The sequence below is a fragment of the Phyllobates terribilis genome, unplaced genomic scaffold (assembly GCF_046119375.1).
Source record: "Phyllobates terribilis strain yellow unplaced genomic scaffold, ASM4611937v1 Scaffold_12__6_contigs__length_324123572, whole genome shotgun sequence".
Taxonomy (NCBI): domain Eukaryota; kingdom Metazoa; phylum Chordata; class Amphibia; order Anura; family Dendrobatidae; genus Phyllobates; species Phyllobates terribilis.
In genome coordinates this window covers 215,636,642-215,780,820 of record NW_027362772.1, presented here as the reverse complement: position 1 = coordinate 215,780,820, position 144,179 = coordinate 215,636,642, and the positions used below count along the sequence as shown (strand labels likewise).

The 144,179-nt window shown below is 42.7% G+C and overlaps 1 protein-coding gene across 2 annotated transcripts; it reads left to right on the top strand.

Annotated features, from left to right (window-relative positions):
- The first annotated feature begins 40,024 nt into the window (after positions 1 to 40,024).
- On the top strand, positions 40,025 to 139,444 carry TRIM29 (tripartite motif containing 29). Of its 2 annotated transcripts, XM_073656642.1 has the most exons (10): positions 40,027 to 40,855; positions 53,736 to 53,831; positions 75,395 to 75,628; positions 78,912 to 79,098; positions 105,258 to 105,350; positions 108,116 to 108,202; positions 113,200 to 113,283; positions 120,704 to 120,799; positions 123,193 to 123,269; positions 136,681 to 139,444. In XM_073656642.1, exons 1-10 carry the CDS (start codon positions 40,253 to 40,255, stop codon positions 136,738 to 136,740), a joined length of 1,617 nt encoding a protein of 538 aa, XP_073512743.1. In that variant the 5' UTR covers positions 40,027 to 40,252; the 3' UTR covers positions 136,741 to 139,444. The 2 variants fall into 2 exon arrangements, with proteins under 2 accessions (XP_073512744.1, XP_073512743.1); XM_073656643.1 differs by lacking the exon at positions 113,200 to 113,283 and having other exon boundaries at positions 40,025 to 40,855.
- The last annotated feature ends 4,735 nt before the right edge of the window (positions 139,445 to 144,179 follow it).

Genomic DNA, 144,179 nt, shown 5'->3' with positions numbered 1-144,179 from the left:
TGTGTCTGAACAGTCAGCGAGCCACTGAAAATGTTTTTTTTTTTATGGAAAAAAGACAAAAAAATGGATAATACAGAGATTTGAACCGTGGAACTGCAAAACCATAGTTATAAATTCCTGGTGTATACCAGACTTGTTAAAATAGATATATTTGTGTCTGAACAGTCAGCGACACACTGAAAATGTTTTTTTTATGGAAAAAAGACAAAAAAATGGATAATACAGAGATTTGAACTGTGGAATTGCAAAACCATAGCTATAATTTCCTGGTGTGTACCAGACTTGTTAAAATAGATATATTTGTGTCTGAACAGTCAGCGACACACTCAAACTGTTTTTTTATGGAAAAAAGGCAAGCAAGTTGATAACACCCAGATTTGAACCGTGGAAGAGGAAAAACACAGTTTTATTTCTCTGGCCTACACCAGACTCTTTTAAAAAGATATATTGGTGTCTGAACAGTCAGCGAAACACTGAAAATGTTTTTTTATGGAAAAAAGGCAAGCAGGTTGATAACACCCAGATTTGAACCATGGAAGAGGAAAAACATAGTTCTATTTCTCTGGCCTACACCAGACTCTTTTAAAAAAATATATTGGTGTCTGAACAGTCAGTGAGACACTGAAAATGTTTTTTCTTATGGAAAAAATGCAAGCAGGTTGATAACACCCAGATTTGAACTGTGGAAGAGGAAAAACACAGTTCTATTTCTCTGGCCTACACCAGACTCTTTTAAACAGATATATTGGTGTTTGAACAGTCAGCGAGACACTGAAAATGTTTTTTTTTATGGAAAAAAGACAAAAAAATGGATAATGCAGAGATTTGAACCATGGAACTGCAAAACCACAGTTATAATTTCCTGGTGTACACCAGACTTGTTAAAATAGATATATTTGTGTCTGAACAGTCAGCGACACACTCAAACGGTTTTGTTTTATGGAAAAAAGGCAAGCAGGTTGATAACACCCAGATTTGAACCGTGGAAGAGGAAAAACACAGTTCTATTACTCTGGCCTACACCACACTCTTTTAAACAGATATATTGGTGTCTGTACAGTCAGCGAGACACTGAAAATGTTTTTTTTTATGTAAGAAAGGCAAGCAGGTTGATAACACCCAGATTTGAACCGTGGAAGAGGAAAAACACAGTTCTATTTTTCTGGCCTACACCAGACTCTTTTAAACAAATATATTGGTGTCTGAACAGTCAGCGAGAAACTGAAAATGTTTTTTTTATGGAAAAAAGACAAAAAATGGATAATACAGAGATTTGAACCATGGAACTGCAAAGCCACAGTTATAATTTCCTGGTGTATACCAGACTTGATAAAATAGATATATTTGTGTCTGAACAGTCAGCGACACACTCAAACTGTTTTTTTTTATGGAAAAAAGGCAAGCAGGTTGATAACACCCAGATTTGAACCGTGGAAGAGGAAAAACACAGTTCTATTTCTCTGACCTACACCAGACTCTTTTAAACAGATATATTGGTGTCTGAACAGTCAGCGAGACACTGAAAATGATTTTTTTTCATGGAAAAAAGACAAAAAAATGGATAATGCAGAGATTTGAACCATGGAACTGCAAAACCACAGTTATAATTTCCTGGTTTATGCCAGACTTGTTAAAATAGATATATTTGTGTCTGAACAGTCAGAGACACATTCAAACTGTTTTTTTTTTGGAAAAAAGGCAAGCAGGATAATATCACCCAGATTTTGAACCATGGAAGAGGAAAAACACAGTTCTATTTCTCTGGCCTACACCAGACTCTTTTAAACAGATATATTTGTGTCTGAACAGTCAGTGAGACACTGAAAATGTTTTTTTTATGGAAAAAAGGCAAGCAGGTTGATAACACCCAGATTTGAACCGTGGAAGAGGAAAAACACAGTTCTATTTCTCTGGCCTACACCAGACTCTTTAAACAGATATATTGGTGTCTGAACAGTCATTGAGACACTGAAAATGTTTTTTTTTTATGGAAAAAAGAGAAAAAAATGGATAATACAGAGATTTGAACCATGGAACTGCAAAACCACTGTTATAATTTCCTGGTGTATACCAGACTTGTTAGAATAGATATATTTGTGTCTGAACAGTCAGCGACACACTCAAACTGTTTTTTTTTATGGAAAAAAGGCAAGCAGGTTGATAACACCCAGATTTGAACCGTGGAAGAGGAAATACACAGTTCTATTTCTCTGGCCTACACCAGAATCTTTTAAACAGATATATTTGTGTCTGAACAGTCAGCGACACACTGAAACTGCTTTTTTTTTTATGGAAAAAAGGCAAGCAGGTTGATAACACCCAGATTTGAACAGAGGAAGAGGAAAAACACAGTTCTATTTCTCTGGCCTACACCAGAATCTTTTAAACATATATTTGTGTCTGAACAGTCAGCAACACACTCAAACTGGTTTTTCTTATGGAAAAAAGGCAAGTGTAACATCCCTGGCGGCGTGCTTGCATAGTGCACCACCTCCCACCATGCAGGACCGCAATCTTACCTGTCAGTCCAGACAGCAAACCTTGCTCCAGTTCATGCTGTGTGCATGTCTCTTGACTGACTGCTTAGGGCGGCGGCCCGGTTTCTTCCTGATTCTTATAGCTGCTGTGGGCACACCCATAATGCGTCTCCAGCATATTGCTGTGAGTCAATGGATATTTAAACCCCCTCCACCCAGAAGGATGTGCCTGAGCAACACCTTCACTCAGTTTGTCTTTTCAACTGAATTGCCAGGTCCTGTCCTGTATCTTGTCTGTTTCTTTCTCTCTGGGGGCTGCATACCCAGACCTGTTACCTGTGACTTCTAGTCTGTTTCCGCCACTCTGGGGGCTGTATACCCAGGCTCGTTCTTGTATCTCATTGCAGTAGCAGTTCCTGTCTGAACTGTATCCTAGCCTGTTACCTGTTTGTCTCTATGTCCATACCTTCCCTTTGCCTACAGTGTCTGAACTTGCACCTAACTCCTACTCGTTGTGTCTGTGCTTCACAAATTGATTCGTAAAAATGAAAAAGTATTATTTTTCCACTTTTTCATTTTTACGAATCAATTTGTGAAGCACCTGAGGGTTCCAAGTGCTCACTATGCATCTAGATTGGTACCTTGGGGGGTCTAGTTTCCAAAGTGGGGTCACTTGTGGGGGGTTTCCACTGTTTAGGCACATCAGGGGCTCTGCAAACGCGACATGGTGTCCGCTAACAAATTGAATGGAAAATCGGCTCAAATTGTTAGCGGACACCATGTTGCATTTGGAGAGCCCCTGATGTGCCTAAACAGTGGAAACCCCCCACAAGTGACCCCATTTTGGAAACTAGACCCCCCAAGGTACCTATCTAGATGCATAGTGAGAACTTGGATCCCCCAGGTGCTTCACAAATTGATTCGTAAAAATGAAAAAGTGGAAAAAAAAACACTTTTTCATTTTTACGAATCAATTTGTGAAGCACTTGGGGGTTCCAAGTGCTCACTATGCATCTAGATAGGTGCCTTGGGTGGTCTAGTTTCCAAAGTGGGGACACTTGTGGGGGAGCTCCAATGTTTAGGCACACAGGGGCTCTTCAAACGCAACATGGTGTCCACTAACAATTTGAGACGATTTTCCATTCAATTTGTTAGCGGACACCATGTCACGTTTGGAGAGCCCCTGATGTGCCTAAACAGAGGAGCTCCCCCACAAGTGACCCCATTTTGGAAACTATACCCCTAAAGGATTTTATTAAGGGGTATAGTGAACATTTTGAACCCAGAGGTACGACACAGAATTTGATAACATTAGGTCATCATATTGAATAAGTTGTCATTAGTCTTGAGCGCAAGTGCTCGCTACTTGAGTTTGCATCGGGTACTCAGGTATGCCCCATGTATCACGGGTGCTCAAGTGAAATGCTCAAGTCCCCGCCCGCATGTTTCACGGTTATTAGACACCCCCAAAAAAACATGCGGGGATTGCTCGTGCATGGCAGGCAATCCCCGCAAGGTTTTTTTGGCCGCGAAGAATATGGGGCGGAGACTCGAGCACCCGCGATACTCAGTGCATACCCGAGCACCCGATGCAAACTCAAGTAGCGAGCACTTGCGCTCAACACTAGTCGCCATATCGTCATCTTTTTTTTTTTTTTTTTTTTACTTTTGAAAAAAAAAAACAACCCCAACCCTAACATTAGCACAACCCCAGCCCTAGCGTTTATTTTTTACGCCATTCCTCGTGCGGTATAAGTGATGAGATTACTTTATTCTTTGGGTCGGTGCGATTACAGCGATATCAGAATCATATCGGGTTTTTATGATTGACACACAACAGAGGAACAGGCAGTGGTGTTACCCTCAGACACCATGTCTGGACCCTGGCGTTTGGCCCAACTAGTCAGGTGCTTTTCTGTCATGTGCCTGAGCATGCTGGTGGTGGTCAGGCTGGTAGTTTTGCTGCCCCTGCTGATGCTGGCTTAGCAGATGTTGCAAATGACCTTTTTTGGGTTAACTGGACAGTCTTTAAAAAAGAGCCAGACTCGGGAAGACCTAACAGTTGGGCTTGCAACTTCCCTCATATTGGTGTTTTGGGGAACAATTGCTAGCCTGCTGTTTGTGGCCACCCCACTGCTTCTACCTGCCTATTGTTGTGCTACGCCTCCCTCCCCCTCTGCGCTGCTGTCCTTGCTATGCATGTCACCTTGCTAGGTAGGGTTAGTGACTTCATCGTCCACCACCTCGTCTTCCACGTACGCACCCTGGGCCTCCTCCTGACTTGCTGGCAATTGTATCTCATCATCATCCACCTTTTGTGACAGTAATTGCACTTTCCCACCATTGCCTTTGTGTGACAGTGGCCGATCAAATATTTGGGCATCGCTACATGCAATCTCCTCATGCTCCGCTTGAAACAGATAGAGCGAGAGGCCAGAATCTATAAATGGAAATGTGAACAGCTCTTTGAAGTGTGGGATTACTTGTCTCCGGGTACTCGGCATGGTTGGGAGGAAGGAGGATCATGGTGAAGAATATGTGGTCCAGACTCACGGCTACTGAGACTGGACCGCGTGGAAGACCGGGTGGTAGTGGTGACAAACTGACTGGAAGCATTATCTGCTATCCAACCAACAACCTTTTCACACTGGTCTGGCTTCAAGAGTGGTGTTCTGCGGTCCCCTAGAAAGTGGGACAGTAAGCTAGGTCGACATGATGTGGGTGCTTGTTGTGCTCCCTCAGCAGGCACAGTTTAATCTTGCCCACGGCCTCGGCCTCTGCGTGCACCATCAGCATTATGTCCACTTCGCCGTCTTACCATGCGCCTTGCCCATTTTAAATGGAGTATAATATTTTGCAGCTTGCAAAAAATGTTAGGGTTATTACGGCAATAATATTTGATCATGTCTGATGACCAATATTTTTAGGCAGTGCAGGTATAGCAATGCTATTTGTCAGCGACCAAGTGTGGATATGTTTTGGATACACAACTGACAGACTTTAAATGGAGTATAATATTTTGCAGCTTGAAAAAAACAGTCAGGGTTATTACCGCAGTAATATTTGATCATGTATGATGACCAATTTTTTTAGGCAGTGCCGGTATAGCGATGCTATTGGTCAGCGACTAAGTGTGGATATGTTTTAAACACACAACTGCCACACTTTAAAAGGTGTATAATATTTCTCAGCTTCCAGAAAAATTCAGGATTAATACTGCAGTAATATTTGACCACCTGAGATGATGGACAAGTTTCTCTGCTTACACAATACAGCAAATGCTATTCAAATCAATCAAATCTGGCTATAGGCTGCTAACAAGCAAATAGAGCAGTGAAAATGGTGTATTATATTGCTTTTCACCAAAACTCTCAGGATTAAGAGCAAAAAGAATATTATTAGCCCTGATATCTATGGCTATTGATAGGCGTTCCAGCAGCAGAAAGAACAAGCAATGGACCCTATTCTGTACTATACTAGGTATCCACAAACTCTGCTTAAGTAGTGCTATCAGCAGGATTAATATTCATAAGAATGAGCCCTTACAAGGACTGTTAGTGTAGATTAATAATAGTGGTGTGGAATCCCTGTTTAAAATAAGCGCCAATTCTCTCCCTCGCTAAACTGCAGCTCTCCCTACTCCGCCTGTTTGACCGGTAGACTGTGACGAACATAGGGTCCCGGGTCTTATATAGACCCGATGATGCTACGTGGCCAGCCAATCACTGTAATGCCAAAACCAACGTGGCTACGGAATTACAGTGACTGTTAGGCAATCCCTGCATGGTAATTGGCTGCCTAATATGCGCAAAACATGCAGGGCAGGGACTCGAGCTCCCACCCAAAGATTCAAAAAATATTCGCTGAGTAACGAGCATCTCAAGCACTGCGATGCTTCGGCGAGTAACGAGTAGTGACGAGAATGCAGACATATATATACACAGAACACATACATACAGACATATATGTGTATATAGAGCACATACATACAGACACATGCAAATTCAGAACAAATACATACATAGTGTAACATACCTGGCGGCGTCCTTGCATGGTGGTCCATCTCCCACTGTGCAAGAGGGCGCACTTGATCTCCTGTCCAGAATGTCTCTCTGGCTTCCCTCCATGCTGTCTGTTTGTGTCTGTCTCTGCTGCTTAAGGGCGGCGCCCGATCACTTCCTGCTCTTTGTACCTGCTGTGGGTCACGCCCCTTGTGCGTCCTCAGCCTATTGCTGTCTGACACTTGGTATATAGCTCAGCAGCTCCCTTCTATCCCTGCCTGAGCATAGTGTTTTCCTTCAGTGTGTGCTTGCACTCTGAAGGTGCCAGGTCCCGTCTTTGTTTCCTTGTCTGCCTTTCCTGGAGGCTGTATTTCCAGGCCTGTCTGAACTTAGTCCTGTATTTCTCCTGCTTTGCGGTATCAGCTCCCGTGTCTGAACTGTGTCCTGTATGTCTCCTGCTTTGCGGTATTAGTTCCCGTGTCTGAACTAAGTCCTGTATGTCTCCTGCTTTGCGGTATTAGTTCCCGTGTCTGAACTAAGTCCTGTATGTCTCCTGCTTTGCGGTATTAGTTCCCGTTTCTGAACTAAGTCCTGTATGTCTCCTGCCTTGCGGTATTAGTTCCCGTGTCTGAATTTAGTCCTTTCTGTGTTCTCTTGTCTGTCCTGTCTGAACACGCTCCTAGCCTGTTCCTCCTGCCTTCTAGGGGCCGATTACCTAGACCCGTTCCTGTCTCTTGTCTGTCCTGTCTGAACACGCTCCCAGCCTGTTCCTCCTGCCTTCTAGGGGCCGATTACCTAGACCCGTTCCTGTATCTTGTCTGACCTGTCTGAACACGCTCCTAGCCTGTTCCTCTCGCCTTCTAGTGGCCGATTTCCTAGACCCGCTCCTGTGTCTGGTCTGTCCTGTCTGAACACGCTCCTTGCCTGTTCCTCTCGCCTTCTAGTGGCCGATTTCCTAGACCCGCACCTGTGTCTGGTCTGTCCTGTCTGTACACGCTCCTTGCCTGTTCGTCCCGCCTCTCTGGGGGCAGTATTCCCAGACCCGCTCCTGTATCCCGCTGCAGTGTCGGTCTCCTCCGTACACTCAGTTCCAGTCTGAACTCTCTCTCCTATCCTTTACCTGTTTTGCCTCTATGTCCGTTCCCTTCCTTTTTCTGCAGAGTCTGAACTCGTACCTAACTCCTGCCTGTTGTCTCTGTACTCCCGTTTGTGAGTTTGTGGTCCACTCGCTACTTCACTGCAAGTACCCTGTGGGTGTCTGGCTCTGTCTTTCCCTTCCTGTCTGTTCCGTGTGAACAGAGTCTTGTCCTGCCCTGCTTCTGCCCGCTGCTCCGGCAGTCCTGTCCTGCCCTGCTTCTGCCCGCTGCTCCGGCAGTCCTGTCCTGCCCTGCTTCTGCCCGCTGCTCCGGCAGTCCTGTCCTGCCCTGCTTCTGCCCGCTGCTCCGGCAGTCCTGTCCTGCCCTGCTTCTGCCCGCTGCTCCGGCAGTCCTGTCCTGCCCTGCTTCTGCCCGCTGCTCCGGCAGTCCTGTCCTGCCCTGCTTCTGCCCGCTGCTCCGGCAGTCCTGTCCTGCCCTGCTTCTGCCCGCTGCTCCGGCAGTCCTGTCCTGCCCTGCCTGTACCCCTCTGCCTGTAATGTTCCTGAGTCCCAGTGTGTACTGGGCCCTATCCCGCCTGTGTTCCTACCTGCTAGTGCCTCCCTGTCTGCACTCTAGCTGTGCTTGCCTGTACCCCCCCTGCCTGCTTACCCGCCTGCCTGCATACCAGTCGTGCCTGCCTATACCCACCAGTCTGTGTGCCAGCCTACCAGTCTGTTCCTGTATTCCCCTGTGTGGGTCAACAGCCGTGTCCGGGGTCTGTCCTGGAGTAGCACCTGGTCCCTCTGCTCGGTTCCTCCTTGGTGCACTGGCGTCGTATGCCGTCGTGCGACCCTGGTCGGATCGGGTGAATACCTAGTTACGCTCCTCCAGGCATTCACTCTCCGGCACGGTCCAGTGGAATCACTACCAATCACACGCACACGCCGCTTAGCCCGGGCGTGTGCATAACAGCATGCTCAGGCCATGGTTCCCGTTGAGCCCCACGGCCTTCGCCCTCTGAAAGGTTTTCCAGCGAATATATGCATTAAAATAAATAAATAATTTTTTTTTCTCTTAGCTGAGTTCCAGGCGAAATTACGCACCGTCCAGATGGATCTATCAGCTCTCGTTCCTGCGGATCCGCCACGTTACTATGGGGATCCAAGACAGTGTCGTGCATTTGTGGAGCAATGCATGCTACACTTTAAGGCCTACCCTCACTATTTTCCTTCCGATTGGGCTAAAGTGGCCTTTATTATGTCTTACCTGGCGGGTGATGCCTTGGAATGGATCAACCCCCTATATGAAACACAGGATCCGATCCTCCGGGACCTAATGGCCTTCCTGGTGGCCTTTCTAATGGTCTTCGATGATCCTAACCCGGAGGCTCCTGCTGAAGCTTCACCTCCCAATATCCCGGAGCAGCCCCGATGGGTAATGTGTGTGGGTAGCGCAATAGTCCTCCAGCCCAATGAGACTACTGCCCACCCAGAATCCTCACAGGGTGACTACGCTTTCCGGAATACTTCTCTCAACCTCAAGAGGCAGTCCAGACGTGCTAGACTTAGAGGCAAGCCGTCACGCCAGGGTCTGTCCTCCCTGAGACCTCCTGGCCCCAACCTTGAAGTCCCTACTGAAGCTTCATCTCCCTGTATCCCGGAGAAACCCCAATGGGTAATGTGCGTGGGTAGTGCACCAGTTCTCCTGCCCGAAGAGACTTCTGCCCATCCAGACTCCACACAGGAGAACTTCCTGCACCCGGCATCAGATGCTTCTCTCTCTTTAACCGGTGTGCATGTCCAAGGATGCTCCAAAGCTGTGGTTACCTCTGAGTCTGTGCACCTCTACTACCTGGCGGAGGATCCCCTGTTGCCTCCTGAATCCTCCGGGATACCACTCGATGACAAATGGAGAGAGACTTCTCTACACCCGGTACTCAATACTTTGTCCGCTTCGTCCTGTGAGCCTGACAATGGGTACCCCAAAGTGGTAGTTACCTCCGAGTCTCTACACCCCTCCGACCAGGCGGAGGATCTCCAGTTGTCTCCTGAACCCTTCGGGGTGCTACCTGGTAGCGAAAGGACAGAGACTCTCCTATACTCTGTACCTGATACCTCGCTCACTTCGTCCAGTGAGTCCAACCTAGTGTACTCCGAAGCAGAAGTTACTCCCGAGTCTCTACACCCCTCCGACCAGGCGGAGGACCTCCAGTTGTGTTCAGAACCCTTCGGGGTGCCACCTGGTGGTGAATGGACAGAGACTTTCCTATACTCGGTACCCGATACCTCGCCTGCTTCCTCCAGTGAGTCCAACCTAGTGTACTCCGAAGCAGAGGTTACTCCCGAGTCTCTACACCCCTCCGACCAGGCGGAGGACCTCCAGTTGTGTTCAGAACCCTTCGGGGTGCCACCTGGTGGTGAATGGACAGAGACTTTCCTATACTCGGTACCCGATACCTCGCCTGCTTCCTCCAGTGAGTCCGACCTAGTGTACTCTGAAGCAGTTGTTTTCTCTGAGCCTCTGCACTCTTCTGACCCGGCGGAGGACCTCCAGTTGTTTCCAGAATCCTCCGGGGTACCACCAGATAACAAAGAGACAGTGACTTTTCCTCATTATGTACCTGATAACCCGTCTATTTTTTCCTGTGAGCTTGACAAGATGTACCTCGAAGCAGAGATTACCCTCAAGTCTCTGTCCCCCTCCAACCCAGTGAACGACTGGTCCTCGAATTCCCTGCGGAAGATTCTGGCAGGCCTGAAGAAGAGGGGGCGTAAGGGGGGAGGTACTGTAACATACCTGGCGGCGTCCTTGCATGGTGGTCCATCTCCCACTGTGCAAGAGGGCGCACTTGATCTCCTGTCCAGAATGTCTCTCTGGCTTCCCTCCATGCTGTCTGTTTGTGTCTGTCTCTGCTGCTTAAGGGCGGCGCCCGATCACTTCCTGCTCTTTGTACCTGCTGTGGGTCACGCCCCTTGTGCGTCCTCAGCCTATTGCTGTCTGACACTTGGTATATAGCTCAGCAGCTCCCTTCTATCCCTGCCTGAGCATAGTGTTTTCCTTCAGTGTGTGCTTGCACTCTGAAGGTGCCAGGTCCCGTCTTTGTTTCCTTGTCTGCCTTTCCTGGAGGCTGTATTTCCAGGCCTGTCTGAACTTAGTCCTGTATTTCTCCTGCTTTGCGGTATCAGCTCCCGTGTCTGAACTGTGTCCTGTATGTCTCCTGCTTTGCGGTATTAGTTCCCGTGTCTGAACTAAGTCCTGTATGTCTCCTGCTTTGCGGTATTAGTTCCCGTGTCTGAACTAAGTCCTGTATGTCTCCTGCTTTGCGGTATTAGTTCCCGTTTCTGAACTAAGTCCTGTATGTCTCCTGCCTTGCGGTATTAGTTCCCGTGTCTGAATTTAGTCCTTTCTGTGTTCTCTTGTCTGTCCTGTCTGAACACGCTCCTAGCCTGTTCCTCCTGCCTTCTAGGGGCCGATTACCTAGACCCGTTCCTGTCTCTTGTCTGTCCTGTCTGAACACGCTCCCAGCCTGTTCCTCCTGCCTTCTAGGGGCCGATTACCTAGACCCGTTCCTGTATCTTGTCTGACCTGTCTGAACACGCTCCTAGCCTGTTCCTCTCGCCTTCTAGTGGCCGATTTCCTAGACCCGCTCCTGTGTCTGGTCTGTCCTGTCTGAACACGCTCCTTGCCTGTTCCTCTCGCCTTCTAGTGGCCGATTTCCTAGACCCGCACCTGTGTCTGGTCTGTCCTGTCTGTACACGCTCCTTGCCTGTTCGTCCCGCCTCTCTGGGGGCAGTATTCCCAGACCCGCTCCTGTATCCCGCTGCAGTGTCGGTCTCCTCCGTACACTCAGTTCCAGTCTGAACTCTCTCTCCTATCCTTTACCTGTTTTGCCTCTATGTCCGTTCCCTTCCTTTTTCTGCAGAGTCTGAACTCGTACCTAACTCCTGCCTGTTGTCTCTGTACTCCCGTTTGTGAGTTTGTGGTCCACTCGCTACTTCACTGCAAGTACCCTGTGGGTGTCTGGCTCTGTCTTTCCCTTCCTGTCTGTTCCGTGTGAACAGAGTCTTGTCCTGCCCTGCTTCTGCCCGCTGCTCCGGCAGTCCTGTCCTGCCCTGCTTCTGCCCGCTGCTCCGGCAGTCCTGTCCTGCCCTGCTTCTGCCCGCTGCTCCGGCAGTCCTGTCCTGCCCTGCTTCTGCCCGCTGCTCCGGCAGTCCTGTCCTGCCCTGCTTCTGCCCGCTGCTCCGGCAGTCCTGTCCTGCCCTGCTTCTGCCCGCTGCTCCGGCAGTCCTGTCCTGCCCTGCTTCTGCCCGCTGCTCCGGCAGTCCTGTCCTGCCCTGCCTGTACCCCTCTGCCTGTAATGTTCCTGAGTCCCAGTGTGTACTGGGCCCTATCCCGCCTGTGTTCCTACCTGCTAGTGCCTCCCTGTCTGCACTCTAGCTGTGCTTGCCTGTACCCCCCCTGCCTGCTTACCCGCCTGCCTGCATACCAGTCGTGCCTGCCTATACCCACCAGTCTGTGTGCCAGCCTACCAGTCTGTTCCTGTATTCCCCTGTGTGGGTCAACAGCCGTGTCCGGGGTCTGTCCTGGAGTAGCACCTGGTCCCTCTGCTCGGTTCCTCCTTGGTGCACTGGCGTCGTATGCCGTCGTGCGACCCTGGTCGGATCGGGTGAATACCTAGTTACGCTCCTCCAGGCATTCACTCTCCGGCACGGTCCAGTGGAATCACTACCAATCACACGCACACGCCGCTTAGCCCGGGCGTGTGCATAACACATAGATATTCATATGCAGAGCACATACATTACGACAAATGAATACACAGAGCACATACATACAGGCAAATGTAAACACAGAGAACATACATGCTTGCAAACATATATAGATTGTAAGATTGCGAGCAGAGCCCTCACTCCTTCTGTAACTGTTGAACTTTGTAATGTCTGTATTGTCTGTACATTCCCCCCTCAATTATAAAATGCTGTGGAATATGTTGGCCCTATATAAATAAAATTATAATTAATATTATTGTTATGTATACACAGAGCACATACATAGATGCATACATACAGACACAAGTATAGACATAACACATAAATACAGGGACATGCATACACAGCAACTGCTCCAGTTGTCTCGTGTTTGAAGGTTGCCTTTTCCAGACAGCATGTTTCAGCTCTTTCCAAAGATGCTCAATAGGATTTAGGTCAGGCCTCATAGAAGGCCACTTCAGAATAGTCCAATGTTTTCCTCTTAGCCATTCTTGGGTGTTTTTAGCTGTGTGTTTTGGGTCATTATCCTGTTGCAAGACCCATGACCTGCGACTGAGACCAAGCTTTCTGACACTGGGCAGCACATTTCTCTTTAGAATCCCTTGATAGTCTTGAGATTTAATTGTACTCTACACAGATTCAAGACTAGAGATGAGCGTTGTTCTACTCGAACTGTTCGCCAATCTCAAATTCGAGCTGTTTTGGGCGGTGTTCGAGCCGGTCGGCGAACACGAACAATTTGAGAAAAATTCGGCTGTTCGAGGTTATGTTCGATAACTGTTCGTGCACCAAAATCATAACTGGATTTTTTCTCAGTAATGATGAAAATTAATGTTAATACGCAGTTTGAGTGTACAGCGGGGCGGGGGGAGGGGCAGGGGATGGATCTCTGCAGGAACAATGAAGATCTCCATTTTTTTTTCTCTTTCCCGCATTTGCAGTGGGGAGGTGCAATCTGTCAGCCTATCAGCAGCGCACACACGGAGCGAAGTGCTTTTTTTCACACAAGCAAGGGCATGTGTGATTGGCAGTGTATGTCACATGTCCTTGCCCTATAAGACCAAGCCATTTTCCCCGTCGCCACCATTTTCTCACTGCTGCAGCTGCGTGTTAGACGGCACCGCTGTTGCTGTGTGCGCTATACCTTGTTAATTTCAAGCCAATTTTCGCACAAATATACAGATAGCTTGGGAGTAGGGAATAGTTGTGATTGCAGTCCTTTTAAGGACTAGGTTACAGCATTTCCTACGACTTTTATCAGGCAGGTCTGTGCTCTTAAATAGATAGATTGTGGGAGTAAAGACTAATTGTAATTGGAGTCCTTTTCAGGACTAGGTTACATCAGTTCCTATCAGTTTTTGCCAGGCAGGTCTGTGCCAGTGCTGTGCAAGTTTTTTTCACAGCATTTGGCTGAATCTAGCAAAGCTAATCCTTTTTGGCCTATTGCAGAGTGTGTTAGTCAGTGGAGTAGCCTATCTGTGTTGCAAGATATACCACCTGTGTATAGAATACCAATTTTTTTACTGCACCTAGTGAAGTAAAATCTTTTGGGCATAGCATCATTCTATTAGTCCATCTATACTGACCTCCATCAGGTTGCAAACTGAATATAATTTTTTTCTGCATCTAGCTCTGAAAAAATATTTGGCCTTCTAGCAGTGTGTGGGACTTGGTCTATTAGTCCATCTATACTGACCTCCATCAGGTTGCAAATTAAAAATAATTTTTTTCTTCATTTAGCTCTGAAAAAATATTTGGGCTTCTAGCAGTGTGTGGGACTTGTTCTATTAGTCCTTCTATACTGACCTCCAGCAGGTTGCAAATTGAATATAATTTTTTTCTGCATCTAGCTCTGAAAAAATATTTGGGCTTCTAGCGGTGTGTGGGACTTGGTCTATTAGTCCATCTATACTGACCTCCATCAGGTTGCAAATTAAAAATAATTTTTTTCTGCATCTAGCTCTGAAAAAATATTTGGGCTTCTAGCAGTGTGTGGGACTTGGTCTATTAGTCCATCTATACTGACCTCCATCAGGTTGCAAATTAAAAATAATTTTTTTCTTCATTTAGCTCTGAAAAAATATTTGGGCTTCTAGCAGTGTGTGGGACTTGTTCTATTAGTCCTTCTATACTGACGTCCAGCAGGTTGCAAATTGAATATAATTTTTTTCTGCATCTAGCTCTGAAAAAATATTTGGGCTTCTAGCGGTGTGTGGGACTTGGTCTATTAGTCCATCTATACTGACCTCCATCAGGTTGCAAATTAAAAATAATTTTTTTCTGCATCTAGCTCTGAAAAAATATTTGGGCTTCTAGCGGTGTGTGGGACTTGGTCTATTAGTCCATCTATACTGACCTCCATCAGGTTGCAAATTAAAAATAATTTTTTTCTGCATCTAACCCAGCCAATAGTTTTGGCCTAATACCACAGTTTGGCCACTCAGCTCTGCTCGGTTACCATCCATTGTTTTTTTGTGCAAACAACTCCAGAGTTGTGAATTAGTTAACCACCAAAATGAGTGGAAAAAGGCCTGCTGCTGGTGGAAAGGGGAATAGGCGTGTTGGGAAGGGGAAAAAAGGTTGTGTCCGTGGGGTAGGTGCAGAAGAAAGACCATCTTCCAGCCAAACTAAAATGTCTACTTCTTTTAGCGGACAATGTGATAAGATCCCTTTCTTATGGCCACGCCAATCGCTACAAATTCCAGATGAGGCACAAAAACAGCAGGTGCTTCAACGGATATCAAGTGCTCCTTTAAGTGGGCTCTCCTCCACATCAACTTCAACATCACAAATACTCCAGTCCTCAAAGGTGTCACCCAAATCGCACTTGCTTCCTCACAGCTCCCAAATCTCCAGCTGCCCGTCTGAGTATGAGGTAGAACAGATGGTTGAGTCTGCAGAGCTGTTTACTCATACTATAGCCTGGGAATCAGAGGTCGACTCCAGCGCTTCTGTGAATCCAGACGAGGAAATGATCTGCACTGATGCCCAGAATCTTTATGAGTCGGATCCAGGACCAGACGCAGAAGGTTCTGACCATAATGTAGACCCTCATTCCCAAACTGTAACTCCTGTTGGTGGAGACAATGAGGAAGACGATGATAAGACTCAAATACCTGATTGGAGCGACAACTTTAGTTTTTTGTCAGGGCAGGAACAGGTTGGCTCTGAGGACGACGGGTGTGATAACGCACAGGGTGATGATGATGAGGTCGGAGATCCCACTTACTGTCAACCCACAGTCAGCCAAGAGATGAGGTCAGCAGAGGAGGTGGAGGAAGATGCTAGTGACGACGAGGTCAGGTTGCGCCTTCCTGGACAGAGACGTAGTACTGGAAGCACGTCAACAACTGCATCCTCAAACACAACTCTGCCTCTCACCACAAGTCGTGGTGGCTCTTCAGGTCGCATGGGTGCTAAGCCTTGCATAGCCTGGGCATTTTTTCAGATCGATAAAGATGACCCAACTCGTGTTATCTGTAACATTTGTCAGCAAAAGCTAAGTAGAGGCCAAAAAATACATAGTTTGAGTACTTCATGCATGAACCGGCACATGGACATGAAGCATAAGTTGCAGTGGGAAGCTCAGTGTGCTACAATGCGGTCTAGCCGGCCGGGCCAACCACCGTCTGCCATATCTTGTGCATCCACGGCCTCTTCATCCTCTGTGACTGGGGGGACAGCAGTCACACCTGTTTTGGGGCGCAGACCTGCCACCTCTTTACCCGCAACAGCCAGCGTGATTGGCAGGTCATCATTTTCTTTGGAGGTGGTAACACCAGCTGGTCTTGAGCGCTGTCCGACATCGATAGCACCACCTTTGGATCAAGGCAACCTAACATGTCCGCCTGCATCTTCCTCACAGACCGGCAGTTTGCCGGGGACACCCTTATCAACCCCGTCTAAGCACAATAGCCAGCCCTCGGTCCCTCAGATGTGGACAAGTAAAAGACCATTTCCTCCTAGCCATGAGAAAGCTAAGAGGTTGAATTTCACCATCTGCAAGCTCTTGGCTACAGAAATGCTGCCTTTCCGCCTGGTGGACACAGAGGATTTTCGAGACCTTATGTCCGTCGCAGTGCCCCAGTACCAGATGCCCAGTCGGCACTACTTCTCAAAGAAAGGTGTGCCTGCGCTCCACCAGCATGTCGCACACAACATCACCGCTTCTTTGAGAAACTCTGTGTGTGACAGGGTGCATTTCACCACAGACACTTGGACGAGTAGGCATGGACAGGGGCGTTACATGTCGCTGACTGGGCACTGGGTAACTATGGTGACAGCAGGACAAGGGGCTGCTGTCCAAGTCTTGCCATCCCCACGAGTTGTGCGTCAATCCTCTTTATGTCATTTTTCCTCCACTGCTTCTGCCTCCTCAACCTCCTCTCGGTCTTCCACCTGCACCCAAAGCCTGTCTGGTCATGCCACAAGCTTTCTAACTGCGCAGAAGGGATCCTGCACACCTCCTTACTATGCTGGCAGTAGGGCTCAACGTCATCAGGCGGTTTTTACATTGAAATGTCTGGGAAATGTGAGTCACACAGCTGAGGAGTTGTGGTCAGCTCTGGAGAACCAATTTCATGAATGGTTGTCTCCACTGGACCTGAAACCAGGGAAGGCCGTGTGCGACAATGCTGCAAACCTGGGTGCGGCCCTTCGCCGGGGCAATGTCACACACGTGCCTTGTATGGCTCACGTGTTGAACCTGGTTGTCCAGCAATTTTTAGCCCACTATCCCAGACTAGATGGCCTTCTGCAGAGGGCACGGTCGCTGTGTGCTCACTTCCGCCGTTCGCATCCCGCAGCTCAGCGACTTACATCTCTACAGAAGTCGTTGGGCCTGCCACTTCACCGGCTAAAATGCGATGTGCCTACCCGGTGGAATTCAACTCTGCACATGTTGCAGCGACTGTGGCAGCACCGAGAAGCCCTGGTGCAATACGTTCTGACGTATAGCCTGGGCCAACGAGATTCAGAGGTGGGGCAAATCACGCTGGAGGAGTGGTCTCAGATCAGGGACCTATGCACCCTTCTGCACAGTTTTGAAATGGCGACGAAGATGTTTAGTGCTGACGATGCCATTATCAGCATGACTATTCCGGTGATTTACATGCTGGAGCACATGTTAAACAGAATTCGCAGTCAGGTGGTGGCACAAGAGGAGGTGGAGGAAGTAGAGGAGGAGGAGTTGTATGCGGAAGGGCTAACATCTGCAAGGTCCAGACGGTCGGCAGCACCAGGGCGGCAGGCATGTGAGGGTGGGGGAGATGATTTTACCAGGGCGCATGGTAGCAGCCAAACTAGTGAGGAAGGTGCAGGAGCCCAGGAAGAAGTGGAGGACGAACTGATGGAAGACTCATCAGATGAGGGAGACCTTGATCACATTTCTGTTGTGCGAGGTTGGGGGGAGAGGACAGAGGAAGGAAGCATGATTGTTACCTCGCCACCAACACAACAGGGACTTGGTGCTCCTGGATGCGCAACACACATGAGTGCCTTCTTGCTGCACTACCTGCAACATGACCCTCGAATTGTGAGAATTAGAAATAATCCTGACTACTGGGTTGCCACACTGTTAGATCCCCGGTACAAAAGTAAATTTGCAGAAATTATTCCTGCCATAGAAAGGGATGCACGCATGCAGGAGTATCAGCAGAGACTGTTGCAGAATCTTACATGTGCTTTTCCACAAAATACCAGTGGTGCACGTAGTGAATCTCACAGTTCCAACTTGCTAACCGTGGTCTGTATGGAATTGTTCAATAAAGGGCCCAAAATTAAGATAACATAGATGGGAGAGGTCTCTATGAATAGGAATTCCTAAGTATTTGATACCCTGTGAGGGCCAGGCAAAGGGAAAGTTGGACTGGATGGAATCCTATATGGATTTAGGGAGGGAGACATCGAGGGCCTCAGACTTCGCTGCATTGATTTTAAAATTTTACCATGTAACAAAGTGATCTATTTCAGCCATAACAGCAGGGATGGATATATGTGATTGAGTGATATATACTAGGACATCATCAGCAAATAGAGAGCACTTGTACTCGGTGCCTCCCACCTCAATCCACCTAATATTGGGGTTATGGCGAATTGATGAGAGCAGGTGCTCCGTCACTAGGATGTATAAGAGAGGGGACAGAGGAGATCCCTGCCTTGTCCCATTGGTGATTGTGAAAGGTGATGAAAATGTTCTGACGCACCCCCTGGGCCTTGGGACACCCGGAGCCGGACCCTTTTTGGTGGATGCTGGTGGTTGTAGTCTTCGTGGCGGTGATCCGGTTCCGTGGTTCAGGGCGGTCAAACCAGTGGCGGAACTATTTATGTGGTTTTGATGTTTAAATGTCCGACTACGCCACCCGTGGATTGCGGTCAGAGTGAACCGCCGCTACAGGGCAGACCGCTAAGGCTGGTGTTGTGGGTGCAGCAGAGCGTAGCATAACTCCCCACGGGAGGAGTATAGCCTCAGGGCAGTGTATGCGGAGGATGGGGGTGATGGTGCAGGGCAGCAGCAGTAACGACACGGAGTCAGTGATGCAGTTCAGGGCCTTTACTCACAGTTCTTATTATCCAGACCACGTCTGCAGGTAACGGCTGCCCACGTCGTACTGTGCTCACCAGGTGAGGGGCTCAGACAACTCCCAGATAACTTTGGAGCGCTTCACAGGACCCCCTTTGTGTGTCCTTTGTCTGGCCTTTCTTACCAACACTTCTGTCCGGCTGCCTCGGGCCTCCTCTTGGTAAACTTGGCGCCAGTTTCCCTGACCCTATGTGGTGCCTTCCTAGCGGGTGGAGCAAGGGGCTGCGCCACATAAAATGTCAGAGCCTCCGGTTTCTAGCTGAGGGTCGTTTCCTGCCTCCACTAGTTCGGGGACCGGTCTCCCCCTTTGGCCTGACCCCTCCACGCAGGTGGATTCGGGCGTGCGGTGGCGACTCGCCCGTCCGCACCCCTGGGATCCCTTCATTCCTCGTTCCTGGAGCCTTCTCCGCTCCTCTTCCTTCCTTCTCCCTCTTGCAGGCCTGGGCCTCTGTTACTAGGCCCGCCTCCGGAGCAGAGCTCATGCAGAGCCCCTGCTCCCTGCCACTTCTGCTCAGACTACTCTGCACTGAACTAAGATGGTGCCCACCTTTTATACTCCCTTCTCAATGCACCCAGGAACTGCTTCCTCCCTGCTCCTGCACTGCAGGGTTCCCCTTCCTCAGTGTTCCCTCCCCCCACTCCAGCCAGGGACAGGGACTGTCGTGCCCATCTCAGGGGCATATTGGTCGCCCTGCCCCACGGCAATGTGGTGTAATGCATGCAGGTGTCGGGTCCTGATCCACACTCCATCCTTATCTGAGAGTGAGATATCACACCTCTGGGTGAGGTGCAATACGTCTGTAGCAACCGAGCCCTCGGTGCTACAGTTCCATTTATCCTCAGCCTAGGTGACGTATTGTGATACAGGGCCGTGATTTTGGCTATAAAAGGGTCCCCTAGACCCCTACCCCAAGCTTTTTAAGAGAATCATATATGGCGTGCCAGGAGACTCTATGGAATGCTTTCTCAGCATCCAACGAGAGTATCTACTTACAAATTTTTAACTGCATCTAGCCCAGGAAATACTTTGTGCCTAGTAGCAGTGTCTGCTAGTCAGCGGATTATCCCGGCTTTTAAGCAAGCTACACCACCTGTAGTTTGGACACTTAATTTTTTCAAAGGAAATGCTTCGGGACCACGGGATACTTAGTGAAGAGCATCAGGAGGCACCCCAAGGCATAGGGGCTGGGACTGGCACTAGGATGCCTTGCGGTGGACAGCCGAGCTCGATCCTTATAAAAGCTTTTTAACTGCAGCAGCTTTAGTGGACGCTACTGGAGCTGGAATTACGCGGCTGCTGGCATGAGACTTGCCCTCCAATAGATCCTTGTAAATGGATTTAAAGTGTATTCATTCAAATTAGAGGGACAATTTAAATTAAAAAGCTTAGAGCTGCCTCCACCACAGGGGGGCTCTCTCGACCCACCAGCGGACAGGCACCAGTATTGGGAGAGGGGGGCTGGCCGTCAGGGTTCACCGCGGCTCTGGCACAAACCCGGCGACACGGAGGTGGCACGGGCAGGAGCGGACTGGCCGTCTCGGCTTCTCACTTTTTGGATTTTAGAAGGGCATGACATGCCTATATCTGTGTCTCCCCCTCCTTTTACTCCTCCACCTCTTTTCTTTTCACATGACTATATGTACTTGTCACTTTTCCATGTGTTAGTTGTGTCTTCTGAGCAGTTTGTCAGCTTTTGGACACCTTTGAAGGTGTTTTCTATGTGTTTCTATGTGTTTTTGTTTGCCTGCCATTGGTTTCAACGGTGTTCGAAGGTGTTCGACGAACAGTTCGACGAACAGTTCGGCGAACACACGGGTGTTCGACGAACCGAACCGAACTCGAACACTACGGGGGTGGCTCAACACTATTCAAGACACCCTGTGCCAGATGCAGCAAAGCAGCCCCAGAACATAACAGAGCCTCCTCCATGTTTCACAGTAGGGACAGTGTTCTTTTCTTGATATGCTTCATTTTTCCATCTGTGAACATATAGCTGATGTGCCTTGCCAAAAACTTCCATTTTTGTCTCATCTGTCCATAGGACATGCTCCCAGAAGCCTTGTGGCTTGTCAACATGATGATGTTTATGATTTTTTTTCAACAATGCTGTTCTCCTTGGTCGTCTCCCATGAAGTCCACTTTGGATCAAACAATGACGGATGGTGCGATATAACACTGATGTTCTTTGAGCTTGAAGTTCACCTTTAATCTCTTTAGAAGTTTTCCTGGGCTCTTTTGTTACCATTCGTATCATCCGTCTCTTTGATTTGTCATCAATTTTCCTCCTGCAGCAACGTCCAGGGAGGTTGGCTACAGTCCCATGGATCTTAAATTTCTGAATAATATGTGCAATTGTAGTCACAGGAACATCAAGCTGCTTGGAGACGGTCTTATAACCTTTACCATTAACATGCTTGTCTATAATTTTCTTTCTAAACTCCTGAGACAACTCTTTCCTTTGCTTCCTCTGGTCCATGTTGAGTGTGCTACACACCATGTCACCAAACAGCACAGTGAGTATCTGTAGCCCTATATACAGGCCCACTGACTGATTACAAGATTGTAGACACCTGTGATGCTAATTAGTGGACACAACTTGATTTAACATGTCCCTTTTGTCACATTATTTTCAGGGGTACCATCATTTCTGTCCAGGCCTATTTCATGAGTTTAATTTTTTTTTTAATTCTGTGGAAGCAGGGTTGAAAAGCAATGTCTGACTTTCATTTGTTCATTTTCATAGATTTAGATTTAGAAATAGATTTTTAATTTATTACTTTTGTCAGATTCAAGTTATTTCTGTGACCATTGTGGGTTTTTCTTTCATTAAACGAGGGGTACCAACAATTTTGACCATGTGTGTAAGAGGAAATCATCAGTTAGGGAGTTATTCCTCGCTCGTCTTTCTCTCTAGTAGTACTTCAGTGCCCTCTGTAGCCAATCTTACAGTCTATCATTTCTCCCAGTATGAACAATAAACTCTTTACTTGCCATGGGTACATGGCCATCAGTTTCACAGCCAAAACATACCTTATATTAGCTCCCCTCTCTCTTCCAGCTGCAATGTCAAAATGTGGCTTTTTTGTGTCTCTGTGATATCATGTGGGTAAAAAGGTTCATAAGAACTACTGCCTTGCTTGGACAAGACTCCATGTTCTGTGGATATAGTGTCCAGGGCAGACTTTTCCCAGTGTCATTCCGGGCCTGAATGACAGATTAAACTGCTGGTCTTTAAAGGGGTTGTTCGCTATTAGGACAACTCCGTCTTGAACTAAATGTTTAGCCACAATAAAATAAAAAAAACTATACCCACCTCCCGTGCTGGTGCCGTTCCAATGGTGTCCCAGGGCTGTGATACGGTGGAATGACACATAGTGCCTGGTGCCCAATCAGCGCTGGCATCATTGTCCCCACCTTCGTACGTTTTGAACATGAAGTGAAAGTCAGGGCTGCGACTGACCTCTGACTTTCTCTTAATGTTCAATTTTGTATGAAGGCGGACACCAGTGCTGATTAACGCCGGGTACCACATGTCACAGCCCCAGGACTGCAAGAGCCGACACTGCTGGAACGGCACCAGCATGGGAGTTGAGTATAGGTCTTTTTATTTTATCGGGCCAACATTCAGTTCAAGAATGAGTTGTCCTAGTAGTGGACAACCCCTTTAAGAAAGAAAGCCACCCATTCATCACACAAATGAATATTGCCTATACATGCAGATAAAGGTGCAATAAAGGTACAAAGGACCTTTCCAGGGGTTCTCTCTTACCTGGCTGGAGATATATGATCCATTCTGGTCAACAGATCTCAGAATCAGCATCAGAAATTGAAGCGGCCATGGGATGGGGACGACTCGGCGCCCGGGCATTGTTGTTGCCTGATCTTGGGGGATGTTGCGGTGGTCGGCTCCCGGACCTGTACCCTGGGGTCACTCTTAAAAAAGGGGAGAAAGGGGGAAAGGTGTATGGGATAGGGGAATGTTCGTGACGCCATCTGTGGTGTCCGGTGAGGATCACCAGCGCTGCGACAGTCCTCTGAGGCCGGTGTTTAGGCAGCTTAGTTGGTGCGGCTCCCCACAGGTGGAGCAGGCCTGAGGGCAGCATGGAGAGGAGGGTAGAATTGAGCGTTGGCGGGTGCAGAGCCGCGGAGGAAAGAACAGAGAGAGGCAGTAGTTGAAGTCATCCAAGTCTTTTACTCATGGTAGTGTTTTCTCAGCTCAGAGCTTGTCTCTGCTGTCACACGGCGAACTGCGGCCGCCAGGGTGGGGTTCAGCACACTCCAGGTAGTTCAGGAGCACTTGTCAGGACCCCCGCTCTAGTGTGTTCCTCTCTTGTTGGACTTCTCCCGCCTTGTGTCCCCAACTGAGTCCCGTACGGGTACTGCGATGTCCCTTGTGGGTAACGTATAGTTCCCGGTCCGACTGGGTGCCCTTTTTTGTGACTTGTGGTGAGAACGTGGCGTAAGGCCGGGTCCCTCTGGATAAACTCAGATTAGGGCATACAGGTGGCGACTCTGCTCTGTCCGTATCCCCCTGGGATCCACATAAGCCTCCGGACTTTTCCGACAGAGACGTGAAGTACAAAGTCAGATAATCGGGGACCGGTACCCCCTTTTGTGGCAGGGTCTCTCTGGCTGGGCCAGAATAAGGTATGCAGGTGGCGACTTCGCTCCGTCCTCACCCCCTGAGATCCTTTCGCCTATGGAGCCTATCTCCTCTGCTCCCCTCCTGGGCCTTCTTGCTTGGACCCTGACCGAGGACAGAGCCAGTTATAGCTCTGCCCCGACCCCCCGTCTCGAGGCCTGAGACCGGGAACCGTGGACCCTCAGCCGCCTGCAGCCTTATGCTGACCTGCCGTCCCAAAGACCCATGACCAAAGACCCAGTTATCAAAATGGCCTCCAGTTATATAGAATTTTAATTAAGTGCTTAAGTAAATGCTTCCTCCACCCTCACTCACTACATGGTTCCCCCTAACTTTTGTTCCCCCCAACTCCTCCATTCAGGCCCGGGGCAGCACTATGGTGCTTTAGGCCCCCTTCAGAACTGGAGTGGTGTAGTGTTGAGAGTGTGGTTGGGGTCCTGAGTGGTACTCCATCCTTACCTGGGAGAGGAGATACCACACCTCGGTCTGAGGTGCAGTACCCCTGTGGCGACTGAACCCTCAGGGGTGCCACATTATCTTTCCATACACTATGTTTTAAACACACTTTCCTCCCAGATCAGAACTATGTTAGATCATTAATAGCCATTCCATTGCTAGATTAACCCCCTCAACCTGTTATTATACATAATTTGACAGCAATCAGACAGTATTAAATAACATTAGGCCACAGGCTGTGCGTGAGGATAAAGTACAGGTTAATCAGGTTCATTACAACCATAGACTAAACAAAGTAAAACCACCAATAAACAGATCAACATCTTAGGTGTAGATTAATCACTCAGAAACAGATTTAGTGGGTGGAAAGCTGGGCAATTGCCTATGATTCCTGATGATGGGAACTCTTGAACCAGTGTGAAATCACACATTATTTTTCTCAGTATGGTGGTTTTATTTGAGTGTTAAATTGCCGGCTCTCATCACTACAGAAATGCCAAACATGTAGACACTAAATGTGGTTCAGGCAGGGGGGCATTTTGCTTGAGAGCACAGAATTAGCTAGATTTCTTTTTGGGGACGAGGAGCCATAGCGCTTTTTGAGAGCCCTTGCTTCATAGTAACGTGTAAGCCCCCAGTTTTTCCATTGACAGATGATGGACCAGCGTGGAGGCTCTTTTTGTGGATTGAGTTAAAGCTTTTTTTTTAGGAACATTTAACATATCATTTGGCATCACATTTATTCTGCACTCTACACTGAGCACTTAGTTTGGGGTCTCCATCTAAATTTCTGAATGATGTGATTCGGATTAAATCCCTGAGGAATCCATTCACTATAATAAGGCAACAGAGTTACTCTGAACTCAGTCTGGCCTCTGTTCAGCGGTGTCCTTCTTTTCAGAATTGCACAAAACTGTCATTGACTGAGTTTTTATGCATGCCTAAAAAGATGAACACCACCGGATCATAGGCCAAACTGCATCCACAGTGCCTATATCTGCCTCATTATATGGAATCTTCTGCCGGAGGTTCCGTCTGAATCACGTATTTCAGAGATTTACATGGAAACCTCGGTGTAAACGCTCAGCGTAGAGCGCAGGATAAATGTGAGCCGAGCCTTACTGTGATCTTTGTGAGGTAGACTGAACAAATCAAAAGCAGGTCAAAAATTGGTTTTATTTATTTTTTACGCCATTCCTCGTGTGGTATAAGTGGTTAGACAACTTTATTTTTCGGGTCATTGCGATATCAGATTTATATATTTTTTTATGTTTGGCTGCTGTCACACACTAAAAGACGCTTTTTTTGTAAAAGCAAATTTTTGCATCACCATGTTTTGAGATGTATAATTTTTCTATATTTCTGCTGACAGAGTCATGTGGTTGTTTTTTTGTGAGACAAGTTGACGTTTTTATTGGTACCACTTTCGGTCACATAACATTTTTTGATCGCTTTCTATTCCGATTTTTGGGAAGCAGAATGAACAAAAACCAGCAATTCAGGAATTGTTTTTTTTTTAAGCTGTTCACCATGTGGTAAAATTGATAAGGCAGCTTTATTCTTCGAGTCAGTACGATTACAGCGGTACCACATTTATATCGTTATTTTGTGTTTTGCCTCTTACACAATTAGAGCTATTTTAAAGAAAAAATAATTGTTTTTGCATCGCTATATTCTGAGAGCTATAGCTTTTTTATTTCTCTGCTGATAGAGCGTGCCATGGCTTATTTTTTGCAAGACAAGATGATGTTTTCAGCGATACCATATTTATTTCCATTCATCTTTTTGATCGTGTTTTATTCCACTTTTTGTTCAGTGCTATGATGAAAAAGCTGAGTTTTTTGCCATGTTTTTTATTTATTTCTTTATGGTGTTCACTGAAGGGATTAACTAGTGTGACAGTTTTATAGGTCAGGTCGTTCCAGACGTAGCGATACCCAATATGTGTGTGTTTTTGTTTTTACATAAATATACCTATTTATTTATACAAAATTATTTTCATTTTTTTATTTACTTTGTGTGATATTTTTTAAAAAGATTTTTATAATTCTTATTTACTTTTTTTAAACTTTTTTACTTAGTCCTTGTATGAGACTAACTTTTATTAGTTTAATCGCTTGTATAATACATTGCAATGCACTATACCTGTCAGTGCTGCACAGACAGAAGCCTCTTAGACTATGCCCCTGGCATGCTCTAACAGGCTTTCCATAGCTGGCTGACCCGGAAGTTGTCATGAAAACTTTGGGCTGCCATGACAACGATCAGGCCCTCGCAATGACGTTGCAGAGGCAATGATCGTAAGGGAGAGTGAGCCCCCTTTCTCTTCTATGAATGTGGTAAATTTGCATTTTTTTGGTGTAGCGCATGAATCCAGCATCCAGGCACAAATTATCCCTTTTGGTAATGCTTCTTTATTATGTTATAACACGATTGGTGTCTTCAGGGGCTAGGAACGCGACAGTACAGTCCACCAACCTTACACGGACACCACTCCTGCCTGTGAGAGCCGCGGCTCGGCTATCATGTAAGTTGAGCTCCTGGTGGCTATCAGCTGGCACAGCTCCTGTGCCATGCACGATCGCCATGATGTACCCATACATCAAAGGTTGGGAACCCTTACCCGACCATGATGTTTGGGTATGTCAAAGGTCATAAAGGGGTTTAACAAATCAGGAGCATCTGACTAATGACGTGTGCCTCTAATCTTACTCCAGTTAGATACTAGAGTAAGATTTCTGGAAGAAGGAATAACACAGTTTGGCATTAATTAGACAAGCTGAGACATCCTTTCTCCGTCCTGCCCCAGTTACGTCCATTTAGCCAGAGCTAGGAGAAACTGGTGTGAAAACGCCAAAAGTCGCACAATTTTTGTACAATCCTCCAAACAATGAATATCAAAGACATTTATGCCAGAATTCTGGAGTAATCACTTTGATCAATCAGGGCCATAGACTACACATAGTCTTATAATGTGCCAGATTAATCAAAATAGCTCATCCTGTTTGATCATTTTTGTGAATCTTTGTCTAGTTTAAATTTACATAATCTATGAGTCAACTCACTTTAGACTCTTAAGTTCCATATAGTGGTGCAATTTGGTGAATGAAACTGGTATCTCCCATCCATGTCCCCGTTTTGGACGTGTTAAAAAATAGTGTCTAAACGCATAATAAATACAGGGGCTTGTTCACTCGCTGCATTTTTGCAGTGTTTTTCTGTGCATTTTTCAAGTTTTCATTTTTAAAATCTCATGCACATGCTTCTTATATTTTTTTTGCGGATTTGAACCATTAAAGTATTTTTTCAAATCTGCAACATGACAATTCTTTCAGTATCTTGGCATTTTTTCACCTATTTGAATGAGTGGGAAAAAAACGCAACTAAACATGCATAAAAAGCATGTAAATTTAGTCAAAAACATGTAAAAACCGTATAATTTTTTATGCATAATTTTTCCTGCCAACTCTGTTTTTTTAAAACAATCAGAAAAAGTAGAGACAGTGCATCTCACCATTCCAGGTGTAATCAGAGTCTCAAACAAACGTAGTGCAGGGATCCTGCTGTCCATCAGGTAACAGCAGTGAAGATTTGAAGGATCCTATAGATCTCAGCACTCACACAATCCAGCACAAATAGCGTAAACTTCTTTTTTATTAGACAATCATTTAGAAAAAGGCTGATAACAGCTGCATGGCATGGTGGTGTGGCATAACCTATATGTTTTGATCAGACTTGTTCTTATTCATGGTATAGGTTCATGGCAAATATGTGCATATTTTACTCAAAAAATGAGATTAAAATCAGCTGTGAATACTCAACATGAGCACATAGCCTTAGATTTTTCTTAGAGCAAATTAAGTCCGAATTCTGTAGCTTTGTAAAAAAGCCCCACTGTCTTATAGCTCAGGCTTTGTGTTTTTGATTCTAGGATACTGCTATACTAGTCATATCACTACTGTCCTTCCAGCTAGTTATCACATTGGATAATAACTTGACGTTCTGTGTATGTGGACATTGAAGTTTGTTTGATGCCTGTAGAAGGTAATGGCAGAGACCAGACCTGTAGGGGTGTAGCATAGTATTATTATAACATTTCTAAACAAAGTTATTTCAATATTTTAGTTTCTATTGCAGTGTCTTGATATTCATTTAATTATAGTATATTCTGTATAGTTACTTTTAGAGATGAGCGAATGTTTTGATATTCGGGTTCTGATTGGCAAATCTGCAATATTCGCCGATTTATTCATCGAATATTCGCCGAACATTACCGAACGCCATAGGGTTCAATGGGGGGCAAAAAAAAATGCATACGCAACACCTTCAAATGGGCCCAAAAGCTGCCAAAACGCATCAAATTAGGGGTAGATACCTGGAAAGTGCCATCAATTGACCCAGAGTACAAGTACTATAATTGTTATTATTATTACAGCGACATTTATTCCGTAGTACTTTACATGTGAAAAGGAGTCACCGACTGCTACAAGAGGGGAGAGGACCCTGCCCATGAGGGTGCACAAACAATGTACAAGGGATGGGTGAGGATACAGTAGGTCAGGATACAGCTAGTGCAGCGGTATGCTGGAGCGAGGGTTACCGCAGATTGTACGCTTGTCACAAGAAGTGGGTCTTCAGCTTCCTTTCCAAGGTTTCCACAGTAGGCGACAGTCTGATGTGTTGGGGTACAGTGTTATCACAATAGGGGAGATGCACGGGACAAATCTGCTGAGAGCCTAAATCACGGTAAGCTTCCAGGAGCTCACAACTGAGCAGATTAACCCCTGCACCGATTAATATGAAGGCGAAAGGCTTCTAATGACTGCAGGAGTGGGAGGAATCAGACGCTGCGATGTTCTAGCTCCTATCTGTCACGGTAAACTTGTGACACCTTGCAAGCTTCAACACAATATTGACAAGGTAAGACAGCAGTGGTGGTTGGTCTCCTTGACAACGAGCTAACTCTTTTATGATGATAGAGGACAACATCTGCAAGTAGTTTGTATGTTCTCCCCATGTTTTCAGGGATTTCCCCCAGTTTCTCTGGTTACCTCCTCAGTTAAAATGCAGCCATACAGGAGTATTTACAGTTCAAAAAATTAGGGCCTGACACCACCATTTCTGTGGCCAACAGATAGGAGATGGTGGAGTTCCACCTTTTAGCTTTGTGATGTGTGGGAGGAAAAAATCTTTTACGTGACCACAACTGTGGGTCCGAGAGCTGGCTGCTGTGCTGAGAGAGGGCGGAGAATGGTGAAATGGACAAACTGTTGGACCGTGAGTGAGGTGCAGGCGGCGATGTTACGGTGGATTGAGAAACATGTGGTGTGCTCGGTGAAACAAACACAGCAGGCATGTCCGCTTCCGTTACAGCTGACGGGCTCTCACTCAGCTTGACTAGAGCGGGTAGAGAACCAGAAGTTCTGCAGTGGGAGACCTGCGTGACAATATTTGGCACGGTAACAGAAGATCAGGAAGAAGCAGCATATGTGGTTGATGGGGGGGTTGATGGTTGTTGAGGTTCGCAATTTATCGCAGTGAGATTGCCAGAGTAACACATGTTTATTGCGCATGTGAAGGTTCATGCATGTAGTAGTCAAATTATTGCAGTTTTTCCCTCTACTGAGTTTTTTATCGCAAAGTTTGCAGATAATGTAAGCTGGCTCATCCTTTGTGGTCTCAAAAAAGGCCCAGGCTAGGCAACCTTTGCAGCACATGCGAGCTACAGACCCGCGACCGCTGTTGGTCACTGCCATGGTTGTCGTTAAGGATGCAGTGCTCCTCGTGCTTGCATCACTCCGTGCCTGCCCCATAGGACGCAACGTAACCTCCTCGTGTTCCTCCTCCACCTCCTCAAATGAGCTACTCAGCTGCTTGCCTCTGGGTTCACACCAAGTTGGATGTACAACCTCATCATCATCCAATGTGTTATCCTATTCCTCGCCCTCCTCCTCTTCTTGCCCTGACAGCATAGTACGGTCGAGGGTCAGGAAACTGCTCGGACCCAAACTTTTTTTCCCCCCTGTGTGAAGAAGAATATCTGCTCCAAACAATTTTAAGCAGAGATCTAGTCTGCTTTATATACCCATTTTGAGTTTTTCAGGTCTGTGTACCCCTGTGTGAAGAAGAATATCTGCCTCAAATAATTTTAAGCTGAGATGTAGTCTTCTTTATATACCAATTTTGAGTTTATCAGGTCTGTGTACCCCTGTGTGGAGAAGAATTTCTGCCCTAAGCAATTTTAAGGTGAGATGTAGCCTGCTTTATATACCACAGTAGAAAGAAAACCAATTTCTATTTTATCATGTGTTCTCCTGTGAGAACAAGATCTGCACCAAACAATTAATTTAAATAGAGTATAAGTACTATAATGGGGACCGATACCTCTTCCACTACAGGCAACCCAGCAGATGGAAACACAATCAGGAGTGTTCACATTTAAAAAAATTAGGGCCTAACACCACCATTTCCATGGCCAACAGATTGGAGATGGTGGAGTTCAACCTCTTAGCTTTGTCATGTGTAGGATAAAACAATCTTTTACGTGACCACAAATGCGGGACTGAGGGCTGGCTGCTGTGCTGAGAGAGGGTGGAGTACGGTGAAACGGACAAACTGCTGGACTGTGAGTGAGGTGCAGGCGCAGATGTTACAGTGGATTGAGAAACATGTGGTGTGCTTGGTGAAACAAACACAGCAGGCATGTCCGCTTCCATTACAGCTGACGGGCTCTCACTCAGCCTGACTGGAGCGGTTAGAGAACCAGAAATTCTGTGGTGGCAGACCTGCATGCACGGTAACAGAGGAGGAGGAACAAGCAGCGGTTGATGGGGCAGCTGATGGTTGTAGAGGTCCGCTGGTCTGCATTTTAGCGCAGTGAGATTCCCAGCGTAATGCATGTTGTGTGCGCATGTGAAGATTCATGCATGTAGTAGTTAAATTATTGCACTTTTTCCCTCTACTGAGTTTTTTCTTGCAAAGTGTTCAGATAACGTGAGTTGGCTCATTATTTGTGGTCTCAATAAAGGCCCAGGCTAGGTAACCCTTGACACCCCTGCGAGCTGCAGACAAGCAACCTCTGCTGGCCACAGCCACAGTTGTGGCTAAGGATGCAGTGCTCCTCGTGCATGCATCTCTCCGTATCTGCGCCATAGGGCAGAAGGTAACCTCCTCGTCTTCCTCCTCCACTTCCTCAGATGAGCTACTTGGCTGCGTGACTCTGGGTTCACACCAAGTAGGATCTTCAACCTCGTCATCATCCAATATGTTATCCCATTCCTTGCCCTCAGAGTGACCCTTCTCCTTTTGTTGCCCTGACTGCACAGTACAGTCCACATGAGCCTCAGGTATCTGAGTCTCATCAGGATCATCTCCCTCCCCGGTGGTTAACGTCTGGTGACGAGGGTCAGGAACCTGTTCGGATCCTACTCTGTCCTGCCCCAAATCCAACCCAAAAAAATTTTAGGCATCGGTGCAAATGCTTTCCTCCTCTTCTTGACTCTGTGAATGTTTGGAGTGCACTTCTAATGCCCATGGTATAGAATGGGTGAACAGTTCAACAGACTCACCCATCAGTGGTTCGCTACGGTCAGTTGGGCACTTGGACAGTTGTGATATGGGGGGAAGCAAGGGTAATTGAGGTGCCACCTCTGTGGACGGTACTCTGTGTGATGTTGAGGTGAAGGAAGAAGAGGAGAGGCCACTTGATGCAGCGCTTGCCATCCACTGGAGCACCTGTTCTTTCTGACCCTTATCAACAAGGCGTATCGCTGTGCGGCTGTCAAAGAAAAGGAGTTGAGTAGCCCGTTCAGTAACAGAAGTGGTCAGTTGTCTTCGGATAGGACATGACGGTGTTGGTTCACTAGTGCTTTCACTAACATTACCACCTACCCTACGTATACCTTGAACACCAAGCCTATTCCCCCTTCCACCACGACCTCTCTTTTTCCCACTCATGTTGCTCAGATACTGAGGTAGGAGCATGCTATTAGCAAAACAAAATTAAATTTTTTCCTCTGCAACAGCTCTGCACACACCTGAATTTCAGAGGCACTAAATGAAAAGGTAAGATATGGCTTGCTGTATAACGTTACTAAGAGAACAAAGTATTTTTTTTACTGTGGATGAGGCCTGTATAACATACAAAATATTCTCCATACTATTTCAAACTGAGATGTCCCTGCTGTATAACGTTAGGAACCGAACAAACTATTTTTTTAGTGTAGATGATGCCTGTATAACATACAAGATATTCTTCAAACTATTTCAAACCCAGGTCTAGCCTGCTGTATCACGTTAGGAACAACGCAAAAAATAGATTTTTTAACTCTGCATAAGCTCTGAATACTGCTGAATTTCATCGCCACTAAAAGGACTAGTTGGCTTATAGCAGAGTGTAACAGGTTTGAGACAGAAAAAAATATTTTTTGGACTCTGTCTAGCAACAGAAAAAATCTTTTTTTTTACTCTGAAAACAGCTGAAGTTCACCACCACTAACGTAGTAGCTCATGAATAGCAGAGTGTATGACGCTTGCCACCCAAAAAAATCTTTGGTGGACTCTGCCTAGCAAGACAAAAAATCTATTTTTTTATTCTGAAAACAGCTGAGGTTCACCGCCACTAAGATAGTAGGTGACTTTTAGCACAGTGTATCACGTTTGCGACATAAAAAAATCTTTTGTAGACTCTGCCTGCCAACAGAAAAAATATATCTGTTTTACTGTGCATACAGCTGATTTTCACCCACCAAAAAAATGACAAACTGGGCTAACACAGCTTGCACTATCACATTAGCAAATGAAAAAAAAAGTTTTCTGTGCTCTGCACTCAGGAGCTCTGCACTGACAAGCTCTGCAGATAGCTGAATTTCAACTCAGCAAAATCAAAAAGTGGCCTACAAGGGCTTGCTTGCTTGCTTTACCATATTAGCAAGTGCAAAAATAGATTTAAGGTCTGCATCGAGCACAGACAGTACTGACGCGCCCCCTGGGCCATGTTTGGGGAATACCCGGAGCCGGATCCGTTGGGGGTGGTAGTCCTCGTGGCGGTGACCCGGTCCGTGCCCAGGGTGTCAAACTAAGTGGCAATGTTTATACTGTTCGACTACGCCACCCGTGGATTGCGGTCAGTGGGGACCGCCGCTGCACTGCAGACCGCTGAGGCTGATGTTGTTTGTGCAGCGCAGTATGGGACAACTCCCCACGGGAGGAGTATTGCCTCAGGGCAGCTAGTGTGGATGATGGTGGTAGTGATGGTGCAAGTGTCCCGGTACTGATGGTGCTAGTGCGACAAGGACTCAGTGAGACGTGCAGCTGCAGTTTTCAATGCTTTACTCACAGTTCTTTATCAGGTCCCTTATGCGCAGTCAAGACCGCCCGAGTCGTGCTGCGTCCACCAGGTCAGGGACTCGGCCAACTCCCAGGCAATTCCAGAGCGTGGTCCAGAGCTCCCCTCTCTTCCTTCCTACTGGCCGTCCCCACCAGGGACCCACCTTTGTCCAGCTTTCGGGCCTTTTGTTGGTCAAACCTCTCTCCGGTTTCCCTGACCCTATATGGCGTGCCTTCCTGGTGGATATGGTGAGGGGTCGCGCCAAGACTTGACCACGACCTCCGGTTCCTGGCTGAGGATAATTGGCCTCCACCAGTTTGGGATCCGGTACCCTGCTCTGCCAACCCTTCACCCGGTATCTTGTGGGATCCCAGGGTTCCCTCTGTGCTTGCGTCTCTGGGCCTTTCCTTGTGTTTCTGTTCCTTCTCTCTCTCTGTCTCAGGTCTCCACTTCAGGCTTGCCTCTGGAGCTGGGCCCGGACTGAGCCACAGCTCCCTGTCAGCCCTCTCTGAACTGACCCGGACTGAACTCCCCTGATCTAAGATGGTGCCCACCTTATATACCTCCCTTCTGACACCCGAGCCCAGGTGACCAGCAACCAATGGGCTCCTACCTATGCCCAGAGTCCCTCCCCTGTCTGCTCCTACACCACTGGGATATTCCTCCCCCCTCCCCACTCCAGCCAGGGACAGACGCTGTCGTACCTGCACATCTATCTGGTGGGAGTACCGTTGATCTGTCCTCCGGAAATGGGGTGAGTGTAGTGTATGCAGCTAACTGAGCCTCGTTCCACACTCCATCCTTACCCGGGAGTGGAATACCGCACCTCTGGTTCGAGGTGCAATACTCCTGTAGCAGCCGAGTCCTCGGGGTGCTACATTCCCCCCTGGTAAATCACAGCACGTCCTCGGGCTGGAATAGAATAAAAACATTTTAAACATACAAATATTTTTAAAGTGCACTCGCATATAAGACATTAACTATGAACTCATCCCTTTATGGGAGGTACTCTTTCCTTCTTAACGTTACTGGTATAAAACATTTTTATAAAACATTCTACTAGTGCCACCGGAACTCTTTTGTAAAACACTATATAAAAACTTTTGGCATTATTATTTTAGCAGCATATTAAACTTCCATTATAAAACATTTTCACACAAACATTGTCAAAACATATTCTTGATCTTCTGGCCACGGTGCAACTTGCGACCAGGTAAAGTGCAACAGTCACTACTTCCAAGGTAGAAAGGCAGTTCTTATAAAACCAATAGGGGGCGCTTTAAGAAGCGCAACTATTTACAAGGGTATGGCCGCTCTCAGTCCTCGGCCAGTGGGAATAGAGGAATGGCTGCTCACAGTCCTCAGCCTGGTTAGGGATAAGGGGCACACAGGTAACAGTTCTTTAACAGTTCCACACCAGTCCCAACGGGGACCACACTTCAATCTAGTAACGGTTCTTGTACCCCGACGGGTAACTATATACAGTTCCACTTTACCATTCTCTAATAATGGTGTCCTCCTTGCTCTTCCGGGTAGTCTTCAGACCCGTCCGGGTCCTCTTGGCTTTCCCCGTACTGCAGCTCCTCCTCAGTTAGCCGGTGTACATGGAGGGCGTACGGTCCCTTAGCACCCTTGTGCCGGGTGAAGGTGACCACATCACCCGGGTAGAGATCACGTCCGCGGTGTCCCTCCGGCAGGTGGCTCTCGACATCCCTGCGGGTGACAAAGACATCGCCGGGGGTTTGATGGTCTCGGATAAAGCCCCAGCCATGCTCCAGCTGGAACTTTATTACGGTCCCGTGGACTCGGGGACCGCGGGCGGCTCGGGGATCTTGTCGGGTCCTGCGCTTCTGCTCCGCGCTCCGGGCCTGCAGCTGTTCCTCACAGATCCGCCTCTCTCGCCGTTCTCTTCCAAAGACCTCCAGCTGTTGACGGCAGCACTCCTCACGCCGGGCTGCATCCGCCTGGGTCTCCTGGGTGAACCCCATGAGGTTCTCACCCGTCGGATCCCATTCAAATTGGGCGTCCTCTAACGGGATCGGAGCTATTTTGGCGGGCACCGGAGCCGGGATCAGAGGCTCACACAGGGGCCGTTCCTTCCGGAGTCGGAGGTTGACGTATTCCGGTGGCCACACGAAGGGCAGCCCGTCCGGGCTGGTATGTTGTGCAAAAAGATCTGCGCCCAGGGGTGGCACTGTGGAGGTTGAGGGCGCCGTAGGGACGGCAGCGCCCGGGGGTACTCGGCCTTGCGACCAGGCCGGGGGAATTCTATTCTGTATTGGGGATGGCACCGTTGAGGAGGAGGGCGCTGTAGGGGCAGCGGCGCCCGGGTTCACTAGGCCTTGCGACCAGGCCGGTGGCACTTCCTGTTTCGCCGCGCTCAGGGTCAAGGGGCATGGCACGGAAGAGGGCGTGACCGCGGCTCCTGCCGCTTGAGGCCTAGTTGGGAGCAGTGGCGGCGCGGCAACGGGCGCGGTGAGTAGGACTTCGGGCTCTGCGACGGGGAGCTGGGGCAGGCTTGTGGCTACTGGGATCGGGGTAATGACGTCCCCATTACCTGCTTCCATCCTTGCAGCTCCCTCCGCGGCGTCGTCTCGGGCCTTCGTCCTTCCTGCACCATCCTCAGAGGCGGACATGCTCCTCGTTGCGGGTGGCGCCTCCTGCTGGCGGATCCCAGCCTGCCGGGCCATCTCCCTTCTCCACTCGGCCAGCGCATCCTGCTGTGCCCGGGCCATCCTCCGGTCCAAGTCCTCCAGCGCAGCCTGTGCACGCTCCGGATCTCTGGGGAGCTGTGCCAGGATCTCCACTAGGCTGCCTGGCGTTGCGGCCTGCAGCAGGCTCCGGACCGGGGTGCCGGCATCACTGGGCGCTTCCTCCATTCCCGGGTGCAATCTGTCCAGACTCCTCCAGGCCGCACCCATCCTCTCCGTTTTGTTCCCTATCCGCCCCCATTGGGAGTGGTCCCGGGGCAACTTAGTGACAGTCAGTTTCAGGGGCAGACCCCCCACTTTGATGGACATCCCCATGATTGTAGTCTCGGCTGGTGGGGCGGTCCGCTCCCTTGGCGCCACTCTGGGGCCATGCCCACGATGGGAGGTGGCCCCTTGCCACCCTCTGGCACGCCCACAATGGCGTCCGCTCTGCCAGGGCGGGAAACTGTCCAAGATGGCGGGAATCGTCCCCTGATGGCGGGAAACTCCGCAGATGGCGGGCAAAGGCTGCAGATGGCGGGCAAACGGCGGGAAACGACCCCAGATGGGGTCCGATGGCGGGAATCCTCCGGAATTGGCGGGAGACTCCTTTTTGAGGTACATGTGAACTTTCCTTCAGGCACGCAGTACCCGGTGGTTGCGGGCACGAGATCCTGCCGACTACGCCAAAGTTGACGCGCCCCCTGGGCCATGTTTGGGGAATACCCGGAGCCGGATCCGTTGGGGGTGGTAGTCCTCGTGGCGGTGACCCGGTCCGTGCCCAGGGTGTCAAACTAAGTGGCAATGTTTATACTGTTCGACTACGCCACCCGTGGATTGCGGTCAGTGGGGACCGCCGCTGCACTGCAGACCACTGAGGCTGATGTTGTTTGTGCAGCGCAGTATGGGACAACTCCCCACGGGAGGAGTATTGCCTCAGGGCAGCTAGTGTGGATGATGGTGGTAGTGATGGTGCAAGTGTCCCGGTACTGATGGTGCTAGTGCGACAAGGACTCAGTGAGACGTGCAGCTGCAGTTTTCAATGCTTTACTCACAGTTCTTTATCAGGTCCCTTATGCGCAGTCAAGACCGCCCGAGTCGTGCTGCGTCCACCAGGTCAGGGACTCGGCCAACTCCCAGGCAATTCCAGAGCGTGGTCCAGAGCTCCCCTCTCTTCCTTCCCACTGGCCGTCCCCACCAGGGACCCACCTTTGTCCAGCTTTCGGGCCTTTTGTTGGTCAAACCTCTCTCCGGTTTCCCTGACCCTATATGGCGTGCCTTCCTGGTGGATATGGTGAGGGGTCGCGCCAAGACTTGACCACGACCTCCGGTTCCTGGCTGAGGATAATTGGCCTCCACCAGTTTGGGATCCGGTACCCTGCTCTACCAACCCTTCACCCGGTATCTTGTGGGATCCCAGGGTTCCCTCTGTGCTTGCGTCTCTGGGCCTTTCCTTGTGTTTCTGTTCCTTCTCTCTCTCTGTCTCAGGTCTCCACTTCAGGCTTGCCTCTGGAGCTGGGCCCGGACTGAGCCACAGCTCCCTGTCAGCCCTCTCTGAACTGACCCGGACTGAACTCCCCTGATCTAAGATGGTGCCCACCTTATATACCTCCCTTCTGACACCCGAGCCCAGGTGACCAGCAACCAATGGGCTCCTACCTATGCCCAGAGTCCCTCCCCTGTCTGCTCCTACACCACTGGGATATTCCTCCCCCCTCCCCACTCCAGCCAGGGACAGACGCTGTCGTACCTGCACATCTATCTGGTGGGAGTACCGTTGATCTGTCCCCCGGAAATGGGGTGAGTGTAGTGTATGCAGCTAACTGAGCCCCGTTCCACACTCCATCCTTACCCGGGAGTGGAATACCACACCTCTGGTTCGAGGTGCAATACTCCTGTAGCAGCCGAGTCCTCGGGGTGCTACATTACAACCGGTGTACAACACAGTTCTATGCCATAGGACCTGCTCTTTCTGTCAGAATCTCAGTAATTGCACACAAAAAAAAAAGTGCTGCAAGGTCGATTGAACAGCTACACAGCACAGGACTTATCTACACTACCTGACTTTCACAAAAGTGCCCATCTATCTAGCTAATATTTGTCAATACACAGGAGCACACTCAGCAGCGCCTGTCACCGGCAGTAACATGGATCTAATGGCGCTGAGGGAACATGACTGCTTTTTATATAGAGAGTACATGTGATTTCAGCAGCCAATTGCAGAAGCCCTTGTGTCTGGACAGTGTGGATGCTTCCTGCGCTCTGATTGGCTAGCCGCACTTTCCTGACTTAAAGTTATTGCCTACAGGAAGAAAAAAAAAGTGCGCCACTGATCTGACCTATTCTGAGCTATCACCAGCCCCCCCACTCATCTACCACGTCCCCCCGCTCATCATACACAAGCACTATGCTAGAAAAACTGTTAAAAACACTGTAGTTGCCCCCCAATCATGTTCCCGTGCAAATTCGCCGAATGTTGCCGATTTTTCCCGAATTTAAGAAATTTTGCTCACCTTTCCGATCACAAATCCGAATGTGCCATATTCATGTCGAATTTAAGTTTGGAGATTGCATTTCGAACATATTCAGATGAGTAAAAGATGGAAAAAATATTTCTCCATCTTCTCCATTCTTTCAGTCCGTGGAAATCGGATTGCACTGGGATATTATCCATGTGTTGTCCAACTTTTTCCACTCCCTCACTGACTTGCATGGCCGAGTGCGATCCGAATATCAGATCAAACTCGAGCATGCTGCGATTTTTTTTTTTAATCAAAAATTGGACATGTGCACTGCCCTATAGAATAACATTGGTTGGGTGCGATCTGATGTTTTGTCAGAAACTAAAATGACCGATAAGGCCATCTGCTTGAACCCATAAAAATATCAAACCCATAAAGATATAAAAACCATTAAGGTTCTGATATAACCCGAAGCATTTGTGTTGAAGTAATGGCTCTCCAATGCGTAGAAGACTACAAATTCCAGCATGCTTAGAGACCAATGCCCAAAGTAATAAAATGCGTCAGCAGTATAATATGATCTGCAGTTTACATGCTGAAAATAATGTTCATCTTAAGGGGAATTTGTGACCAGGTTTTTACTACCCGAAATGAGAGCTGCATGAGGTTGAGGCAAAGTTCCTGGTTCCAGCGATGTGTCACTTACTGCTTGATGTAGTTTTGATAAAATCCCTGATTTATCTGCTGCAGATACCCGTGTTCTGAATGCTGAGCTCTGTATAACCACGCCCCCACCACTGATTGGCAGATTTCTGTGTACACTGTGCATAGGCAGAAAGCTTCCAATCAGTGCTGGGGCATAGCTGGACTAACGAGTAGCAGGTCAAGTAGTCCTCTAATGATAATCTCCTGCTGATAAAACAATGATTTTATAAAAACTACACTAAGCAGCCCAGTGACACATTGCAGGAATCAGAGTCTCTGTCTCTACATTTTACTGCTGTCAGATTAGGCGACAAAATTCTGATGACAGATTACGTTAAATATTATCTAGTACATGTACTTTGCCTCACCAGTGAGCACAGGATAACAGCATATCTGAACAAATCAAGGTTCCTCAATCATGTCGGCTTCACTATGAATTGTTGTATAACCTGTGAGACACACGCCCATGGTCTCAAACACCTTGCTTCTTGTGCAAAGACTGCTGTGACCTTAAGTTGCTAATAAAATGTCTCATATGTTCATCTTTGATGTATATTTTTTATTCTTTTCCCATAGTAGATAATACAGGGTTTGTTATTTCAATATCACAAAATGAAATTAACCTTCAGCTGTTTTTTTGTGGTCTACGTCAAAGTTGTATGTAGGACGCTAACCGCTCATAAAATCCCTAATCAGCAGGTTGAGAGCCAGAAAATAATTGTCCACACAAACAGCTAGGACAGGTTGCAGCCAGCTAAAAAAATAATTAAAAAAGAAGTCTCATTCTGTAAAAGAGGGCAGGGCAGGAATGTTCTCAGAGCTTCCTGGGTGTGGATCAGATTGTGTAACCTTAGCTGTCTCATCTCCTCATCATATCTCCTCCGCTGCCGTTCATCATCATTGACAGGAATCAGGTTTCTTCTTAAGGCTAGGTGTGAGTCACAGTCGGATATTTATCAGTACTTTCCTTGCTCTACCTGTGATCTTTAAGTATTTTACCAGGTTTAGCAGCACAAGGAGTCCACAATATTATCAAGTGTCGTCTAGAATCCAGGTACCAAGACAATGGAAGATCAAGGTTTAAAGAGAGCCAACGGCTCCCATTCTGAAGATGGCAATGAAAGTTTCCAACAAGATTCTGCAAATTCAAGTATTGATGAAACTCCAGAGAACCCAAGTAGTCCTGGATTAGACCAAGGAGGTGTGAAAACGACAATCCTGAAAGGTAGTCCTGGAGCTTCCAGTATTAAATTTAATCGTCTGAATCTTTATAGTGGATCGGATGCGAAAGCTCCTGGAAGTCCTGGTCACGACAGTATAGAAAATCGAAGGTCTGTTCGTGTAAGTGCGGGATCCAGTATAGATTCTGATGATGTCCTCTGCGACTCGTGCATCGACGACAAAAAGAAAGCTGTAAAGTCCTGTCTGGTTTGCCAAACTTCCTTCTGCGAAACCCACCTTAAACCCCATCTGGAAGGGGCTGCCTTTAGGGACCATAAGTTGTTGGAGCCCATTAGGGACTTTGAAGCCAGAAAATGTCAACTTCACAGCAAGACAATGGAGCTGTTTTGTCAAACAGACCAAACGTGCATCTGCTACCTGTGTATGTTTCAAGAACACAAGAATCACAATACCGTGACAGTGGAGGCCGAGAAATATGTAAAGGAGGTAAGAGTTGATTTTGGGTTTATTCTCGGTTACTACTGTATAATAGAATAAACTAAAAAGCTGACTGATTATAAATATTGCAATCCTAGATGGGGGAACAAAGTCACTAAGTCTGGGAGATATTGAGATTATTTCCATCATGGATGAATAATGAAGAGAATATTTTAGAATATATTTTAAATAGTTTTGAAAAATTAGCTTTTTTATAAGATGCAAAATTAATTTTTACAGGATTGATACAAATGGGTTGACTTGATTCATGACTTAATGGAGAAAAAATTGTAAACTATAACGTCCCTCTGAAATCCAAAGTTTTTTTTTTTTAAGTCTTTTAAAAATCTAATATATGTCCCACAGGGGCTACCACTCAGCTTCCATGGACTTCAGGATAGCACATTTATCTGTTTATTGAAGGAGAAAGCTTACAATCCCTTAGTTGCAACCGTTCAATTGGCCTTAATTAGAGGGAATACATTTTAATAAAACCATATTTCTGACTTAATCTCTATTATAATTGTATTACACTGATAGCTACAGGTTTAGACTAACATTAACGCTAAATAGCCCCTAGACATTTGACATCATAACATTTAGAATATTCCAGATATGTTCTTTCTGCTGTTTATGATGATTTAATCATTATAATAGCGCTCTTCGTTCTGTTTTAATTTAATTGGAAGCTTCGAGTCTATTGTGTTAATATTTGATTCAGTTAAATGGAATAAATTATTAAAAGTAACATGTTAAAAATTGAAATAAAAAAAACATTAAGAAATAATTACAACTGTCAGAGTCATATGAGTTTCCCCCGTCCCAATAACACACTGAAATAATAGCTACGCTGTCATTTTCCTGTCTATAACGATTAATCTTACAATAATGAATCACATTCATTGTACACATGGCTGATTTCACTCTCTCTCTCTATATATATATATGTATATGTATATGTATATATATATGTATATATATATATATATCTCAAAAAGCAAAAGTTTCAATTTGATGGGTAATTTTCTCTTTTTTGCAAAATGAGTAGATTTCAAAGTGGATGATACCGATCAGGGATGTCCCATTATGGAATGCACAGTCTAGAAGTGGTTAAATACATATTCAGCTGTGGTCCTGTCTGAACAAAACATAGACTGAGGGCGTCTCCTTTATTACGACATTTCATGAATGCCTATGTATAATAACTAAAATCTACGGCTGTTGTGCAGCCACACCCTGGGTGTGCCGGTGCATTATGCAGACAGGGCACTTGCCTGTAGCTTAGCCCAGCATGTTAGCAGTTAGTTACGCACACTGACATCAGCTAGATCCCACCTTCGGGAGGTGGTGGGTGATAACTTGCAGTTGTAGCCTACAACCATTTTATAATTGCTTCTTTCCGTAAGGGCCTCAGGTATAAATACTAGATGGATCCAGAAATATTGCAACAAACCTAAGATGGTGAAACACAGACAAGGCACAAAATGTGTATATATTCATTTAAAAACTACATTTATAATATACAGGTTTAAAGAGATTGTCCACTACTTTAAAAATGTTATTTTCATGGGCCCAGGGTGTATTGAACAAAAAAACCCTCCCAGACCAGAGCTGTTTCCTCTGCACATGTTACTGTGCCCCCCGCCAGTCACCTGGCATCAACCTTTGGGGGCAACATCATATGACCATCACAGTAAATCAGCGCTTGCTGATCAGCTGCAGCCTTTACATTTCTTTCAAACAGAAAGAAACATCTCTGACTAGCGTCAGCAGTCACAAGATGCCTACTGCCACATATTGATGGCACAAGACCTGTGGGGGACACAGGAGCAGCACTGTTTTGGGAGATGTGCTTCTTTTTTTTATTTCTTACACCAACCTGGGCACATCAAAGCGGTGGTCCAGGACTTAAACATTGATGGCCTATTCCTGAGATAGGTCATCAATGTCTGATCGGTGGTGGTGCGACATATGACACCCCCGCCGATCAGCTGTTCCCGTTGACGGCGTTGACTGGAACTGCACAGTTGCAGAGCTACACAGCTCCGTTGACTGTATAGTGGCAGCGGCCAGGTATTGCACATTTGCCCCCGATTCAAATCAATGGAGGGTGATTGCGCAGTACCTGGCTGCGGCCACTATTCTGTTGACTAAGCTGCACTGTGAAGCTCTGTAACTGTGTAGTTCGGTGCACCACTGCCACCGGAAACAGCTGATTGGCAGGGATGCCGAGTGTCGCACCCCCACCAATCAGATATTAATAATCTATCCAAAGGATAGATCATCAATGTTAAAGTTGTTAGTCGTATTGCTGTCAATCAATTATTAAGACCGCCCACTGGACTGCTAAGACAAGACTGAGCAAAGATTACAATGCATAAAATACAAGTTATACTAGATCTTCTCCTACAAGCCTACACTGTATATAGCAATCTGCTCAGCTTTCCTTCTCAGTATCATACTGCCTGCAGATTGTAAAGGATTTCCAAACTGACAGCTTCCCTTCAAAAAAGTTCTACAGGATATTAAAGGGGTTGCCCCTTACTATCATCTTAATCACCGTGTTGCTCCATATCAATTAAAAACAGTCCATACTCACCTTTTGTGGTGGCTCCATTCCTTTGCTGTCTTTCCTGATGGATTACTTGACATTGTTGTGTCACGTGATGAGTGCAGGCAAATAGGAGTACTAATGGTTGCAACCGATCAGTGTGTACTGATTGGCTGCAATGGTCATGTGATATAACAATGAGAGAGCACCCAGAGAGCAGCAATGTCTCCTCTCTGGGTAGTGAGTAAGGAGCGTTTTTATTTACTATGGTCCATTCAAGTGATAACAGGGACCCAGCCATGTTGTACATGCAGTCTAATCTGTGTACAGAACGGTACAGAAAAGAAGAAGCTGAGCATCATGATTGATATATGTTTGCTGAAAAACATTCAGTATAACTTGTATTTTATTCATTGAAATCCCTGGTGTTTGTATACATGTGAGTCCGGTGACTGCTAGTGATTGCCAGCCACCTCTGCATGCACAGTCCTACAGAGAAGACTGTCAATCACTGAATAGGACCGCCCACTGGACTACTATGCATACAAACACCAGGGATTTCAATGAATAAAATGCATGTTTTATGGAAACTTTTCTAAAAACTATACATATATATTAGCTTCTCTTACTTTATACCATCCTTCTTGCAGATCAGATACATGTGTCAACACAACAAGTTACATTTAAAGAAAGTTTGTCCACCAATGGATAACCCTTTAAAATATAGATGAAATTGGAGGCCATAATTTTCTTTGGCCAATAATGTTGCTTTTCTTCTTGGTATTTAATGCATTGCTGAGCATTATGCTGTTATCTGCATACATGCATTATAGGGAATCTCCGCGTGGTGCTAAAGGTCATTGAATCATAGCAAAACAGGTTCAGGGACATTCATGTTCACACGTTATACTTTATAGTCAAGTGAATCTTTCTTACTATTCCTGATATGAATTCTCAGCAGAGAAGGACTTTTTTGTGCTGCCTTTAAAGTGAAATCCATGATATGATCTCCATTGGAAGGTGTTATTATGGAATTCTGCAAATAGTCATGACTCAGTTCTGACCTTTGAGGTTATAATTGTAGTTTCCAATGTCGATGTCAGCGGAGTGCAAGCTGGCATACATCATGGCAGCCTATTTGTACATTAACTACATACTGCCATTAATATTGACTGCCAATGATACTTGTAGAAAGTGACAGTGTTCTACATTTCCAGGATATTTGCACCTTATTATTAGATTGTTCAAACTTACAAATGGAAATATTCTGATTAAAGAACATTAGAAAAAAGGTCACTCATATAATTCTATAATGAAACCCTTCATAGCCCCATTCCTTGAGTAAGTTGTACAGCACAATTCAGATACTTGACACCACACGACAGTATAAAGTACAAATACATCATTCCTCCTGTCCTCTTCACCTTGCTTTTTGTTTAACCTTAGCATTGTTAGACTATGTTCACACTGTGTTTTCTGCAGTACTTTCCAGTGATTCCATCTACATTCTCTTAAAAACAGGATTCAGACAGGCCCCAACGAGGCCATAAACTGCAATGGCAGGAACAAAGTTTCTGAACGTGCCTGCTTGTTCAGATGGACACAGACACATAGAAGGCTATATTTCTGTGTCCGTTTAAAGAAATGGAAATGTTCAGATATAAAAACACAGAGTTTATTTTAACTCCATTCATGTCATTGCAGTCTATGGCGCCCATCAGGGGTCGGTTTGAATCTCGTTTTTAAGAGTACTGAAGTGAATGCTCTACAGAAACGCAATGTGAATGGGGCCTTAGCCGCAATACACAAGGTGCCTAAGGCTAGGTGCAGGCGACCATAGATTCTCTCATCTAAGATAATCGGGTCGATTATGCTAATCACAATCTGATCAGAGTTTGAAAAGAATGTGATCGCAGTATGATCTGATTCTCTCAGATGAGGAGAAGATGGAGAAATAAAATTTCTCCATCTTTTCCACTCCGTCAGTTTGTGGAGATCGGATTTCCCTCAGATGTCATCCGAGTGCAGTCTAATAGTTTCCACGCACTTATTGACTTGCATAGTTGAGTGCAATCTGAATATCGGATCAAACTCGGACATGCTGCAATTTTTTGGGATCAAAAATCGGACATGTGCCCGGCTCCATAGAATAACATTGGTCTGAGTGCAATCCCATGCTTTGTCGGATTACACTGAGATCGAAAGTACGGCCATGTGCACGAGCCATAATGGTGCTTCTCGTATGTAAAGGGTACACTGGGTATTCACATTCTATTTTACAAAGTGACACCACATATTTCAAAATCTCTGTTTGTGTAGTCAATGAATGGGATTTTTCGCAATTTACTTCTTAAAAGTTAAAATCTGTCCTGCTGATAGGATGATCACACAGAGGCATGGCTTATTACAGCACAAGTATCAGAGCTCTCTATAGAAATGAGGTTCCTGGTCAATGATTAAAAGCAGAGATCTTTAAAACCATGATGGATTACTTCAAAAAATGTACTAGAATTTTTATTTTTATTTTATTTGATAGAATTAATGTTTTATTACAGCCCCTCAAATATTTATTTCTAACTTTGAAGGTATCACCCATCCACAGAATAGGTGGTAACTTGCTGATTTGTAGTGGTCTGACCCACTAAAAATGGGGCTCTAAAATGGGAATGGTGGAGTGGTCTTGCATGCGCACCACCGCTCCACTCATTCTCATGGTGACTGCCAAAGATACGGAGTACAACGCTTGGTTTTCTCCATCAGTCCAATAGACAATGAATGGAGTGATGGTGTGCACTTCAGGCCACTGCATCATTCCCTAGTCATATTTTAAAGAGCTGCTCTTGGATTCAGTGGTAAGACCCCCAACAACTATCTGAATGTCACCTACTCTGCTGATATGTGATAGACAGTTTCAATGTTGAGGATAATACTTAAAAGGGTGTTGAAGTTGGAGTAACTTGTCACCCACATGTACCTACTTGACCGCAACTCCATTCACTCTTTATTGGACTGCCAGAGTGCAGTATTCAATTTTCTCCATAGTCCCATAGTGAATGCATAAAACCACGGTTAAGTTGTTCATACTGTAGCATCATTTTAATGAGGATAAAAGTATCCATTAAGGCGATCATTAGGGGTCCCTGCAGTCAGACCGCCACCGATCTTGAAGTAATTACTTAGGCGCATTCTCACATTTGTGTGTCTTGGTCTCAGCATGGATTCACTGCCTGACGCGGGTGTCCTGATCTTCATATATGTTTTTACGGGCAGGTGCAGACGAGCATATTTTTGATCCGAGTGGGTTTCAACAAAACATCGGATCGCACCCAGAACAATGTTATGGCGCAGAGCCATGCACATGTCCGACTTTTTCTTCGGACTGAGGCCATGCTGTGGAAACCATCAGTCTGCACTCAGATGCGATCTTTTTTTTCTCCGTCTTCTCCTCATCCGAGATGATCGGATCGCACTATCCTCACACTCTGATCAGAGTTTCATCAGACTGTGATTTGCATAATCGACCAAATTCTCTCGGATGAGAAAAAATATGGTTGTCTGCACCTTGTCTTCGGCTGACAAGTTCAGGTCAGGAGACCCATGGCCAGTCTGTGATCATGGTCCTTGCTCGGACCATGACACATGGATGTGTGAATGTGGCATTGGTCTGCATCAAAAGCCATATTACGGGGGTCTTTAAAGTAACCCTTTACTTCAGATACACCACCCTTTAGGCAAACTCAATAAAGAGGCTTGATGTAAGCATTCATATAGACTTTTTTTCATTGTGTCGAAGAAAATATCCCATTATCACCTGAGAGCCATACATGCAGGTAGCCAGTTTGGCACACGGGTCCACACAGTAATTAAGGAGGGTTTAACCCAAAATGTCCTTGAGTCAGGAGCAGATTGTTCCAGCCCTGTCCCTTTAGGCTAATTCAACACGGCACGTTTTCATTTTTTAACAATACACCACACACCTCTATGAAAAAAGGTATTGGGTGGGGAATCTGGGCAGATCAAATACAGTTAGCTCATACTCCCTCATCCGAAATATATACATATAAACCCTTTAACAAGCAATAAACCACCCGCTCACACTCGCCTATAAATTTGCTTTTCTATTCTGTGCATTTATAATTTGTCATAGGATTTAAAAGCTAAAAAGAGAAGTTGTTGCTGTCATCTCAGAAAACTCTGACAGTTTATCTTTTCTTATCTTGGCTATAATTGCTTATAAAATTCTTGGGAACAGCTCTGAGAGCGAGTGTCTTCATAACTACAGTACAAAAGGTCATTAGTAACAGAAGCAAATGAGTATACAAACCATAAAATATACATTCGGCATCGTCTTGTGTGAGAAGAACTGAGATTTAGATGAGAAAATGTAATTTACTGGGTAGAAAATAAAATTGTATCATCAGCATTAATAGTTTATTCATGGAGTAAGGAAATTTGGCTTATATAAAGGTGATAAAATTATTCTAAGTATATTAAAAAGTTATCAAATAGAGAGAGGAAATGCAATTATTTAAAATGAAATGTTCATAAAATGTGAATAATATTTGTAAATCATTTGCTTAGAATTCTACTAAATTCCTATTTACAAAGAGCAGCGCATTGTGGGAGCACGGTAACCAAAGTTTTATGTTAAAGCAATTTTATTTTGGGGACCTAATTTTATACTGGCTGCACACTTGTGACCACTGTCGGCTGAGCATTCATACTACACCCCATAGAGTTCAGCTGAGAGTACATGCGCTTTTAGAGGAGAAAGCCGTTGCCAAGCATCCCTCAAAGTAACTTGTTTTCTCTGAAAATAAAAGGATCAGTCATTGGAATTCCAACTGCCTAGTCCCTCTCATCCTTTGGGGAAAAGTTGGGAAGCCCTATGCACATCAGATGGTTGGCCAGTAACACCAAAATCTTCCAGTTCGGCTGACTTTTATCTAGTGTGTTTGCAGACGTTTAGGAAAGAACGTCAACCTGAGACCAACCCCAAGAATACCCACCAACCAGTAGCATGAGAACATGTATAGTACTACAGTGCTTGTGGCTGTGATTGCTCTCTCACATGAGTGTATAACTCAGACGAGTGCTATCCAATATTTTCTCTGATAGTACACGAATGTTATACTATGGGGCAGCGCTGATCAGCGTTTTTTTTCTCATTCTGATTCAGCATGAGGAAACAATCACAGTATCCTGTAAGTTGCTGCGTAAATTGGATCACACTCACCCATTCAGGTGCGTGTAAAACATCTGAGTGCAGTCCAATTTCTGCTGACTCCCACAGTGGAGGAGATGGAGACATTTCGTGCTCCATCTTCTCCTCACCTGTGCTATGATTCTCTCATCCGAGAGAATGGGATCACATTTAACTCACACTCGGCTCAAACGCTGAATAGAGTTTGATCAGAGTGTCATCTGCATATTCAATCCCATTCTCTCGCATGGCAGAATCTACACTTGTGTGATCCTTGCCTAACTACAGATCAATTTTGGCTAACCTGGAGTATCAAACACAAAAAGATGGATGTGCGTTACACTGTGACTGTGCTGCAGTGATGGAACTGCTGCCTTTTGTTCTGTTGGTGGGGCCAAATAACAAAGTAATAGAACATAAACTCTCCAGACTGTCCTTAACTCAACTGCCCAATTAATCTACCGCACTCCTCACCATTCCTCTGCATCTGCCCTTTGCCAATTCCTTCACTGGTTTCCAATTCCCCAGTTTAATCTGCTAACAATATTTTACAATAATCTCTCTCCCCCACATATCTTTCCAACACGAAATCTCTGGTCTTCACAAGACCTCCTTCTCTCCTCTTTTGAACAGTGTGTACGAAAAGTATTCAGACCCCTTTAAATTTTTTACTCTTTGTTTCATTGCAGCCATTTGGTAAATGTATTCTCATTAAAGTACACTCTGCACCCCATCTTGACTGAAAAAAACAAATGTAGAAAATTTTGCAAATGTATTAAAAAAGAAAAACTGAAATATCACATGGTCATAACATAAGTATTCAGACCCTTTGCTCAGACACTCATATTTAAGTCACATGCTGTCCATTTCCTTGTGTTCCTCCTTGCGATGGTTCTACTCCTTCATTGGCGTCCAGCTGTGTTTCATTAAACTGATAGGACTTGATTTGGAAAGGCACACACCTGTCTATATAATACCTCATAGCTCACAGTGCATGTCAGACCAAATGAGAATCATGAGCTCAAAGGAACTGCCCAAGGAGCTCAGAGACAGAATTGTGGCAAGGCACAGATCTGGCCAAGTTTATAAAAGAATTTCTGCATTACTCATCGTTCCTAAGAGCACAGTGGCTTCCATAATCCTTAAATGGAAGAAGTTTCGGACCACCAGAAGTCTTCCTAGACCTGGCCGTCCAGCCAAACTGAGCAATTGTGGGAGAAGTGCTTTGGTGAGAGAGGTAAAGAAGAACACCAAGATCACTGTGGCTGAGCTCCAGAGATGCAGTAGAGAGATGGGAGAATGTTCCACAAAGTCAACTATCACTGCAGCCCTTCACCAGTCAGACCTTTATGGCAGAGTAGCTCAATGGAAGCCTCTCCTCAGTGCAATACATATGAAATCCCACATGGAGTTTGCTCAAAAACACATGAAGGACTCCCAGACTATGAGAAATAAGATTCTCTGGTCTTATGAGAAAAAAGATAGAACTTTTTGGTAATAATTCTAAGTGGTATGTGTGGAGAAAACCAGGCACTGCTCATCACCTACCCAATACAATCCCAACAGTGAAACATGGTGGTGGCAGCATCATGCTATGGGGGTGTTTTTCAGCTGCAGGGACAGGATGACTGGTTGCATTTGAAGGAAACATGAATGTGGCCAGGTACAGAGATATCTTGGATGAAAACTTCTTCCAGAGTGCTCTGGACCTCAGACTTGGCCAAAGGTTCACCTTCCAACAAGACAATGACCCTAAGCACACCGCTAAAATAACAAAGGAGTGGCTTCAGAACAACTCTGTAACCATTCTTGACTGGCCCAGCCAGAGCCCTGACCTAAATCCAATTGGGCATCTCTGGAGAGACTTGAAAATGGCTGTCCACCAACGTTCACCATCCAACCTGACGGAACTGGACAGGATCTGCAAGGAAGAATGGCAGAGGATCCCCAAATCCAGATGTGAAAAACTTGTTGCATCATTCCCAAGAAGACTCATGGCTGTACTATCTCAAAAGGGGGCTTCTACTCAATACTGAGCAAAGGGTCTGAATACTTATGACTATGTGATATTTCAGCTTTTCTTTTTTAATAAATTTACAAAAATTTCTACATTTCTGTTTTTTTCAGTCAAGATGGGGTGCAAAGTGTACTTTAATGAGAAAAAAAATGAACTTTTTAGAATTTACCAAATGGCTGCAATGAAACAAAATTTAAAGATGCCTGAATACTTTCCGTCCCCACTGTACATTCCTCACTCAAACACCTCCAAGATGTCTCCTAAGGATCCCCCATTCTTTTTAATTCCGTGCCTCAATATGTCTGATTGTCTCTCACATATGGAACCTTCAACCTGAAAACTCATCTCTACAGGAAGGTCTTCAGCCTGCACCAATCTGCTGCCACCTCACCACCAGCAGAGATGCCCAACCCCCTGACCTACTGTCTCCTCCTCATTACCCTGCAGATTGTAAACCCACGAGGGTAGAGTCCTATCCCCCCATTGAAGTAGTCTGTCAGTTTGTTTAATTTTATGTATGTTACTTGTTTCTAAGCTTTTTCACATGTTCAATACCATGAATTAATGATGCTTTAAAAATAAATAATAAATGTAAGGTAAGCTCACGACTGCAATAACTTATAGAAGGGTAACCTGTTATAGATAGTGCACAGAATAAAAAAAATACAAAAATCTAAATGTTTTCTACTATTTTTCATTTTGCCAGAAAAAATATATTTGTATAATCCTAAAACAAAAAAATTCTTCTTGTCGCACAAAAAAACCCCATGAAAACAAAACAAATTCAGCTACTTCATCTAAAAGACAGAAAAGTTCTCACTGTTGTAATGTTATAAAATTCTGTGTGCCCACCAGATACCCCTCATTTAGTTTGGAGCGCTAAAATCACACCCTCATAATAAGGCAGAATTCTGTAAAATTTACTACATAATACTACCTCATAAAAGAAAATAAATCTTCCAAGTAATGGTAATGGGCATATCTTCATTATTATAAATAATTACATTTCTTTGCTTTTTTTGCGGGGATTTAGGTAAACTTTAATAAAATATTGTGAAAAGCAGAGAAAAGCCTGGATTATAAACCAACCAAATTCATTGGCTGAAATATGTTCAACCTAATTTAATACTAAATTAGGAGTCCAGCATCTCTGGAAAGAATTGAGTTCACCTTTTCAAGGAGAACTTTGATAGGTCAATTAAATCAATGAAATTGTGAGATTGTCTGTACATTTGCTTCCAGTAATGGCATTAAGCCAATAGCGTGTAAGAGACTGAAGCTGGGTTTGCTTCCAACAGTAAAAGGCTTATCCTTGGCAGGCGTCTAGGTCCTTCAAAACAATTTAAAATGCAAATGAAGATGCTAAAAGCTAATTAAGAAAACAATTAAGGTGGTGGAAGAGTTTTGGATGGAATTCTAAACAGGAAATTCATATAATTTGCATAATGGTGTGAACAAAATCATAACTATATGGCGTAAATAACATGGGCTAAACAACTGAACAGATACAGATAGATATAATATAAATCAATAGGAACTTTTAGGACATTTATATAACTGAGTCTGACACCATTACATACTGAAGGTTCTGACTCCATGTAAAATATAAATTGGGAAGGAGGGACATAAGATCTTTGAGGGACCTTAATCTCTAACATATTTGAATAACATATATTATAATATTAAATTGAAATTTTAGAAAAGTGTAAGTTATTATTGGCTAGTAGGTAGATGACTGTGGCCATTATAATTTTTTATTTTAATTTACTCACTTATATAGCGCAATTAATTCCCCAGCGCTTTTCAGAAATTATCATCACTATCCTCATTAGGGCTCACAATCTACGTTCCTTATCAGTATGTCTTTGGAGTGTGGGAGGAAACCGGAGCAAACACGGAAGGAACATAAACTCTTTGCAGATGTTGTCCTTGGTTTGAGTAGAACCCAGGACCCCAGCGTTGCCAGGCTGCAATGCTAACCACTGAGCCACCGTGCCGCCAAAGCATATTTTTTCCCCTGTAGGCCTTGACATGTCTAGGTATTATCAATTTATATATAAATAATAAATAATTATATTATCAATATTATCTATTCATATGAATGGGAAATGCTTAATTTCTTCTGTTTTGGAATGGAAGTGAAATTGAACACTTATGACAAATTGACATGAGCTGATGGGCTTCATTGATGGTGACTTAATGGCCTGTTTAGATATGTCAACCCAAATTCTGTGTACACATAATGATCGTTCTGTGCTCATAGAATATCATAGTTATTGTCAGCACTTCTCCCATTTACACAGAATTATGTATTGCAGAGAACGATGATTTTACCAATCACCCAACGGACTTGTGTTTTGCTAAATTCATCAGATTATTACCTTCATGTTTGCACAAGCTGACTTAACGAATGCTTGTTCATCATCATTGGCTCTTCAAACTAAACCCTTACTCTTGGTTTCACCAATAGATCACAGATTAGTGTCAATAGTCACCAGTTTTGGGACACCAGGTGGACCACTATTTTGGCATGACACATAATGCTCTCATAAACATTACATGAATTCTGGCCAATAACTATAACAAAACTAACTGTATTGGGCATCATTTGACTTCCCCCTGAAAGATCATGTTGGGAAGTATTGAGTGTGTTGAATTTTAAGGTCCAATCCTTTTGTTCACACTGTAGATGAGCCATGTTTTGGTTGGCCATCACCAACTTTTTGGTGGTCTTCAGTTCAATATTGCCAATATCTTGTCATGAACCATGAACCTAAGAAACTATTTTGTAAAGGAATAATATCATGTTCTGGCACTGGGTACATGTCAACTGCAGTAAAAATAACACCCCAAAATTCTCAGAGTGCTTGACTCCCTGGGCAACTGGGGATGGAATGGTGCAAGTGACATAAACGTGTAACCTGGGTGTAGAGACATTCATCTATATTAGTTTGTTCACATCTTTATAACTGTAAACTCACAATCTGATCTAGCAAATATTTCCACTAATAAGTATGATACGACTTTGTAAATTCTGTCTTGCATAAAATGTTATCTACAGGATAATGACCTGGTGATTATACAATGTGGCTAATGCTTTGTGTTCCTTCTACTAAAGACAGAACTGTCTGAAATCCAGGAGCAGCTTCACCTCCAGTTACTTGAAGTAGATGATGAAGTGGAGAAATGGCACAAGGAGAAAGATCGTATCAGGGTAAGAAAACTGTCATCATTATTTTGAAGCTTTGATTTTGCATTTTATTCACCCATAGTCTTGAAAGCTTTGTCACCCATTCTAAGACTAGCCTAAGTACAAAGTGAACGGCAGAGAGATGGTGTTTTATTAGCTATATAAGCTGGTGAGAGCACATCATAAATCTTGCTAGGACATTCTAACACACCTATAAGAATATATTTGGATCTTTAAAGACTTTACTTTTTGCTGGTGAACCTGACTGTTCCTATATGACAAAAGTTTTATGCAGCATCTTGGGTGATGTCAGGCTGAATCAATTGTATTCTAGTAAAAGCAAAAGAGCCAAGAATTACTGTCAATACAGTGTATTTTTCCCTTCTGTTGTGGACCACTATTTACAGAGATGAATATCTATCTATCTATCTATCTACCTATCTATATATCTATTTATCTATGAAACAGAAAAAGATAGTTGTACACAAGTTGTGTCCTAAATAATGGCATACAAACATATACTGCTCAAAAAAATAAAGGGAACACTCAAATAACACATCCTAGATCTGAATGAATGAAATATTCTCATTGAATACTTTGTTCTGTACAAAGTTGAATGTGCTGACAACAAAATCACACAAAAATTATCAATGGAAATCAAATTTACTAACCAATGGAGGCCTGGATTTGGAGTCACCCTCAAAATTAAAGTGGAAAAACACTCTACAGGCTGATCCAACTTTGATGTAATGTCCTTAAAACAAGTAAAAATGAGCCTCAGTATTGTGTGTGGCCTCCACGTGCCTGTATGACCTCCCTACAATGCCTGGACATGCTCCTGATGAGGTTGCGAATGGTCTACTGTGGGATCTCCTTCCAGACCTGGACTAAAGCATCCACCAACTCCTGGACTGTCTGTGGTGCAACGTGACGTTGGTGGATGGAGCGAGACATCATATCCCAGATGTGCTCAATTGGATTCAGGTCTGGGAAACAGGCGGGCCAGTCCATAGCTTCAATGCCTTCATCTTGCAGGAACTGCTGACACACTCCAGCCACATGAGGTCTGGCACTGTCCTGCATTAGGAGGAACCCAGGGCCAACCGCACCAGCATATGGTCTCACAAGGGGTCTGAGGATCTCATCTCGGTACCTAATGGCAGTCAGGCTACCTCTGGTGAGCACATGGAGGGCTGTGCGGCCCTCCAAAGAAATGCCACCCCACACCTTTACTGACCCACTGCCAAACCAGTCATGCTGAAGGATGTTGCAGGCAGCAGATCGCTCTCCATGGTGTCTCCAGACTCTGTCACGTCTGTCACATGTGCTCAGTGTGAACCTTTCATCTGTGAAGAGCACAGGGCGCCAGTGGTGACTTTGCCAATCCTGGTGTTTTGTGGAAAATGCCAAGCGTCCTGCACAGTGTTGGGCTGTGAGCACAACCCCCATCTGTGCACGGCGGGCCCTCATACCACCCTCATGGAGTCGGTTTCTAACCGTTTGTGCAGACACATGCACATTTGTGGCCTGCTGGAGGTCATTTTGCAGGGCTCTGGCAGTGCTCCTCCTGTTCCTCCTTGCACAAAGGAGGAGGTAGCAGTCCTGCTGCTGGGTTGTTGCCCTCATACGGCCTCCTCCACGTCTCCTGCGGTACTGGCTTGTCTCCTGGTAGCTCCTCCAGCCTCTGGACACTACGCTGACAGACACAGCAAACCTTCTTGCCACAGCTCGCATTGATGTGACATCCTTAATGAGCTGCACTACCTAAGCAACCTCTGTGGGTTGTAGAGTCCGTCTCATGCTACCACGAGTGTAAAAGCACAACCAACATTCAAAAGTGACTGGTACTGAGATGTGGTCTGTGGTCCCCACCTGCAGAACCACTCCTTTATTGAGTGTGTCTTGATAATTGCCAATAATTTCCATCTATTGTCTATTCCATTTGCACAACAGCATGTGAAATTGATTGTCAATCAGTGTTGCTTCCTAAGTGGACAGTTTGATTTCACAGAAGTTTGATTTACTTGGAGTTATATTCTGTTGTTTAAGTGTTCCCTTTTCTTTTGAGCAGTGTATAAAAGTAGTATCAAGTGAAATCACCGATTTTCTCAGGTTGACCATGTAACATATATGGGGCATCCTGACTCTTCCATGACAGATTATTTGGATGGATAGGAGGTTAGGGCATGATCAAGTACAAAGCCTGTTCCTTCTGGAAGAGATGTGACACCGCCAGAAGAATCTTTCTTTTCCCTATTAAAAACACATGCTCACCCGGTTGAACACAGTGCATGTACAGTACAAACCAAAAGTTTGGACACACCTTCTCATTTAAAGATTTTTCTGTATTTTCGTGACTTTGAAAATTGTACATTCACACTGAAGGCATCAAAACTATGAATTAACACATGTGGAATTATACACTTAACAAAAAAGTGTGAAACAACTGAAAATATGTCTTATATTCTAGGTTCTTCAAAGTAGCCACCTTTTGCTTTGATGACTGCTTTGCACACTCTTGGCATTCTCTTGATGAGCTTCAAGAGGTAGTCACTGGAAATGGTCTTCCAACAATCATGAAGGAGTTCCCAGAGATGCTTAGCACTTGTTGGCCCTTTTGCCTTCAGTCTGCGGTCCAGCTCACCCCAAACCATCTCGATTGGGTTCAGGTCTGGTGACTGTGGAGGCCAGGTCATCTGGCGTAGCACCTCATCACTCTCTATCTTGGTCAAATAGCCCTTACACCGCCTGGAGGTGTGTTTGGGGTCATTGTCCTGTTGAAAAATAAATGATGGTCCAACTAAACACAAACCAGATGGAATAGCATGCCGCTGCAAGATGCTGTGGTAGCCATGCTGGTTCAGTATGTCTTCAATTTTGAATAAATCCCCAACAGTGTCAGCAGCAAAGCACCCCCACACCATCACACCTCCTCCTCTATGCTTCACGGTGGGAACCAGGCATGTAGAGTCCATCCGTTCACCTTTTCTGCGTCGCACAAAGACACGGTGGTTGGAACCAAAGATCTCAAATTTAGACTCATCAGACCAAAGCACACATTTCCACTTGTCTAATGTCCATTCCTTGTGTTCTTTAGCCCAAACAAGTCTCTTCTGCTTGTTGCCTGTCCTTAGCAGTGGTTTCCTAGCAGATATTTTACCATGAAGGCCTGCTGCACAAAGTCTCCTCTTAACAGCTGTTGAAGGGATGTGTCTGCTGCTAGAACTCTGTGTGGCATTGACCTGCTCTCATCTGAGCTGCTGTTAACCTGCGATTTCTGAGGCTGGTGACTCGGATAAACTTATCCTCAGAAGCAGAGGTGACTCTTGGTCTTCCTCTCCTGGGGCGGTCCTCATGTGAGCCAGTTTCTCTGGGGACACTTTCAAAGTTTTCCCAATTTTACACACTGACTGAGCTTCATTTCTTAAAGTAATGATGGCCACTCGTTTTTCTTTACTTAGCTGCTTTTTTCTTGCCATAATACAAATTCTAACAGTCTATTCAGTAGGACTATCAGCTGTGTATCCACCTGACTTCTGCACAGCACAACTGATTGTCCCAACCCCATTTATAAGGCAAGAAATCCCACTTATTAAACCTGACAGGGCACACCTGTTAAGTGAAAACCATTTCCGGTGACTACCTCTTGAAGCTCATCAAGAGAATGCCAAGAGTGTGCAAAGCAGTCATCAAAGCAAAAGGTGGCTACTTTGAAGAACCTAGAATATAACACATATTTTCAGTTGTTTCACACTTTTTTGTTAAGTATATAATTCCACATGTGTTAATTCATAGTTTTGATGCCTTCAGTGTGAATGTACAATTTTCAAAGTCATGAAAATGCAGAAAAATCATTAAATGAGAAGGTGTGTCCAATCTTTTGGTCTGTACTGTATATGACGAGATAAGGAAAGAAAGCTGCTGGGAGAAAAGATATCTAAGGCTTGTGAGTGCTATGAACCCTGTCATATTGGTTGAGCCAGTGTACTGTATGTCTATGGGAGTGGCTGACCATCTAATGGAAGTCTCCTGATTTTCAGCTAGTTGAGTTATCTGTTAAATGTTAGAGGAGATAGGACAGGTTAAATTTCAGCTACCCACTTGGATAATATAGCTCCTGATTGTAAAAGAAGTGAATATCATGTTTGTAAATGAGTATGTTGTTCAATACTGCAATAAAGTTGAAAATGTAGTCATGTCATGATGTAGAAGTGGGTAGAAGAGTCACAATCTGCATGGAAGCACCTAGACTGAAAGCGATTGCATTTACATATGGTGGTTTGCTTATCCTACAGTCAAAATTTTTATCCTAAGAATTATTTATGGCTAAGAGCTGAAGTGATCTTTATTTTTACGCATATAGATTAGAGTAATTGACTATCACAATTAGTCAAAAATCATTGAATTATAACATAAAAGGATTTACAGCCACCATAAGTAGACTAACATATTGTCATCCACTGATGCAGACATAATCAAAATGTGCCCATACATCTTTGAAAGTTGTCTGCCAAATACTCATACGAGCGAAAACTATTTCCCATGACTCCCTTATACGTGAGTTGTCAGTTTGACTGTTCATGTGTTTGCAATGTGGAGAGGAGAGAAAGCCTCTTTCAGAAACCTTTGGCAGTGGATTACCTTTCCATAATCAGGAGGTCCCTGTATACATTAGATGGTTTCACTTGGCAGGTTTGTTCAACTTTAATCTAATGTGAATAGTGGCCTTTAGATTTCATTGATTCCAATTAAAGCAGAGACTATTAAAAATGTGAGCACATATAGCATGAAATAAACTATGTGCTCTTGGCAAACTTAAATGTGTGTTGTCAAGTTATTAAATTGATTTAAATAGTTAGAGAGCATGAAAATAAGCAAGTTTGCAATTGAGTTGCTTTTTCTATCTGCTGTCATTCTACTACAAGGAGAGCTTTTATTTTCCATAATGTACAGCTGGTTTCCATGGAGCTTGACCTCTAGTGCCTGCCCAGATTCTGGCCTAGAGTGCACAGTAGTTTCATCCCAGGAGAAAGGTTAACTGTTAATATCCCAGCCACTTTTCTGCAGTCCATTAATTTCTATGTAACAGTTATCTGCTCAACTTCAACTTCCTCCATCTGAGCTCCTGACAAGCTGCTATTATAAATTTTGAAAAATAACCAGCACTCCCAACTGGCTGCCTTCAGAGCAGTTATCTAAATTATGGCTCTAACATACCTGAGCCCTGTGCTTGTTCAAATGCCATGTTATCTCTATATGTAAATACAGTGATAGCAGTGTAGACACAGAACAAAGCACTGATAATTGTATATGTTACAGTAGAACTTGTGCTGAGCTTTATAGTTCTTCTAATACTATAGCTCTGCTACTCACCAGAACTGTCATTCATTGAGGAGAGCCTGCCCTTGCAGAAACCAGATAGTGAAAGAGACTGGAAAGCTGTGTGCTGAAGAGACAGCCTGAGAATAACCCTTTAAGATGATGTTCTTATGTGTTGAAGAAAGCTCCTTTGAGCTATTTTAACTTTCCCCTACATTTCTAGCATTGTCAGAAGTTTCTGCACAACACTTAGAGCTTTCAAGCATAAGACCTTGTTTATGGCATTTATACAGGTATGGGGTGCACATTTTTCACTTAGGTGTCATACTTCCTGAATATGAATAACACTTCAACTATTTATCACTAGAAAGCTCCAGGCGCACACCTGCCTTAATAGTAGCATGCATGTAAGGATGTTCAGGATAAAGTGTAAAAAAAACACTTTTGTAGGTCTTAAGTGTGAAATAAGCCAAGATGAAAGTGTTCACCTTGCCAACTTTTTTCATAAATGATGGATAACTACAGGTTAGTAGTGAGACAATAGTACAGTGACTTTCATAAAATGCTTTTCTTTTCCCCAGCCTGTCTTTATAGCAGATTGATGCCATGTAGCGCCTATTCTTTGTGATAATGACATAAATGCTCCGGTGTTTGTCAGCTGGATGGTGTGTTAAGAGAACTTTTCTGATAGTGTCATGCATTCAAAAAGTGAAGAAGAAGTTTGTAGAGGATTATGGGGACATTTTAAAAAAAGAAAAATAGTTACTCTGTAATTATTCATCAGTCTTTGCATAATTAGGAATTTTGGTAATTTACTCCATTACCTTATCTTGCTGCCTTTTCTTTAAACCTCCCTGCAGAAAGGGCTGTATGACCTGCCTTGTTCATGCACTTCCAGTAGCTGTTTTGAACTGCAGGTCCGGAAAATACTACATACTCCAATGTGAGCTTCTCTGCCCTCCTTTGACATGATCAGACACTATTCACAAACATTCTCCCTGCCTGGTCATGGGGGAGAGGAACAGAGAAGGTCACATAGGGGTACGGATATTTGGGAGACCTGTAGTTCAAAACAGCTACTCTAAGTGCTTGAGCAAGGCAGGTCATACAGCCCTTAAAAGGTCATGGAGTACATTACAAAATGTCATAACTTTTGAGAATTATCAATATTTACAATAAAATAAAAAGTTTAGCTACTCTTTAAGCAACTTACTGCTCTCTCACTACTTAAAAAAGAAAAGCGAAAAAAAAAATTAGCGGGTGCTTACTTGCAATAGTAGCGTTGCCCATTAAATTTACTAAAGTGACATGCTGGGTACATTTTCTGTTCTCACCCATTGGTGATTGGCTGCTATGGGCAGCAACTTCAGTTTTTAAATTAAACCATTTTGAAAAATGAAGCTTTACTATTTATAAGATGCCTATATCAATGTAAAAATGAATGCCCGGAACTTCTGCGACAACGCCAAAGTGGGAGCAAGAAAACCGATCACTGCTATATAAATGCTGAATGGAGAGCTCTTTTAGACGGAGCTGTGAGATCTTGTGTCAACTAGAAACTTTTCACCTTAGTAGCCAACTTTTGCAGGGCATATGAGGACAATTATTTACATAACACATGCCTTACAGACAGATTGCACCCAATGAATACCCCATTCCACTTCCTGAGTGTGCCTCTGGGAGCTGGGTATCGGTGTTACATCAATAAAAAGTAGTAGATTTCTGCCTTCCAGGAGATTCTCTCAGACGTTGTTGTTGCCCATAAGATCTGTCAGCTATTTTACAAATACTTAAAGTTTCTCCATTTTCTGTGAACTTTGGGGATATTCCAGGACAGTTGACAAGTATGCTTCAGTGCCAAAGGTGGATGGGAATCCCCTTGTGGGGAAGTTTAGACCCACATTGGTTCATTTGTGTAATATTCTTTCCACTTACTGTACGTGGCAATTTTTTTACAGGGGCTTTTAAAATAAAACAGTCTCATACTAAGACCACCAACTTGGGATGGTGATAGTATAAAACTTCTTTGCTAAGTATCATTTTTTCTAAACAAAGTTCTTCTGTTGGAAGCAGGAAGTTAAATCCTCTTAAATATGGGATTACAGATCTTCTGTATCTAGGACACACAGATATGTAATTTCATTTTGATATCTGATATATGTCTAAAGGTATATCATAAATCATCTCCCTTTACAAGACTTTGAAAAGTCCCCAGGTCTGACCATGTGCCAAAACGACTGCATGTACATAGACAGCACATAGTCCCAATCAATTGCTCAATTCACATGAATCATTTTCCATATGGCCATGTGGGAACAACTGAAGAATGCGCCATAAGATGTCATCCCATGCACCAGAGTGAAGTGCTTCGAACTAGGACAAATGAAAACATATTGTGCATTGCTGATGGCTGCCGTACAGTGCTCCAAGCGAATGAAAACGTCTTCCTTATTATGATGGGATCCAGACAATCCGGAGAACGGTCAAAGTTCTGCAAAGTCCACAGTGGTGGACCTTTATGTGCAAAGTAGACAAATGTTCTTTATCTTGACAAATCCCAGTAACAGATCAAAACAAAGCTATTTTTGTTCTTGGCACAATAAATTGTTTTCTGATTTGTTATCACCCGGTTTGGACGCTGTCTGTTATCTTTATGCTTGAATTGTTACCAATTGGATTTCTTGGTTTTGGACTTTGTGTACCCCTGAAGAAGGAGTTACGTTTTCCAAATGTTCTTTATCTGTCTTTAGTGCTTTGATACCTCTGAAGAAGGAGTTACGTTTTCCAAATGTTCTTTATCTGTCTTTATTGCTTTGCCCATCAACAAAACCATCAAGGAGGTCAAAACTGCACCTTTGCCTGTAACCATAGCTATAGTCCTATATATAAGTTACCTTATCCACACTGTGGACTTTGCACATGTAGCTACTTTTCAGCTTGGTGTCCTGTGTGATAAAGGCTATAGGTTGGGCACAGACTATCTTTCTCATCTGTAGAAAGTGTGCTTATGTAAATTTGTATAACAGCTTTTTACACGAATATTCTGCAAATTTCCGTTTTCAATCACACAGAAATGTATTATATTTTATATATATATATATATATATATATATATATATATATATATATACTGTATAATATTTTTGATATATTGGTAAATGTAGATTTCTGGTGGTTATATTGAAGACAAACTGTGAATATGTTAATAATGCCTGTATTCATTTATTATACTATTTCATTCAGCGTTAAGCACCTGAAAATAACGTGATGGCTTTTCTTCTCGTACTTCCACACTCTGCTAAAATCACTTAAATCAAATGCTTTTCATCCATTATCTGTAGCTGACCATGATGTTAATCCTTGTATTCACTGCTGGTTGCTTTATTCTGATTATTCATTATTATCATCATGATCACATGAGCGATCTGCCTGTTTTTGCTGCTGTTCAGTTCGGTCCGTGCTTTTACCAATGACTTTTCTTCTCTCCGCACTGTATTTCTTCTAACAAAAGCTTTTACACTTCCATGAATGGTTCTTGACTAGAGGATGTCACGCTGAGCCGCTTATCTGGATTAGCCGCTGTTCAGATGCTGCTAACTATAGTTTTGTCTACTTTAAATGACAGTTAAGAAAATATTCTACAGAAGTTTATTTTATCTGTTTGGAGCAGTCATATGTGATGCCCTTTGCACATTTTTTTTTTCAATAAGTAACATGTGAACTCCGAGTTTTTTGAGTATCTGGGAAAGTTAGATTTCCAGTTACACCCTGCGCTTCCAGCACTGTCGTGCACATGCACGCACCTGACCACATTACGTCATAGTGTAGGAGCCTTATCATTAGTTCACAGGGCAGGACTGAATCATGGGAAAGACTTTCCTCATCTCCCAGGACAGAATCTGTCTTTGCCCCAGTGTTGTTTTAGCATATTCTGGGCATTTTTAGGACATGCTAAAATTTTATTAGACATTTTTAGTCTGATTTAAATATGCCATTATTTGTGCTTGTTTAGATCTGACATTAATAAAAACAGTTTAATGGGGTTGTCTGGGACTTTAACATTAATGGTCTAGCCTCAGGATAGGTCATCAATGTCTGATCAGTGAGGGTGCAACACCTGGCACCCTCATTGATCAACTGTTCCTGGTGTCAGCTGGAACTACTCAGTTATGGAGCTGCACAGCACAGCTCCAACAACTGTATAGTGGCCGTGCCTAGGAACTACACATCTGCCACCTATTCAAATCAATAGGGGGTGGATGCGCAGTACCTGGCGGCGGCCACTATACCGACAATGCAGCTGTAATGTGCAGCTCCGTAACTGAGCAGTTCCAGCCGCTGCTAATGGGAACAGCTGATCATGGGGGTGCCGAGTGTCGCATCCCCACTGATCAGACATTGATGACCTATACACAGGATAGGCCATCAATGTTAAATTCCCGGAAAACCTCTTTAAGGGTATGTGCACACGATGCAGAAATGCTCAGGATTTTTTCCTGAGTGTTTCTGCATCTCTCTGGCAGGAAAAAACGCATGCGGATTGTACATGCGGTTTCCTGCCAGGGACATGCGGAAATGAAGCGGTCTTCACTTTCATTTCCTCATGCGGGTTGACAAGCGCTTCCCAAGCGATTTTAGCATCACTTGGAAAGTGCTTGTCAACTTCACACTATATAAATCCATGCAGCCGGCATGGATTTATATAGTGTGTGATGTCAAAAAATAAAAAATAAATCTATACTTTACCCTCTGATGGCCCCCAGTGTCCTGCTTCATCGGTCCCGGCTGCCGGCAGTGAAGACTGTAGGACCTTCCGGACGTCAGCGTCACGTGACCCGTCACATGACTCTGACGTCAGCGAAGGTCCTTCATTCAACCGCGAAGTGCGCGGGAAGCCGGCAGGACGCAGCGCGGGCCGTCAGAAGGTGAGAATATATATATTTTTTATTTTATTCTTTTTTTTTTTAATGGTACCTGGGTCTGGATGCGAGTCCTCTCATCCACACCCGGGTACCATCCGCACATTAGACCGCATGAAAAGCGCATCAACATATACAGTGATGCGGATTCCATGCGGTCTAATGCAAGTCAATGGCGGCAAAAGAGCAGCGTTTCCGCAAAATTAATTGACATGCTGCGGACTTTTGACCGCAGCGTTTACGCTGCGGAAAAATCCGCATCATGGGCACAGCACATGCGGATTTCCATTGGGGAACATTGCTGCCCTTCTACCATGCGTTTTTCATGCGTTTCCGCGGCGTTTACGCAACTGCAAAAACGCCGCGGAAACGCATGAAAAACGCATCGTGTGAACTCAGCCTAAACATTTCTTAGAACTATGAAAGTCTATTTTATCAAAATTGTCCTGGTTGTTTACAGCCACAAACCAAAGGGCAGCTTTAATTTTTTAACTGCAGAATAAAGCTCTTATTAGCACAGTCTAGTTTTTCTGATAGGGTGGTCTCACACACAATAGGTAGAGCTTATGTTTTGAACATAAAATGCACTCGCCTCCTAATAAATCAGGCAAATCTTTGCCCTGTCAGGGCGCCACAAACTTATATATAAATTCAAGGTCTTTTTTCTGACCACATCCCACATTCTAAGCCCCATCCTTTATTTCCGATTTTACCTGTTGAGCTCTGGGGAAAAAAAATAAAATATGGAAAACTAAAATATGTCTTGTGCAAAAATGTGTTAATTTCTTATGCCATAAAACTAATGTACAGTCAATGATTAATATGATTTAGTGGCTCTATTTTTCTATGTGTTTTTCCATGTCATGAATCTTGTAATTCATAGATCATATAATTCAAACATTCCTCTTAAAATAAAATAATTTGTAATGTCAAAATGCAGAAAAACAAAAAAAAACACCACCAAAAATGCAAGACACGTTATCAAATGCATTTTTTAACTGTCAACAAAGCTTTATAGGAGAAAAATGACACAAACTACCTTAAAAATGGTAAACAGAATGCATGTTGTGTATGTAAAACGATACAAAACCAAAAATACAAGTAAAGTAAAAAAAAGCACACCCAACAGGAACAATAACAGGAAATGATGCACCCTTTGTAGTAAGTTTAATATATCCCTATGACTTACAACCAACTTATGGCCGTAGTGTTTTTTTGGCGAAAAAATAAATGTGTGCATGATCCTAAAAATTATTTTTATTTTAAGCTCAGTATTTCGTATTCAGTATTTATAACCCTCAATTCAGTAGTGAGTCAAAAGCAAATCTTTCCATTATACTTTTTCCATGTTTAGGCTCCAGTCCAGTTTTGACTGACTAAAATACTGACATGAGAAAGCAGCCTTACTAAGATTACTGGGGTTAGAAACCCTCTGCTTGGTAATATTGGGAAAACTCCTTTGTGTATCTACTGCATAAAAATGTTTTGCCATAATTAATTTCCTTGTAGAATCATCAAAAATCTCTTAGTCCCCTCACACATACAGCCGCAGACTTCATTCCCACATTAGTGTGTCACAGTCCGAGTACAGACCACGATGCATAGTGAAGCCTTGGGTCTACAGACTTAAACATAACAAATAAATAAACAGATTACGACCCGCATAATAAATCATGTGGGTAAGGGGTCTCCACAAAAGATTGGACCCCGTTACCACATAGCCTACTGAAAACAATACGTAGAAATTGGGAGAACAACTGAGTAGAATGGCATAGAAAAACTTTATTGTATAAATATTAAAAGACAGTACATCATTTTAGTAACAATGACATATAGATAGGACAAGCGGACATATAATCCCTCATATTGCATATAAATAGGTCTAAACAGAAGGTTCACCCCGAGGGTCAGAACATGGTGCTAAAATTAAGACAGGGAGAGGGACATGTAGTTGAAATAATTAGGAATCACTCCCATGTGGGTTGTATACTCCAAAAAGTCCCAAAAATCATGTTGCACCAGACTCACCCAGGTAGAGAGGGACCCCAGACCTGCAAAAGGTGGTGCAGGGATAGGACGCAGGGTTAGAAAAAGCCTCGACGTGCATTTCGCCGGAGTTAGGACCTGGCTTTCTCAAGAGCATTATAGGTATATATGAGGCTGTCAAGTTTGGGTCAGAAAAACTGCCGCTCCTCAGTGCATTAAGGTCCAAATTTGTGTCCCAGCACACAGATGTTGGAATGTAGCCTTAATGGAAAGTGCTAAGCTGGTCTAAGGAGACATATAGACCATGCAATACTTCTCTGGGAATTTTGATATGCTAATAGCCTCTTCATTTTTTTGCCACCTATTTGGGGTAGCAATCCTAAAAGTTGATATCTAACCTTTAACAAGCCATACGACATGATTTAGGATAAGAAGCCAAACCAAACATTCCATTTGCAGATAGGTGTTTCCAGATGTTTTCACCTCATCAGTGAAAAGCAGGAGATCCGATTTGGCTGGGTGAGAGGCCTCTGACGTAGGTTCCTAAGGGGCAAAGTTTCTCCTTGTGGAGAGTGCCAAGTCAGTGTAAAGAGACTTATAGGCCATGTAATGCTCCTCTAGAAATTTATATTGCAAATAGCCTTTTCAAAGAATAAGAAGACTTGAACTCTAGTGCCTTCTATTGGATGTAGCAATCCTAAAAGTCAATATAGACCCTTTAATGAGCCTTGCCACATGGTTTAAGATAAGAATAGTCTTCAATAGGTGGCAGTAGAGTTCTAGTCCTCTTCTTCTCTGAATAGGCTATTTGCATTTTTAAACTCCCAGTAGAGATGTGCATGGATTATAAGTCTCCTTAAATTGACATACCACTTTTGTCAAGGAGATATTTTCCCCTTTAAATCCCATGTCAGAGACCTCTCAAATAGATCTCTTGTTTCACACTGATGAGGAGTTAACACCCAGAAACGTTCCTTCAAATGAAGTGGGTTTGGCTTCTTATCCTAAGTCATGTGTAAGTCATGTGGCAAGGCTTATTAAAGGGTAAATATTGACTTTTAGGATTGCTTTTTTCAATAGGTAGACGTTGAGTTCAAGTCATCTTCCTTTCTGAAGAGGCTATTGACATATGTAGCCTTGGTGCCACATTCAGAGGTTATAATTGCCCCCATTATCACGGGTGAATCTAGATGCAGTAGGCGGCAAATGATGATAACAGAGTATTGAGAAGTCTTATTACATACTGTGTAATTAAAGGTAATGCTTTGAAAACAAACATATTATTAGAGCATCCCACTCATTTTACAAGCCTAGCCTCGCTGTGAATATCCCAGAGTTGGTGCAAGTCTTGCCCTGGTTTTCGGGACACATGATGAAATGATCTGCACTCTAACCAATCTCAAAATTCTGGGTTTGCTAGTCCACAACATAGAGATGAGTATGAGGTAATGGAATATATTTATTTGAGGAATTTTAGGACATAACCTAAATATAGAAAGACATAGTGGAGTACAATGACTGGAAGTCTTAAGATCCATGATGTCTCTGTTAAGAAAGTATGCCAAATCTAGTGTTAGGATACATAATGACTTGTGGAAAGCTTTTTATTTTTCCACTTCATGTAATATGATGTTTGTTATACATTGGAAAAGTATTATTTGAAACTATTTGGCAAGAAGACTGCATTCAAAAGCATTTTATTTTTTAAATGTTTTTTTAAACGAATGCAGAATCTTTTCCAAGCATTTCTGCTCATTAGTTATATTTTCCGTTTAGAAAACAAGAAGGTCCCTCAGGTTCATTCTTTCATACAGCCTAGTTGAATCAAAGAAAGACAGAGCAGTCCTCACTATATCATCCCAGTTCTGAACTTAGAAGTCTTACAGAACTTCTTATCTTTCTTATAAAATGCTAATTTGTACTGTGCTCCTGAATGGCTTGTTTGAGAGTATTTCTTATAGCCAAACTGTTAGACAAATTACTTGCTTTCGAAACTCCGGTTCCTATTCACTCGACTAAATTTTTCTCTTTTTTTTTATTTAAGATAAATACAAAATGTGAAATAAAGCAGCACATAGAAAAATGGATGCAAGCCACTGAGATGATTTATATCAATTGTAGGTCCACATTAGGCCATATTCACACCACCATGCAGTTGTACAGCATCACACCATTGCAAGAACCACATTGTAATAATATGATTGTGTTACACTTGTAAAAACTTCTTTACTTTTTTGTTTTTGTGATTTCTCTAAATGTCAATTATCCAAAAATAATTCTTCAATATCTGACATTTTTTATTACTTTTCCAATTTTTTTTCCAAAAAGAAGAATAAACCAAAGTCAAATTGAACTTATCACCCTAGCTTAAAAACAGTGATCAATTTATTAATGTTCATTATTTGTTCAAGTGAACAGGAGCTGAACTGCAGGACTCAGGAACAGCCACTAAAATGTGGCACAGGCAAATGACATTGGATGTACCAGTCCATTATGTCTATGTTGGGCAGGGATTAATAATGACCTATTGTAAGGGTATGTTATCAATATTGTCGTAGTGGACCACCCTTTTATGTTTTATGGTCTGTACAGATTTTCAAATAATTTCCTGTATATTAAAAAGCTCCCTGGAATATATTTTTTTCTAAAAGTCATTGGTTACTTTTACATTAGAGTATTTTATTGCTGTACATAATTTAGGTTCTTTCATCTTCTTACGTTCTTCCCTTCTATCATCCACTAGCTCTCTACCTTATGTAGCTTTACTAAAGAACATTGCACTAGAATTCTAGCTAGAAATCGCAATGTTATATGATTCTCTTCAAGTGAAGTCTTGTTGCAGGTAATGTGCATTATATCTCCTTAATTTCATTGAGCCAAGTTCTAACAAGCCATCTGCCTCCTGCAAAAGAAAGACAATGATATACAATACATTTTCTTTTCTGTCATATTCAATGCTTGTTTATGACTCTTGTTTTTACCACTTTATCTCAATCTTAGTATTATACAAATATCTAGGCAGGTAAGCTCAGGGTCGAACTGGCCCACTGGAGAGCAGGTGAATTCCCTGGTGGCCCACAATATAGTTGATTCACTATGTACTGAAAAAGACAGTATCTCACCATTCATTTATAAACTACTAAGTTTTTATTACATAGAAGCATAGGTAAATTTGTGGCCCCAAAGTCAATGTTAAAGACACCCCACTCCAATACTGTCTCAGCTTCACGTTTTCTCTATTTTAAAATTCTTCAATGGACAAACACATAAATAAACTTCTCACACTGTATATACTTGTATGGGTTTAGGTAATAGAACAGTCATCACCTGATGAAGATTTTATTTAATTTTTTTAAGAGACAGAAACTGTGTTCTACATCTAAGTAGATAAAAAAGTACGTAAGGATAGGGTGAATCGCAGCTCACCCAAAGGAGACGGGCCTCCAGTAAACCTTTCTTCATCCATCTGGACTATAACATGTAAACGAGAGACAGGTATTGGGACCTTCCCTTGCCAAAGATCGGGGAAAGCCCATCTTGCCCCCTGCATCTACCTTGGCTTCCACCTCGGTGGAACTGAGAATTCCAGAGGTAGAGGGGATTTTGCTGCAAGCAGACAACAAGGCTGCAGTCTACACAGCAGGATTTCAGTCAGTTTTATTGTCAGGCTGAAGGAAAACCTGACAAGCAAATGGCTCTCAGCTGACGTAGAGTAACTCCACTACCTGGCACAGAACACAAACATAACCACTACAGCCTATAAAACCTGATAGACGTGTAGAACAATGGTCTCACTGACTCACAGCACCTGCTCCTTTCCTCAGACAGAAAGGCTGCCCAGTCCGACAAAGCTGCAGACTTTTAAAGGGACCATGACACTAGACCCTTAATTAAATTAGACAGCAAAAAAAAACAGAACTGTCTTGATGGGGTGAAGGTCACTCTTCTCTCTCCAAACCTAAAGCTAGGCCCTATTGGTAGGTTTTATATTTATATAAATCCTAATACATAGACATAGTGGCAACGTTAAAGATGAACAAAAGTATTCAAAATATGATATATTTCTGATAGTATGAACACGCACATACATATATATATATATATATATATATATATATATACTAATATACAGTGGTGGCCAATAGTATTGGCACCCCTGCAATTCTGTCAGATAATACTCAGTTTCTTCCTGAAAATGATTGCAATCATAAATTCTTTGGTATTATTATCTTCATTTAATTTGGCTTCAATGAAAAAACACAAAAATAATTGTCCTAAAGCCAAATTGGATATAATTCCACACCAAACCTAAAAAAGGGGGTGGACAAAAGTATTGACACTGTTTGAAAAATCATGTGATGCTTCTCTAATTTGTGTAATTAACAGCACCTGTAACTTACCTGTGGCACCTAACAGGTGTTGGCAATAACTAAATCACACTTGCAGCCAGTTAACATGGATTAAAGTTGACTCAACCTCTGTCCTGTGTCCTTGTGTGTACCACATTGAGCATGGAGAAAAGAAAGAAGACCAAAGAACTGTCTGAGGACTTGAGAAACCAAATTGTGAGGAAGCATGAGCAATCTCAAGGCTACAAGTCCATCTCCAAAGACCTGAATGTTCCTGTGTCTTCCGTGCACAGTGTCATCAAGAAGTTTAAAACCCATGGCACTGTGGCTAACCTCCTTAGATGTGGCCGGAAAAGAAAAATTGACGAGAGATTTCAACGCAAGATTGTGCGGATGGTGGATAAAGAACCTCGACTAACATCCAAACAAATTCAAGCTGCCCTGCAGTCCGAGGGTACAACAGTGTCAACCCGTACTATCCGTCGGCATCTGAATGAAAAGGAACTGTATGGTAGGATACCCAGGAAGACCACACTTCTTACCCCGAGACATAAAAAAGCCAGGCTGGAGTTTGCCAAAACTTACCTGAGAAAGCCTAAAATGTTTTGGAAGAATGTTCTCTGGTCAGATGAGACAAAAGTAGAGCTTTTTGGGAAAAAGCATCAACATAGAGTGTACAGGAAAATAAAAGAGCCATTCAAAGAAAAGAACACGGTCCCTTCAGTCAAACATGGCGGAGGTTCCCTGATGTTTTGGGGTTGCTTTGCTGCCTCTGGCACTGGACTGCTTGACCGTGTGCATGGTATTATGAAGTCTGAAGACTACCAACAAATTTTGCAGCAAAATGTAGGGCCCAGTGTGAGAAAGCTGGGTCTCCCTCAGAGGTCATGGGTCTTCCAGCAGGACAATGACCCAAAACACACTTCCAAAAGCACTATAAAATGGTTTGAGAGAAAGCATTGGAGACTTCTAAGGTGGCCAGCAATGAGTCCAGACCTGAATCCCATAGAACACCTGTGGAGAGATCTCAAAATGGCAGTTTGGAGAAGGCACCCTTCAAATATCAGGGACCTGGAGCAGTTTGCCAAAGAAGAATGGTCTACAATTCCAGCAGAGCATTGTAAGAAACTCATTGATGGTTACCGGAAGTGGTTGTTCACAGTTATTTTGGCTAAAGGTTGTGCAACCAAGTATTAGGCTGAGGGTGCCAATACTTTTGTCCGGCCCATTTTTGGAGTTTTGTGTGAAATGATCAATGATTTGATTTTTGCTTCATTCTCTTTTGTGTTTTTTCCTTGCAAGCAAATTAAATGAAGATAATAAGACCAAAGAATTTGTGATTGCAATCATTTTCAGGAAGAAACTGAGTATTATCTGACAGAATTGCAGGGGTGCCAATACTTTTGGCCACCACTGTATAAAATTTTGAATAATAATAGGTAATTTGCCACTAGTTACGTTGTTTACTATAACAATTCTGACTTTCTTATCTTCTCCCAATGAATTACAAGCATGTGGTGAAAAGCAAACTATTCAGCAATTATAAGACCTGGTACAAGATCCTTTATTTAGAATTTTCAAATAATACTAAACAAATGAGTAGGACTAAATCCAACTAGTAAGACTGAAGGTTATAAGAAGTGGACTTACAGCTGCGATGTGGGCTAATAAATATCTGTGGTCACCCACCATCTATAACTGGTCTTGGCCGTTCAGCTGCTCCAACGGTTACTATGACTTGGCTTCCCTTTGCTATCCTCAGTATCTGAGGAAATCTCCTTGAAATACATTCAGTCATTCCTTGCCAATAATAAAATACCTTATGCAACCTAAAGGAAAACCTGATATCTTGACCGGCTACTCTGGGACTTGAGGACTTGCGTTGACAAATATTGTTCTACATAACAATTTTTAAGGAGTCTGAGACTCTGTAGGACCAATTGATTTATAAGTAATTACCCAACAATTCCTATTGTAATCTTTTATCACCAAGATCTTCTTGGCCTTCTGTTAAGCCCAGATACCAATTAGATTAAACTTGTCCAAATCTGCTGATTTTGGCCGATCATCTGATGCGTATAGGGGCTACCCTACTCGCCCCAGACAGATGATATCGGGGAGAGGAGGATTGGGCTGTTGGAATTTCAACCGGATATTCTTTTGTTTTCAGCAACAGTAAGCCGTTGTAAGAGGTGTCTCCTCTCTACCTGTTGAAAACTGTTATTCATGATTTTCTTAGGTCACGTGCACATGTTGAGTAGTTGGTAAGTTTTTTACCTGAATATTTGTAAGCCAAAACCAGGAGTGAGTGATAAATACAAAAGTGGTGACGTGTTTCTATTACACTTTTCATTTGATTGTTCCATTCCTGGTTTTGGCTTATAAATACTGATGTAAAAAACTGACCAAATACTCAACATGTGAATGTGGCCTTTATTCTTCAATACTAGTAACGAATACATATTTACTACACCAAGCAGATGCTTGTCATCCGCAGTGGTGCGCTATGCTGTAAGTGTAGCTATCCTGCTACAATACAATGTTAATGGGCTGTCAAGATAAGAAAATAAAGAGAGATGTGATTAGTATGAAAGAAGTGTTAGTTCGGTGCTTACTAAATCTGTATATCCTGTATTTTTCGGACTATAAGACGCACCGTACCATAAGACGCACCTAGGTTTTAGAGGAGGAAAATAGAAAAAAAAATGTAAGCAAAAAATGTGGTCATGATGCACTGCTAAGGGGGAGGGGGTCTCCTGCTGACACTGTTATAAGGGTAATGTCCCCTAATTCTGTTAATATGCCCCATCCTGGTATATATGGCCCCTCCTTCCTGTTATATGTGGCCCTCATCCCAATCCTGATATGCATGGCACCCCAATCCCCCATCCTGGTATACATGGCCCCCTCATCCTTCTTCCTGGCATGTATGGCACCCTTCATCCTGTTATGTATGGCCCCCCTCACCCCTCATCCTGGTATGTATGGCCTCCTTCACCCCTGTATGATTGGCCCCCTTCATCCCTGTATGTTTGCCCCCCCTCATCCCTGTATGTATGGTCCCCCTCATGCCTCATCCCTTTTTGTGTGGCCCCCCTCATGCCTCATCCCTGTATGCATGGCCCCCTTCATCCCTGTATGTATGGCCCCCCTCATCCTGGTATGCATAGCACCCCCTGATCCCTGTCACGCTGCACAGAAAAAAAATAAACACTCATTCTCACCTCCTCTCTCCTCCAGCGCTGTGTCATGCTCTGTGCCGGAATAGTTACTGCTCCCCACACTGGGACTCTGTGCGTGGGGAGCAGTGACTATTCATTCTCCCTAATAGCGCACACACTTAAGCCGCAGCGTGGCTCCTGCTGTGCTCGGCGGTCAGCATGCCCACTATTAAAGGCCATGAATATTCACTACTCCCAGCGTGGGAAGCAGTGACTATTCCGGCACAGAGCGTGACACAGCGCTGGAAAAGAGAGGAGGTGAGTATGAAAGTTTCTTTTTTTTCTGTGCAGTGTGAGGGGGATCAGGAGGTGCCAAGCATACCTGGATGAGGGGGCCATACATACAGGGCTAAAGGGGGCCATGCATACCAGGATGAGGGGGCCATACATACAGGGTGCCATACTTACCAGGAGCCGTGCTGCAAGGCACAGTGTGCCGGTTATTAAGGAAAATTAATATTCACAGCTCCCCACGCCCATGGTCGTGGGGAGCAATGAATATTCATTTTCTTCAGTAGCAAGCACAGTGTAGGCTGCAGCAGGCGGCTGCTGCCTCCTGTATACCGCTACTCCACCACTGTCACTTCCCCCACATCCCCCACCACCCACAGCCACAGTATTTTATGCATATCGGACTATAAGACGCACCCCCCACTTTCCTCCAAAATTTTGGAGGAAAAAAGTGCGTCTTATAGTCTGAAAAATACGGTATTTAGATGAACAGCAAGCGCAGTATAGGAATTAGATTCTAATGATTTTTGAACATAGTAGATATGGTAGGCTTTGCTGTAGAAAATATATGCATAGAACCATGAGAATGGCGGGTTATGAGATATTGAGTATATGACAAGATAACTAAATAGATTTCCATCTTTAAAAGATTAGAAATAATAATCAATGCCCTAAATCGTAAAATATACTGCTAGGCTTGTCACTGGCTGTATATAATGAACCATATATGTTCCTTATGACATAGTTATGCCTGAATATTATACGGTTTGATATCCAATTTTCATATGTTAGATATAGATGTCAGTGATTGTTAAATGTTACTAATTTAGGTTAGTCCGCGCCTGGTAAAACCTGGTTAAAGCCACATTGCTATATATAAATAGTCAGAGGTGTGTGCAATTGTGCATCAATGAAATATTTTTGGTTGTCAAACTATGAATTAGATTAACTAAAATTAAAATGATGGATATTGCAGGTTTTCAGCATTACATTTCCTTTTTTTTTTAAAGAAGGTAGACATGTCTAATGTATGGCTATATAGCTGCATAGGTCTTTTTTTCGCTCCGATAATTGGCATAATATGTAACTATGTGTAATAGAAATTGCTGGTATCATTCACAATGATGTGAAGGACGCGGTAGAGGATAAAAATGCAGTTTTAATCTTGACGCGTTTCGAAGTTGACATACTTCTTCAGGAGAACCACAACAATAGAATATGTAACTATTGCATATAAAAGAAGTCAGCAAACATATTAATATGTTACAATAGTATATTAGACATATATGGAATATGTAATACAGAAGTATACGCCTAATGCTCTATAGCATAGACATTGAGGCTAAGGACACTTCATGCAAATACAGTTATTAACTACTGTTTGAAAGTATCCAAATATGTCACCTACATTTTCATATATGTCTGCATGTTTTGCATATGGGAAATAGAATATAGTTTTGGGTGATTGAAGGATGTTTGCTATATTATATATATATACAAGTACACACTGTAGTTTTTTTTTTTTCATTTTTTTATATGTTTTTTTTTTTTTTCATTTTTAGAATTTCACGACCAACCAAAAATCTGCTGTTGACCATAATTATAAGGATCTTATTCGGGAAATTCAGAGACAACAGGAAGAAGTAAAAGCGCATCTAGAGCAAAAGGAGAGAGCTGCCGTTGACCTCATTGAGCAAATTATAAATGACTTACAAGTGAAAAGAGACCAACTCCAAGACAAGCAGCACGATGGAGATAAGCTGTTACATACCACAGATGCTGTACTCTTCCTACAGGTAAGATCAGAAAGTGTTAATAGGAAAAAATCGGAGAGGAGGGATATTAATGCCAACAGTATACCCTCTGGACCAGTTTAACATCATAAAATGTAATTTAAACGCATTGACCTTCCAGTGTTATCAACGTTACATCGCATTGCACATCACATAGTATTTCATTAGGTATATCCGGCAAGGTAGGATATGAGCAGCTAGGTAATGTTAGGTGTGAACATCAATCCAGGAGTCACTTCAGTTAAGATGTAAGTGCGATGACCCTCAGACCGGAGTTCACCAGTATCCCCAGCTTCATACCGTATTTCAGACAGAAGGATGATCAGAAGATTATATTACCTATAAAAATTTCATGTGTGCAGCTGCGATAGAGATGGAGTTTTATGATGGAGGGGAAGGGAGGATATTACTGCGGCATATACTGTGCATTGTATTAAGAATATGCTAAGAATTTTACAGGAGATCGAATCAGAAAAATAAAGAAAAATATGGCAGTGGTGGTTGTTGGTACAATACCCGAACAATGTCAAATTGTTAGATAAAAATTAAGTACCATACACTACATAATGATAATACAGTAATTTCATTAAATGTGAAAAGTTGCATATAAAAGCATGTATAGAGGTGGGAAATCACACACATAAAAACAAGAAACAAAAACAAAACAGAGAGGTGAGGATTGGCTTGAAAGGAACATTGTACATACGATAAATATTTAAGTTATACATTAGTCACATATAACGATCCAAACATTGGCCAAATGCATAAAGCAAAGAATAAAGAACCAACAAAGTACTAGAGAACAAAGTGACAAGTGCATATGTCACTAAACATAAAGTACCACCCAAAAGAGTTGGTTTTATTCGTTTGTTTCTTTTTGATCTGATACTTTTCCCACCTTTACATGTGTTGGTTTTGTGCAGCTGTTTATGAAGCTCTATTAAAAAGCATACTATTCTATGGTGATTTGGTGTAGGAGAGCTCATTAGTTGCATGTTTTCACGGCTTTTCTGGATCTTTGATATGGATAGCAATGCCTCTAGGGGAGTATATCTGCATGTTACAACATGGTAAGATACCTTGAGAATCCGTGAGAAGAAACCTTTTTGTAGAATCAAATACAGCACAGGCCTATAGAATTCTATAGATGGCAAGTTCAGGGTCTGTGTCCATTGGGCTTTACTGACATGTTCTAGAATTCAAATATTTCCTTGCTTTATTCATGTATGAATGGTGACACCTGTCACACAGAAGGTCCTTATTGCTCTTACTAAGAGTAGTTTTTCTAAGTTTAAATAGTTATTCTTCTCTTCAAAGATATTATATATATATATATTTATGGATATAATTTTAAAAACAAGAAACTTACTAATTTACTTTTTATTAAGACTGTGCAAAGTTTCCCTGATAATAACACCTTTGTTATTTATTGTTTACAGCTCATTATATAGGAGACCAGCTGCAGCCTAGCGGCCAATCATGCCTGGTGCTTACAAGCTCTTTTATATTGCGCTTGTAAGAACTGCATTGAAGCTGGCCAAGTCAATGGTGCATGCTGTCAGCTATTAATCTTGGGCGGCTTCAGTTCTCCTGTGCTACGCCAATGCTGAAAAGGCAAAACTGCCTCATATAGCAGCATCTGAGAGTACAACATCTGCACTAGCAGCACAAAAATGCTGCTGGTCCAAACTGTCAATCAAGCACGTGTGCCCGCCTTCACAGCAAACAGGATCAGGAAACCTGGGAGACTGGGGAGCGGTGCACTTCTGAAAGATATGATATGACAAACCTTTAAAGGAGTTGTCCAAGGACTATTTTATTTATGTTTACTATGGACCTGAAAACTAACAGGAAGGTAGTTGAGGACAGAGGAAACTACCTGCCTATTCTACTTGACGCAGTCCTGAACCGATTCAGCTGCTCCATGCCTACAGCCTTCTTCTTCTTCCAGGCTGCACTGTCACTGGGGTGTGACTGCCGCCATCATGCTGATTGACAACTGGCTCCCCACAGTTAGACAGCGGGGAGCTGACTGTCAATCAGCATTATGTCGGCAGTGACGCCCATGTCAACAGAGCAGAGCGGATGAGAAGCCGCTGCTCTGCCAACGTGATGTCAGCAAAAGCCACTGAATCACCGACAGGAGCGGTCTGTAACTGCTCTGTGCTGGCAGAGATCAGCACCGGGCACAATAGGCAGGTAGATAGCAACCACCTACCTGTTATTTCTTAGGCCTGTAGTAAAAAAATTAAATAGTCCTGGATAACTCTTTAACTGCAATAAATTGTCAATGGAAACCTTCCTTCAAGAGCTTTATGACTACAGTAGGGAGGCATTGTAAGGACAAGACATGGAGAGTGTAGAGGGATTTGGTGGTTACTTACACTCATCACTGAGTATCACACGGTTGCATTGATCTATGTTTTATTTAAACTTTTAAATAAATGAAAGTAAAAATACGAATAAGACAAAGAGCGAGAATACTGGAATGTTTACTTTTACATTTGCTCCAATTTGGTTATGGACTCCGGATTATCATGGTACTACCTTTAAAAGGCTGCAATTCACATCACAATCCCAGGGTGGCCTTTTATTGAAACATACAGCATCTCGTGACGGAGGATTGCACAATGATGTTTCGTTTTTAAAGCTGGTAATCCCGCGGCACATATCTCTGGGCAACGGTAAAGCAGGGAAACCCGTGCAAAAGGAGATACATTCTAAGAATATTACTATACGGATGTGTGACTTTTATCTTTATTACACTGTTTCAATGGCATTTAAATGTTGCAATAAAGTTTTTTTTCCCAGTACTGTAACATTCATGGCCCATCCTTAAAATAGGTTATCAATATCAGATCGGTGTGGGTCCAAAACCAGATGCCCCCACAGATCAGCTGGATAATGTAAGCAGTAAGCAGAGTGCAGCAGAACAGCTCCTTCACCTGTATACTGCAGATCAGCTCCTAATGAAGTGAATAGGATGCAGTACCCTGGAACCACCACTATACTGTGTATGGAGCTGTTCCAATTCTTTACACTTTTTACATCCTACTACCGCTGGAGCTGATAGCAGCTGATCGGTGGGGGGCGCCAAGTGTTGGACCTGCACTGGTTAGATATTTATCAATATCACAGACCTGGAAAATCCCTTAAGTAAATTGCAGTTAGTATGCAGACATGCTACTAAGGTCAATGAATGTCTTCTTTGGTATATAACCCCTGGTTTAGAGCAAGCTGTATTACTCATCTCATTTGACATACACATATATATTTTTTTAAATAGGAGTTCCAAATTGTTATTAGAAATGCTCCTCCGATCCCCCCACTGCCGACTTATACTGTGACATTAGAGCCAGAGAGGCTGACACAAGCGATGGGCGTCTTAAAAGAAGAACTGCTTGTAGCCGGCAGGAAGAATGTGGAGAAATACAGTAAAATGGAGGCCAATCGCAATCTGGTTGAAAAGAATGGTAAGACAGATCTGTTAAATCTAGTGTAGAAGAAAATGAGTGGTGCTGCTCGCATACTTGGAGCCATTTCATGACGATGATGACGGTTATAGGCTTATTCCCTGCCATGTTTTATTGCACTGTTGTTTGCATCTTCTCTATGACATGTCTCATTCTGCTTTCAGAGGGGCTTTAAAGTGAATCTGTAACCAGGTCCTTGCTATGTACTTTGAGGCCAGCGTAATGTAGGGACAGAGACCCTGTTTTCATTGATGTATCATTTACTGGGTTGATTGCTGTAGTTTTGATAGAATCTACCAGTTCTCTGAATGCTGAGCTCTGTATAACCCCGCCTATAACACTGATTGGCTGCTTTCTGTGTACTCTGTGCATAGGCAGAAAGCAGCCAATCAGTGATGGGGGTGGGGTTACATAGAGCAGAAAGACTAAATGGCATGAGACAACTAGTCCTCTAGTGACAATCTCCTGCTGTTAAAGCACTGATTTTATTGAAACTACAGCAAGCAGCCGAGTAAGGGACACATCACTGGAATCAGGGTCTCTATCCTTACATTATACTTAATAATTATTAATGTAGGAGAATTTTCTCCTCCTATTACTGATCCATTATCTCTACAGAAAAAACAAGAAACATTTTCGTTAATATTATTAAATCTCACTAAATAATGCCCAGAGTTATCTTTTTGTAATCAGACATACAATAGACCCAGTGATCCAAGTAGAAAATGACTCTGAGTAGTGAATACCCCTCCACTCTACCAAATACAGACGCAATGGTATGGCATCAAATAGTATAAAACTGCAGAAGCAATACTGATTCCACCATGTAACCAGTAATTCAGTTCATATCCACATTTATTCCCCTAAGGCAGAATTCATCCACATCTGTCTGCCAAATGGAGACAGCGGGTGCGCTATTACATATTTGACATTTATTGTGCAGATCTGTCATTGCCCTGTCTAAATTCTGTCAGATTTTCATTGTTATTGACTGTTGTGTTATCCTACCCTGTAGTAAAAAATATAGAAACCTATGGACCCCATTAAAGTTAATAACATCTGTGAGGCTACTGTTAAAAATGTATCTATCCTGGATCTGTCAGAAACTGAAGTCTTGACATGAACAGAGACTAAAATCTTTAGCTGAGTTTTCAGCAGGAAATATTGATCTCTTTAAGCTCATTAAAGGGAAAAGGTTTTAGGGTGGTGTGTGACAGCTGTATTTCTTTTGGAGGAGAGAAAATTTGAATATATTTTTCACAATGAAACATTGCCTGGTTCATAAAACTCTGCTAGCCGGTGGTCTCCTCAAGGAGAAACAGTACCCCCTAGACCAATGTCAAAAATCTACCAGAACTCCACTCAGCACTGATGAGGGGCAAGAACCCTGAAACAGCTAACAGCAGATGGATGGATGTCTTTGTTTAGCTTTTATCCACTAGTCACGTTACAGGGACTGATAAACTGTAAGACATGGATCTGTAAAGGTTGATACCTCTTTAATTGCATTTACACTGAAAGATTATTGTGAACGAGTGATCTTAAAAAAACTGTAACTTTTCAGTGTAATCAGCCTGCCAATCACCTGATGGACAAGGAAACAACACTCATTCACTGGATGAAGTAATCCTTTGTGCAGCACAAGACATCATTGTTCTCGCCAGCACATCGCCCTGTATGAACAGGACTTGCACTGCCGAGAACAATGGCAGCCTATGTGCATTGTGCGATCTATTACAGATTGCTCATCAAGCATTCTTTACTGCATCCTGCCCATGTAAATAAGCCACTAAACAACCGCCAATCCGTAAATGTGTACAGATTGGCAGTTGTTTAGTGCCATTGGTGGATCCAATTAACTAGACCCTAACAGGTGACAAAAAATTGACAGTTTGTTTCAAATTTGCATGTTTTTTACTGGGATTTGTCACGCACAGTGTGGGAAAGACTAAGTGCAACATGAAGGGATGAGGGGACGGAAGTCCAGACACTAGGGAATGGGGGAGTGGAGACCCCTAGGCAGATCTGCCTACCCTAACATCCCTATATTGGTTCCACACCAATCGCCGAGCAGGAAACCTAAGCCCTGTATATCCCTAGAGCTTGCCCTAGATAGGGAGAGCACTGATCAGTCCCCACTAAACTAAAGACAACAAGGGAGATAAACAAAGGGGGGAAAACTTAGCTTGAGCAGACACCACAGACATAACACCAAACGTCCTCCAAGGGCACTAGAGAGGAAGCTAACCGACTGCAATAGCTCCAAGCCTTCACAAGGGAAAATGAGAATATCATCGACGACTCCCAGAAGCAGACTGAGAGTTTATAAACACCCAGACCAGGGTGTGTCAATCAGAGCAGGAGGGAGGTTGCCGCTGGGTCCAAAAGTCAGAAGGATTAAGAAGGCTAAATTTAAAAAAAACAAGTTAGGGGCACTGATAAGTCACACAGTGTGCCTGCGGGCACCATATACCCCGTACTGTATTGAGGGTTTAAGATAATAATAATGGATTGCCACCTGGGACTAGGAAAAAATGAGAGTATGGGTACACTTAAAAAAAATATTTATTGATAAATATATTAAAGTTTAATTATAAAGTTATGAAATAAAGTATGAATTTAAAAGGATAAGGTGCACTGTGCTGTGGCTGGTTCACTTCATTGATGTATAAAGGGTCAATCTGAGAGGTTATGAGGCTTCTACGGGGTCCAAAACCTATGGGAACCTACCAGTCCAGGCTGTGCACTGTGCTATGGGTAGGTTCCCATAGGTTCTGGACCCCGTAGAAGCCTCATAACCTCTCAGATTGACCCTTTATACATCAACGAAGTGAACCAGCCACAGCACAGTGAACTTTATCCTTTTAAATTCATACTTTATTTCATAACTTTATAATTAAATTTTAATATATTTATCAATAAATACGTTTTTTAAGTGCACCCATACTCTCCTTTTTTCCTGGTCCCAGTGGACCAGTGCGGTGGTAATCCATTATTATTAAGGATTAAGAAGGCATCTGCAACGCCAAACGCAGAGACCTTCCGCAGCCAGATGCAGAGTGACTGTCTATTACATCTGACACACCCGTGACAGGATCATTATCAGACCTACTAGAATTCCTATTTCAGACAGTGGTCTCCACAAAGAGACACAGAAGCCCTCTAGACCATCATACATCCTATAGATGCTCTGATTGACCACCAGATCATTGACCATTTACATGAAGAACTTGCGGTACTAAACAAATTCTGATCAGCTACTTGTTTGCTGATTGCCATTTTTTAATATCCTGTTTACATGCCGATCACATTTGTCGATGTGCACTGAATGATATGTAACAGATCGTTCAGGGCGCATAGGTTCTCATTGTTCCTGTGTAAACAGGACTTGTGCTGCCGAGAACAATGACAACAAATGCACCCTGAACAATCTGTTGATGCGCTGCCGATGATCTTTTGTGCAACATATAAAATTATTTCACCTGATCGAAGGATGTTTTGCTTCTTTGCTGGGTGATCGTCAGTTTTTTCAGACTCCAAAACTATCGTGAAACCAGCATTTGACGATAATCTTGTCCCGCAACGTGACCCCTACTCTGTTTAGCAGAATTTTATGTCACTTTTCTGACGTCAAAAGAACTGCTCCGCAGCCTGATAAATGTGAATTTTCTATGTCCTTTCTATAATTCTTTGTACATGATCATTAAATGTGGAGAAAAACTGTTATCATGGCAATCTACCTATGTTAGATCATGTTTTTATGACCACTCATGTATGAGGTGGCTCAGTGATTCAGTACACAATCATTGCCAACCTCAACTACCGAAGTCCATATATTTTGTAATTCTACGGAATTTCTTGGACCTTAAACCCCTCTATACTACATAATAAATTATTAAAGACTCAAAAGTACTTCAATAACAATTCAATTATAATGCCAACTCACCTATAAATAAATCTATCCGGTGAATCCTAACTGATTTAATTATTCTATGTGCTAGGAATATTTCCTCTCTATGAGGACTAGCCATAATAATCTACTATGCTTTATTTCCCTGGATGTTGTGCAGAAAATAGGTGCCATGCAGAGGAGCTTAATTGCTTTTCTAAGTTCATGTTGATGAGCACAGAAACTTTTCGATTAATATCATTTTATTCACGTTCCTTCTCCATACAGGCTGGAAATGAAGTTTGTTTTTGTACTAGTAATAATATTATTTTTGAAAAATAAGGGTAATTAACTCAGGCGATCAAGGTGATTTAGGGTAAAATTAGTTTAGCATTAGCATGTTTTAAAAAGTACAAAAACGTATCAACTGGGTGTCCTTGATGAATAGTCTTTTAAATCCTTAGATATTTTTTAAAAAAGATGCCAAAACCATATTCACAATATACAATTTTGAAATCTCTGATATTTTCTAGCCCTTTACAATTTTCTCGCAAAAATAATGTGGCACCCCAGGGGTCCGGTTGCCACAGTGGCATTGCCTCCCTCACAGGGGTGATGCCATGCCTAGAAGCAAGGAGGGGTCCCCTAATCAGGTTTACCAGCATTCAACACTTTCCTGGCTCCAGACCAGACAGGGGAGCTCCTCCCCTTCAAACTGGAATCTGGAGGTGGGGTTAGTTAGTTGTCAGTTGATAAGAGTTGGAGACAGAAGAGCGACGAGGAAGGACCTGGGGAAGGGAGCTGTGTACATTCTCGCCCCAGAGGAGAGAAGCGTGAGTGAACCAGACACCGGAGTCCGTGGCTGTGGGGCATTGAAGGCCCAGCAGCAGATACCGGAGGGCAGGAGACTGCATGTCTTCTGGCCCCACCAGATGCCCGGAGGCTCAGCAGCACATAGGGCCCAGCACCGCCACGTGGGAGCGACACTCCAGGAAGGCCCGAGCTGCCTACCATACGGGTGAGGAAAAAGACGTTTTACTCAGGGACGAGGGCCGCAGCATAGCTTCAAGCAGCAGAGCCAAAGAGATTAGCGCAGAGGGAAGGCCCAAAACTTCACCTGGCGAGGTGGATCCCCAACTTGCTTCCAGGCCACCTGGACCTCCGCTACCAGCTAATTCCCGTGCCCCGGTCTGCTTAACAAACCGCAAGTAAAAATAACAGGAAACCGCCATTAAGTTGCGGACTGGCCATTATCTGCGCCATCACCTGCATTACACCGCACCAACAACATCTACCTCCACAATTCTACATATACTGCCCTGGAGCTTAGCTCTGCCTGTGGAGAGATGAACCAACTCTGCTTCGTCACCATCAGCTCCAGTGGATCTGCACTGCAGCGGCGGCCCCATATAGCCGCATACCACAGGTGGCATCACGAACATTATCTCTAAAAACTTTATTCCCCTTTTACCTTTTCCTTTAATTGACCGCCCTGGGTCATGGAACGGGTCACTGGCATCGTGACATCCCCCAGCATCGACCGGCCCGCTACCGAGTACCCCACGGCCCAGGGGGCGCGTCAATAACATTATGGAATGTCCAATGTCTTTACAATAATTGATTGTACAGATTAAACAGCAGGAGCTCATAGTTTCTGCTTTCTGAGGTAACTCATTTCCCTGCCTAAGGTACCAAGGAGCGTGGGTTTCTGCCATTTCTCCAGCCCTCTGAACTAATCATAAATGAAGTCAATAATGTACATGCTTAGCAGCTCCTACCTCACTGACTTGATTTATGATGTGCTCAGGGGACTTGAAACATGGCAGAAACACTCGCTCCTGTGATAAAACAGGCAGGGAAATGTGTAAGATCAGGCAAGAAAATAGCGCTGTGAGTCCCTGCTCTTTTGTCTGTATACTCACTTATAATAATTAAATTATGCTTCTCCCCCTGCCTGGAGATGTGGCAAGTGCTGACCATTAACTGGAGCAACTCTGCATATTAAGACACAGCCATTACACAGTACACTGCAGGGTCACGTTTATATGATTATTTCAGCACAGGAACATTATTTTAACACATCCAATTGTGGAATTCATTATTATTCCAATATCTATTTATTAAAATGTACTTTGTCCCACGAACAACCTCTTTAACTATTTAGAGGTAGAAAAAGCTATTAAATATAAAATACTATGTTCGCCTGGTGCCCTGCTATTAGGCTCAGATGGGATACGTTCATCTCTATTGGGGGAATTCATAATGAGATTCATTTTTTATGTCAGTTTTGCCCATCTGTACATGGAACACTTCTGTCTAGAACAGATTTTCCACTTTTTACTCCATCCCTCTACTGGATTGACCCCATGACTTTTAGGATTCGTTCACACTGGTGTATAAATAATCGGTTCCATTCTCATCCAGGAAAGTGGGACGATTTTTTCTCACTTGTCATCTGTATACTGTCTGTATGCAATCCATTTTTTTACTCAGCAGTTATAAAGACTCGTTCACACTGGGGTATAGCTCAGATGAGTGCAATCCGATAAAATGTCACATTGCACTTGGACCAATGTTATTTAATGTGGCAGTACAGATCTGCATATTTTTTTCAGCTATATTTGGCATGAGAAAAAAATTGCATACTGCGATATCACTCGGAAATTGGTAAAAAGCCCCCAAAAAATATGGATCATCAGTATGGCATCCAATTTTTACGGATACATTACAATTCTGTAGCATTGGAAACTGTAAATGGTCCTGTAAAAAATTAATAGCTGCTGAGCAAAAAACGGATTGTATACGGACAGCACACGGATGACAAGTGAGGAAAAATCGTCCCACTCTCCTGAATGAGAATGGGACTGATTTTTATATGCTAGTGTGAGCGAGGCCTTATTCTTTTACAGGACCACTTACAGTTTCCTATGCTACAGAATTGGAATGTATCCGTAGATGATATATTGATGGTCCGTATGGCATGCAATTTTTTTCTTGCATTGTCTGATTTCGGAGTGAAATTGCAACATGCTGTGATTTTTTTCTTATGCTGGATACAGCTGAGAAAAAATACGCAGATCTGCACTGCCTCACTGAATAACATTGGTCCGAGTACAATCTAATTTTTTAGCAGATTGCATTCCTCTGATTTATATGCCGATGAGTATGAGCCCTTATACACAAGTATGAGTGAACCCTTAATGTAACATTTTCAAAAAATGTCAACTCATTAATCTGTCTTAAATCTAAGTTGCATAGATAACCGTGCCCAGATCACATCCACTTTTTCAAATTGGGAATAGAAGCATAAAATAACAAAAAGTTGCAAATTTTTGTGAAAACAAATGGGATGTTAATAAATGCAAATGAAATAGGGACAAAAATTCTTGATTAGTTTCCCCCCTATGTGTGTGAAGCGTGAGGGTGTTCTGACACTGCAATCATTAATAGCAGCGTGTATGTAGTAACAGTAGCAAAGATCAATATGTGTTTCATGTAAGGATTAGTGTTCATGTGAATGATCAGGCGGTGAGACAGCAGGGGCACAGTGTGAACACAAGGCATAGTAGCATTGATCTCATTGCCAGAACACTTGTAGCACAATGTCATAATAGGGTCAGCTGTGGTGACAGCACCACCTTTGATCTCAGTAGATGAGGCTTTTCCTATCATAGATAGGAGGAATGTTAAATAATATCCTAAGCAGTAAGGTCATGATGAGCTCCATAAAGTCTGTTCATGCTGCTCCTGCAGGCATCTTACCATTCAACTGAGCAAAGCGTACATATTATTTCAGCACCATTTAATAATCTGGTCAAGATTTAGATCATATTCGAGGCTTCAAATAAATGCATTGGAAATCTGCCTGCAACCAATATCCTCATCTGTAGTCAATATTGCATGTACGCTTTGCTAGCTTGAATGAAAGAGTTAAATATTTGATGACCTCTCCACCCCTCAATGGTTGTATTCATGGTTCCATGACATAAACAGTTACAGCTGTCACTTCTAAAATGCTGAGGCAAAAGTAGATACTATATGTAAAAAGACATTCGTAGGGTTTATATGGATCTGTACTGAGAAGAAAGGTGTAAATAATGGATGAGCTAGAAAGACTCCAGTCTCTTCTCTGCAAGTAAATTTCATTTGGGTTCACCCATCTCGGGTGCCTTTGTAGATATGAAAGATTATATCCAGCAATGTTATAATGAGCAAATAAATCACTCAACAGTGATACAGGATGAAAAATTAAAAAAATATACAGTATATTGACAAATAGGAACTTACACACTCATTAATTTTTCAGTTACATTTTGTTTAAACAGATACATTGGAATTCATAAAGAGCAAGGACAGAAGGAGAACATATATAAATAACAATATGTTATATATTATCCACGAGAGAAGCAGATCAGAGAGTAGTAGGAATACAATGAGAGAATTCAGATGTAAGCAGAGTATATATATACAGCACAGACCAAAACTTTGGACACACCTTCTCATTTAAATATTTTTCTGTTTTTTCATGACTGTGAAAATTGTACATTCACACTGAAGGCATCAAAACTATGAATTAACACATATGGAATTATATACTTAACAAAAAAGTGTGAAACAACTGAAAATATGTCTTATATTCTAGGTTCTTCAAAGTAGCCACCTTTTGCTTTGATGACTGCTTTGCACTCTCTTGGCATTCTCTTGATGAGCTTCAAGAGATAGTCACCGGAAATGGTCTTCCAACAATCTTGAAGGAGTTCTCAGAGATGCTTAGCACTTGTTGGCCCTTTTGCCTTCACTCTGCGGTCCAGCTCACCCCAAACCATCTCAATTGGGTTCAGGTCTGGTGACTGTGGAGGCCAGGTCATCTGGCGTAGCACCCCATCACTCTCCTTCTTGGTCAAATAGCCCTTACACAGCCTGGAGGTGTGTTTGGGGTCATTGTCCTGTTGAAAAATAAATGATGGTCCAATTAAACGCAAACCGGATGGAATAGCATGCCGCTGCAAGATGCTGTGGTAGCCATGCTGGTTCAGTATGCCTTCAATTTTGAATAAATCCCCAACAGTGTCACCAGCAAAGCACCCCCACACCATCACACCTCCTACTCCATGCTTCACGGTGGGAACCAGGCATGTAGAGTCCATCCGTTCACCTTTTCTGCGTCGCACAAAGACACGGTGGTTGTAACCAAAGATCTCAAATTTGGACTCATCAGACCAAAGCACAGATTTCCACTGGTCTGATGTCCATTCCTTGTGTTCTTTAGCCCAAACAAGTCTCTTCTGCTTGTTGCCTGTCCTTAGCAGTGGTTTCTTAGCAGCTATTTTACCATGAAGGCCTGCTGCACAAAGTCTCCTCTTAACAGTTGTTGAAGAGATGTGTCAGCTGCTAGAACTCTGTGTGGCATTGACCTGGTCTCTAATCTGAGCTGCTGTTAACCTGCGATTTCTGAGGCTGGTGACTCGGATAAACTTATCCTCAGAAGCAGAGGTAACTCTTGGTCTTCCTTTCCTGGAGTGGTCCTCATGTGAGCTAGTTTCTTTGTAGCGCTTGATGGTTTTTGCAACTGCACTTGGGGACACTTTCAAAGTTTTCCCAATTTTTCGCACTGACTGACCTTCATTTCTTAAAGTAATGATGGCCACTCATTTTTCTTTACTTAGCTGCTTTTTTCTTGCCATAATACAAATTCTAACAGTCTATTCAGTAGGACTATCAGCTGTGTATCCACCAGACTTCTGCACAACACAAATGATGGTCCCAACCCCATTTATAAGGCAAGAAATCCCACTTATTAAACCTGACAGGGCACACCTGTGAAGTGAAAACCATTTCCGGTGACTACCTCTTGAAGCTCATCAAGAGAATGCCAAGAGTGTGCAAAGCAGTCATCAAAGCAAAAGGTGGCTACTTTGAAGAACCTAGAATATAAGACATATTTTCAGTTGTTTCACACTTTTTTGTTAAGTATATAATTAGAGATGAGCGTTGTTCTACTCGAACTGTTCACCAATCTCAAATTCGAGCTGTTTTGGGCGGTGTTCGAGCCGTTCGGAGAACACGAACAATTTGAGAAAAATTCGGCTGTTCGAGGTTATGTTCGATAACTGTTCGTGCACCAAAATCATAACTGGATTTTTTCTCAGTAATGATGAAAATTAATGTTAATACGCAGTTTGAGTGTACAGCGGGGTGGGGGGAGGGGCAGGGGATGGATCTCTGCAGGAACAATGAAGATCTCCATTTTTTTTTCTCTTTCCCGCATTTGCAGTGGGGAGGTGCAATCTGTCAGCCTATCAGCAGCGCACACACGGAGCGAAGTGCTTTTTTTCACACAAGCAAGGGCATGTGTCATTGGCAGTGTATGTCACATGTCCTTGCCCTATAAGACCAAGCCATTTTCCCCGTCGCCACCATTTTCTCACTGCTGCAGCTGCGTGTTAGACGGCACCGCTGTTGCTGTGTGCGCTATACCTTGTTAATTTCAAGCCAATTTTCGCACAAATATACAGATAGCTTGGGAGTAGGGAATAGTTGTGATTGCAGTCCTTTTAAGGACTAGGTTACAGCATTTCCTACGACTTTTATCAGGCAGGTCTGTGCTCTTAAATAGATAGATTGTGGGAGTAAAGACTAATTGTAATTGGAGTCCTTTTCAGGACTAGGTTACATCAGTTCCTATCAGTTTTTGCCAGGCAGGTCTGTGCCAGTGCTGTGCAAGTTTTTTTCACAGCATTTGGCTGAATCTAGCAAAGCTAATCCTTTTTGGCCTATTGCAGAGTGTGTTAGTCAGTGGAGTAGCCTATCTGTGTTGCAAGATATACCACCTGTGTATAGAATACCAATTTTTTTACTGCACCTAGTGAAGTAAAATCTTTTGGGCATAGCATCATTCTATTAGTCCATCTATACTGACCTCCATCAGGTTGCAAACTGAATATAATTTTTTTCTGCATCTAGCTCTGAAAAAATATTTGGCCTTCTAGCAGTGTGTCGGACTTTCTCTATTAGTCCATCTATACTGACCTCCATCAGGTTGCAAATTAAAAATAATTTTTATCTGCATCTACAGTACCTCTGAAAAAATATTTGGGCTTCTAGCTGTGTGTGGGACTTGTTGTATTAGTCCATCTATACTGACCTCCATCAGGTTGCAAACTGAATATATTTTTTTCTGCATCTACCTCTGAAAAAATATTGGGCTTCTAGCTGTGTGTGGGACTTGTTGTATTAGTCCATCTATACTGACCTCCATCAGGTTGCAAACTGAATATATTTTTTTCTGCATCTACCTCTGAAAAAATATTGGGCTTCTAGCTGTGTGTGGGTCTTGTTCTATTAATCCATCTATACAGACCTCCATCAGGTTGCAAACTGAATATAATTTTTTTCTGCATCTAGCTCTGAAAAAATATTTGGCCTTCTAGCAGTGTGTCGGACTTTCTCTATTAGTCCATCTATACTGACCTCCATCAGGTTGCAAATTAAAAATAATTTTTATCTGCATCTACAGTACCTCTGAAAAAATATTTGGGCTTCTAGCTGTGTGTGGGACTTGTTGTATTAGTCCATCTATACTGACCTCCATCAGGTTGCAAACTGAATATATTTTTTTCTGCATCTACCTCTGAAAAAATATTGGGCTTCTAGCTGTGTGTGGGACTTGTTGTATTAGTCCATCTATACTGACCTCCATCAGGTTGCAAACTGAATATATTTTTTTCTGCATCTACCTCTGAAAAAATATTGGGCTTCTAGCTGTGTGTGGGTCTTGTTCTATTAATCCATCTATACAGACCTCCATCAGGTTGCAAACTGAATATAATTTTTTTCTGCATCTAGCTCTGAAAAAATATTTGGCCTTCTAGCAGTGTGTGGGACTTTCTCTGTTAGTCCATCTATACTGACCTCCATCAGGTTGCAAACTGAATATAATTTTTTTCTGCATCTAGCTCTGAAAAAATATTTGGCCTTCTAGCAGTGTGTGGGACTTTCTCTGTTAGTCCATCTATACTGACCTCCATCAGGTTGCAAACTGAATATAATTTTTTTCTGCATCTAGCTCTGAAAAAATATTTGGCCTTCTAGCAGTGTGTCGGACTTTCTCTATTAGTCCATCTATACTGACCTCCATCAGGTTGCAAATTAAAAATAATTTTTATCTGCATCTACAGTACCTCTGAAAAAATATTTGGGCTTCTAGCTGTGTGTGGGACTTGTTGTATTAGTCCATCTATACTGACCTCCATCAGGTTGCAAACTGAATATATTTTTTTCTGCATCTACCTCTGAAAAAATATTGGGCTTCTAGCTGTGTGTGGGACTTGTTGTATTAGTCCATCTATACTGACCTCCATCAGGTTGCAAACTGAATATATTTTATTCTGCATCTACCTCTGAAAAAATATTGGGCTTCTAGCTGTGTGTGGGACTTGTTGTATTAGTCCATCTATACTGACCTCCATCAGGTTGCAAACTGAATATATTTTTTTCTGCATCTACCTCTGAAAAAATATTGGCCTTCTAGCTGTGTGTGGGACTTGTTATATTAGTCCATCTATACTGACCTCCATCAGGTTGCAAACTGAATATATTTTTTTCTGCATCTACCTCTGAAAAAATATTGGGCTTCTAGCTGTGTGTGGGTCTTGTTCTATTAATCCATCTATACAGACCTCCATCAGGTTGCAAACTGAATATAATTTTTTTCTGCATCTAGCTCTGAAAAAATATTTGGCCTTCTAGCAGTGTGTGGGACTTTCTCTGTTAGTCCATCTATACTGACCTCCATCAGGTTGCAAACTGAATATAATTTTTTTCTGCATCTAGCTCTGAAAAAATATTTGGCCTTCTAGCAGTGTGTGGGACTTTCTCTGTTAGTCCATCTATACTGACCTCCATCAGGTTGCAAACTGAATATAATTTTTTTCTGCATCTAGCTCTGAAAAAATATTTGGCCTTCTAGCAGTGTGTCGGACTTTCTCTATTAGTCCATCTATACTGACCTCCATCAGTTTGCAAATTAAAAATTATTTTTATCTGCATCTACAGTACCTCTGAAAAAATATTTGGGCTTCTAGCTGTGTGTGGGACTTGTTGTATTAGTCCATCTATACAGACCTCCATCAGGTTGCAAATTAAAAATAATTTTTATCTGCATCTACAGTACCTCTGAAAAAATATTTGGGCTTCTAGCTGTGTGTGGGACTTGTTGTATTATTCCATCTATACAGACCTCCATCAGGTTGCAAATTAAAAATAATTTTTATCTGCATCTACAGTACCTCTGAAAAAATATTTGGGCTTCTAGCTGTGTGTGGGACTTGTTGTATTAGTCCATCTATACTGACCTCCATCAGGTTGCAAACTGAATATATTTTTTTCTGCATCTACCTCTGAAAAAATATTGGGCTTCTAGCTGTGTGTGGGACTTGTTGTATTCGTCCATCTATACTGACCTCTATCAGGTTGCAAACTGAATATAATTTTTTTCTGCATCTAGCTCTGAAAAAATATTTGGCCTTCTAGCAGTGTGTGGGACTTTCTCTGTTAGTCCATCTATACTGACCTCCATCAGGTTGCAAACTGAATATAATTTTTTTCTGCATCTAGCTCTGAAAAAATATTTGGCCTTCTAGCAGTGTGTCGGACTTTCTCTATTAGTCCATCTATACTGACCTCCATCAGGTTGCAAATTAAAAATAATTTTTATCTGCATCTACAGTACCTCTGAAAAAATATTTGGGCTTCTAGCTGTGTGTGGGACTTGTTGTATTAGTCCATCTATACTGACCTCCATCAGGTTGCAAACTGAATATATTTTTTTCTGCATCTACCTCTGAAAAAATATTGGGCTTCTAGCTGTGTGTGGGACTTGTTGTATTAGTCCATCTATACTGACCTCCATCAGGTTGCAAACTGAATATATTTTATTCTGCATCTACCTCTGAAAAAATATTGGGCTTCTAGCTGTGTGTGGGACTTGTTGTATTAGTCCATCTATACTGACCTCCATCAGGTTGCAAACTGAATATATTTTTTTCTGCATCTACCTCTGAAAAAATATTGGCCTTCTAGCTGTGTGTGGGACTTGTTATATTAGTCCATCTATACTGACCTCCATCAGGTTGCAAACTGAATATATTTTTTTCTGCATCTACCTCTGAAAAAATATTGGGCTTCTAGCTGTGTGTGGGTCTTGTTCTATTAATCCATCTATACAGACCTCCATCAGGTTGCAAACTGAATATAATTTTTTTCTGCATCTAGCTCTGAAAAAATATTTGGCCTTCTAGCAGTGTGTGGGACTTTCTCTGTTAGTCCATCTATACTGACCTCCATCAGGTTGCAAACTGAATATAATTTTTTTCTGCATCTAGCTCTGAAAAAATATTTGGCCTTCTAGCAGTGTGTGGGACTTTCTCTGTTAGTCCATCTATACTGACCTCCATCAGGTTGCAAACTGAATATAATTTTTTTCTGCATCTAGCTCTGAAAAAATATTTGGCCTTCTAGCAGTGTGTCGGACTTTCTCTATTAGTCCATCTATACTGACCTCCATCAGTTTGCAAATTAAAAATTATTTTTATCTGCATCTACAGTACCTCTGAAAAAATATTTGGGCTTCTAGCTGTGTGTGGGACTTGTTGTATTAGTCCATCTATACAGACCTCCATCAGGTTGCAAATTAAAAATAATTTTTATCTGCATCTACAGTACCTCTGAAAAAATATTTGGGCTTCTAGCTGTGTGTGGGACTTGTTGTATTATTCCATCTATACAGACCTCCATCAGGTTGCAAATTAAAAATAATTTTTATCTGCATCTACAGTACCTCTGAAAAAATATTTGGGCTTCTAGCTGTGTGTGGGACTTGTTGTATTAGTCCATCTATACTGACCTCCATCAGGTTGCAAACTGAATATATTTTTTTCTGCATCTACCTCTGAAAAAATATTGGGCTTCTAGCTGTGTGTGGGACTTGTTGTATTCGTCCATCTATACTGACCTCTATCAGGTTGCAAACTGAATATAATTTTTTTCTGCATCTAGCTCTGAAAAAATATTTGGCCTTCTAGCAGTGTGTGGGACTTTCTCTGTTAGTCCATCTATACTGACCTCCATCAGGTTGCAAACTGAATATAATTTTTTTCTGCATCTAGCTCTGAAAAAATATTTGGCCTTCTAGCAGTGTGTCGGACTTTCTCTATTAGTCCATCTATACTGACCTCCATCAGGTTGCAAATTAAAAATAATTTTTATCTGCATCTACAGTACCTCTGAAAAATTATTTGGGCTTCTAGCTGTGTGTGGGACTTGTTGTATTAGTCCATCTATACAGACCTCCATCAGGTTGCAAATTAAAAATAATTTTTATCTGCATCTACAGTACCTCTGAAAAAATATTTGGGCTTCTAGCTGTGTGTGGGACTTGTTGTATTAGTCCATCTATACTGACCTCCATCAGGTTGCAAACTGAATATATTTTTTTCTGCATCTACCTCTGAAAAAATATTGGGCTTCTAGCTGTGTGTGGGACTTGTTGTATTCGTCCATCTATACTGACCTCCATCAGGTTGCAAACTGAATATATTTTTTTCTGCATCTACCTCTGAAAAAATATTGGGCTTCTAGCTGTGTGTGGGACTTGTTGTATTAGTCCATCTATACTGACCTCCATCAGGTTGCAAACTGAATATATTTTTTTCTGCATCTACCTCTGAAAAAATATTGGGCTTCTAGCTGTGTGTGGGACTTGTTGTATTAGTCCATCTATACTGACCTCCATCAGGTTGCAAACTGAATATATTTTTTTCTGCATCTACCTCTGAAAAAATATTGGGCTTCTAGCTGTGTGTGGGACTTGTTGTATTAGTCCATCTATACTGACCTCCATCAAGTTGCAAACTGAATATATTTTTTTCTGCATCTACCTCTGAAAAAATATTGGGCTTCTAGCTGTGTGTGGGTCTTGTTCTATTAATCCATCTATACAGACCTCCATCAGGTTGCAAACTGAATATAATTTTTTTCTGCATCTAGCTCTGAAAAAATATTTGGCCTTCTAGCAGTGTGTGGGACTTTCTCTGTTAGCCCATCTATACTGACCTCCATCAGGTTGCAAACTGAATATAATTTTTTTCTGCATCTAGCTCTGAAAAAATATTTGGCCTTCTAGCAGTGTGTGGGACTTTCTCTGTTAGTCCATCTATACTGACCTCCATCAGGTTGCAAACTGAATATAATTTTTTTCTGCATCTAGCTCTGAAAAAATATTTGGCCTTCTAGCAGTGTGTCGGACTTTCTCTATTAGTCCATCTATACTGACCTCCATCAGGTTGCAAATTAAAAATAATTTTTATCTGCATCTACAGTACCTCTGAAAAAATATTTGGGCTTCTAGCTGTGTGTGGGACTTGTTGTATTAGTCCATCTATACAGACCTCCATCAGGTTGCAAATTAAAAACAATTTTTATCTGCATCTACAGTACCTCTAAAAAAATATTTGGGCTTCTAGCTGTGTGTGGGACTTGTTGTATTAGTCCATCTATTCTGACCTCCATCGGGTTGCAAACTGAATATATTTTTTTCTGCATCTACCTCTGAAAAAATATTGGGCTTCTAGCTGTGTGTGGGTCTTGTTCTATTAATCCATCTATACAGACCTCCATCAGGTTGCAAACTGAATATAATTTTTTTCTGCATCTACCTCTGAAAAAATATTGGGCTTCTAGCTGTGTGTGGGACTTGTATTAGTCCATCTATACTGACCTCCATCAGGTTGCAAATTGAATATAATTTTTTTCTGCATCTAACCCAGCCAATACTTTTGGGCTAATACCACAGTTTGGCCACTCAGCTCTGCTCGGTTACCATCCATTGTTTTTTTGTGCAAACAACTCCAGAGTTGTGAATTAGTTAACCACCAAAATGAGTGGAAAAAGGCCTGCTGCTGGTGGAAAGGGGAATAGGCGTGTTGGGAAGGGGAAAAAAGGTTGTGTCCGTGGGGTAGGTGTTAAAGCAACAGTAACATCTGCAGAAGAAAGACCATCTTCCAGCCAAACTAAAATGTCTACTTCTTTTAGCGGACAATGTGATAAGATCCCTTTCTTACGGCCACGCCAATCGCTACAAATTCCAGATGAGGCACAAAAACAGCAGGTGCTTCAACGGATATCAAGTGCTCCTTTAAGTGGGCTCTCCTCCACATCAACTTCAACATCACAAATACTCCAGTCCTCAAAGGTGTCACCCCAATCGCACTTGCTTCCTCACAGCTCCCAAATCTCCAGCTGCCCGTCTGAGTATGAGGTAGAACAGATGGTTGAGTCTGCAGAGCTGTTTACTCATACTATAGCCTGGGAATCAGAGGTCGACTCCAGCGCTTCTGTGAATCCAGACGAGGAAATGATCTGCACTGATGCCCAGAATCTTTATGAGTCGGATCCAGGACCAGACGCAGAAGGTTCTGACCATAATGTAGACCCTCATTCCCAAACTGTAACTCCTGTTGGTGGAGACAATGAGGAAGACGATGATAAGACTCAAATACCTGATTGGAGCGACAACTTTAGTTTTTTGTCAGGGCAGGAACAGGTTGGCTCTGAGGACGACGGGTGTGATAACGCACAGGGTGATGATGATGAGGTTGGAGATCCCACTTACTGTCAACCCACAGTCAGCCAAGAGATGAGGTCAGCAGAGGAGGTGGAGGAAGATGCTAGTGATGACGAGGTCAGGTTGCACCTTCCTGGACAGAGACGTAGTACTGGAAGCACGTCAACAACTGCATCCTCAAACACAACTCTGCCTCTCACCACAAGTCGTGGTGGCTCTTCAGGTCGCATGGGTGCTAAGCCTTGCATAGCCTGGGCATTTTTTCAGATCGATAAAGATGACCCAACTCGTGTTATCTGTAACATTTGTCAGCAAAAGCTAAGTAGAGGCCAAAAAATACATAGTTTGAGTACTTCATGCATGAACCGGCACATGGACATGAAGCATAAGTTGCAGTGGGAAGCTCAGTGTGCTACAATGCGGCCTAGCCGGCCGGGCCAACCACCGTCTGCCATATCTTGTGCATCCGTGGCCTCTTCATCCTCTGTGACTGGGGGGACAGCAGTCACACCTGTTTTGGGGCGCAGACGTGCCACCTCTTTACCCGCAACAGCCAGCGTGATTGGCAGGTCATCATTTTCTTTGGAGGTGGGAACACCAGCTGGTGTTGAGCGCTGTCCGACATCGATAGCACCACCTTTGGATCAAGGCAACCTAACATGTCCGCCTGCATCTTCCTCACAGACCGGCAGTTTGCCGGGGACACCCTTATCAACCCCGTCTAAGCACAATAGCCAGCCCTCGGTCCCTCAGATGTGGACAAGTAAAAGACCATTTCCTCCTAGCCATGAGAAAGCTATGAGGTTGAATTTCACCATCTGCAAGCTCTTGGCTACAGAAATGCTGCCTTTCCGCCTGGTGGACACAGAGGATTTTCGAGACCTTATGTCCGTCGCAGTGCCCCAGTACCAGATGCCCAGTCGGCACTACTTCTCAAAGAAAGGTGTGCCTGCGCTCCACCAGCATGTCGCACACAACATCACCGCTTCTTTGAGAAACTCTGTGTGTGACAGGGTGCATTTCACCACAGACACTTGGACGAGTAGGCATGGACAGGGGCGTTACATGTCGCTGACTGGGCACTGGGTAACTATGGTGACAGCAGGACAAGGGGCTGCTGTCCAAGTCTTGCCGTCCCCACGAGTTGTGCGTCAATCCTCTTTATGTCAAAGTTCCTCCACTGCTTCTGCCTCCTCAACCTCCTCTCGGTCTTCCACCTGCACCCAAAGCCTGTCTGGTCATGCCACAAGCTTTCTAACTGCGCAGAAGGGATCCTGCACACCTCCTTACTATGCTGGCAGTAGGGCTCAACGTCATCAGGCGGTTTTTACATTGAAATGTCTGGGAAATGTGAGTCACACAGCTGAGGAGTTGTGGTCAGCTCTGGAGAACCAATTTCATGAATGGTTGTCTCCACTGGACCTGAAACCAGGGAAGGCCGTGTGCGACAATGCTGCAAACCTGGGTGCGGCCCTTCGCCGGGGCAATGTCACACACGTGCCTTGTATGGCTCACGTGTTGAACCTGGTTGTCCAGCAATTTTTAGCCCACTATCCCAGACTAGATGGCCTTCTGCAGAGGGCACGGTCGCTGTGTGCTCACTTCCGCCGTTCGCATCCCGCAGCTCAGCGACTTACATCTCTACAGAAGTCGTTGGGCCTGCCACTTCACCGGCTAAAATGCGATGTGCCTACCCGGTGGAATTCAACTCTGCACATGTTGCAGCGACTGTGGCAGCACCGACAAGCCCTGGTGCAATACGTTCTGACGTATAGCCTGGGCCAACGAGATTCAGAGGTGGGGCAAATCACGCTGGAGGAGTGGTCTCAGATCAGGGACCTATGCACCCTTCTGCACAGTTTTGAAATGGCGACGAAGATGTTTAGTGCTGACGATGCCATTATCAGCATGACTATTCCGGTGATTTACATGCTGGAGCACATGTTAAACAGAATTCGGAGTCAGGTGGTGGCACAAGAGGAGGTGGAGGAAGTAGAGGAGGAGGAGTTGTATGCGGAAGGGCTAACATCTGCAAGGTCCAGACGGTCGGCAGCACCAAGGCGGCAGGCATGTGAGGGTGGGGGAGATGGTTTTACCAGGGCGCATGGTAGCAGCCAAACTAGTGAGGAAGGTGCAGGAGCCCAGGAAGAAGTGGAGGACGAACTGATGGAAGACTCATCAGATGAGGGAGACCTTGATCACATTTCTGTTGTGCGAGGTTGGGGGGAGAGGACAGAGGAAGGAAGCATGATTGTTACCTCGCCACCAACACAACAGGGACTTGGTGCTCCTGGATGTGCAACACACATGAGTGCCTTCTTGCTGCACTACCTGCAACATGACCCTCGAATTGTGAGAATTAGAAATAATCCTGACTACTGGGTTGCCACACTGTTAGATCCCCGGTACAAAAGTAAATTTGCAGAAATTATTCCTGCCATAGAAAGGGATGCACGCATGCAGGAGTATCAGCAGAGACTGTTGCAGAATCTTACATGTGCTTTTCCACAAAATACCAGTGGTGCACGTAGTGAATCTCACAGTTCCAACTTGCCAACCGTGGGACCGTCAAGTGTTCAGCACTCAAACCGTAACAGAACCACAGTATCTGCTGGTAACATCAATTTTGCGGAATCATTTCACCACTTTATTAGCCCATCCTTTGCAAGGCCACAGGAGACAAAAAGTCTGACACATAGTCAACGCCTAGAGACGATGGTACAGGAGTATCTCCAAGTAAACATTGAAGCCACGACTGTGTCACTGGACCCTTGCTCTTTTTGGGCTTCCAATCTGGATAAATGGCCGGAGCTAGCCACTTACGCCTTGGAGATCTTGTCATGCCCCGAGCCAGCGTTCTGTCTGAACATGTGTTCAGCGCTGCTGGTGGTGTGCTGACAGATAAGCGCACGCGGCTCTCCACTGATAATGTAGACAGACTCACCTTCATAAAGATGAACAAATCATGGATCCGAAACGACTTTTCTACCCCTGTGTCATCCTGGGGAGAGTAAAAGCTTGATGATTGGTTAAAATCACCCTACCAACCGTTTTAAGCTTTCAAATTACTAATCATGTTTATCTGTATCTTGGCTGGAAAATAATTTGGGCTTTGTAGCAGTGTGCAGCACTGATCCTATTAGGCCATCTATACTAAAGCTTCACCAGATTTAAAATTAAAAATAATTTTTAGCTGCATCTAGCCCGGAAAATAATTTTGGGGCTCCGAGATGCGCAAGACACATAAGTGCCTTCTTGCTGCACTACCTGCAGCATGACCCTCATATTGTCAGAATTCGAAGTAATCATGACTACTGGGTTGCCACACTCTTAGATCCCCCAAACTTTTCGATCAACCTTTTCATTTTAATAAAGACCAAAAAAATGGTCATTTTTGAAATTATAAGCATTAGCAGGTTGTTAGAAACTGAAATCAAACAGTATTCAACTCAAAACTTTATTCTAGGTGATGTTACATTTTCACATAGGACCCCTTGTTCGAAAGGAGCTTCTGAACTCTCTCGTCCATTGAATTTGTCAGGTTTTGGATGGTTTCTGCTTCAATTGTTTTGCATGAGGACAGAATACCCTCCCAGAGCTGTTGCTTAGATGTGAACTGCCTCCCGCCATCATAGACACTCCTTTTAATGATGCTCCAAAGGTTCTGAATGGGGTAGAGGTCAGGGGAGCATGGGGGTCACACCATAAGTTTGTCCCCTTTTATGCCCATATCAGCCAGAGATGCAGATGTTTTATGTGCAGCATGAGATGGTGCATTATCATGCAGAAAAATGATCTTGCTGTGAAATACACGGTTCTTCTTCTTGAACCATGGCAGGAAGTGCTGTTTGAGAAAATCCACATACATTATGGAGTTCATCTTTAGCGCCTTCAGGGATCCTAAAGGGGCCGACAATCTCTCTCCCCATGATTCCAGCCCAAAACATTACTCCACCTCCTCCTTGTTGGCGCTGTAGCCGTGTTTGCGTGGGGTGTCCATCAACCAGCCATCCTCCACTCCATCCATCTGGACCATCGAGCGCTGCACGGCACTCATCCGTGAACAAAACAGTTTTGAAATCAGTCTTCATGTAATGTTTGGCCCACTGGAGCCGTTTCTGCTTGTGTGAAGTGGATAGAGGAGGTCGACAGGATGGCATATGCACAGCTGCAAACCTCTGAAGGACCCTGCATCTTGTTGTTCGGGGGACGTTGGAGGCACAAGCAGCTTCAAAAACTTGTCTGCTGCTATGACAAGGCTTTATTGCCGCTGCTCTTTCAACCTGACGTAATTGCCTGTAGGAAAGAGTCCTCAATTTGCCCTTATCAGCACGCACACGTGTGTACTGTGAATCAGCTACATACTTCTTGATTGCCAAGACACTTCATCCTGATCATCGCACAATGTTGATTGTAGTCATGCCTTGACCTAAACACTCTACAATTTGTTGCTTCTCAGCAGCCGACACATCCTTTTTCTTTCCCATTTTGGCAGAAAATGTAGGCTGCTTAATAATGTGAGAGAGCCTTCTTAAGTAGTCTTGCCTTTCATTGGACACACCTGCCAAACTAATTAGCACAGGTGTCTGCAATTGCTTACAGTGATATAAAGAGCCCTGACACACATCACCATCAATGAGTTTAACTGACAAACAAACAAATTCTTCCCTTATCACTCCTAAACACTTTTTGCATAATAATTTGGAACGCAGTGTACATGTGCTTTTCCACAAAACACCAGCGGTTCACGTAGTGAATCTTACAGTTCTAACTTGCCAACCGTGGTCTGTATGGAGTTGTTCAATAAAGGGCCCAAAATTAAGATAACATAGATGGGAGAGGTCTCTATGAATAGGAATTCCTAAGTATTTGATACCCTGTGAGGGCCAGGCAAAGGGAAAGTTGGACTGGATGGAATCCTATATGGATTTGGGGAGGGAGACATCGAGGGCCTCAGACTTCACTGCATTGATTTTAAAATTTGACCATGTAACAAAGTGATCTATTTCAGCCATAACAGCATGGATGGATATATGTGATTGAGTGATATATACTGGGACATCATCAGCAAATAGAGAGCACTTGTACTCGGTGCCTCCCACCTCAATCCACCTAATATTGGGGTTATGGCGAATTGATGAGAGCAGGTGCTCCGTCACTAGGATGTATAAGAGAGGGGACAGAGGACATCCCTGCCTTGTCCCATTGGTGATTGTGAAAGGTGATGAAAATGTTCTGACGCACCCCCTGGGCCTTGGGACACCCGGAGCCGGACACTTTTTGGTGGATGCTGGTGGTTGTAGTCTTCGTGGCGGCAACCCGGTTCCATGGCTCAGGGCGGTCAAACCAGTGGTGGAACTATTTATGTGGTTTTGATGTTTAAATGTACGACTACGCCACCCGTGGATTGCGGTCAGAGTGAACCGCCGCTACAGGGCAGACCGCTGAGGCTGGTGTTGTGGGTGCAGCAGAGCGTAGCATAACTCCCCACGGGAGGAGTATAGCCTCAGGGCAGTGTATGCGGAGGATGGGGGTGATGGTGCAGGGCAGCAGCAGTAACGACACGGAGTCAGTGATGCAGTTCAGGGCCTTTACTCACAGTTCTTATTATCCAGACCACGTCTGCAGGTAACGGCTGCCCACGTCGTACTGTGCTCACCAGTTGAGGGGCTCAGACAACTCCCAGATAACTTTGGAGCACTTCACAGGACCCCCTTTGTGTGTCCTTTGTATGGCCTTTCTTACCAACACTTCTGTCCGGCTGCCTCGGGCCTCCTCTTGGTAAACTTGGCGCCAGTTTCCCTGACCCTATGTGGTGCCTTCCTAGCGGGTGTAGCGAGGGGCTGCGCCACATAAAATGTCAGAGCCTCCGGTTTCTAGCTGAGGGTCGTTTCCTGCCTCCACTAGTTCGGGGACCGGTCTCCCCCTTTGGCCTGACCCCTCCACGCAGGTGGATTCGGGCGTGCGGTGGCGACTCGCCCGTCCGCACCCCTGGGATCCCTTCATTCCTCGTTCCTGGAGCCTTCTCCGCTCCTCTTCCTTCCTTCTCCCTCTTCCAGGCCTGGGCCTCTGTTACTAGGCCCGCCTCCGGAGCACAGCTCATGCAGAGCCCCTGCTCCCTGCCACTTCTGCTCAGACTTCTCTGCACTGAACTAAGATGGTGCCCACCTTTTATACTCCCTTCTCAATGCACCCAGGAACTGCTTCCTCCCTGCTCCTGCACTACAGGGTTCCCCTTCCTCAGTGTTCCCTCCCCCCACTCCAGCCAGGGACAGGGACTGTCGTGCCCATCTCAGAGGCATATTGGTCGCCCTGCCCCACGGCAATGTGGTGTAATGCATGCAGGTGTCGGGTCCTGATCCACACTACATCCTTACCTGAGAGTGAGATATCACACCTCTGGGTGAGGTGCAATACCTCTGTAGCAACCGAGCCCTCAGGGTGCTACAGTTCCATTTATCTTCAGCCTAGGTGACGTATTGCGATACAGGGCCGTGATTTTGGCTATAAAAGGGTCCCCTAGACCCCTACCCCAAGCTTTTTAAGAGAATCATATATGGCGTGCCAGGAGACTCTATGGAATGCTTTCTCAGCATCCAACGAGAGTATCTAATTACAAATTTTTAACTGCATCTAGCCCAGGAAATACTTTGTGCCTAGTAGCAGTGTCTGCTAGTCAGCGGATTATCCCGGCTGTTAAGCAAGCTACACCACCTGTAGTTTGGACACTTAATTTTTTCAAAGGAAATGCTTCGGGACCACGGGATACTCAGTGAAGAGCATCAGGAGGCACCCCAAGGCATAGGGGCTCGGACTGGCAGTAGGATGCCTTGCGGTGGACAGCCGAGCTCGATCCTTATAAAAGCTTTTTAACTGCAGCAGCTTTAGTGGACGCTACTGGAGCTGGAATTACGCGGCTGCTGGCATGAGACTTGCCCTCCAATAGATCCTTGTAAATGGATTTAAAGTATATTTATTCAAATTAGAGAGACAATTTAAATTAAAAAGCTTAGAGCTGCCTCCACCACAGGGGGGCTCGCTCGACCCACCAGCGGACAGGCACCAGTATTGGGAGAGGGGGGCTGGCCATCAGGGTTCACCGCGGCTCTGGCACAAACCCGGCGACACGGAGGTGGCACGGGCAGGAGCGGACTGGCCGTGTCGGCTTCTCACTTTTTGGATTTTAGAAGGGCATGACATGCCTATATCTGTGTCTCCCCCTCCTTTTACTCCTCCACCTCTTTTATTTTCGCATGACTATATGTACTTGTCACTTTTCCATGTGTTAGTTATGTCTTCTGAGCAGTTTGTCAGCTTTTGGACACCTTTGAACGTGTTTTCTATGTGTTTCTATGTGTTTTTGTTTGCCTGCCATTGGTTTTAACGGTGTTCGAAGGTGTTCGACGAACAGTTCGACGAACAGTTCGGCGAACACACGGGTGTTCGACGAACCGAACCGAACTCAAACACTACGGGGGTGGCTCAACACTATATATAATTCCACATGTGTTAATTCATAGTTTTGATGCCTTCAGTGTGAATGTACAATTTTCATAGTCATGAAAATACAGAAAAATCTTTAAATGAGAAGGTGTGTCCAATCTTTTGGTCTGTACTGTGTATATATATATATATATATATATATATATAGAGAGAGAGAGAGAGAGAGAGAGAGAGAGAGAAAGAGAGAGAGAGAGAGATGCATATAATAATGGATGAAAGTGTATAAGGATCTCATGATATGGGTGTAGTATTCTGTGGCACTTTACACTTATCATTTATTTTTAGAGCACCAATGATTCCATGGTGCTGTATATGAGGAGGGGTTACATACAAAATACAAATATAAATTACAATGAACAAACTAGCAATGACAGACTGGTACAGAAAGGAGAGGGCTCTTTCCCCATTCTCCTGGCGTGCTGAAGCTCTGCACAGTAGTCATGATCTAGTGACATCACCGCGCCTGCTGAGTCTCAGTTCCACAGACTGAATGATGCATTAAAAATGTGAAGACAGGCAGGGGAAATGAGGGTACGCTGACACTCACCAGGTCCCCCTAGTTCATGGGCCCCATAGTGGCCATGTGGCTTATCACTATAGTTGGTAGGACCATGATAGTATGTAACAAAGGTGTAAGTTTCAGAAGAGGGGTCCTCTTAATACAAAATAAAGTATAGCTACATTCACACATGGTGGAATTTCTTTTACACATTCTGCTTCAAAATTCAATTCAAATTGGTGGAAAATCAGCTGCAAATTCCACATATATAACACACAGATTTTGGAATGAACTTCTGTGTCGTATAATTCTTCCGTCTTGCAGGCTCATACGTTCTTCCAATTGTTCCCTTCTTTTGGGCTAAGGTTCATATGGTAGATTCACCAGTATTGACACAGGAAATATGGATGCAGGATCAGAATAATGTTTGCTAACACGGATATGCATAGCTTTTAAATGAGCTGTAGAAAGAAAAATGATTGGATATTTTTACATTTCATTTTACATGCATTGAGAGAATTAATACAAAAGAAATGTTTTCAAAGGTGGAAAAAGCCTTTAAAAAGATCTTACAGAATTTAGTTCTGATCGTCTTTTAGATTTACTTTGTTATGACTGTGATGTAATCTGCTGTACTCTTCTTATAGTGGAGAATAGATACATGATGAAAGACCTTGCAACTGACTGGACTCAACCAAACGACTCATTTGGAAGGTTCAGTTCCCTGTTTAACCCGAAAGGTAACACTTTGCTTTCTTTGCACTATGTGGTTTTTCCTTCTGACATTATACATGCTTCTACAGTATATTACTACTTTAAATGTTTCCACTTAAATATTCATGTTTTCTGCTAGAAATTTGTCGAGAGTCAAATTTGACGAGACCTCCAGATTTTACTAGGAAATGCAATTTGAAAAAAGTTAATCTCTTCTAATTGAATGTTCCCTATTATACTCTGGGTTCTCTATAGACCCCAGAACATAATAAAGGTAAGATGTAAAAATTGTAAAAAAAAATTCCATTACTCCCGTCACTTGTCCTGACATCCCCTCTGCCTGTGGTGCCCACCGCCCACCTGTCCAGTCCTCATGGCCTCTTCTCTCCGCATATGTGCACTTGTGTCTTCAATCTACAACAGGGCTTCTGGCCATGACCAAGCTTCAGAGATCACATTACGATACATCATGACCTTTGAAGCCTGGTGCCTTCACTCTAGAACAGGACTTCTGGCCGCAATCAACCCTCGGAGGTCATGGAGCATCGTGACATCATGACGTTATGATGTGCAGTGACCTCAGAGACCTGGTCGCGGCTGGAAGTCCTGGTCTAGAATGAAGCTATTGGTGTGCAACTGTGGAAAGTAGAGGCCCTGAGGATCGGAGGGAATAGTGGCCGGGTACTGGCCGCAGCCATTATACAGTCATGAGGCTACTGTATGCAACTGAATAGTTTCAGCCACCACCGACACCGGGGCACAGCTGATTGGTGGAAGTGGTTAGGATGTCAATTTTAAAGTCCCGGACAACTGCTTTAAAAAAAAAAGAGGTCCATGAGCTGAATGCCCAGAATGAAGATAATGCCATCACTGTGATAGCTGATCAGTGAGTATCAGACCCCCCAAAAAATATTGGTACTGGAAAATCCTTTTAAATAGGTCAGGTACATTGTCTTTTAGTAAGCTGTACAAAAAATATGAAATGGATAGGTTCAATGTAATGTCATTCACTCATATACTTATGTTCAGTGTATGTAAATGATGTAATTTTAAAACTTTTATACTTTTTGTTGAAGATGACTTCTTTCTCATATTCCTTAAATGAATGTGTCCTTAATCCCATTACTATGTTTAAATTATATAGTTTTAATCCTCTGATAGCTACTGGCAAAATAATTAGATCCCCTGATCAAGTATTTTGTTGAAAGGAGCGTTCAATCAGATCAGCTCAGCTTATTAGCGGTAAAGCTCTAAATAAACAAGGCGATGCTACATTTCATAAAAAAATAACATTGCAGCTGAAAGTCTTTGTAAAGTAAATGTAATGACTAAGGCAGAATGAAGGGCCTGAGTAGGCAAAACAGAAACATTGTGCTTCCACTAATTAATTATATTGTTCTATGGACAAAAAAAACCTTGAAAGTTCAGACCCAGTATTCTGATGGGCTTAAAAAAGTTGTAGGGACTGGGGAAAACCATTGATCAATCACGTAATGGCTTAAAGGTACTGCTGCTTCAATATCCAGCTCTATCTATGTGTAATCTGAATCAAATGTTAACTGTACATATTCCAAGGCTGGGTTAAGGTGACAGTTGATGTTTTGGCTCTGTCCTGTCCATAAATTGGAAATGTGACTGGCATTGTGTGCATCTCAGATGCGGAGAGAAGTTGACACTTACCTTTATATGTACTGTTCTCATCCGTAAAATGGATTCCAGTAATGCATGCTGTCATTTTTCTACTCAGAAAGCCACTCGTGATTGCACATTGACCAACATTGTTTTGTGTGTGGTCTGATGTGCACAGGAATAGCACACCAAAGACTTACAAAAACATTTCATTTAGTGTTACCAGGTCAGGTCCTCTACTCAGACAACCCCTTCTCAATCAGTGTGTTTGCCCCCAGTAAGATAACAACACTTGCTGTCACTTCCGGTAGTGGCGCACCGTTCCATTAGTTTCGGCACTCAATCTCCTGGGGATTGCATCACATTGTATTTCGCGTGATCCCTGCTCCCAATCAGTGCTGGCTTCACTCTTTCCGCCTTCGGATGTATCAGACATCAATAAGAAGTGAGCGGGCAGCCACAGCGCTGACATCCCTGAAGGCAGGAAGAGTGTGCGTTGCAGGGATCGCGCGACATAAAGTCGGTGCCGACACCACCGGAACGGTGCCACCACCGGAGGTGAGTAGAAATGTTGTTTTTTACTGGAGGGCAGACATGATGGTTGAGAAGGGGTTGTCCGAGTATTGGACAACCACTTTAATGTGTTATAACACAAAATTTAAAGAGTCTGTCTGTTTTCAACAAACTTTTGCCCATAAGCTCAGTTTGCCTTACTGACCTGTGGCAAAGCTGAACTCGGGAGGGAAAGTAAAGCTCATATTTTTTATTTGAACACATAAATGATCTACTGCTTTAAAGGATAGACCATTGTGCTATAAAGACCATATTCCTATTAATGGGAGTTGAGCATCAAATGTTTTTGTTTGGCATTACTGAGGCACATAGAGCGTCTACAAAGCCACAGGGCTACCACATGCCGCCATACCTATCTATAAAACAAACAAGCAAGCAAACCTGAAATCTCCCACTCTTCATTTGTCCAATGAGACTACAGTTAACACCTATTTATTATAATTAATATCCTGATTACATTTTTTACTGAGTTACAATATCTTTTACAAGAATACAGTAATAAATATGTCAAAATAATGATTTTAAGAAAGAAATATGTTTGCTATAATATTTATATTACAAGGTGAGAACAGACTCTTTTCTTCTGTAGGTGCTCGGCAGTCTTACCAGCCCTCTCCTGTGCGGTCTCTAACTGAAACTACTGCTGCAGGCTTAAACAGCATCTATGGAAACAAAGGTACTAAGTTGCATTAGAAAGAATGTTAAAAGGTATTACATATGACTGTGTTTTTTATGGATATAAAATATATTGTCTCATAAAACCAAACATTGTAAACAGTAAGTAGGAAGGGGGGTTATACACAGATCTTCACAAAGTGGAGAGGGGAAAAAGCAACAGAGAGGGTGTAATACACAGATCTCCACAGAGTGGAGATGTGATAAAGCGTCTATGGTCTCAGGGAAGTCAGAGAAAACAGGGAATGCAAAGAAAATAGGGAAAGTGCTTGAAGAGGAAACAGGTACAGGATAAAAGGTGTGCTGATGCATCATTTCATAAAAAGCAGAATTCTGGATTCACACAGACCTTACATCCAGCCTATATTACTGGGAGAGAAACTCACACAATAGAAAAATCTGAAGCATGTATCAAAGTTTGAACTGCATACCTCTGAGTGCTGAAAATGAATGAAGAAATGAAGGAAGTCTACTTAAAGTTAGTGCAATTTTACTAACTAAAGGTAACTAACTTATGTAAAATTCAAAAACATTATGTCAAAAATATCCATATCCATATCATTTAAGGATTTTCATTATTTTTTTGTTTTCATTGTATTTTATTTTATTTTTTTCTTATTATTAAAAGAGCAACAGCAAACTAGAAATCAGTTCTTTAAATGTGAATGAGATTGTTTTTGCTGCATGTACATGGATTTCTGCAATCTACAATCAGATGACTGGGACAGTCACTTTTGTGATAAATGTGTCACATTACCTATTGGGTATGCTCCCATGGGGCATACAGCAGCAGTCAAAAGGTTGGACTCACCTGTTCATTCATTGATTTTCCTTGTTTTTATTGGCATGTGCAAATTATAGATTCAAACCAAAGGCAGCAAAACCACAAAGTTGCAAATATGGGGAAAAAAAAGTAAAAAAATATGTATGGAAATATATTGGAATCTGTGCTTAAATTTAGATTCCTCAAAGTTCCCCCTCTTACTCTGATGACAGCTTTATACACTCTTCGCACTCTCTTCAGCATCTTAATCAGGTATGACTTGGAATGGTTTCCAACAGTCTTGGAGGAGTTCACAGAGGAGCTGAGCACTTTTGGCTGCTTTACATTTACTTTGTGGAACAATTTATCCCAAATCATCTCAATTGGGTTGAGATTGGGGAATTGTGGTGGCCATGTCATCTGATGCAGCCTCCATCCCTCTCTTTAATGGTCACTTAGCCCTTACATAGCCTGGAAATGTGTTTTGCATCATTGTCCTGCTGCAACACAAATGAAGTGAAAACCCAGTGGAGATGGCATGTCATTGAAGAATGCTGTAGTAGCCATACTCGTATGTGTGCCTTTATTTTGGAATGAACCAGCAATAGTGTCACCAGCAAAGCATCCAACACCATTACACTTCCCCCTCTATGCTTCATTGTGGGCATCAGACAAGTAGAAACCATCCACTCAACTTTTCTACGTCTTAAAGAGACATGGAGGTTAGTTCCAAAAACCAAATTTTCACTCATTAGACCACAGTACAGATTTCCATTGATCTCATGTCCTGTCCTTGTGTTCCTTGGCCCAAACAAGTCTCCACTTCTTGTTTATGGTCTTCATTAGTGGCTTCTTTGCAGCAATTGACCATAAAGATGTGCTTATCATAATCTCCTCTGGACAGTTGATGTTGAGATGTGTCTGCTACTTGATAATTATGCATGAATTTTCAGGTTTTTTTTCTGAGGTGCTATCAGTTTCCAGAGGATAGTGACTCTGATGAACTTATCCTCTGCAGCAGAGATCATTTTTGGTTTTCCTTCCCTGGAGCGGTCCTCATGAGAGACAGCTTCATCTTCAAGATTCAACCAATTTTCCAAATGAGCTAACGTTTTTCTTAGTTGAGTGCTTATTTCCACATTCTGGCCTAGGGCAGTTATGGAATATGTCTTTGCATTGTATGGAATTGTGTACCGTCACAGCCTCTGCAAAACACACCTGATGGTTGGAAACATTTTTTGAAGGTAGATGATTCTGCAAATGAACTCTTGCTGAGGCATTCCTGTTCATTGAAAGCCATTCCAGGTGATGATCTGATGAAACTGCTTAAGAGAATGCCAAGGAGGTGAAGAGCTGTCATCAGAATAAAACTTTGAGGAATACAAGGTTTACAGAACTACTCCAGTGCTTTATTTTTTTTAATGTCAGTGCTGGAAGGGTGCCACTAATCTAAGTTCTCAGACCCAAGTATTATACTTACCAGCAGCTGTCTTCAGCTGTCCCTGGCACCACTCTGGTCCCGTGCTCACATCTTGTGACTGCAACTTCTGACTGACTGGAGGTTACTGTAAAGGCAGTGATTTCCACTGCACACACCCTATGCAGGAACATACCCTTTGAGCATACACTGAGAATTTTCCAATTAAATTTTGCAGTGCATTACATTAGCAGCAAAGTAGATACAGCTTTAACAATTCTCATCCACACGCCATAGAAATAGATGAGTAAGAAAATTGAGCTGCGGTGTGGATTTTGAACCTTTTAGTGTTTAATAATGTTAGTGGAGACAATAAGAATTTAAATCTTCTCTTTTTGTAAAAATTAGAGTAAAACATATAGCAGCTTTATGCTTCAGGCCTAGAAACAATAAGACGAATGTTTTGTATGCTGGTTGCTGGACAACTTTGAAGGAAGGACTGCAGTTACTATTAACTTGTTCCTTTGCGGAAAGCTTAGAGAAAACACAAGCTACGGTAAATGCTTTCAAGGCAGCCTGTAATCTCACACAACAATAACTCCTTGTAGGCTGATGGTTGGCAGTTTCTTAAGGAGGCTTATTTTAACTGTTTACCTCTTGCCTTTATGAGAAGCGCAGTTTAAATGTATTCAAGTCTAACACAGCAGGAAATTCTTGTAAGTGGGTTACGGGACGACTTTTGATGATAGGTGTACAAGAAGAAAAAACTCCAATGCTATTACAGATGTTAAATGTACAACTACATGCAATTTCTATATGAAGAAGACCCCACGGCACCATAATACCATATGTCAATGGCACAGTGACTATTAAAAGGATTTTTTTTGTTTTCAGAAAACCCTTACTCCAAGGCACAGTTTGTTTGAAAACAAACTAAGAACAAACAAACAGCACTTTACTCACCCTCCCCTGGTCCGCCAATGCTCCTGCCTGTTATTGTCTGCAGCACTGACAGTGCTGCAGTCAATCATTGAGGTCAGTTTTTCTTAGCGGTTCATGCCATCTACTTGGGCAGAGATGCTAAGCTCAGTGATTGGCAGCAGTGCTGTCAACGTGACATCAGTGCTGCAGACAACAATAGAGAGCAGCATTGCAGACTTAGCGCTAGATCTGGGAATCATGAGTAAAGAACAGTTTGTTGTTTTTTAACGCAGAATTTGTGCTTTACTGTGAAAGCAGAAATCCTCTTTAACATTTAAAGATCCTTTAAGAAAGATCCCTTAATGGGAATCTGTCAGCAGGTTTTTTCTACCTCATCTGAGAGCTGCCTGATGTAGGCAAAGAGACCCTGAATCCAGTGATGTATCACTTAGATTACTGGGTGCAGCCAATGTGACACAATCAGAATTTTTAGATTTAACATGAAACAGAGCTGATAAAACTACTCCCCCACACCAAGCTCTGTATATACAATGGCTATAGACAGTGAGCTGCTTATCACAGGAGGGGGCGGAGCCGGACCAGTGCTCTCATGCCAGCTAGTCACAGCAATGATAATATCCTAGTGATAAAACCTTCATTGTAAGTACACAACAGCACACAGCCTGATAAGTGACACAGAGCTGAATTCTGTGCTTAACCCCCACCATAGGCTGTCCTCAGATTACATAGCAAAAAACTGCTGACATATTTCCTTTAAGACCAAAACGCTGCTCTAATCATTTATTTGCAGTTCTTGAAGATTGACATAAATTATATATGATATCCAAATACCTTGTTATCTTCCTATTCCTGTATATCCAAACTCTGGGTAATAATGCAGCGTTTATCCAAATTAACCACCAACACTGGGTACAGAGGACCACATTACACAAATCTGAGAAACCAAGTCCCTACAGATTACAGCTGATCTCCAGGAGTCCTAGCATCGAGACAACCGGTGATCTGATTATTATTGGGAGAATCCCACTGTTTTCCCTAGAGATATAAAACCTGAACTCTGATTGTTCGCTGTGGTCAAGAAGATAATCTTCATTGTAAGCCATTTTTAATAATTGAAGTCCAATGTGTACATGACACTAAATAGGCCACTATCAACTATCAACATCACTGCAATGATACTCCATACAATAGCCCTAAAGATTCCAGAATATCATAACATACTGAGAGAACATGATTTAAAAGTTAGGCTTGAGTATGAACACATGAAGAAAAGATGTGCGACCAGACTCTTTACTCTTGTGGAACTTTCCACATAGAATTGTTTCGTAGAAATTCTAAACTACAGTTCCTCTGAATAATTCATCAGACTATAAAACAATCTAATGTCCTTGAAAGAACTGTTCAAATAAAAAAAAAAAATTAGAAAATATTAAAAAGTATTATTGAAATGTTGTTTTAATAATTCATGTCTTAACATATTTAATTGGAAAGAGTTAACAGAAAGTTACCGTTATGTGTCTTACAATGTCCGTGGCTTCAGTGTCTATTGCATGATGCGGTGCAATGTGTATTTGCTTTGTGCTAAGCTCTTCATAATATATACAATTAATTTGCTCTTATTGCATAGTAATATGTACTAATCTTTGGTTATATGTCATTATCATAGTCATATAAAATAATCTTCATCAAGTTAACCCAAAATACTGGACATGATATTTAAGGGATATAATAAGATGTCTCTATATCCACATTGTATATAGAGGTGACGTTTAAATCAATGTGTCACACAATCTAAAGAAACCCTACAGATGTAGTAAATAAGGCCTTAGTAATCTTCTATAGACTATTTCTCAAAGGATAGCACCTCTTCTTATAGGATCCTACAGGATGTGGGACCATTCTCCCATTCCGAACCAAGAGGAGACTCCCAGCTACTCAGCCACGACCTTTTCTCAGAAAGGTATTCCTACTAGTTTTGGCAAATATAATCCCTATATCTGATCTTTGCATAGATTACAGCTGGAATAATTTGTGGGGCTCTTCTTGTGATCACTGGGGGGTGCTTTGCTGATTGCTTTACTCTTTAGCCTGTCCTCTATGGTTGTGATTACTTACAATATTTTCTGTTCCCATTCATAGTTCTATTATTCTATATTTCTACAGAAAACGTTAGTGAAATCAATTTATGAAAAGCAGCTATGAGAAATATTTTATTATGATTTATTATTGTTGATGTATAGATGACAAGACAATTGTTTCCACCATCACATCACAATAAGAGTGAACGGCACAGAGCTGCCAACTGATTTTTACATTATATTAGCAGACAACTATATTTCGACACAAGGCACAGCTAGGATTACATGCAGGTTACTATATACTTGATTGTCTCATCTAGCTGCACCATTGCTGCAAGGTGGAGCTTGAATGGAGTGGTGACCGTGCACGAGGTCCACCGCTCTATGCAAAGACAACTGGGGTAGTTAAAGTGGTCACAGGTCTGTGCGAGGCTCCCCGGTCAGACCCCCACTGATCTAACATTTATCATTTATCCATAGAATAGGAGAGATGTTTCAGATTGTTGCACTTCTAAAAAGCATAATGTTGGCAAATCTGCAATAAAATAAGATACAAATTAGTTAATATTCAAACTCATATTTATAAATACTGAAACAATTAACAAACGGCACTAACCATTAACATCTAACAACACTAAGTTGTCTCTTGTGTCAATAAAATGTTGTTCTCCAGTCTATGAACTGCAATCAATTTTTGAATTTTTTTGTAACTATCAGGTTTTTATGAAAAGTATTGGGTGTTTTTTAAAGCTTGGCCCTCTTATTTACAGCAGTAATAAGCAATAGTAGATGCAAATAACATAAGAGTACTTGGTTGACAATATTTTGATCAAAAAAGAGTAAAAGCCACCCAACAACGACAAGGTGCACCCAATCAGGACGGTCCTGACTCTAGTATTAAACTTCTCTATGTGTCAGCAGACCTCAATATAGATGGGACAGAGGCCCAGGCCTGATTGTTCAGACATCTGCCCATGGAAACCTATATAGACAAAATACCTAGCTCAAAAAGCAGGAGCCACAACCCTATTTCTATTAAGTACAAAAAACTAAAGCAAAACCAAAACATGAGCCGGAAGCTATGTTGGTATAAGTGCAATAGGAGGTGTATGCTTACACTGTGGCCATTTAACAGACAAAACCTAAGATAAAAACAAAATGATAAAATGATAGAAACAAAATTCGCTTTGGTTTTTTGTACTTTGTACATACAGGGACACGGCTCCACCTTTTTGAGCTAGGCATTTTGTCTACATAGCTTTCCGCAGGCTGGTGTCTGAACAGTCAGGCCTGAGTCCTGCTCTGCTTCCATCTATATTGAGGTCTGTTGACATAAAGAGAGGTTTCATATTAGAGACAGGACCGTCCCGATGGTGCACACCTTGTCTTGGTGGGATGGCTGTTACACTTTATCAAAATATTGTCAACTAAGTACCCTATGTTATTTACATGTACTATTACTATTTATTTATTTACTGCAGAATATTTGCTCATTTTGTTTTTGTTTTTTATTAGATTTTGTCTGTTAAATGGCCACAGTGTGAACGTGCACCTACACATTGCACTTATACCAACATATATTCCGGCTCATGTCTTTTTGCTCAGTAATAAGCATTATAATATTACTTCATTTTGTAATTAAAGTACACTTGGTTTTGAGATTTAGAAAAAACAAACATTTTAAGTACCCCATTAAGAAATTCTGAGCCAACATTCGGGGCCAACAATCAAGAGCTACAAAGAATGTGGAGGATCCAGCATTTCCAAGAGCTACATACAGTAGAAAACCTGCGTATTTCAATGGCTAGCCAGCAATTCTTCATCATCTCTGTGGCTTCCTGCAGGGGAATTGAACATTGGATGCCTGGCTTCTCTTAAGATTACTGCAGATCTCTGAATGTTTCCAATCCTGTATATCTGTTTGGTGAAATTGCTCCTTGCTTTTGCAAGAGATTTGGTTATTAGTGCTGGACAGTTGGTTGTGAGATTCCCTGCAGCTACACTATCAGCACATTATCATTATTATTATTATTTATGTATGTATATAGGGTCCAGAATATGTGTCTTCATTATAATTTGAGAGAGCAAAGGGACTTTATGATGTCTGTCAGCACACTGCAGCCTGTCAGGGAGTTTGTCTGCAGATTTATGTCTACTTAACGAGTAACTGCACCTTTGCACTTATTTTTTATTTTGTTAATTGTAAGTAGATCAGTGGGATCAATTGTTCCAAAAACGCCCGGAGAGATGAGAAGCTCAGGAGACATGAGCACCCAGCATGAATTCAATAAAAATCCTATGCCTTCTACTGCATCTGTCTACTGGAGATGTATATTCCTGTTTCCGGAAGTGGTGGGGGTCTCAGGAGTGAGACCCTAGTGATCTACTTGCAATTAAGAAAACAACATACATAAGTGTAAAAAATAAAAGCAAACGTTTCATCATTTTTTAACCAGGGCCACAAATGTGTAGTGCATGTGTGAGATTTTAGTTTCTGTCAGAAGGGTTGGACCTTCAAGGCCAAAGGGGACGTGTTAGGCTTGGTTTACTGAGGTTGGATGGAACTCCTTCCAGGCCACACTGTCCTCAGGGCAATTTTGAGCTTAGCACAAACTCAGTTTTCTCTACAATGCTACATCTATTTGCAGCCTGTAAGGTGTGTTTGTTTCGCCCAGCTATCAGACTCGTATCACCTGTGGATAGGTGATGAGTTCTTATTATCTGCAACCCCTTTTATGACAGTTGTAAGCTTTAAAGAAATCTCCCAACAGCTCTGCTTTTGTAGTATAAAATCCCCCATACACATTAGACTAATGTTGGCTGAACCCGCTGATATGGATGGATTCGGATGACCATCTAATGTCTATGGGGAACCTTGGACAAATGATTGTCGGGGGAGTTAAAAATCCAGAATGTCTGATTTTGGACTGCGGATACTTTTTTTTTCCTCGACATAAAACACTACCATACTTGTCTGGTGGCAGCTTTCTCGTAGAGAACAAAAGAGTACTCCTGAGCATGGGAGAGCTGGGAGAGATTCAGCTGCTGGCTGAATGATCGACCAATTTATCTAATGTGTATGGCAGGCTTAAAAGGGATGTCCTCTAGTCCACTGCTTGGACAACCTTTTCTCAGTTGCTATATTCCCCCTTATAAAATAAAAACAGCTTATACTCATCTCCAGTGTCAGCACCATTCCAGTGACATCAGCACCTGGTCTTCCAGGGCTCACATGGCGTTTTTATGTCACGCAAGCCCTGCAACCAATCAGTGACTGCTTCACTCTCACTTCCTTCCTGCAAAACTGACACCCGGAAGAAGCAAGAGCTGCCTCTGCTCATTGACTTCCTCCAGATCTATTATCTCTAGAACAGTGCCAGCATCGCATGTGAGTATATTATTTTATAAGGGGAATAGAGCAATTGAGAAGAGGTTGTCTAAGTAGTGGACAACCCCTATAACAGGCCATGACTGTAGGCTCTTATACCAAGGACCCTGTGAAGCAAATATATTCTGTTTTTTTTTTATATATATAATATCTAGATCCAGCTAATGTCAGGAGTATCTGTCTAAAGTCACCATGAATATTTTATGAGTCAAATAATAATATTCTTCAGCCTGACAGTCTCAAATATAAGATCAGTTGCTCAACGTTTTACAGCAGGCTTAAATACATATTCGGCAAAGAATTTACTTTGATACCCTTTTTATCCAGTAACATGAATTTCAATCTTTTTTGCTACTGTTACTATGGAATACTGCTGAGAAGACAAGTGTAGAAAACAGCGAGGAACTTATTTCAAAAGGTTTCTTTTCCCTTTAATCCTCACTGTGGATCTGAGTATTTAAGCCCTGTTCACTGTAGATAAGGAAGAGCAATATATATGAAGCATGATGGTAAATATTGGAATCTGTTAATTACAGATTATAGTCAAAGAACTAATCCTCTTTATTACGTTTGTCTTCATCTTATTACTTATTGATTTATACTTCTTAGTATACGGACACACATGACAGCCATTTTTAACAAATCTGCACAGTTTTCAAATGTCAGTGTGGTGTATGGCTGAACAGTAATCACATTATGTGTGCCCACCCTTATACAGGTGCATCTCACTAAATTAGAATATCATCAAGTTAATTTATTTCAATTCTTCAATACAAAAAGTGAAACTCATATATTATATAGAGTCATTACAAACACAGTGATCTATTCCAAGTCTTTATTTCTGTTAATGTTGATGATTATGGCTTACAGCCAATGAAAACACAAAAGTCATTATGTCAGTAAATTAAAATACCAAAAAACACCTGAAAAGGCTTCCTAAGCATTTAAAAAGGTCCCTTAGTCTGTTTCAGTAGGCTCCACAATCATGGGGAAGACTACTGACTTGACAGATGTCCAGAAGGCAGTCATTAACACACTTCACAAGGTCCCAGAGTTCCAACTTTCATTTGGAAATCAAGGTCCCGGAGGCTGGAGAAAGAGTGGAGAGGCCACAATCCAAGCTGCTTGAGGTCTAGTGGGAAGTTTCCACAATCAGTGATGGTTTGGGAAGCGATGTCATCTTCTGGTGTAGGTCCACTGTGTTTTATCAAGACCAAAGTCAGCGCAGCCGTCTACCAGGAAATTTTAGAGCACTTCATGCTTCCCTCTGCCGACAAGCTTTTTGGAGATGGAAATGTCATTCTCCAGCAGGACTTGGCCCCTGTCCACACTGCCAAAAGTACCAATACCTGGTGTACAAACAACAGTATCACTGTGCTTGATTGGCCAGCAAACTGGCCTAACCTTAACCCCATAGAGAATCTATTATAGAGAATCTATGGGGTATTGTTAAGAGGAAGATGAGAGACACCAGACCCAACAATGCAGACAAGCTGAAGGCTGCTATCAAAGCAACTTGGGCTTCCATAACACCTCAGCAGTGCCACAGGCTGATCGCCTCCATGCCACGCCACATTGATGCATTAATTGATGCAAAAGGAGCCCCGACCAAGTATTAAGTGCATTTACTGAACATACATTTCAGTAGGCCAACATTTCGGATTTTAAAAACATTTTTCAAGCTGTTGTTATAAAGTATTCTAATTTACTGAGATAATGACTTTTGTGTTTTCATTGGCTGTAAGCCATAATCATCAAGATTAACAGAAATAAACACTTGAAATAGATCACTCTGTTTGTAATGACTCTATATAATTTATGAGTTTCACTTTTTGTATTGAAGAAATTAAATAAATTAACTTTTTGATGACATTCTAATTTAGTGAGGTGCACATATATATATATATATATATATATATATATATGATTGACTATATATATATATATGAAATCAATGACCCAAATTTATTAACACTGGTATTCTGTACACTGGTCTCGAAGGAGGGTCCACCAGAGGCAGATGCGCCAAATTCATGATTTAATGTATTTGGTGCATCTTTCAGCTGCTGTCGACAGTGTAAGAAATTTACTCCAGTGAAGCCAATGGCGAACACAGACAGGAGAGGCCGCTGTGCAAGAAGAGTATATGGGACCTTAACGGCCCAATAGCTCATCATAATGCAAAATGTCAGGTTCCTTCCATGTTATACCATGATACATTGATATATCAGCCCCTGAGTCCAGCACTAGGAAGCATTTCTTTCATAATTTACAAAACTTTTGTGGTGTAAATTATGGTGCATTTGTCAGCTGCGCTCTGCCACCTCCCCTTCCTGCCAAGTCCCGCACACTTTGGAAATAGTTGGTGGAGCTGGCTGGTGCAGGCATACAAATGCCAAAGTCGCAATATTTTTGCACAACTAAGAGTTGTGGAAAATATTAAAATATTTCGAAAGGTTTTCTATGCTCCAGAAATTAAGCACAAATTATATACCTGTTATTGTGGCAGGTCAGGACACTGTTTCTTTGGACCAGGTGATAAGGGGACATGTGGGTCCGCACAGATCATTAAGTATAACCTAGCATAGGTATTCTTTGCTAGCTTATACATGATGATCATTGGTGTCAGTGGTGGCAATAAACCTATGCATTGAGGTCAGTCATAGTTTTTCGACATCCTCTCCTCCTCTTTGAAGCCGCTGACTCGCTAAGCTTCCACACGTATCAGTGTAGTGAGCGTGGGCCGCAGACAGACAGGAATCCAGGATCAGAGTGTATCCGCATCCACACTGTGTGCATGCCTGCCCTGATGGTAAGTGCACCGCTGGGCCCTACCAGTGTCAGTGTGCATGCAACGGACACACAATTGAGATAAGGCAATGTTCATTTTTGCAATGTGAGCACTGACAATCTATCTTGGGACAGTGCTTGGGACAGTGCTTAAAATGCAAATAGGAGGGCTCTAAGCTCTTGACCACACTAAGGGTTCACCAAAGTGTAAAAATTAACCTATCTGCAACACTAAAACGTATATTGTTGTTATGAATTTCAAAGGGGCTAGGTCCCCTATTTAAATGTTTAAGCAGTGTAATTTGCATTTTGAGATTATAGACTCCCTTTTTTCTTGTCAAGTTGGGTGAAAAAATGAATTTATGCAGTTGTAAATGGGTTAACCTGGAAAAAACTATAACTGACAAGAGGATGATTACTCCTCCTGATCATGATATGGGTTCCTGCCTTCTTGCTTTGCACCTATTTAAAGAGCAATTTTTAACGGTGATCATACACTGTCAATAGGTGTTGGCCGATCAGCTGTTCATACAGGCCTTCCCATACACATGCATACTTGGTTGGTGTATGTGTTCTCAATGGAGAGAAGGGTAGAAATCCACTGCTCCGGGTTGCTTCCCTAGAGAAAAAAAGGACCTAGCATGTTGAAATTCAACATGCCCATCCCTTTTCCGATTAGATATTTTGAAGAAAATAAGAAGTCACCAGCTGAACACATTAGACAGTCTGCTAGTGCAGCAAACATTGCGGGCTGGAACAATGCAAATCTAATGTAAACCATTTGGGATTCTATAAAAACACAGATCTCGAGATAGACACAAAGATATTCCCCTCATTTATGTGACAATTCTATACTTTTCATTACTGGAGCTTTAGACTACAATTCCGTTTCACTTCCCCATTTAATCCTTTCCTATTCCCTCCCACATTTTACCGTTGATTACTTACATAAAATCTGTTTGCCAACCATGCGCTTCATTCTTGTCCTCAGATTATCCTTGGTGAGAACATTACATTTGCACCTACTTTAGATATACTTTTCATGTGCATATCACTTTATATTATGTGGGTATGATTTTACCATGGGTGTTTGTCTAAATGATCTCATACTTTACTTGTTTTAGCCCCCACTCAAGTACCTTCCTACCAGTTTTCATCCACTGTGACATCCACAGAGACCAGCAGCACTCAGCAAGACGGAAACCTCTTTAACATGAATGGTAATTGTATTTCGGTCTATTCCTATAGATGTAATATATGTAATAGCTCTCTCATCCTAGTAGGATTGCTCTGTTCTGTGATCTTTATACAGGTTTTAATGTAAACACTGATATATGTTATTGAATCATTTCTAAAGAAAGTCGTGTACGGTAGATATTTTTTTTTATAGAGATCAATGAGGTTTCATTACATGCCACCATATAGCTTACCTTTATAGCGTATTTAATTTGCTTGCTGACAACATATTCTGCATTGCATTACAGACATCATCGCTGTCCCCATTGGGGCTCACAATCTAGATTCCCTATCAGTATATCTTAGGAGTGTGGGGGGAAACTGGAGTACCTGGAGGAAACCCACACAAGCATGGGGAGAACATACAAACTCCTTTCAGAATCCCTGGTGGGATTTGAACATAGAATCCGAGGGTTACAAAGCAGCAGTGCTAACCGCTAACACTAAGTGTCCTAATGCTTCCCTTTTTGATATGTTGAGCCACTTTCCTTCATACTCATTTCCCTATTCAACCGGGGGGCTTGGTCAAGGAATTTTAATGCATTAGTTAGATAATTAAAATTTCCCCCCACCCATATTTTCAACTCAAACCATAAAATTAAATCAAAGTGCGAGTACTTTAAGTAAATGAGTTAATGAACACATATTTTAGTCAAGTACCTCTAGTAATGTCAAGTGGATTACTAACCTCATCAGGCTCTGGCATTGTCTGGTGCCCCAGTCCAAAACCTAGATCTGTGAATACAGGGAACCTGCCATATGAAATGTACATTTAAACTGGTAACATCATGTTCCAAGATTCAAAAAGAGATTTGATAAGCTTCTTCAACATTTTTGTTAACATCTGCCTACCTTTTACATATGCCATTCCTACAAACACTGCTAATATGATGTGTTCAACTTACAAGAAACCCATGTATCCTTTAGCACAGCCTAAACGTTCTTAAAGATCTCTGACCAAACCTCTGAATAAGCATACCATAAAATAATTCCAATCCCTATATGTTGACTCTAGCATGCAACCCAAAATTCAGTTCTGCCAGACCTCGAAATAAATGCAGGCGTCATTGCATAGTAAACACTCAAGAAATACAGACCATAAAATAGTTGAACAAATACAGACTCCGACCAGGCCCCTAAATAAATACAAATTCATCCTAGACCTTAAAATAAATATTAAACCCAGAATTACTATGTAACGTGGCACAGGGTGGTTGCCATGGGCGAGGTACTCGTCTTACATGCCCCGGCATGCTAGATGAAGAAGGGGGTTCTGGCTGGGCATGTGTACTTCATCCATGGAGGTGCTACGCCCTTGAAGGCCGCATGCTACTGATGACTTTGGTTGGCCAGGACCAGCTGTAGAGTTCAATGACGGAGACCACCAGTCAACAAAAAACAGTTTACTGAACAGCAATTTGGTGGGAACTATGTACAATAGATTGAGGGTGCATAACTTCACGAACATTTCCTTTAAAACATGGAACATCTTCACTCACAAGCTTTCTTGTTTCTGCCCCAAAACTCATTTGCTTTCACCACAACCAGCACAGCACTATGGTCCAGTATGTGAAAGTCCTGTCCTCAACCCGCGGTTCCTCATCTTCTTTTCACCTTAGGGGAGCAAGTTTGCCATTATGGCTGTTACTTATCTTCTTTGCTTGCTGACGCCTTGGTACTACCACCCGGGGCACTCTCTTTATCTCATATTCCATTTTCATCCTGGCCCGTTACGTCTTTTTTTTGCGGACTGGGGGCCATACAGCTAGGTGTCCTGCCCCAGGACCTGTCTTCGGTAAATCACTTTGTACTTCTTTCTTCCCTACTTAGGATCATGCTATCCACTGCCTCGGTCTCCACACAATTTGGGGTCACCCAACTCATGCGGCTTTGTTGAGTACTTAGACCAAAGGTTTGCTCTAGCTGCAAACTAGGCCCAGCCTGACTCACTACCAGAAAGTCTTCTCTGGTCTTGCTACATAGCCCCTCTCTCTCTTGGAAAGTCCCTACTCTTAACTCCATCCTACCTACTCACTACCTGTTGATGGGCAGAACACAACTCTATCACATAACAATGTAAAAAATAATAATGCAGCACATCACAGCACATATCAACAAGGAGGAACGTGGGCACAACTTCCATCTTCTTACAACTACATATCACAAACCAAATTCTTGCCTGCATCCGACATTTTTGTGGTGCGGTGGCATCCTTGACAGTCAACTACCTTCATCTAGCCTTTGGCCGTAGCCTGTCCTTTTCCCCTACAGTTGAACGGCAAAACATAGACAAACCCTGGTACACAATGGACTCATTGCACCGGACTACTGTTTTACCAACACATTAATACAGTTTATTAATTCTATCTCTGTTTAGTGTATCCAATGATGTCAAGACACCAACCAGCAAAAGCTCTGCCACAGACATGGAAATCATCAAAGCAAAGTCTACTGGTATGTTCAGATTTTTTTTCATACTGTCTTTATTATAAGATACATCTGTACATGAGAATGTAAATGTGTTTCATTAATTTTTGAATTTACTGTATGTTTAAAGTATAGAACCTACCAACGTACAAATGAAGGCTTGCTCTCCTGCATTTCTGTGGAAATGCTGGACAGAATCTCCAGCTAATCCTAAAACTTTAAGTTTAACCAGAGATGCTGGGAACCCATTACTTTTAACAAGCAGTCTGGTCTATGGGCCACTGGTATAGTGCAGAGGGGGCAGAGCAGACTGTTATATAGTTTTGTGGAAAAAATTTTGTATAATTTATCATTATGCAATGTAAATCTCTGCTCTTTCTATGCTCAGGAGACCATTGGATGGTCTTCAGAAAAATAAAGGTGGAGCTGCACATCTAAAAATGGTCTTATTAGTGAGTGAGTGCCTCTGTGTATTAGTGCCCAGTGCAGTATTATTGGTGAGTAAAAGCCTTATTGTATTAGTGTCCAGAGGGTGGTCTTATTAGTGAGGTAAAGCCTTCATATATTAGTTTCCAGTATGCGATCTTATTAGTGAGTGAAAGCTTCCATGTATTAGTGCCCAGTAGTAGTCTTGTTAGTGAATAAAAGCCTTCCTGTATTAGTCTCCAGAAGGTAGTCTTATTAGGGAGTGAAAGCCTCCCTGTATTAGTGTCCAGAGGGTGGTCTTATTAATGAGTGAAAGCTTCCCTGTATTAGTGTCCAGAGGGTGCTCTTATGAGTAAGTGAAAGCCTCTCTATATTAGTGTCCAGGGGGTGGTGTTATTAATGAGTGAAGCCTCCCATTATTAGTGTCCGGAGTATGGTCTTATAAGTGAGTGAAAGCCTCCCTGTATTAGTGCCCAGTGGGTGGTCTTATTCGTGGGTAAAAGCCTCACTGTATTAGTGTCCAGAGGGTGGACTTATTTGTGAAGTAAATCCTTTCATTATTAGTTTCCAGTAGGAGATCTTATTAGTAAGTGAAAGCGTTCCTGTATTAGTGTCCAGAGGGCGGTCTTATTAGTGAGTGAAAGCCCCCCTGTATTAGTGTCCAGAGGGCGGTCTTATTGGGGAGTAAAAGCCTTCCTGTATTGGTGTCCAGAGGGCAGTTTTAATTGTGAGTGAAAGCCTCCCTGTATTAGTGTCCAGAGGGTGGTCTTATTAATGAGTGAAAACCTTCCGGTATTAATGTCCAGTGGTTATCTTATTAGTGAGTGAAATCCTTCCTGTATTAGTGTAAGGTGGGTGGTCTTATTAGTGAATGGAAGCCTTCCTGTATTAGTGTCCAGTGGTTGTCTTATTAGTGAGTGAAAGCCTTCCTGTATTAGTGTCCAGAGGGTGGTCTTATTAGTGAGTGAAAGGCTTCCTGTATTAGTGTCCAGGGGGTTGTCTTATTAGTGAGTGAAAGCCTCCCTGTATTAGTTTCCAGAGGGTGGTCTTATTAGTGAGTGAAAGCCTCCTTGTATTAGTGTCCAGAGGGTAGTTTTATTAGTGAGTGAAAGCCTCCCTATATTAGTGTCCAGTGTGGTGTCTTATTAGTGGGTGAAAGCCTCCTTGTATTAGTGTCCAGAGGGTAGTCTTATTATTGAGTGAAAGCCTCGCTGTATTAGTGTCCAGAGGGTGGTCTTATTAGTGAGTGAAAGCCTCCTTGTATTAGTGTCCAGAGGGTAGTCAAATTAGTGATTGAAAGCCTACCTGTATTAATGTCCAGGGTGGTGTCTTATTAGTGAGTGAAAGCCTCCCTGTATTAGTGTCCAGAGGGTGGTCTTATTAGAGAGTGAAAGCCTCCCTGTATTAGTGTCCAGGGGGTTCTCTTATTAATGAGTGAAAGCCTCTCTATAGTAGCGTCCAGGGGAGTTGTCTTAATACTGAGTGAAAGCCTTCCTGTAATAGTGTCCAGGGTGTTGCCCTATTAGTGAGTGAAAGCCTCCCTGTATTAGTGTCCAGAGAGTGGTCTTGTTAGTAAGTGAAAGTCTTCCTGAATTAGTGTCCAGAGGGTGGTCTTATTAGTGAGTGAAAGCCTCCCTGATTTAGTGTCCAGGGGATTGTCTTATTAGTGAGCGAAAGCATCCCTGTATTAGTGTCCAGAGGGTGGTATTATTAGTGAGAGAAATCCTCCCTGTATTAGTGTCCAGTGGGTGGTCTTATAAGTGAGTGAAAGCCTCCCTGTATTAGTGTCCAGAGGGTGGTCTTATTAGTGAGTGAAAGCCTCCCTGATTTAGTGTCCAAGGGATTGTCTTATTAGTGAGTGAAAGCATCCCTGTATTAGTGTCCAGAGGGTGGTATTATTAGTGAGAGAAATCCTCCCTGTATTAGTGTCCAGTGGGTGGTCTTATAAGTGAGTGAAAGCCTCCCTGTATTAGTGTCCAGGGGGTTGTCTTATTAATGAGAGAAAGCCTTCCTTTATTAGTGTCCAGAGTGTGGTCTTATTAGTGAGTGAAAGCCTCCCTGTATTATTGTCCAGAGGGTGATCTTATTAGTGAGTGAAATCCTTCCTGTATTAGTGTCCAGAGGGTGGTCTCATTAGTAAGTGAAAGCCTCCCTGTATAAGCGTCCAGAGGGTGGTCTTATTAGTGAGTGAAAGCCTCCCTGTATTAGTATCCAGGGAGTTGTCTTATTAATGAGTGAAAGCCTCCCTGTATTAGTGTCCAGAGGGTGGTTTTATTAGTGAGTGAAAGCCTCCCTGTAATAGTGTCCAGGGGGTTGTCTTATTAGTGAGTGAAAGCCTCTCTGTATTAGTGTCCAGAGGGTGGTCTTATTAATAAGTGAATGCCTCCCTGTATAAGCGTCCAGAGGGTGGTCTTATTAGTGAGTGAAAGCCTCCCTGTATTATTGTCCAGAGGGTGATCTTATTAGTGAGTGAAATCCTTCCTGTATTAGTGTCCAGAGGGTTGACTTATTAGTGAGTGAAAGCCTCAATGTATTAGTGTCCAGGCGGTTGTCTTATTAATGAGTGAAAGCCTCTCTGTATTAGTGTCCAGAGGGTGGTCTTATTAATAAGTGAATGCTTCCCTGTATTAGTGTCCAGAGGGTAGTCTTAATAGTAAATGAAAGCCTCCCTGTATTAGTGTCCAGAGGGTGGTCTTATTAGTGAGTGAAAGCGTCACTGTATTAGTGTCCAGGTGCTTGTCTTATTAATGAGTGAAAGCGTCCCTGTATTAGTGTCCAGAGGGTGGTCTTATTAGTGAATGAAAGCCTTCCTGTATTAGTGTCCAGAAGGTCGTCTTATTAGTGAGCGAAAGCCTCCCTGTATTAGTGTTCTGGGGGTTGTCTTATTAATGAGTGAAAGCCTCTCTGTATTAGTGTCCAGAGTGTGGTCATATTAGTGAGTTAAAGCCTCCCTGTATTCGTGCCAAGGGGGTTGTCTTATTAATGAGTGAAAGCCTTCCTTTATTAGTGTCCAGGAGGTGGTCTTATTAGTGAGTGAAAGCATCCCTGTATTAGTGTCCAGAGGGTGGTCTTATTAGTGAGAGAAATCCATCCTGTATTAGTTCTCAGAGGGTGGTCTTATTAGTGAGTGAAAGCCTCCCTGTATTAGTGTCCAAAGGGTGGCCTTATGAGTGAGTGAAAGCCTCTCTGTATTAGTGTCCAGGGGGTTGTCTTATTAATGAGTGAAAGCCTCCCTTAATTAGTGTCCAGGGAGTTGTCTTATTAATGAGTGAAAGCCTCCCTGTATTAGTGTCCAGAGGGTGGTCTTATGAGTGAGTGAAACCCTCCCTGTATTAGTGTCCAGGGGGCTGTCTTATTAGTGAGTGAAAGCCTTCCTGTATTACTGTCAAGGTGGTGGTCTTATAAGTGAGTAAAATTCATCCTCTATTAGTTTCCAGGGGGTTGTCTTATTAATGAGTGAAAGCCTTCCTGTATTAGTGTCCAGGGGGTGGTCTTATTCATGAGTGAAAGCCTTCCTGTATTACTGTCAAGGGGGTGGTCTTATTAGTGAGTGAAAGCATTCCTGTATTAGTGTCCAGGGGGTTGTCTTATTAATGAGTGAAAGCCTTCCTGTATTACTTTCCAGGGGGTGGTCTTATTAATGAGTGAAAGCCTTCCTGTATTAGTGTCCAGAGGGTGGTTTTATTAGTGAGTGAAAGCCTCCCTGTAATAGTGTCCAGGGGGTTGTCTTATTAGTAAGTGAAAGCCTCCCTGTATTAGTGTCCAGAAGGTTGTCTTATTAGTGAGTGAAAGCCTCAATGTATTAGTGTCCAGGCGGTTGTCTTATTAGTGAGTGAAAGCCTCTCTGTATTAGTGTCCAGAGGGTGGTCTTATTAATAAGTGAAAGGTTCCCTGTATTAGTGTCCAGAGGGTAGTCTTATTAATAAATGAAAGCCTCCCTGTATTAGTGTCCAGAGGGTGGTCTTATTAGTGAGTGAAAGCCTCCCTGTATTAGTGTCCAGGTGCTTGTCTTATTAATGAGTGAAAGCGTCCCTGTATTAGTGTCCAGAGGGTGGTCTTATTAGTGAGTGAAAGCCTTCCTGTATTAGTGTCCAGAAGGTGGTCTTATTAGTGAGTGAAAGCCTCCCTGTATTAGTGTCCTGGGGGTTGTCTTATTAATGACTGAAAGCCTCCTTGTATTAGTGTCCAGAGTGTGGTCTTATTAGTGAGTTAAAGCCTCCCTGTATTCGTGTCCAGTGGGTTGTCTTATTAATGAGTGAAAGCCTTCCTTTATTAGTGTCCAGGGGGTGGTCTTATTAGTGAGTGAAAGCATCCCTGTATTAGTGTCCAGAGGGTGGTCTTATTAGTGAGTGAAATCCTTCCTGTGTTAGTTCTCAGAGGGTGGTCTTATTAGTGAGTGAAAGCCTCCCTGTATTAGTGTCCAGAGGGTGGCCTTATGAGTGAGTAAATGCCTCTCTGTATTAGTGTCCAGGGGGTTGTCTTATTAATGAGTGAAAGCCTCCCTTAATTAGTGTCCAGGGAGTTGTCTTATTAATGAGTGAAAGCCTCCCTGTATTAGTGTCCAGAGGGTGGTCTTATGAGTGAGTGAAAGCCTCCCTGTATTAGTGACCAGGGGGTTGTCTTATTAGTGAGTGAAAGCCTTCCTGTAGTACTGTTAAGGGGGTGGTCTTATTAGTGAGTAAAATTCTTCCTCTATTAGTGTCCAGGGGGTGGTCTTATTAGTGAGTGAAAGCCTTCCTGTATTTGTGTCCAGGGGGTGGTCTTATTAATGAGTGAAAGCCTTCCTGCATTACTGTCAATGGGGTGGTCTTATTAGTGAGTGAAAGCCTTCCTGTATTAGTGTCCAGGGGGTTATCTTATTAATGAGTGAAAGCCTTCCTGTATTACTTTCCAGGGGGTGGTCTTATTAATGAGTGAAAGCCTTCCTGTATTAGTGTCCAGGGGGTCATCTTATTAGTGAGTGAAAGCCTTCCTGTATTAGTGTCCAGTGGGTTGTCTTATTAATGAGTGAAAGCCTTCCTGTATTAGTGTCCAGGGGGTGGTCTTATTAGTGTGTGAAAGCCTTCCTGTATTAGTGTCCAGTGGGTTGTCTTATTAATGAGTGAAAGCCTTCCTGTATTACTGTCCAGGGGATGGTCTTATTAATGAGTGAAAGCCTTCCTGTATTACTGTCCAGGGAGTGGTCTTATTAATGAGTGAAAGCCTTCCTGTATTAGTGTCCAGGGGGTGGTCTTATTAATGAGTGAAAGCCTTCCTGTATTACTTTCCAGGGGGTGGTCTTATTAATGAGTGAAAGCCTTCCTGTATTACTGTCCAGGGGGTGGTCTTATTAATGAGTGAAAGTCTTCCTGTATTACTGTCCAGGGGGTGGTCTTATTAGTGAGTGAAAGCCTTCCTGTATTAGTGTCCAGTGGGTTGTCTTATTAATGAGTGAAATACTTCCTGTATTACTTTCCAGGGGGTGGTCTTATTGATGAGTGAAAGCCATCCTCTATTACTGTCCAGGGGGTGGTCTTATTAATGAGTGAAAGCCTTCCTGTATTACTGTCCAGGGGGTGGTCTTATTAGTGAGTGAAAGCCTTCCTGTATTAGTGTCCAGTGGGTTGTCTTATTAATGAGTGAAAGCCTTCCTGTATTACTGTCCAGTGGGTTGTCTTATTAATGAGTGAAAGCCTTCCTGTATTACTGTCCAGGGGATGGTCTTATTAATGAGTGAAAGCCTTCCTGTATTAGTGTCCAGGGGGTGGTCTTATTAATGAGTGAAAGCCTTCCTGTATTACTTTCCAGGGGGTGGTCTTATTAATGAGTGAAAGCCTTTCTGTATTACTGTCCAGTGGGTGGTCTTAAAAATGAGTGAAAGCCTTCCTGTATTACTGTCCAGGGGGTGGTCTTATTAATGAGTGAAAGCCTTCCTGTATTCCTGTCCAGGGGGTGGTCTTATTAGTGAGTGAAAGCCTTCCTGTATTAGTGTCCAGTGGGTTGTCTTATTAATGAGTGAAAGCCTTCCTGTATTACTGTCCAGTGGGTTGTCTTATTAATGAGTGAAAGCCTTCCTGTATTACTGTCCAGGGGGTTGTCTTATTAATGAGTGAAAGCCTTCCTGTATTACTGTCCAGGGGGTGGTCTTATTAGTGAGTGAAAGCCTTCCTGTATTAGTGTCCAGTGGGTTGTCTTATTAATGAGTGAAAGCCTTCCTGTATTACTGTCCAGTGGGTTGTCTTATTAGTGAGTGAAAGCCTTCCTGTATTACTGTCCAGTGGGTTGTCTTATTAAAGAGTGAAAGCCTTCCTGTATTACTGTCCAGGGGGTTGTCTTATTAATGAGTGAAAGCCTTCCTGTATTACTGTCCAGTGAGTTGTCTTATTAATGAGTGAAAGCCTTCCTGTATTACTGTCCAGTGGGTTGTCTTATTAATGAGTGAAAGCCTTCCTGTATTACTGTCCAGGGGGTGGTCTTATTAATGAGTGAAATCCTTCCTGTATTACTGTCCAGGGGGTGGTCTTATTAATGAGTGAAAGCCTTCCTGTATTAGTGTCCAGTGGGTTGTCTTATTAATGATTGAAAGCCTTCCTGTATTAGTGTCCAGTGGGTTGTCTTATTAATGAGTGAAAGCCTTCCTGTATTACTGTCCAGGGGATGGTCTTATTAATGAGTGTAAGCCTTCCTGTATTACTGTCCAGGGAGTGGTCTTATTAATGAGTGAAAGCCTTCCTGTATTAGTGTCCAGTGGGTTGTCTTATTAATGAGTGAAAGCCTTCCTGTATTACTGTCCAGTGGGTGGTCTTATTAATGAGTGAAAGCCTTCCTGTATTACTGTCCAGTGGGTGGTCTTATTAATGTGTGAAAGCCTTCCTGTATTAGTGTCCAGTGGGTTGTCTTATTAGTGAGTGAAAGCCTCTCTGTATTAGTGTCCAGGGGGTGGTCTTATTAATGAGTGAAAGCCTTCCTGTATTACTGTGCAGTGGGTTGTCTTATTAATGAGTGAAAGCCTTCCTGTATTACTGTCCAGGGGGTGGTCTTATTAGTGAGTGAAAGCCTTCCTGTATTAGTGTCCAGTGGGTTGTCTTATTAATGAGTGAAAGCCTTCCTGTATTACTGTCCAGGGGGTGGTCTTATTAATGAGTGAAAGTCTTCCTGTATTACTGTCCAGGGGGTGGTCTTATTAGTGAGTGAAAGCCTTCCTGTATTAGTGTCCAGTGGGTTGTCTTATTAATGAGTGAAAGCCTTCCTGTATTACTTTCCAGGGGGTGGTCTTATTGATGAGTGAAAGCCATCCTCTATTACTGTCCAGGGGGTGGTCTTATTAATGAGTGAAAGCCTTCCTGTATTACTGTCCAGGGGGTGGTCTTATTAGTGAGTGAAAGCCTTCCTGTATTAGTGTCCAGTGGGTTGTCTTATTAATGAGTGAAAGCCTTCCTGTATTACTGTCCAGTGGGTTGTCTTATTAATGAGTGAAAGCCTTCCTGTATTACTGTCCAGGGGATGGTCTTATTAATGAGTGAAAGCCTTCCTGTATTAGTGTCCAGGGGGTGGTCTTATTAATGAGTGAAAGCCTTCCTGTATTACTTTCCAGGGGGTGGTCTTATTAATGAGTGAAAGCCTTTCTGTATTACTGTCCAGGGGGTGGTCTTAAAAATGAGTGAAAGCCTTCCTGTATTACTGTCCAGGGGGTGGTCTTATTAATGAGTGAAAGCCTTCCTGTATTACTGTCCAGGGGGTGGTCTTATTAGTGAGTGAAATCCTTCCTGTATTAGTGTCCAGTGGGTTGTCTTATTAATGAGTGAAAGCCTTCCTGTATTACTGTCCAGTGGGTTGTCTTATTAATGAGTGAAAGCCTTCCTGTATTACTGTCCAGGGGGTTGTCTTATTAATGAGTGAAAGCCTTCCTGTATTACTGTCCAGGGGGTGGTCTTATTAGTGAGTGAAAGCCTTCCTGTATTAGTGTCCAGTGGGTTGTCTTATTAATGAGTGAAAGCCTTCCTGTATTACTGTCCAGTGGGTTGTCTTATTAATGAGTGAAAGCCTTCCTGTATTACTGTCCAGTGGGTTGTCTTATTAAAGAGTGAAAGCCTTCCTGTATTACTGTCCAGGGGGTTGTCTTATTAATGAGTGAAAGCCTTCCTGTATTACTGTCCAGTGGGTTGTCTTATTAATGAGTGAAAGCCTTCCTGTATTACTGTCCAGTGGGTTGTCTTATTAATGAGTGAAAGCCTTCCTGTATTACTGTCCAGGGGGTGGTCTTATTAATGAGTGAAATCCTTCCTGTATTACTGTCCAGGGGGTGGTCTTATTAATGAGTGAAAGCCTTCCTGTATTAGTGTCCAGTGGGTTGTCTTATTAATGAGTGAAAGCCTTCCTGTATTAGTGTCCAGTGGGTTGTCTTATTAATGAGTGAAAGCCTTCCTGTATTACTGTCCAGGGGATGGTCTTATTAATGAGTGTAAGCCTTCCTGTATTACTGTCCAGGGAGTGGTCTTATTAATGAGTGAAAGCCTTCCTGTATTAGTGTCCAGTGGGTTGTCTTATTAATGAGTGAAAGCCTTCCTGTATTACTGTCCAGTGGGTGGTCTTATTAATGAGTGAAAGCCTTCCTGTATTACTGTCCAGTGGGTGGTCTTATTAATGTGTGAAAGCCTTCCTGTATTAGTGTCCAGTGGGTTGTCTTATTAGTGAGTGAAAGCCTCTCTGTATTAGTGTCCAGGGGGTGGTCTTATTAATGAGTGAAAGCCTTCCTGTATTACTGTCCAGTGGGTTGTCTTATTAATGAGTGAAAGCCTTCCTGTATTACTGTCCAGGGGGTGGTCTTATTAGTGAGTGAAAGCCTTCCTGTATTAGTGTCCAGTGGGTTGTCTTATTAATGAGTGAAAGCCTTCCTGTATTACTGTCCAGTGGGTTGTCTTATTAATGAGTGAAAGCCTTCCTGTATTACTGTCCAGTGGGTTGTCTTATTAAAGAGTGAAAGCCTTCCTGTATTACTGTCCAGGGGGTTGTCTTATTAATGAGTGAAAGCCTTCCTGTATTACTGTCCAGTGGGTTGTCTTATTAATGAGTGAAAGCCTTCCTGTATTACTGTCCAGTGGGTTGTCTTATTAATGAGTGAAAGCCTTCCTGTATTACTGTCCAGGGGGTGGTCTTATTAATGAGTGAAATCCTTCCTGTATTACTGTCCAGGGGGTGGTCTTATTAATGAGTGAAAGCCTTCCTGTATTAGTGTCCAGTGGGTTGTCTTATTAATGAGTGAAAGCCTTCCTGTATTAGTGTCCAGTGGGTTGTCTTATTAATGAGTGAAAGCCTTCCTGTATTACTGTCCAGGGGATGGTCTTATTAATGAGTGTAAGCCTTCCTGTATTACTGTCCAGGGAGTGGTCTTATTAATGAGTGAAAGCCTTCCTGTATTACTGTCCAGGGGGTGGTCTTATTAGTGAGTGAAAGCCTTCCTGTATTAGTGTCCAGTGGGTTGTCTTATTAATGAGTGAAAGCCTTCCTGTATTACTGTCCAGTGGGTTGTCTTATTAATGAGTGAAAGCCTTCCTGTATTACTGTCCAGGGGATGGTCTTATTAATGAGTGAAAGCCTTCCTGTATTAGTGTCCAGGGGGTGGTCTTATTAATGAGTGAAAGCCTTCCTGTATTACTTTCCAGGGGGTGGTCTTATTAATGAGTGAAAGCCTTTCTGTATTACTGTCCAGGGGGTGGTCTTAAAAATGAGTGAAAGCCTTCCTGTATTACTGTCCAGGGGGTGGTCTTATTAATGAGTGAAAGCCTTCCTGTATTACTGTCCAGGGGGTGGTCTTATTAGTGAGTGAAAGCCTTCCTGTATTAGTGTCCAGTGGGTTGTCTTATTAATGAGTGAAAGCCTTCCTGTATTACTGTCTAGTGGGTTGTCTTATTAATGAGTGAAAGCCTTCCTGTATTACTGTCCAGGGGGTTGTCTTATTAATGAGTGAAAGCCTTCCTGTATTACTGTCCAGGGGGTGGTCTTATTAGTGAGTGAAAGCCTTCCTGTATTAGTGTCCAGTGGGTTGTCTTATTAATGAGTGAAAGCCTTCCTGTATTACTGTCCAGTGGGTTGTCTTATTAATGAGTGAAAGCCTTCCTGTATTACTGTCCAGTGGGTTGTCTTATTAAAGAGTGAAAGCCTTCCTGTATTACTGTCCAGGGGGTTGTCTTATTAATGAGTGAAAGCCTTCCTGTATTACTGTCCAGTGGGTTGTCTTATTAATGAGTGAAAGCCTTCCTGTATTACTGTCCAGTGGGTTGTCTTATTAATGAGTGAAAGCCTTCCTGTATTACTGTCCAGGGGGTGGTCTTATTAATGAGTGAAATCCTTCCTGTATTACTGTCCAGGGGGTGGTCTTATTAATGAGTGAAAGCCTTCCTGTATTAGTGTCCAGTGGGTTGTCTTATTAATGAGTGAGAGCCTTCCTGTATTAGTGTCCAGTGGGTTGTCTTATTAATGAGTGAAAGCCTTCCTGTATTACTGTCCAGGGGATGGTCTTATTAATGAGTGTAAGCCTTCCTGTATTACTGTCCAGGGAGTGGTCTTATTAATGAGTGAAAGCCTTCCTGTATTAGTGTCCATTGGGTTGTCTTATTAATGAGTGAAAGCCTTCCTGTATTACTGTCCAGTGGGTGGTCTTATTAATGAGTGAAAGCCTTCCTGTATTACTGTCCAGTGGGTGGTCTTATTAATGTGTGAAAGCCTTCCTGTATTAGTGTCCAGTAGGTTGTCTTATTAATGAGTGAAAGCCTCTCTGTATTAGTGTCCAGGGGGTGGTCTTATTAATGAGTGAAAGCCTTCCTGTATTACTGTCCAGTGGGTTGTCTTATTAATGAGTGAAAGCCTTCCTGTATTAGTGTCCAGGGGGTGGTCTTATTAGTGAGTGAAAGCCTTCCTGTATTAGTGTCCAGTGGGTTGTCTTATTAATGAGTGAAAGCCTTCCTGTATTACTGTCCAGTGGGTTGTCTTATTAATGAGTGAAAGCCTTCCTGTATTACTGTCCAGTGGGTTGTCTTATTAAAGAGTGAAAGCCTTCCTGTATTACTGTCCAGGGGGTTGTCTTATTAATGAGTGAAAGCCTTCCTGTATTACTGTCCAGGGGGTGGTCTTATTAATGAGTGAAATCCTTCCTGTATTACTGTCCAGGGGGTGGTCTTATTAATGAGTGAAAGCCTTCCTGTATTACTGTCCAGGGGGTGGTCTTATTAATGAGTGAAAGCCTTCCTGTATTACTGTCCAGGGGGTGGTCTTATTAATGAGTGAAAGCCTTCCTGTATTACTGTCCAGGGGGTGGTCTTATTAATGAGTGAAAGCCTTCCTGTATTACTGTCCAGGGGGTGGTCTTATTAATGAGTGAAAGCCTTCCTGTATTACTGTCCAGTGGGTTGTCTTATTAATGAGTGAAAGCCTTCCTGTATTACTGTCCAGGGGGTGGTCTTATTAATGAGTGAAAGCCTTCCTGTATTACTGTCCAGTGGGTTGTCTTATTAATGAGTGAAAGCCTTCCTGTATTACTGTCCAGGGGGTGGTCTTATTAATGAGTGAAATCCTTCCTGTATTACTGTCCAGGGGGTGGTCTTATTAATGAGTGAAAGCCTTCCTGTATTAGTGTCCAGTGGGTTGTCTTATTAATGAGTGAAAGCCTTCCTGTATTAGTGTCCAGTGGGTTGTCTTATTAATGAGTGAAAGCCTTCCTGTATTACTGTCCAGGGGATGGTCTTATTAATGAGTGTAAGCCTTCCTGTATTACTGTCCAGGGAGTGGTCTTATTAATGAGTGAAAGCCTTCCTGTATTACTGTCCAGGGGGTGGTCTTATTAATGAGTGAAAGCCTTCCTGTATTAGTGTCCAGTGGGTTGTCTTATTAATGAGTGAAAGCCTTCCTGTATTACTGTCCAGTGGGTGGTCTTATTAATGAGTGAAAGCCTTCCTGTATTACTGTCCAGTGGGTGGTCTTATTAATGTGTGAAAGCCTTCCTGTATTAGTGTCCAGTGGGTTGTCTTATTAATGAGTGAAAGCCTCTCTGTATTAGTGTCCAGGGGGTGGTCTTATTAATGAGTGAAATCCTTCCTGTATTACTGTCCAGTGGGTTGTCTTATTAATGAGTGAAAGCCTTCCTGTATTACTGTCCAGGGGGTTGTCTTATTAATGAGTGAAAGCCTTCCTGTATTACTGTCCAGGGGGTGGTCTTATTAATGAGTGAAATCCTTCCTGTATTACTGTCCAGGGGGTGGTCTTATTAATGAGTGAAAGCCTTCCTGTATTACTGTCCAGGGGGTGGTCTTATTAATGAGTGAAATCCTTCCTGTATTACTGTCCAGGGGGTGGTCTTATTAATGAGTGAAAGCCTTCCTGTATTAGTGTCCAGGGGGTGGTCTTATTAATGAGTGAAATCCTTCCTGTATTACTGTCCAGGGGGTGGTCTTATTAATGAGTGAAAGCCTCCCTGTATCAGATTACTGTTAATCACTAAAAAGTCTGTCCACTAGACTCTTAAACAGTAAAAGAGCAGAAATATACATTACTAAACTCTAAGTTATACGAATTTTTTTCCCACAAAACTAAAAATCAAACTTAATAATACAAATAGGTATTATTAGGCTTGGTTCACACCTTCTGGATTGCAATGTTCTGCACATCTGCACTAATTCACAATAAAATAAAGTGAACATTGTTTTCAAATTTCACTTGTGGCAGAAAGAATCCTCACCGATATCGGGGCATGCTTATTCTGGATATCCCCTTATGCAATGCTTTGTAATTCCGTAGGGTGAAATCTACAAAAATGCACAACAAAATTTAGATGCTATAAGTGGAAATTTATTGTGAATTCATTGCAGATTTGTTTTACATTTGTGTCCAAATCTGCAGTGAGAACTTTCTGCCACGTGTAAATCTAGTCTTAGAATTATATAATGGATATTAAATATTCTGACTCCAGAATGTAATTGTATATTAGACCTCAGAAAACAATTAAAGTCATTAACGTCTACGGCTTGTTTGTTTCCAACAGACCCAGCAACGCCCATTCTATGTGAATAAAGGAAATGCTTCAAACACTGAATCTCCATAAATCCCTGGGATCACGGAAGCCTAAGACGCTGTTCTTTCACTTACCATAGCTATGTGTCAGTAGAGAGGGTGGGGAGCTCTGCTTAATTCTTTCACTGCTATTGCAGTGAATGTGTTGTGACTAGATTTGGCTGGGAGGGAAAAAAAAAAGAGAAGAAAAAAACAGGTTTTTTTCTTGCCGATGGCAATCATCATGTTCTGGAATTCTTGGGTGGGTCGAGGCTTGGATGAGTCTTTAGCTCATCATCTCAGCTTAACCCTTTAGAGCTGATGTAGAAATCATTACACCATTAGTTACTAAATATTAAAGCGTCAGAAGTCTGTGCCATCATGAGGATTGATCTATACTGTGGTTTTTATATATGGGTATTGTTTCAGCAAGATTATAGTTAGTCTTTTTTTCTGCATTTTACAATTGCAGAAGCGTTTATATTCGACAGATATTCCCTTGCTTGACCTCAAGCTTCTAAATTAATGAAATATTATCCATCATTTCCTAACCCCTTTATTCCACTTGTTTTCTCTCTAAATATCCTTTCTTTAGCTGAGCAGCACCCGCTCTGTTTAGCTGCTCTTGCCATTAAACAGCAATGTAAGCTCTGCAGGTCGCACAGACACCATTTTTCACAGTTTCCTTGCAGTGTAATCTTCACAGCTAAAAAGATATCCCCTTCTGCGTCTTTTCCTCCAGATGCTTTGTGAAATTCTAAAATCAATTTTAGCTAATGCAAGATTTATCTCCTGCATCCTTGAATGAAATAAGTGTCGGTATTTTTCTTCACTGCAGGCTTTCTGTTGCTTTCGGCTATTATACAGCATGGTGTCAATATAATTTTACCCAGTCTGTTCTGAGAATTATTGATGACTAATTAGAATTGGTCAGTGGGAATGAAGAAATTTTTGTAATCTTACAGTAAAAGTTATTTTACTTCCATGAAATAGTTGCACTCGGGAATGTAAATCTTCAATCGGGCAACTTGTTTGCTCAGACATTTTTCCAAAACGTGCTCCTGGCCATACGAGATGACAACAGATGAAAGGGTTTTGCTACTTAACCACATGAGCTCATTATGGTGGTCATGGTCTTTTAGCAATATCTCAATGGACACTTGGAAATTTTCAGTTAAGATTGTTTAGAATTTCACTTAATAATATAGAGGATACATTAAAGACTCATATGTGCACCAACTTGTTGAAACAAATCATCAGTTGACATCTATAGACCATAGTACTGTTAGCAAGAAAATCTACCAGTAGAATATCCAGACATCCTCATGAGTCACGCACAAGTTTAGGTATCTGATAACAGATCAGCCTTATTTTAATTTTATTTTTATTTCAATGGAACTTTAAAGTTTTCCTTCCAGCCCATCTATAGAGCTCTAGCCCACCCCATACATCCATAAATACTGATAGAAAAAAAAGTGAACTATTATATGTAGTACAAAACATATTTAAGCCTGGTATAATACAATAATTCTTTCTATACGATTTCCTAATATCTTATTCTGGCTAATAATAGTTTTTTATTCTCCCTACAAACTTTGAAAATCCCAGAATTAAAACATAAAATGTAGTATTTTTTTTTTATTAGTTTTTGATGTAGTATTAAAGGTAAAAGTCTTTTTTTTTTTTTTTTTGTTCAAAGTTCTGATGTATTTTAGTTTAATAGTTTGACCAGGAACAAAGTAATAGAGATTGAAATGTCATATTATAGTAGTATTGGAACATAAATGCTGATTTTCACCCTTTTTTTTCTGGCCATGGTTTCTACTGTATATGATCGTAAGACAAAATGAACAAATTTTGGAAGGAATGTAAAGCATGCTCTAATGGGTGGTAAAATTCAGAGAAAGGGAAGAATGTGGTAATGTAGGACATTATTTCCATTCTTTTAAACCTGACAGCAAAGTAGGCCATGTACTTGAATATTTCTAATAGTTATAGAAAAATGCACAACACAAAAAATGTTCTTTGTAGAAACAACAAAGTACAATCCAAGTGTTCTGTTCAGGTGTACCGCCGATGGCATGACAATACTCCTACAGGAATAAGGCTAAACATGATGAAAACTGCACTGGAAGTTACCAACCTAAACACTAACAGCAATACATACTAAAACTATATATGTTTTTGTAATTGCATAGTAAAATTATAATTAAAGCGAAACTCCAGTTGAAAAATGTTTGCTTTTTTTGCATAATGTTCCCATATTGTCCACATAACACACCTTTGCTCCTTGTTTTCTAAGTATTTTAGATATCTATTACTGCTACGTTCTGAGCAATGTCTGATCCATACTCTTTAGCTATTGTGGTCAGTAGTTATAGCCAATAGCTGCAGAACATTGACAAAGATCATCGGGCTTTGACAACTTCTACCACAGTCTGATAACCACAGAGTAGAGGTTGTGTTATTTGATAGTTTCTGCATAAAATCCCTACAAACAAAGTAGCTGGGATTTCTTGATATTTACCTGTCAAATAGAACACAATTGTATGTTATGTGGGCCGGATGGGTCAATTTAACAAAAAAAAAGCGCAACTAGACTTTCATTTTAACATTAAGCTGCATTGTATGGTATGGTTATAGTAATATGTAATGTTCAGAAAATGTCGCTTCTCTGTTTTCTGATCGTGTTTTGTAATACATGCAATTTTGCAACGTTGTTTAACATTAAAGTTCTACTGTTGAAAAATACAAAAGTTTAGTGACTTCTTGATTTAATTACTTTTCACAAAGTAACCAAAATAAATTCAATAAATTCATGAAATACATAAAGCCAGGTAATGTTTCAAGGGGTTTTCTAAGCACAAAAATTATCTGTCTGTCCCTGCAGAGGCGTAGCTAGGGGTTCAGCTCAGGAGAGGCGAGACATCTGAGTGGGCCCCTAACTAAGTAAACCTGATTACAACTATGGTGGTGCCCCCTAATAGGTATAGAAGAACCTGCTGCTACTGAAAGTATATAACTATATAAACTATACAAACACCAATGCTGATATTACTGTCATATAGTGACCATAGAGTGGTATATACCAGTCCTGAAGAACATTCAAGTGATCACAGTACAGTTATTGATGGTGACTTACAGCTGATGTTCTTTCTGATGGAGTCGCTCACTTTTCCCGTCTTTTCCATACGGCCCACACCGACATGTGGACTTCTCCAGCCAGGACTCGTCTGTAGAGATTGCAACAAATACATATATGACTTCTCACATTTCCTGCACCGTCCCCATCTATTCCCAATCTGCACAAACTCCTCATCCTGCTGATACCCCAATACTGAGTCGCTGCTGCCGTATGTGTCCCTATTACTGGACTTGCTGTGTGGCACAAAAACAGAGCTCCTCTTAGTGCCTCACATAGTAATGCCACAACTGTGCCACTTACAAAGTAAAATGCCTTTTTTGTGCCGTCTAGATGGTAAAATAGATTTCTAGAATATATTAATGCCCTGTGCAAGTACCCTAGAAAACAGTGCCCACATTTTGCCCCCCTAGAAAGTAACAATGTCCTCTGTGTGCCACTTTGACAGTCACAATATCCTCAGTGCCCCTATAACAATAAGTGTCCAATTAACATTAATAATGTCCCATCAGATTTTCCTGTACAGCTCCCCTCAACACAATATCGCCACCACAACTCCCTTATACACAGTATGATGTCCCCACAGTTCCCCTCTATACAGTACTATTTCCCTACAGCTCCACTATAAACAGTATAATGCTCCAAAAACTACATGATGCCTCCACTGTATAATGGCCCCACAGTAATCTCAACACAGTTTAATAAGCCCCACAGTAGCCTCCACACTGTATAATGGCCCCTTAGTAGCTCCTACACTGTATAATGGCCGCTTAGTAGGCCTCACACTAAATAAAGGCCTCTTAGTAGCCCCCACACTGTATAATGGCCCCTTAGTAGTCCTCACACTGTATAAAGGCCCCTTAGTAGCCCCCACACTGTATAATGACCCCTTGTTAGCCCTTACACTGTATAATGGCTCCCACACTGTATGATGTCTCCACTGTAGCCCACATACTGTATGATGGCTCCCTCACTGTGTGACGGTCCCCACAGTAGACCCAAAGTTATATGATTGCCTCCACAGTAGTCCACACAGTATATTGACCACCTTAGTAGTTGCCACTCTGTAATATGGCCCTCTTAATAGCCCTCACTCTAATGGCCTCACTAGAAGCCCCAACTCTGTAGAAGGGCCGCTTATTAGCCCCCACTCTGTAAGAGGGCCCCCTTGTTAGCCTAAAAACTGTATCATGGCCCCTTTAGTAGCTCTTGCACTGTATCATGGCCACCTTAGTAGCCCTCACTTTGCAGGAGGGCTCACTTAGTATCCCCCATGTTGTATGATGGCCCACCTTAGTAGCCCACACGCTATATGATGGGCCCCTTAGTAACCCAAACCATGTATGTGGGCTCTTAGTAGCAGCCCCCATGCTGTTATGATGGCCCCCTTAGTAGTAGCACACACTCTGTTATGATGGCCCCCTTAGTAGAAGCCCCCACGCTGTTATGATGGTCGCCTTAGTAGCCCTCATACATAATGACACAATCTTAAAATAAAAAAACAAACATATATTCACGTAAACTCAACAAGTCCAGCAGACAGCGGCAGGTCCCAGGCAGTCCGATGTGGTGATATTATCATGCCGGCATTCTGACATCTGGTGTATGGTGCGGTGCGGTGCGATGACATCATTGCATCGCTCCGTCCTGGACCTACCGTTCTGTAGGCCTCAGGCTCAATGCGACTTGTGTCCTATAAAACCGAGAGCGGCAGAAATGGTCTCCCTGCTCTTGTGCACAGTTTAACTGCATTGGCGCGTTCTGCCAGTAGCGGTAGCTCCAGGTGGGCTCTTCCAGGTGAGGGGCCCACTACTGTGTCCCTTTAATGAGTCCCCAAACCCCCACTGTTACCTTTTATTTTTACAACTTTTCCTAGTATGTGCTATCCTGTATTCAGTAATATTACATGTGCAGACACTACCTCCACAAAGGATCAGGGAAACAATGAGTATTGTAATGTAGTCATTTATTCTAATGTTATCTTTCGCTATGGAAGCCCAGCTCCATCCCCTCTGGCTAAAGTCACAAGCTGACAAGAAGACTTGAACTGTGTGGAGCCTGCAATAGCTCTCCCTTCTTGCCTTCCCTCCTTGTGCATATCTCCAGTCACTCACAGCTTGCGGAGGATCTCAGGCCATGCTCACATGACACCACTTTTCCCAGCTCACTGCAAAGCTGCTGGCTGAGCCATTCAAAGCACAGACAGGAAATCTCTGTGCCTTGAACACAATTCAGCAGAAAGTAAGGCGATGGAGGTTACTTCGCCACATGTGGCAGCTCAGCAACAGAGCAGAATTTTAAAAGCAAGTAAATTGTAAAGTTTTAGATAGGCTTTACAGTGGTTTAATAAAGTTTGCACCTGAACAAAAAAAACGCTTTTAATCTGGGCTGCTGCAATTTCAGTTTGCTATTCCATAACACTGCAGCCTGCTTCATGAAAAGATCCAATAAATCAAACAAACAAAATGAACCAGTAATTTAAACAATTTTAATTTTAGATGCAATACCACGGGTGTCTCTAGTAACAAAGATCTAGGACTCTTGTCCCAATCTTCTAGCCCAGAGCCCTAGATCTTTATCACATTGAATTGTGTTTGTGTCAACATGACACAAATACAGTTCAATCCCATGAAAAGGGTAAGAAGCCACAATCTCCCTACCCTATCTCACAGGCCACAGGGTATCCAAGAAGGTGTCACAATTACACCAAGACAGTGTGCCGCCTCCGCTGACACGCTGTTTTTACAAGCAGGAAGATGATATGGAGGCTGCGGTGATGGGGAATCAGGATTAGGTGAGAATAAGCTATATATTTTTTATATTATTAAGCTGTGGAGACAACATATTGTTACAATAGAGGATTTTTAAATTAAACATGGGGTATGGTATATTTATCTTGCTAATTTCTTTGCCTTGATTAATTTTTCTGGTATTGACTTTTTACCTTATGTTTATATCTCTCTCTAACACATGGACTAATTAGTTGTGCCACTCTATTACATTTATTCTATGAATTTGGAGATTATTATATATATTTTGTGTGGAGTTTAGCGTCCCCTATTCAATAGTATTCTGCTTTTTTAATACGTTTTTTAATTATATTGTTCAATAAAAATAATTTATTTTATTTGGGATGGATCGCCTCATTACTTAGGTTGCACATTACAACCTAGTGTAGTGTTATGTTGGTTGGTGGTGGTGCCTCCGGTTGGTTTGATTAATTGTCATACTTTGTTGAGCTAATCATCTGTTAATGTCTGGCTCCTGCTCAGACCTTACTTCATCTGACCCAGGATCCAACTGAAAAAAAATTTGGGCATCAGTGCAGATGCTTTCCTCCTCTTGAGTCTGTGAATCTTTGGAGCAGACCTCTGTTGCTCATGGAATAGAATCTGTACACAGGTCTGCAGACTCACCCATCTGTGGTTCCCCACAGTCAGTTGGGCGGTTGGAGAGTTGTAACGAGGGGGGAAACAAGGGTAATAGGGGTGATACCTCTGAGTATTGTACAGTGTGTGATGTTAAGGTCAAGGAAAAGGAAGAGATGCCACTTAATTCAGCACATGCCATCCACTGGAGCACATGTTCTTTCTGACTCTCATCTACAAGGTGTACCGCTGTGCGTCTGCCAAAGAAAGGGAGTCGAGTAGCCCATCCAGAAACAGAAGTTGTCTGTTGTCTCTGGATAGGACAAGCTACTGTTTGTTCAGTAGAGCTTTCAATAACATTACCACCTACCCCACCTTGAACACCAAGCCTATTGTCCTTTCCACCATGACCTCGGTTTTTCCCACTCATGTTGGATGTACACTTCCCCACTCTTAACCAGTTGTTTCACAACCCTAGGCCCAGACCTGTCAGTCACCTGTCACTAAATCAACAATCAGTATTTATTTGATGAGATAGTGTGGCTAGAGCACACTAATAGCAGAAAGGATTTAAATTCTGAAATGTAGATTGGTGTCTGGACCACACTATTAGCAGAAAGGATTTAGACTCTGAAATGTGGACTGATGTCTGGACCACACTATTAGCAGAAAGGATATAGATTCTGAAATATGGATTGGTGTCTGGACCACACTATTAGCAGAAATGATTTAGATTCTGAAATGTAGACTGATGTCTGACCACACTATTAACACAAAGGATTTAGGTTCTGAAATATGGACTGGTGTCTGGACCAGACAATTAGCAGAAAGGATTTAGATTCTGAAATGTGGACTGGAGTCTGGACCACACTATTAACACAAATTATTTAGATTTTTAAATGTGGACTGGTGTTTGAACCATACTATTAGCAGAAAGGATTTAGATTCTGAAATGTGGACTGGTGTCTGGACCACACTATT

Coding starts and splice junctions, on each gene's coding strand:
- TRIM29 (XM_073656642.1), top strand. CDS start 40,253: ATGGAAGATCAAGGTTTAAAGAGAGCCAACGGCTCCCATTCTGAAGAT. Junction 75,629..78,911: donor ATGCTGTACTCTTCCTACAG/GTAAGATCAGAA, acceptor TTTTTTAAATAG/GAGTTCCAAATTGTTATTAG. Junction 113,284..120,703: donor CACGACCTTTTCTCAGAAAG/GTATTCCTACTA, acceptor TACTTGTTTTAG/CCCCCACTCAAGTACCTTCC.